General features: G+C 37.9%; 3 protein-coding genes and 1 long non-coding RNA gene across 12 annotated transcripts; 2 read left to right on the top strand and 2 right to left on the bottom strand.

Annotated features, from left to right (window-relative positions):
- Window positions 1-1,955: 1,955 nt before the first annotated feature.
- On the bottom strand, window positions 1,956-30,964 carry DARS2 (aspartyl-tRNA synthetase 2, mitochondrial). 7 transcript variants are annotated; one of them, XM_077901724.1, is made up of 18 exons: window positions 30,838-30,964; window positions 30,056-30,249; window positions 29,106-29,205; window positions 26,663-26,729; window positions 24,860-24,961; window positions 24,374-24,469; window positions 23,024-23,147; window positions 22,254-22,300; window positions 20,998-21,104; window positions 19,795-19,864; window positions 18,090-18,269; window positions 16,919-17,026; window positions 14,466-14,528; window positions 8,995-9,147; window positions 6,413-6,631; window positions 6,086-6,196; window positions 4,467-4,542; window positions 1,956-3,479 (listed from the first exon to the last, which is right to left on the bottom strand). In XM_077901724.1, the coding sequence occupies exons 2-18, from the start codon at window positions 30,174-30,176 to the stop codon at window positions 3,265-3,267; spliced, it is 1,959 nt and encodes a 652-aa protein (XP_077757850.1). In that variant the 5' UTR covers window positions 30,177-30,249; window positions 30,838-30,964; the 3' UTR covers window positions 1,956-3,264. The 7 variants fall into 7 exon arrangements, with proteins under 7 accessions (XP_077757850.1, XP_077757849.1, XP_077757848.1 ...); XM_077901723.1 differs by lacking the exon at window positions 30,838-30,964 and adding an exon at window positions 30,653-30,806; XM_077901722.1 differs by lacking the exon at window positions 30,838-30,964 and adding an exon at window positions 30,427-30,792 and having other exon boundaries at window positions 30,056-30,338.
- Window positions 30,537-53,735, top strand: CENPL (centromere protein L). Of its 3 annotated transcripts, XM_077901729.1 has the most exons (6): window positions 30,537-31,481; window positions 34,169-34,337; window positions 35,230-35,397; window positions 39,921-40,172; window positions 43,323-43,865; window positions 46,881-51,651. In XM_077901729.1, the coding sequence occupies exons 3-6, from the start codon at window positions 35,233-35,235 to the stop codon at window positions 46,950-46,952; spliced, it is 1,032 nt and encodes a 343-aa protein (XP_077757855.1). In that variant the 5' UTR covers window positions 30,537-31,481; window positions 34,169-34,337; window positions 35,230-35,232; the 3' UTR covers window positions 46,953-51,651. The 3 variants fall into 3 exon arrangements, with proteins under 3 accessions (XP_077757855.1, XP_077757856.1, XP_077757854.1); XM_077901730.1 differs by lacking the exons at window positions 34,169-34,337; window positions 46,881-51,651 and adding an exon at window positions 53,654-53,735; XM_077901728.1 differs by lacking the exon at window positions 34,169-34,337 and having other exon boundaries at window positions 30,539-31,481.
- Window positions 53,206-108,155, bottom strand: KLHL20 (kelch like family member 20). The gene is made up of 12 exons (XM_077901727.1): window positions 108,064-108,155; window positions 107,064-107,127; window positions 90,061-90,634; window positions 82,190-82,348; window positions 81,366-81,460; window positions 78,727-78,842; window positions 72,891-73,074; window positions 70,840-70,983; window positions 60,193-60,326; window positions 59,059-59,267; window positions 57,244-57,350; window positions 53,206-54,763 (listed from the first exon to the last, which is right to left on the bottom strand). Exons 2-12 carry the CDS (start codon window positions 107,084-107,086, stop codon window positions 54,679-54,681), a joined length of 1,830 nt encoding a protein of 609 aa, XP_077757853.1. The 5' UTR covers window positions 107,087-107,127; window positions 108,064-108,155; the 3' UTR covers window positions 53,206-54,678.
- LOC144316164 (uncharacterized) lies at window positions 53,794-57,455 on the top strand. The gene is made up of 2 exons (XR_013381997.1): window positions 53,794-55,315; window positions 56,624-57,455. It is a non-coding gene; the product is annotated as an uncharacterized LOC144316164 (long non-coding RNA).
- Window positions 108,156-119,417: the final 11,262 nt, after the last annotated feature.

The following is a 119,417-nucleotide window of genomic DNA, read 5'->3' as shown; positions in this document are numbered from 1 at the left end:
GGTCTTTAGAAAAGTTTATCAATAGGATTTCAGATTCCACATTGCCACTAACCTTTAAGGAACCTGTCAAGCTTTTGTATAGTATCAAAGAAGAATACCCGTAATCATCAGGAAGGCTATTGAAATACTTCTCCCTTTTCCAACTTCACACTTATGTGAGGCCAGGTTTTCTTCATATATTTCAATGAAAACAACAACTCAGGTTTGTCCAACTCACACAAGCTCTTTCTACCAAGTACATTGTCTTAAATAGAGAAGACTGACTCAAATGTGCACTATTGCAGGACTTACATGTGTAACTCTTTACACAGCTGTCTCCTCTGATATTCTTACAATGTACTTGGTTATTTCTCATGTTACAAAGTAACTCACCTTCCTCAAAATAAGGGAAAAAAAAGTATCCTTAAGGCAGTATTTTTAGGATGGGTTATGCTTAAAAAACCAGTAGCAAGGAATGTGATCAGTGCTACAGAGTTCTGGTTCTTTGGAGAAGGGAATACTGGAGTAGTTGGATAGATGCATCATTTTATGCAGGGAAAGCCCAAGAGCATAAAGTGATCCCATCGTACTCATCATCTGACAATCTGTTCCCAAAAAGGAAATATTGTTCATAAGACAAAGCTCTCTTGAAGCTAATAAAAATAACTATTGACGTTGTAGCTGGCACTGGCTTACCATGTTTTTGAAACCTGAAACACAGGATAAATCTAAGTTTCTTAGGAACTTTCTTAGGAAAGTGGGGAAATAGGATTTGAAATAAACTCAGCGTCTGGTGTATGATCACACTGTGCCTTTCAAAGTCTTGGCTGTTTTATTTTCAACTTAAGTAGTTCCTTAATTTTTGAGAAAAGACAATTTAAAATTTCACCCCCACTCATAAAGATTAAAATAGTGACTTTTCCTTGGATTTCAGAATAAGCATTTTGTTTTTTTTCCCCAGAGAGGCAAGACTGGTGAAAAGCCAAGTGATGCCCAAAATGACCAGGTCTTTGAAACATAGGACTGTTTGACTTCTGAGGACTGGTAGCCTTTGGTATTTATAGCCTAGAATATATTCTCTGGATTTTAAGTGTCTTCTGGAACTCTCATTTCCAGGATAGAAAGACAACATTTTAGTCAGAATCAGGCTTCCCACAATCAACAGTGAATTACACTTATCCCACAGGGGATATATGGAAGTAAACTCCACTTCCCCAACTGTTAAATGGTATCTCTACAAATTCTCTCCACCGAGAAAGGGTAGACAGACTTGGATACCCTTTCTCACCAGGAAGGCCCTGCCAGCAAGAATTTTCTCGCTCCAGAGTATACTCACAGATGGGAAGATTAGGTTCAAGGACTTACTTTTTATGATTGTCCTTCTCCGGTTGACTTACTTCACTCAGCATAATACCATGGCTTCACTTGCACAGGGGAATATAAAAATTAGTGAAAGGGATTATAGGGGAAAGGAGAAAAAATGAGTGGGAAAAATTAGAGAGGGTGACAAAACATGAGAGACTCCTAATTCTGGGAAACAAGGGGTAGTAGAAGGGGAGGCAGGCGGGGGGATGGGGTGACTGGGTGACGGGCACTGAGGAAGGCACCTGACGTGATGACGCACTGGGTGATATACTGTATGTTGGGAAATCGAGCTTCAATAAAAACAAATTAAAAAAAAAAAAGGACTTAGAAAATATCTCCACCTAACGGTGAACCACTTTTCTGCAGCAGTGAGAAACATTCACACTCTTCTTGGTCTACTGAGCAAGAGATTAAAACCGGATTAAAACCGGAAGGAAAGCTGATTTTATTTTCAAATAGAAACAACTAAAGGATTGTTTTGCTTAGAACACTAAGAAAACTAGGCAAGGATATAGACTGATACTTGGTACTTAGAAATTATACTTCAAAAGAATGTCAAGGCAAAAGTGAAGATAAAGGAGAAAAGAACACTTTCATTAATTAAGGCCTAGTTCTCATTTCATAATGATTAAGTATAAATTTTATTTATGTCATAGAATGTGTAAGAAAATTACAATAGTCGGTGTTCACTTTTCTATATATTTGAGGTTGGCCCAAGATCAGTATTTTCAATTACTTATGATTGAGGAGAAATGCTATTTAGGGATTATTATTGTTTTATTATTTTTTAAAGACTTTATTTTTAAGTAATCTTCACATACAATGTGGGGCTGGAACTTACACCCCTAAGATCAAGAGCTGCATGTTCTATCCACTGACCCAACCAGGCACCCCAATAATTATTTTTAAAGATAGAGGGCAGCCCCAATGGCCCAGTGGTTTGGCGCCGCCTTCAGCCCGGGGTATGATCCTGGAGACCCGGGATCGAGTCCCACATCGGGCTCCCTGCATGGAGCCTGCTTCTCCCTCTGCCTGTGTCTCTGCCTCTCTCTCTCTCTCTCTCTCTGTGTCTGTCATGAATAAATAAATAAAATATTAAAAAAAAAGAAACATAAATAGAAAGCTAATTAATAAAATTACTGTTTTTCCTATACTATTAGATATCAGTTTTATTTAATCTTAGGCTATAAGATACATAGATATACTTGTATCTGTTTACAGATAAATGATACCATTATCTTACATTTGTACAATGCTTTATAGTTTTTCAAAGCTTTTTCACTTACATTTCCTTTCATATACATCATTTTCTCTAGCTCTGGCAAGGAGAGCCCCGTGAGGTAGCCAGAGCAAGTAGTGTTTCCGTTTCATATAAGCAGGAAAGGAGGCTTATGTAACTTCCTCAAGGTGAAACGCTAAGATTCTGTGACTTCATTTCAGTAATTTTTTTTTTGCATTATATCATGATGTTTCTTACTATATTATGCTAATAGTTGAAAGGTCACTATCTAGCTTAATTTGTAGACTCTCTTGATGAGGGTGGTTGAATTGACCCCTCCAACAACTGACTAGTCTAAAGGGCAAGCATTTCCCCACATTTCACATGGTCTGATTACTTCTGTCTTAAGTGAACAATCTACTATCCAAGCACGAAAAACATGATGAGAAAACACTAAGCTAGTATATTATTCAGACAAAGGATCATTTTCACACCTCTCCAAATAACAGAAACTGAAAAAAAAGTCCCCAAAAATCCTAATAATGCATGTTATCAAGTCAAAATCGGATACCTTCTGTTTCTTAATTGTGGTGAGAACATGGTCTGGATTCCTCCCACCTAATGACCTGCTTATCAGACCCCTGGCAGAAGTCCGCGTCTGTTTTTAGCCTCAGGAAGCAATGCAGACGAAACCCAAAAGCTCAACTTTCTGGACAGTATGGCTGATTCAATGAGCTCTTTTTTGCTTCTGAGTCTGCTGGCCAGGAGACTTGGATATGATAGGGCTTTAGTTCCTCAGGAGGGAGAGAATCTGGGGCATTGCTCATGAGGTCATGCCCCCTGAAGGACTTAGGGAAGGCTATGACATCTCTGATGCTTGGTGCTCCAGTGACAAGGCAGATCAGTCTGTCTAACCCTGGAAGTAAAATACAAAGGTAACAGATGAGAATGTAATCTAAGGCTGGTGTGAGAACTTTTCCACAAAGGTTGTAAAGAACTTTTAAATAGAAGTCTTTAACAAGCTGTAGCAAAGCAGGGTTTCCTGCCTTTTCAAGGGAACTTCTGTCTGTCTGAAAGGTTCTTTTCTATCTTATTCTAGAAAAATGCTCAGGATATTTATAGGCTCAAATTAAGTCACAGCAATTAATAAGTCCTTAGCAAGGGTTTTCTAAAGGTTGACAAAAATCAAGTGCTGTGCAGGGTACTCCAAGAACACAGATGGAAGCCCAGGCTGGTGGGGCACCTAGGTGGCTCAGTGGCTGAGCGTCTGCCTTTGGTGGTTCAGGTTGTGATCCTGGGGTCCTGGGATCAAGTCCTGCATCAGGCTCCCAGGAGGGAGCCTGCTTCTCCTTATGTCTCTGCCTCCCTGTCTCTCATGAATAAATAAGTAAAATTGTTTAAAAAAAAAAAAAGCCCTTGCTAGTGAGGACCTACAATCTAGGTGAGCTTCTGAAAATTTCTCACACTCTTCCATGTTTGATTAAAAAAAAAAAAAAAAAGCAAGGTGAGCAACCACAGCAGAAGGGCACTGGCATATTCCTACTTTCACACAAGCTGAATACTTGGGAGCTGTGCTTTCCAGACTCCTATGAATGCATCTATGAGCCCCCAGGGATCTGAGCAATACTGACTTAAGACTGAAGTTTTATTCTATTAAGAAATCTTTCAAACGCAAATTATCAGTCAAGTTTTACCTTTAACCAGTAAAATGCATTTTAAACCTGTATCAACGAAATAACAAAATGAAAATATAAACTTAAATTCTTCTAGAATTCTTGGGTTCCTTGAACCCTATCCTTTTTACCCTCTCCTCTCCTTCTCTGCCCTTGCTTGTAAACTGAGCCCAAATTGGAGACACAGGACTATGGAATGAAATTTAGCTTGGAAAAGGAGAGTTGTTTACCTAAGGCAATTCCTCCGTGAGGGGGTGCCCCAAATTCTAAAGCCTGGAGCAGATGGGAAAGCAATTTCACATCTTCCTGAAATTCAAAACATAATTCAATTTGAATATACACTGAGGGTCCTTGGTAAGCTTCGGTGCTAAAGGGAAAAAAAACAGATGAATTAAAAATATCTTAGGAGGTTTATAGTTTAGCAAGAGAATAGGGCAAGTCCCAGATATTAAAACATGCAGAGAAATGCCTGGCACTCAGTAAATGTAGCCAGGATTATACTGATAATGCCAACAGAGTAACACCAATCAAGGACATGGAGATGTGGGCTCAGAGAGGTAGGAAACTGTCCTATCACTATCTCTTCCCTGTCAAGGGAAGAGAACATTATTAAGCAGGGAAGAGGAAGGTAGGACATCTTGGGAGCCAAGAACAGTCTTGTTCTTTGGTGGCTGTGCAAGTTAACTTATGTGGGGCAATATGTGTGGATATGCTGAAAATGTACCTGACAATGGTTCTCTCACCAGGCTACAGATCTGAAACAAGTGGGGAGCTTTTAAGGAACAAATGCTAAGGCCTCACACTTAGAGCCTTTTATTTAATTGATCTGGAGTAGTGGGGTGGTTTTTTGTTTTTAACACTTTCCACTTGATTCTGTTCTAATGTGCAGCAGGGCGGAGAACCACCAGTGGTAGGGAAGAAGCAGAAGCAATGAATTTTCACTGACTCTTAAATGAGCTTAACAATTAAAGGAAGGAAGAAAATCGGCTGGAAACTGAAGACTGGATGCCTCAAGTTGGGAGGAGAGAAGTTAAGGGAGGTCGCAATGTCCTTAAAGCTGACAGGGAGTTTGGGGTTTGATTTTTCCAATCCTGTTCTCAAATAAAGTTCTTTCACCCTACCTCCCACCTGTTAGTTAATATGGCAAAATGATCTCTCAGGATCAGATTTTCTTGGATGTTTTCTTTCCTGAAATCTATCCTGACCTTCTTTGGAATCATCAAGAAACTGCAGATTCTTAAAGCATGTATCTGTAGAGACTCTTCTTTTTAAAATTCCAATTATCCCACTATCATTAAAATACCTCCCTGCCCCTATTAAATGATACAAAATTCTTTTAAATCTGGCCCTTTCTCTAGCATCATCATTTCCATGCATTTCTGACTGCATCATTTTTGTGCAGGGTGGTGGTTAAGAAGTTAGAAGCTCGGGCTGGAGAGCCACTGACCTGGATTCAAATAGTGGCTCAGTTTACTTCTGTGCTGTGTGACTCTGGGCAAATTAATTAATCTGCCTCGGTCACTCATCTTTGAAATGGGCAGAATAAGGGTATTTATCTCAAAAAGTAATTGTGAGGATTAAATGTGTCAGTGCGTATAAAGAACTTAGTGCCTGGCACAAATAGCACTAATAAACGGCTATTACGGTCATTTACTTTTCAGTCTTACACTAAAGGTAGAGAGACAAGCCAACACTACTCTGTATCTAGTCAATCCTTCATTCATAACAAACTGAAAAAAACCCCACAAACATTCTGGAAGGCAGCTATGCTCATTATTATACCACCAATGCCAGCTAAAACAACAGATACTTTGGTTAAAAAACCAAACAGGTTAGAAGATGATGTTACCTTTAGTAACTCTGCCAGAATGTAACGCTGGAGCTCCGCATCATGAATTCGGATAGAACCACCTCCTATCTCATTGCCATTTAAAACCAAGTCATAGTGTTGGCTACGGACCTAGAAGATTCACAGAGCCTTTACATTAGAGAAAATTTCTAAGTTTCTGTTCTACAGGTTGAAGTCACTGCAGCTACTCAGAGACTATGTATTAACTATGGGCTCAAAGCTGACCATCTCTTCTGAGGCTTCCAGAACTGGGTCAGACTGTGAAATCTGAATGCCTCTGGCTTTGTTGCCACATTTCCTTTTTATTTGGAAGTACAGACATGGTACCTTCTCAGGTTCGGAGTATAGGAGCTGGACATCACTGGGGTGAGGAGCAGTAAATGGGTGGTGGGCTGACTCCAGCTTTTCAGGATTTTCCTCCTTGGGAAGGAAGAGTGGGAAATCCACAACCCAAAGGAAAGAGAAGAGAGCTGGGTCACGAAGCACCAATCCTCTTGCTTCTAGAAGGTCAGCACATTCCAGTCTTAATTTTCCCAGCACAGAGCACTGCCAACAGAAGATGCAAACATTGATTTAACCGTTATGACACAAGCTGGACTCTCCAGCTGGGCTGTCCTCTGAGAAGGGATTAGACAATTAATAGATGAGATACTCTGGGCCTCTTGGGGGACAAAGATCGGAGGATGATGGGATTGAAACATGGTTGACAATGACCATCACACTGGGTAGACCAGGTGACGATTTGGTAACAGTGACTGGGCAGAGGTACCTGAGCTTGCCTGACCTGGCTGTATCTCCAGTTTGGCTACTGACTTGCTTCTCTGCACCCTTTTCCATAGGATAGTTTAGATAAGCAGATCTACTCCAAAAGGCTGTTGTGAAGATCTAGTGAGATAGGACATGTGCGGTGCCATTACGGCAGCTCTGATGGGATTGTTTTCCTGACTTCTTCTGTGGGGTATTTTGAGGCTCTAATGAGTGCCTGGCACATAGCTGATATCCAATAAATGTTGGCTATTATTAGAGGGACAGTACAGATGAGAGGTTTGTTTAAGAGTGACTTTTTTTTAAAGACTTTATTTATTCGTGAGATACACAGAGAGAGACACAGGCAGAGGGAGAAGCAGGCTCCCTGTAGGGAGCCCGATGTGGGACTCAATCCCAGAACCCTGAGATTACAACCTGAGCCAAAGGCAAATGCTCAACTACTGTGCCACCCAGGTGACTTCTGAAGCCAGACTTCATAGGTTAGAAACGTGGTTCCGCCACTGCCTCACTGTTGTGTGAGCAAATTCTAATCTTAGTGCTTCAGTTTTATCTTAGAATAGTAACTGTATCAGTCCTTCTCTCAATACCACTGGCATGAGTATTAAATGAATTAATCTACACAAAATACTCAGAACCATGCTGAGCAAACAATTAGCTTACTAAGTGCTAAGTACTACAATATGCAGATCTTCCATGAGAAGGGGCTGTCAGAATGGAAACCAGGCCTGGAGACATGTACTGAATATCATTTGATGGCTTCCTCTAGCTTACATAAAATATCCACACAGGATACTTGAACTGTGACATATTCAGAATGCTAATGCTATTCGTTGTAAGTCTGGTTTCCAGTTCTTTCAAGGAATCCTAGTAGGAATTTGAACGGTATCTTCCTCAGAGAACACCACCAGCAGTTTCAACCTCATACTAGGGGAAAGTGGAATGACCAAATGAGTTTGCAGCAGGATATTCATATAATACAAAATCCCAAGCTCTTTTATAAGTAATGAACTGGTGCATTCCGCAGCAAGTTTATCAGCACTGTTCATGTGGTATTAGAAACTAATGTTGATAAATGAGTTCATTAAAAACATGACTATGGTATCAAAATAAATTTGTAATTAAATAGCTTTCTTTATTTCAGTATTGCAGGGGAAAGACAGGGAATTACATTTACTTAATTTACTTATTTAAAAGATATCTTTAAAAATTTTATTTATTTAATGTAATCTCTATACCCAATATGGGGCTTGAGCTCATGACCCTGAAATCAAGATTGCATGCTCTTCCAACTAAGCCAGCCGGCCAGCTCTGACAGTAGGTTACATTTAGCACTGAAACGGAACTCTGAAACTTTTCCTTTGGAAGAAACAATGAAACAATAGCACATTATTAGAAGAATGGACTTGATAAAGCACTAATTAGACACCATAGCTATAAAGAAATCATGTTGTACTTCAGTGCAACAATGAATTTATATTGCACTTGACCTTCCTATATTTTCAATATTCACGTTTGACTTATATTCCATACTTCTATGTATTTTACAATGATCTCTATGGCTAAGTTCAGTCTTCCATACATCTGCAGAGTGGTGATTTAGCCAGGGTATGGTGGTATTCATCACTTGACAGCTGCTGTTCCAGAGAAAGAAGGGTCCTGCCTTGACCAAGTAGGGCCAGAGATGTCTGTCAGTCCAGTAGACTTCTGATCTATCCCTCCACATTTTTAGGAATGCATTATCTACAAAAGTTTGGGATTACCAAATTTTCCTAATCTGCAAAACCTTGACAATGAAAATATTTTTTCACAGTCCTACAAGGAATACCAATAAATAGCCTTTTACCTAAGTAGCTTTCCTAATCAGAGCCAGATCTAATCTGTGTGAACAATGCCAATTATCACAATTACCACTGTGTGAGCAATGCCAATAGAGGCCAGTAGCTGATGAAAAAAAAAAAAAACTCTAGTTTTGATACAATGCATTATTTAGTGCTCAAAAGTATTTATTAACACAAAACTCATGTAGAACAGCTTCATTTTATGAAATTAAAAGTCAATTTTAAGTATGTACTATGTACACAGGAGAAGAGAGGCATCATTCAGCATCAACAGCACAAATGTTTAAAGGTAGTTTTTCTTACTGCTTTCTTGTGCTCTCCAGCAGTTAGCAGGACCACATCATCCTCTTGGATTTCCATTAGTCTCGTTAGTCCTGATCTTTGCTCCTCCATTATGGACTTAGCAACTGGAGAATTCCAGTTTCTATTGGCTTTCAGGAATATAGGTAAGACTTCCTGTGATAAAGAAAAAGACTTATTCACATTCTTTTTTTTTAAAGTGGGGTTGATTTATTCTTCTTGCTGTACAAATGATTTCTTGTTCCCAATAGAACATGAGATGATCTTCATTCCCTCCCTCAACCCTTTCAAAATGATATTAAAGGAATTACAAAATTAATCTCACCATAATCAAAAACAGAAGGGAATAAAAATAAAAGGTGGGGGGGGGGCCCACTGGCAAAGAGATTTCTGCAAATTTGTGGTAGGCTGCAAATGAATGGAATAGGAACAATTAAAGCAGCAAGAAGCTCTGGCCTGGAGAAATATGGAGTGGTCTCAGCACAGAAGGAACTGATTCTACCCTGCAGAAGGCTAGAGGGCAGGCTCAGGACTCTTATGGAGCTTTGGTTTCTCAGGGAATGGTCAATGGCTCTGCTGTTCCCCCCCTACACTAAACCTACCCTTTTTTTTTTTTAATACAGATTTTATTTATTTATTCATGAGAAGCACAGAGACAGAGGCAGAGACACAAGCAGAGGGAGAAGCAGGCTCCTCACAGGGAGCCCAATGTGGGACTTGATCCCAGGACCTGGCACCATGCCTTGAGCAGAAGGCAGATGCTCAATGGCTGAGCCACCCAGGCGTCCTCCGCAATCATCTTTTAAATGCCTCATTCTGGGATGTGAGTGGAGAATGGGTGAAATAAGTGATGGGGATTAAGAAGTGTACTTGTAAGGAGCACTGGTATTATAAGGAAGTACTGGCTCACCAAATTGTTTTTTTTTTTTTTTTTTTTCTGGCTCACTAAATTGTAAACCTGAAAGTAATACTACACTATATGTTAACTAACTGGAATTTAAATACAAACTTAAGGGCAGCCCAGGTGGCGCAGAGGTTTAGCACCGCCTGCAGCCCAGGGCGTGATCCTGGAGACCCTGGATTGAGTCCCATGTTGGGCTCTCTGCATGGAGCCTGCTTCTCCCTCTGCCTGTGTCTCTGCCTCTCTCTCTCTCTCTCTGTCTCTATGAATAAATAAATAAAATCTTTTAAAAAATAAAAATAAAAAAAATAAAAGCTTAAATGCCTCATTCCAAATATATGCAATCAATAATTATCATATATCAAAGAAGTTCTGCAGTATTTAAAAAAAAAAAAAAAAAAAAAAAAGGAATAAAAGGACCTGAGAAGAAAGAGGTAATTTAGGGACCAAAGGAGGACTGAATCCTCAAAACTATATTTTGTCAAAACAAAAACAAACTATATTTTGTCAATAAAACCAGAATAAAATATGATGGGAAAAAGCCAAGAAACAGCTACGGGGCCATAAAAATAATTGTTAAAAAAGAATTCAACAGAAGAGCTGAAGAAATCTCTCAGAAAGAATAAAAAGGACAAAAGAAATGGTTGGAAAGGACACATGGGGAAAAAAAAAAACATACAAGTTACCAAAGAGGTCCAAATACAACTAAAAGAAATTCCAAAAAAAGAGAATAGAGAGAATGATGAAGTCAAAACAATTAGTAATAGAACAGTTTTCCACAAGTGAAAGACAGGTGCCATCATATTGAAAGGGCCCTTGTAGTGTACAACGCATCAACACAAAATGACGCAAAGGTACACAAATTGAAATTCTGGAACATCAAGAATCAGGAGGCTGAATGCTTCCAAAGGAAAATAATCAGGTTTGCTGTAAAGGAATAAATTCATTTCAGCATCAGGCTTTCATCAGTAACAGCAGGTACAAGAGAAAAAAAAGCAGTGCCTTCAACAAGCTAAGGCTGTGTTGTCTAATGCAGCAGCTACCACTCGCATGTACCTATTTAAATTAATTGAAATGAAATAAAATTTTAAAAATTCAGCTCAGGTACACTAGCCACATTTCAAGCATTTGAGAGCTATGCCGGCTAGTGGCTACCATATTGGATGATGCAGATGTAAAACATCTCCACCATCATAGAAAGTTCTGTTGGACAGTATGGTTCTTTTTTTTTTTTTTTTTTTTAAAGATTTATTTATTTTAGGGGATCCCTGGGTGGCTCAGTGGTTTAGCGTCTGCCTTCGGCCCAGGGCGTGATCCTGGAGTCCCGAGATCGAGTCCCACATCTGGCTGCCTGCATGGAGACTGCTTCTCCCTCTTTATTTATTTATTTATTCATTCATGAGATACACACAGAGAGAGAGGCAGAGACACTGGCAGAGGGAGAAGCAGGCTCCATGCAGAGAGCCCGATGCGGGACTCGATCCTGGGACTCCAGGATCACGCCCTGGGCTGAAGGCAGGCGCTAAACCACTGAGCCACCCAGGGATCCCCCTCTGCTTCTCCCTCTGCCTGTATCTCTCTGTGTGTCTTTCATGAATTAAAAAAAAAAAAAAAAAAAAGGTTTATTTATTTTAGAAACAGTGAGAGCAAGTGGGGGGAGGGGCAGAGGGAGAGAATCTTCCAGTTGATGACTCCCCACTCAGCGGGGAGTCCAATGTGAGACTAGATCCTAAGACCCCAAGATCAGGACCTGAGCCAAGATCAAGAGTTGGGAGGCTTAACCAACTGAGCCACCCAGGTGCCCTGGACAGCACTGTTCTAAAAGGATATGACTGCCAATTATGAATTTTATACTAAGTCAAATTAGTAATCAGGTGTGAGTTTTTTTTTTTTTTTTTTTTTTTTTTTTTTTTTAATTTTATTTATGATAGTCACAGAGAGAGAGAGAGAGAGAGAGAGAGAGAGAGGCAGAGACACAGGCAGAGGGAGAAGCAGGCTCCATGCACCGGGAGCCCGACATGGGATTCGATCCCAGGTCTCCAGGATTGCGCCCTGGGCCAAAGGCAGGCGCTAAACCGCTGCACCACCCAGGGATCCCTAGGTGTGAGGTTTTGAACACAAAGACATTATTTTTGTTTTTGTGTTTTTTAGAGATTTTATTTATTTGAGAGAGGCAGAGAGAAAGCACAAGTGGATGGGGCGGGAGCAGAGGGAGAGGTAGACTCTCCACTAAATAGCGAGCCCAGTACAGGACCCTATCCAAGGACCCTAGGATCATGACCTGAGCCGAAGGCAGACACTTAAACAACTGAGCCAACCAAGTGGCCCTATTTATTTTATTTATTTATTTTTAAGATTTTATTTATTTATTTGAGAGAGAGAGCATGTGCAGGGGGAGGAGCAGAGGGAGGAGAAGCAGCAGACTTACTGCTGAGCAGGGAGCCTGATCTGGTGCTTGATCCCAGAACCCCAGGATCATGACCTGAGCTGAAGGTAGATGCTTAACCGACTGAGCCACTCAGGTATCCCCATAAAGACATTTTTGTACTAAGCAAGTGTATCTCTTGCATGCTTTCCTAGGAAGTTACTTGAGGATATAATACAGTAAAATAAGAGGAAGATCTGGATCCAGGAAGAGTGGCTTCAACTCAGAAGAGAAATGAAGAAAAGGTCCAGAAAGAGAGCTGTGCAGAAGGTATAGAATAGGTAAAGTCTGTGTGTGGGAGCTTTATCTCTCATGCAGGAAGTTAGCAGAGTTTAAAATGGATAAGTTAAAAAAACACACAAAAATACCAGTATGTAGATAGATTTCTAAAAACAGAGACATTCTGGATGGTGCGGGACTAGAATGGTGTGAGCTTACAGCAGACACTTGTTGCATCTCATTATTAATCCTTCTTAACTATTTGCGTTTTTTTTTTTTTCTATTTGCGTTTTTAACCATGTGCATGTAGCATATTGCTAAAAATTCATACACGTATTAAAAAAAGCCAAGTTAAAATATATTAATAAATTGAAAAAACAGAAGAAGTGCCCATTTCTTCTATAAAAGTCCAGTTAAGGGGCGCCTGGGTGGCTCAGTTGGTTAAGCATCTGCCTTCAGCTCAGGTCATGATCCCAGAGTCCTGGGATCAAGCCCCACATAGGGCTCTCTGCTCAGCAGGGAGCCTGCTTCTCCCTTTCCCTCTGCCTCTGCCTGCCACTCTCCCAGCTTGTCAAATAAATAAAATTAAAAAAAAAATCCAGGGATCCCTGGGTGGCACAGCGGTTTAGCGCCTGCCTTTGGCCCAGGGCGCGATCCTGGAGACCCGGGATCGAATCCCATGTCAGGCTCCCGGTGCATGGGGCCTGCTTCTCCCTCTGCCTGTCTCTGCCTCTCTCTCTCTCTCTGTGTGACTATCATAAATAAATAAATAAAAATTAAAAGAAAAAAAAAATCCAGTTAATGACAAAGGTAAAAGAAAAAAGTGAAGAGGAAAAGAAGAACATGTAAAGAATTCCATCAACTAAAGACTATTGAAGTTAACCTTCAGGCTTATTTCCTGGTCCTGTTGTTCCTAGATGCAAACTTCAAACACTAGGAAGATAAAAGTAAAGAAATATAATTGGGAGATCTAGAGAGGCCAATTTTGAATTTTATCAAAGGCATAAAACAAACCTAAAACATTATCTGCTATTACTATCATTACATGAACATGTCCCCCATACTACAAACTCTTTAAAAAGGAAATTTGGTATTAATTCTTCTGATGATACATTAATTTAATTATTCCCATAGAATTTCATCTTATTTCTGTTGTAAAGGTGCTGTAATGAGCATACTTTCCTCATATTTAGATGTTTTTTTACAAAGTATGGCGCAGAAAATTAATGACTCAAAGAGCATGATTATTTTTAAAGTTACTGATTCTGAGAAGGCTGAGACAATTTACAAGTCCCGTGACGAGGTAAGAAGGCCCATTCCTCACTCCTGCTCCTCTGGATTTCAGCTCCTCCATTCACCAAGCCAACACCACAAAATGTGTCTGGCAATGGTGTATTCAGAATTTTAAAAGGGTATGGGAACAACAATGAATACAGTTGTTTTTTTTTTTTTTTTTCCAAACCTTGGGCACATGGGGCTCTAATCTAATCCTGACTGGATTAAAATTCCATATTTATTTTAAAAACTATGGTTGAACTTTAACATTCTAATTAATGGTGAACTCAACTGTCTACGTCGAAGTCTTTAGAGTTATACCTTTGGATTAGATTAACTTTAAAAAGAAGAAAAGTAGAAGAATGGTCTAAAATAACAAAACCTTGGGCAGCCCGGGTGGCTCAGCGGTTTAGCGCCGCCTTCAGCCCAGGGCATGATCCTGGAGACCCAGGATCGAATCCCATGTCAGGCTCCCTGCATGGAGCCTGCTTCTCCCTCTGCCTTTGTCTGTGCCTCTCTCTCTCTGTGTCTCTCATGAATAAATAAAAATCTTTAAAAACAAAAACAAAACCTCAAAACTAATGATTGTATAAAGAGTTCTAACACTTATGGATCCCTAAAAAGGGAAATAAATAGTTGTAATCAACTCCTTACCTGATTAAAATGGTCAGCTGCAAATTTTCTAATGGATTCAATGTCCTTCCTTTTCAAGTATTTCTGATGAAAGAAAATCAAAGTGAACTCACCAATATGACAAGTTCATAAACATGTCTATGATATCAAATGGGATATAAATACATTTTGTGTCCTTCCATCACAATAGTAGGATTCAATATAAAATTTAATTTCTGCTACCAAATGACAAAATTTTAAAGCTTATTACAGGGCTTATTATCCTTCATCCCCACCCCTTCCATTATGCAGGCCTCACTGGAAACAACTATGAATGTATTCCACAGAAGAGCCTGCATATGTAATATATAGGGTAAAAATGTTCAAATCTTTACAATTGAATTGTCTAAGAAAAAATAACTTTGTCAGGTCAGAAAGGAACTCAGAATATGCTTATCTCTTAAAACTCTTTATTTTTTAAAAGATTTCAACCACTGAGCCACCCAATTGCCCCTCTTAAAATTCTTTATATCTTACTTTTTCTAAATTATTTCAATGCCTTTGACTATCATTGTAATTAATATTCTTGGGGTACTAGACTAGGTATGGGAGGTACAAAAAAATGGAGACATGGCTCATAATCTTGCACTTCTTATAAATTGCTTGGGGAAGACTGGACATACTCAAGTTGGTGCAAACAATAATACCCAGCAGTGTATGTGTTACACTGAGCTTACTTGAACGCATTCATTATAGTATGGGCTCAAATTACTTTCCACTAAACATATGATGTGAATAAAAAGTAATGAGATTGAATTCTTATTCCCATTTTGAATACACTAATATGTTCAAGTCTACAAATGAGCTGTCTTTCAAAATAATAATTTCAAAGGGCTTCTGGAATTCCTCTTACCAAATTCTGTTCAAAGCAGATGTGCTAACTACAGAAAACAGATGCATCTCATCACTTCAGAGTCAGGGTTGCCTAGCCCCACCATTCTTTTTTTTTTTTTTTAAAGCCCAGCCATTCTTTCTCCTATCCTCACTTACCCTCCCCTTTTGGCTCTTCACAGCTCCATTCCTTCCCCTCCTCCTGTTATTAATGCAATTGAATGCAGTTGAGACCAGAGCCCTTGGAAGACCCAAAACCAACATGCAAGGGAGATGCTGGAGCTGATACAGGCTGAGAGCCTCTGGATAAACTGAGGCTGGCAGACAGGGTATGAACACTATTTCATGCTCATGACTGGTGGGAATGATCCCAAATGAAGTATGGGAGTACTTTACAGCATTTTTAAAAAAGATTGATTGATTGATTGATTGATTGATTGATTGATTTATGAGAGAGAGGGAGGGGCAGAGACACAGGAGGAGGGAGAAGCAGGCTCCATGCTGGGAGCCTGACGTGGGACTCGATCCCGGGACTCCAGGATCACGCCCTGGGCCAAAGGCAGGCGTCAAACCACTGAGCCACCCAGGGATCCCCTATAGCATTTTTAAAAGGAAGATAAAAACTCTAGATCTTGGGATCCCTGGGTGGTGCAGCGGTTTGGCGCCTGCCTTTGGCCCAGGGCGCGGTCCTGGAGACCCGGGATCGAATCCCACGTCGGGCTCCCGGTGCATGGAGCCTGCTTCTCCCTCTGCTTGTGTCTCTGCCTCTCTCTCTCTCACTATGTGCCTATCATAAATAAATAAAAGTTTATAAAAAAAGTTAAAAAAAAAAAACTCTAGATCTTGAATATAAACTCACACAAGATTTTATTCTCTACTTATATTTTCAGGGACACTGTTAGGCTTTATATACAAATATATATTCTTTTTCCTTTCTTAGAGAGGGAGAGAGTGTGGGGAGGGGCATAGGGAGAGAGAGAATCTCAAGCGGACTCCATGTCCAGTGCAGAGCCCAACTGGGGGCTCAATTTCAGGACCCAGAGATCATGACCTGAGCTGAAACCAAGTGTTGGACACTTAACTGACTGAGCCACCCAGGCACTCTTAAAAATACATACTCTTACAAAAAGAATTGCTGGGGACCCTGGTTAGTTCAGTCGGTTAAGCAGCTGCTTTTGGCTCAGGTCATGATCCTCGGGTCCTGGGACTGAGCCCCACATTGGGCTCCCAGCTCAGCAGGGAGTTTGCTTGTCCCTCTCCCTCATTTGTTCTCTCTCTCTCAAATAAATAAATAAAATCTTGGAAAAAGGGTAGCCTGGGTGGCTCAGCGGTTTAGCGCCGCCTTCAGCCCAGGGTCTGATCCTGGAGACCCGGGATGAAGTCCCATGTCGGGCTCCTTGCGTGGAGCCTGCTTCTCCCTCTGCCTGTGTCTCTGCCTCTCTCTCTCTCTCTCTCTCTCTCTCTCTCGGTATCTCTCATTAATAAATAAAAAAATCCTTAAAAAAAAAATCTTGGGGAAAAAAAATTGTTTTTTAAATGTGCCAGTGTTGAACATATTTACTTCCCACATACACTCTAGAGGAATAGAACTGCGCATCACTTACTGCTCCTTCAGAGATACACATGGCTTTGACAGTTCCTTGGGGTTTACTAAGTGCATCTTGAAGAAATCCAACCTCTGTGTTTCTGAACACATTACTAATATCTACAATCTGTAAAATGGGTAACAAAAAAAGGTAATAACTAAAAGTGAAGTAAATTTTATCTCAAAGCATTTTACAAATAAGATTCTAAAGAAGCGAGTAGATTTCATTAAGTTCATGTTTACAAAGTGCAGTCACAGTGTTTACCATGGGCTGGGCACATGTGACAGGAATTAATGTACTAATGGACTATTCATCATTATTAATTCATTTAATCAGTACCACAGGAGTATGAAATAGGGGCTCTCATTATCCCCATGGAATACAGTAAGAAACCAAGGCATAGAGAAGAAAATAACTTGGCCAAGACAACACAGAGCAAGAATCTAACTTGAGAAGTCTGATTTAAGCACCGCTCTTCCATATTACAAAAGAGGAAATAAGGAGTGGTTAAGCTGCAGCTGTAAGTAGGCAGTTAGGGCATTTTATATATTTTTTCCTCATCTTAAGAATTGAGCACTATCTCTTTATAGATGAAGTGGGACTTCAATTTCTACAGAATTTGCACTGAGAACTCTGATACAGAAATGCCATCAGCCTTACAGACACGAAGAGCCACTGTTCTCTAAGAGCAAATACTGAGAGGCTTGCTAATGGAAACTACTTGATATAAATTCTACTCCTACCCTTGGTTAAAATATGTAGAGATCTTAATAATTTCAATAAACATTTCCATATGTTTGAGCTCTTTGTAGACTAGGAACAAAGAATAACTCTTAATCATTTGCCTTCAAGTGCCATTTTAGCTTAGGAAAAATTGAACAGGAAAGAAATAGGGTTTTTTTTTCTTTCAAGTGACTATTCATGTCCATATAATTAATAAATAAGTTGTCAGTAATAAAAACTTTATGCAAGAATGTTAGTCTTGGAAATGGTCTTGGAACATAGTAGATAGAAAAAAAAAAAGTACTGTAGTGCTGACATGCTATTATTCTCTCTTGCTATATAGCTTGGTAACAAGCTAAGGCAACAACAAAAAATATAACTATGTGTAACTGGTTGTAAATTTCAAAGTGGTTTAAAAGACTGGAGGACTATGGTGGCACAGTCCTGAAAAAGGGAAGAGAAATACCTTCATCCCAAAGCGAGTGTCAGGTTTATCAGTTCCATAGCTGGCCAATGCCTCAGCAAAAGTCATAGAAGGAAAAGGAACTACCACAGGATCTTTGTCACTTGGCCAGGAATACTGGAGCAAGCCCTCAATTAGACTCTGGATGCCGGTCTGGTCTACAAAAGACATCTCTATGTCAATCTGCAACCAAAATAACATATGGAAAGTAACTTGAAGAGCCACAATATTAATATGTACATATTTATATATTACTCTGGTTTCAACATATTTCTAGGATTCTGCAAATAAATACTTAATACATGGGTGGGGGTTGGGAGGATAAATATTATTGTACATCTGTTTTATGTCAGGCACTGTGCTAATGCTTCACATGTACCAACTTGTTTGGTTCCCATCACTATCCTCATGGCTTAAGGCTCAGAGAGGCCAAGTAACTTGCCTGTGTACATGCGGTTAGTAAGTAATGAAGCTACATTTGACCCCAGGTCCGCCCAACTCCAAAGCTTATGATTTTGTTTCACCACACTGATTAACATGCAATCGTACAAAAACAGCTTTGATGAGTCTAACGATTAGACATATTAGGGGTGCATGGGTGGCTCAGTCAGTTAAATGTCTGCCTTCAGCTCAGGTTATGATCCCAGGGTCCTGAGACTGAGCCCTCTGTCCAGGCTCCCTTTTCCCCCTGTTTATGCACTCTCTCTAATAAATAAATTTTTTAAAGGAGATTAGACAGATTAAATACCAATTATAGAATTCTTGGTTCTTAATGTGTAAGAGATTTAAGAACTTTATCCTAGCAACAACCACTAAAATACTGCAGGAATCTCTGGCATTTCTTAGCTGATAACCATACTCATTATAAAAAGGACACATGAAATGGATGAAAAAGTAAATAGTATATCAACTGCAGATTACTTTAATTAAATATCTGATGGATAAAACGTAATGAGAAGTAAAGCACTGGCCTACTATTGTGGGTTCGGTTCCAGACTGCCACAATAAAGCATATACCATAATAAAGAAAGTCAAAGTAATTTTCTGAAAAAGAATTAATTTTCTGGTTTCCCACTGCATATAAAAGTTATGTTTAGGGATCCCTGGGTGGCACAGCGGTTTGGCGCCTGCCTTTGGCCCAGGGCGTGATCCTGGAGACCTGGGTTCGAATCTCACGTCGGGCTCCCGGTGCATGGAGCCTGCTTCTCCCTCTGCCTGTGTCTCTGCCTCTCTCTCTCTCTCTCTGTGACTATCATAAATAAATAAATTTTAAAAAAATTTAAAAATATTAAAAAAACAAGTTATGTTTATACTATGCTATAGTCTATGACACGTGCAATTAACATTATGTCTAAAACAAAATGTACCTAAATACTTTATTGATAAAAATGTTAAACATTATCTAAGCTTTCAGTGAGTCATAATCACTGATCACAGATCACCAAAACAAATAATGAAAAAGTTTGAAATATTGTGAGATTTACCAAAACGTGACACAAAAATATAAAGTGAGCAAATGCTGTTGGAAAAACAGTGCTGACAGGATTGCCACAAACCTTCAATCTGTGAACTATGCAATGTCTGAGAAGCACAATAAAGCAAAGTGCAATTGGACAAGGCCTGCCTATATATAAATTTACTGCCCAGTCTTGAAATATTTGGCTGGAGCAAGGCTGACTAAGAGAGAAAAGTGAGTATCACTTAGTACCTGAGTAAACTCGGGCTGTCGGTCTGGTCTTGAACCTTCATCTCGGTAACACCGGGCAACCTGAAAATACCTACAATTGGAAAAGTAGCATGAATTGAGTCATGTTTCTAGGAAGATACACATACTTTTCCACAAAAGTTCATGGCAGTGCAGTCTATGAAATAAATTAATAATGGTACCTAAAGGACATAAGAAATTTAAAAATTCTTTATAATGCTCTAATCTAAGTAGATACACAGTAGACCTATAAAAACTATTCTTTTTTTTTTTTATAAAAACTATTCTATATGCTGTTTTAAACATATACAATGGCACCTTTCAATATTCATATATTAGACTGGCATGCAATGCAGTTTATGCTTATATATATATACATATATATACACACATACATACATACACACTCTTTTGCTTTGGCCAAATTGAAATACTTACTGCTCCATGAATACACTTGAGCTTTCCTGTGCTATGCCATTCCCATTCTCATCTTCATCTGCTGAGATGCAACACTGTCCCAGAAGGCCTTGCTCACAAAGTTTTTTTAAAATAGTATTTCCCCAAACAAAACCTAGTTTGCAGCCCTCAACAAATCGATCTTTAGGTTCTATTCCAGTTGGTTTATTTATTACCATATTCCACCTTACTATATTAACTCCTGGAGAGCAAATCCTTTTCTTTCTTTCTTTTTTAACTCAGGGCTTGAACTCATGACCAAGACCTGAGCTGAGATCAATAGTTGGATACTTAACCAACTAAGCCACCCAGGGCCCTAAAATCTTTTTTTTTTTTTTAAAGATTTTATTTATTTATTCATGAGAGACACAAAAAGAGAGAGAGGCAGAGACACAGATAGAGCGAGAAGCAGGCTCCATGCAGGGAGCCTGACATGGGACTCAATCTCAGGTCTCCAGGATCATACCCTGGGCTGAAGGCAGCGCTAAACCACTGAGCCACCCAGGCTGCCCTCTTTTGTGTTTTTAATTCCCTGCACATCTATACTGGCATAGGGCTTTGCACATGGTGGTCACCCAATACATCTTTACTAAATAATGACCACAAATGTTTAGGGTACTTTACAAGTATTTTCCAAATGCTCATCATACACTTTTAAGAGATCAGATAATTTTGTGTTTTCTTTTTTTCTCCCCACCACCCTCCCCTTTCTTTTTCTGACAACTTACTACCAGCATAAAGAAGGCTCACCTGTCTAAACCACCAACCATTAGAAGTTGTTTGAACTGTTGAGGACTCTGAGGGAGACAATAAAACTTCCCAGGTTCCCTAGATGGTATTACAAACTCTTTTGCACCCTTTTAATGAGAGAAGAAGAGTAGAAATATTGTTAAAAAAAATTGAACCTAAGACCTGGTAGAAGTTGACACTTCAGTTCATCAATGAAATTAACTAAAGAGAAAACGACAGAGATCATTTCTTGCTCATCTTCTACTCCTCCAAAAGGCTTGCACCTAGTAGGCTTTTAACAATGTTTGCATGTGGTAGGTAATAAATGTATACTTGTTGAAATGAATTCCCAATTCTGCTACTATCTAAAAGAATTTTGTGCAATCCAATAATTGCTAACTGCTTTTTTAAACTATAGTTTTGTAAGTCCATGGACTGTGTAGATTAAATAACAATGTTTAGAAATGTCAATTCTTAATGAACAAGGAGTTTATTTTAGGATTTTTTATTTATTTAAGTAATCTTTATACCCATGTGCGACTTGAACTCACGACTTGAGATTAAGAGTCATGTGTTGGGGCACCTGGGTGGCTCAGTTGGTTAAGTCTCTGCCTTCGGCTCAGGTCATGATCCCGGGGTCATGAGATAGAGTACCCCCATCGAACCCCACATTGCGCTCCCTCCTCAGCGGGGAGTCTGCTTCTCTCTCTCCCTCTGCCACCCCCCCCCACTTGTGTGCTCTTGCATGCGCTCTCTTAAATAAATAAAAAATCTTAAAAAAAAAAAAAAAATCACATGCTCTCCTGACTGAGCTAGCCAGTCGCCCCACAAGGAGTTTATTTTTAAGGAACTAATTCATTACTGATTTGCATTTATAAGCCTCAAGGGGAAAACTCATGTAGAATAAAAGTGTTCTGTCTCAAAATACCCATAAAAATTTCTCGACTTTTTTTTTTTTTTTAAGATTTTACTTATTTATTCATGAGAGAGAAAGGCAGAGACATAGGCAGAGGGAGAAGCAAGCTCCTTGCCAGGAGCCCGATGCAGAACTCAATCCCAGGACCCTGGGATCAGGCCCTGAGTCAAAAGCAGACGCTCAACCACTGAGCCACCAGGTGTCCTAGGTTCTTGACTCTTAACCAAACCTAGTTAATATGACCACTGTGAAGCAGTAAAATATATGAAAAAAATAGAACTATGTGAATATAAAAACAAAGTGGTTCAGTTTCCTATCTAAAAGGACATTATTAGTGGGCTGACTTAAGGAATATACATACCCCGGGAGTCCTCTTAAACAATGTTGGTGTTTCTACATCCACAAATCCTAAAAAAGAGGGAAGTGGCAGAATAACAGGAATTTGTCAAATATGTTGTCTATGGTACAGTTCAACAAATCTGAGGCTACATTTTAATTAGGAATTTTGACTGAATTTATCAAGCCTACTGAATACTGATTTCTACCCAAGAAAGAAGCTGAAGATTTTCATAAAATCCTATTTGGTCATAAGGTGATACTTCTGTCACAAAATAATTCTATTTGATGGATTCTTGTTTGCTGAACTGTTTTGGTTTTCCAAATGCTCTGCTTGTATAGCAAAAAAACTTTGCAAATATACTAGAAAAACTCCCAGGACTGACTAAAGAGTCTAGTTTAATTCAAAGGACATTTCTGAGCTCCCAACAAATTGGTATAAGCATGATAAAGAATCAAGAAAACTTATAGGTAACAACCAAAGGGCTGTTAACCCTTCAACACGGCATCTTTAAAAGACTGTATCTGTGACCCAGCAGGGAACTAAATTATGCTCTATGTTACCTAATTGTGCTCTAGGACAAAACATCTGGAAATTAACCTTTCTTCACTGCTTTACACATTATGTGAATTCCAGACCTCTGGCAACTTTTGACCCAATGATGCTAAAGAGAGGATACAATAAAACACTGAATAAAACAGAACAGATGCTAAAAAGCTCTAGAACAATCGCTTCTTGGCCTTTTGGCTAAGATCAAGTGAAAAAGCTCTAGAACATTCAGGCATGTCCCTTACCATGTAGATTACAGAGATATTCCCGCATTTTCATGACCATCTGGGACCTCAGTCGCAGGTTATATTGCATTTGGAAACTACGTAAGTCTAAGTAGCGATACTGCAAACGAAGAGCCTCTGTTTTCTAAACAAATTTAAAGATTTTCATGTTTAAATTTTTAATATTAAAAAGAAATTAATTTTAATACAGAGTTTGGATTTTCAAAAACTTCAGTTCTATCTCTAGTTTTCACCATTTGTGAGTACACTACCATCCTTAATTCCTACAACTTCTAAGTTTGTTACTAATATAGATTTTATGTTTGTTTTTTTTTTTACTATTATTACCACCACCCTTCGCTGATTGGAATTTGCCTACCCTCACTAAACAATTATCCATTCCTTTAAGCCCATAGTTGAGTCTGAAAAAAATATTTAAAGACTTCAAAGATCTTTTAAAAATACAGACAAAAAAGTTATGACATCATCACCTGAGCAGGACTACAAATGTAAGAAATGCAAGGGGACAGCATAGGGAATCTCCATGGTTGTACTAGTAGGAAGCAGTGAGAAGGTTTGCTTATTTTCAAAGCGGTAAATCTCTGCATCTCTCTCTGTGCTGACTTTTTAAAAAAGTCCTTTTTCCTGGATTAGCTTACCTCTTTGACACCAGAAAAGGAAGAACTGTCATTTCTTTCTGAAGGGTTAGCTACAGGAAAACTATATTCCCTCTCCCCCTCAAGGCCAATCCTGTAATTATGTTGCTTTTTCTCATTAAAAGATTAAGTATTAAGAATTTAAATGTAACGCTAAGTGGCCAGTTATTTTAAAAACTTTTTTTTTTACAGATTAGTTTACAAACTAGATGTATATACATCTACGACTGCAGATAACTACGTCAAAGCTGCAGGTTATCCATGTATAATCACCCAGAGCTATTTGGCTTCAACAGCCCTTCAAACTTTGGCGAAGTACACCCTAACTTATAGGAATCAGATGTATATGCTTCGGAAATCAAGCATTTTATTACTGTTAGAGGCTTAAAGTTAACAGATGTAGGATCTCCTATGCCATTTGACCATTTCCATGCTAGGCACAATTTCCTTTCAAAATGGAAAACAACAGCAACAAAAACCTTGAAAACAACACCTCAGGTCTTAAAGGTAGAACCATGTTTCAACCTGTCTGATAAAGCAGCCTAAGTATTTAGGAACTGCAATAGCTTAATTCAGAACACCATAGAACACTTCATGATAAGTCTATAATAAAATGCTTAATTTCATAGAACTTAAAGTTTTTCTTTAAAAAACTGAAAACACTTTACTGGTTATCAACATTTTCTAGATACTCTATTAATAATGAGGATGGTACCTTCACAAAGTCCTTAATTTCAAAGGGCAGCTTCTTGCAGGAATTCAGAAGTTCAGCTGTTTTAACTTTGATTTCAATCTCACCTGTTGGCATTTTCTTAGAGAGAGAGAGAGAAGACCTATTAAAAAAAAATCACTCATCAGGACATGTACACAGTGGCCATTTGTGAAACACATGCATTTATTTATACACGTAAAATGTATGAGTGCTTTTGGCATATAGTCTAAAGCATAAATGTCTGTGCATGATTTTGATATTCTTACGTGAATCTGTGGCTGATGAGCTCATTAACAGATGTCCTAACATGCCTACTCACATTGGTGTGTGTTTGTAGTGAAGATTTTGGACTCTGTAGGTTCATTCGTAGAACCCAGAGAGCTTTCAGAGCCTGATGTCTAACAGGTACTCAATCTCTGTTGCCTGAATGTGTAGACAGAGCAAAGGTATACAAATAAAATTTACATAGACCATTTATAAACTACTAACTGGATTCTCTTGTCCTGGAGGTCGGGAAATTACTGTCCCAGACACTCGTACCACCGATTCCACAGGAGCTTCACATAAAATCTTCTTCACAGAAGCAGCTGACTACAGAATGAGAGAAAAACAGTTCCAACAAACAAAATGAATTTAATGAATGACTGCAGTAATTGCAGTCTGTGGCTTAGAAAAATATTAATACTCATAGCTTACCTGCCATAAATACTGAGGTTGCCCTTAATGAAAAAGAATTTGGTAAACTGCATCCCCATTTTGACTCCACATGAAACAGCAAGTTAAACTATTAAGAGTTTTAAATTTTTTTCCTTAAAGGAAAATAAGGAGAACAATGATTGATAGAAACAATTCCTATACGCTTTTAAGGTAACTATTTCCAGAGTTAGTCTTAGGGGCAGTTACATGCAATAGCAATAATGGAGTCCAAATGAAAGGAATTCTCCTGGGTTAGCTATGCTCATCTCTGGATCCTGATCCCTGGAAGATAATTCATTGCTCTTTACTTCAAAGACTAAGAGCTGAGTAAATGAGATGTTTCATAGGTATACAAGCATTTATAAACACTACCATAAGAAAAACCAATATTGCCCAACAAGCATGATGAGAGCTATTTGTCTAACTTTAATGCTTATTTTTTTTTTTTTTTTGAGCAGGTGGTACCCTTCACATGGCTCAAAATTCAAAGGGTACAAATAGATATACAGTAAAAAGTCCTTCTTCCCAGAGGTAACCAATGTCACCAGATATGTATGTATTATTCCAGGAGTATTTCATATCACGCACGCACACACACACACACACACACACACCCTCTATTTATATAGATAACAGCACTCTGCATGCTCTTCTGTATCCTGTTTTTTTCATCTAACAATATGTTTTGGATATTCTTCCATATCAGCACATAAAGAGTTTCTTTAATCTTTTTTTAGGGTGTAGGGATGTATATTACTTCTTATACGAGTCTCTTATTGGGGGACATCTGGGTTTTCCAATTCTTTCTACTGAAAATGATCCTATAAGGAAGAACCTTGTATTTTGCTTTGTAAGTCTAGCTGTAAGATAACTGACTAGAAATGAATATTTAAAAAGACATATGTACTTACTATTTTGATATTGCCAAACTGCCCACGGTAGACCTAGTGCCAGTTTGTATTCCCTCCAAGAATGTAAGAGCACTTGTTTTCCCAAACGCGGTGCACTGTCAGTCCAGAATGCCAAAAATGATAATTCCGTGTAGTTTTACTTTAGATTTCTCTACCTATGAGTGAGGTTGGGCATATTTTCATGTCTATAAGCCATTTACATTTCTTCTGTACATTTTATTGCCATATCCTGGGTTCATACTTTTACTGGTTCCCTGGTCTTTTTTTTTCCTTAAAGATTTTATTTATTTATTCATGAGAGACACACAGAGAGAGGCAGAGACTTAGAGGGAGAAGCAGGCTCCCTGTAGGGAGCCCAATGTGGGACTCGATCCCGGGTCTCCAGGATCACGCCCTAAGCCGAAGGCAGGTGCTCAACCGTTGAGCCACACAGGTGTCCCAGTTCCCTGGCTTTTTTTGTTTATTTTGATTTGTAGTAGCCATTAGTCCTTTGTCTGTGATATGAGTTGCACATATTTTTTTTCCCCAGTTTGTCATATGTCTTAATATTGTTTATTGGTAGTTTTTGGTTTTCATTAACGAGAAACTTCTGAATTTAAGACCTCAAACATGCTTATCCAACATACTTCGCTTACTCTACTACAGCATCAAACAGGCTTTCAGAAAACAGCAGCAAATCTATTACCTCATCCTGGGGGATGACAACTTGAATAAGCCCATGGGAATCCCTTAGGACCAGGAAGACGTTTTGCCTGATCAATGAAGCAAATGAACATGTTAGGATAAAAACTCTGAGCCCAAAACCTAAACGGGCAAAACAAATTAACAACAAAAATCCATGCCATTTCCCATGTTCTTTTTATAATAATCATGTGTCTTCACTATGTACTACATTTATGTAATTATCTATGTAGCTTGTTAACAAAAAGACTTTGCATTTACTTTTTCTTAATCATTTGATTTTTTCTTCTTTTTTTTTTTTAAAGATTTTACTTATTTATTCATGAGAGACAGAAAGAGAGAAAGAGAGAGAGAGAGAGAGAGAGAGGCAGAGACAAAGGCAGAGGGAGAAGCGGGCTCCATGCAGGGAGCCCGACGCGGGAATTGATCCCAGGTCTCCAGGATCACGCCCTGGGCTGAAGGCGGCACTAAACTGCTGAGCCACCCAGGGATCCCGTTTTTCATTTTTAAGGTTTTATCTATTTATTTGAGAGAGAGAGAGAGAGAGAGAGAGAGAGAGAGAGCGCGCACACGCACAAGCAGGGGAAGCAGCAGAGGGAGAAGCAGGCTCCCCAGTGAGCAGGGAACCCAATCCCAGGACCCTGGGATCACCATCCGAGCTGAGGGCAGACACTCAACAGACTGAACCACCTTGGCGCCCTTGTTTTTAAAAAGTTTTATTTTAAGTAAACTACCTGCCATAAGCAGGGCTCAGACTCTCAACCTTGAGATCAAGAGTTGCATACTCCACCCACTGAGCCAACCAGGTACCTCAATGCTTTTCATTTTCAATTTCAATTTTTACTGGTTATATATGTGGTTTACTAATGTTATACAGATGGCTAGTTAATGAAAGGCAAATTTTTAATTTTTATTGGCTTAAATCTTTATAAGAAAATTTTATAAAACTTGGAAACTTTCCACATATTAAAACCCAAGATTATATCTTTAGATATCAGAAATATCTAATTTGTCATTTTTGAAATATAGCAATATAAACTCTTTTCTTAAAAGACACAGTCTACACTTTTCTAGAGGAGGTGAAACTACTAATTTAATACTTTTTTGTTTTAAAGATTTTATTTTTTTATTTCATGAGAGACACAGAGAGAGACAGAGATATAGGCAGAGGGAGAAGCGAAGCAGGCTCCTCACTGGGAGCCCAATGTGGGACTTGATCCAGGGACTCCGGGATCACGCCCTGAGCCAAAGACAGCCACTCAGGCATCCCTAATTAAATACTTCTATAAGTCATCAAAAGGTCCCCCAAATTCCAACACTTTAGTGTTCAACCTACATTTCTCAAACTGTCCTAGTACTAGGAAGAGGTAGAGTAAAACTCAGATTTTGAGTTCAGAAGATAAAGTCACCAAATTTATGGGTCCTATAACCACCCACTCAGAACATATGCTTTAGGAAGGCTACACAGTCTACGGGTTTTGGAACTCCTCATTGTTAATTAATGTACTATTTGGGTACATGCTGGAATACAGAGACAACAAAATGGGCTTTAATTTTAAGGAACACTGTTCACGTTTTAGGCTTTTTTTCTACCTCAATTTAGAATAAAATAAGCTTTTTCATGCTATTGAAGCTTACCAGCTGGCCAACTCCCAATCACTGGTCCTAGGAACTCTTTGACTTTAGTAAGCTAAGGGACGTTTCAGTCCATTGGTGGAACACACTTTATTATTACACCCTTAAACAGAGGCCACTCCAAATCTGAAACTCAGTGAATTCTGAGAATCCTGCAGGAGTTGCAAAGCTTTTGTTGTTCTGACTGACTGAAAATTAATAAAAGTTTGGAATTGACTGGGGGAAAACCACCAGGCATTCTTTTTTTGGGGGGAGGGGGGCGGTGGGAGGTGCAGAGAGCTTTTTTTTTTTTTAAGATAGTCACACACAGAGAGAGAGAGAGAGAGAGAGAGAGAGAGGCAGAGACACAGGCAGAGGGAGAAGCAGGCTCCATGCACCCGGAGCCCGACGTGGGATTCGATCCCGGGTCTCCAGGATCGCGCCCTAGGCCAAAGGCAGGCGCTAAATCGCTGCGCCACTCAGGGATGCCAGGTGCAGAAAGTCTTAAGCAGGTGGATCAATCTCAGGACCTGTAGAGCATGACCTGAGGCTGAAATCAAGAGTTCAAAGCTTAACGCACTGAGCTACCTGGGCACCCCTAATTCTCAAGTATTCTTTTTTTTTTTTTTTTTAAGATTTCATTTATTTATTCATGAGAGACACAGAGAGAGAGAGGCAGAGACACAGGTGGAGGGAGAGCAGGCTCCATGTGGGAAGCCTGTCATGGGACTCGATCTGGGACTCCAGGATCACGCCCTGGGCCGAAGGTAGGCGCTAAACCGCTGAGCCACCCAGGGATCCCCAAATTCTCAAGTATTCTTAAGCCAATTTACCTTCGGTACTGAATCCATCCACACAAAGTGACTTCTTGGCCTAAGTGAGAAGAGCGCAACTCTCCACACGTGTTGGTCCGAGCAACAAAGCTACTGAATTCTTTAAGGAAAAACAAGATTAAAAACATAACATTTGCAAACTGCTTGAAAATAAAGATTCTCAGGTTATATCATCTTAAGTATTTCATGTCAATGAATGAAATTTATGGAGTAAGTTTAAATATGATTTGCTTCAATCACTATTAAATTTACCTGCAAATGTGTCAAAAACCAAGTGAATTAACAGTCTTACTGTAAAATTCTGCTGTTAGGAAATCTAAATTCTGATCATGTATCATTTGCACTGAGACCTAAAACTGCCCTATTCTTTTTTTTTTATCTTTTTTTATTTATTTATGATAGTCACAGAGAGAGAGAGAGAGAGAGAGAGAGATTGAGAGAGGCGCAGAGACATAGGCAGAGGGAGAAGCAGGCTCCAGGCACCGGGAGCCCGATGTGGGATTTGATCCCAGGTCTCCAGGATCGCGCTCTGGGCCAAAGGCAGGCGCTAAACCGCTGCGCCACCCAGGGATCCTCCCTGCCCTATTCTTAATAGTGCACATTAAGAATTTTCCAAATGATACCAGATCTCGGAATTACAGAAATATGATGGTATGAATCCCGAGTGAAACCGGTCACTTGCATGCTGGAAAACACTTCAAAATATCCTCAAACGTGAAATAATTTTTGAGGCTAATTAGCAGCATCAGCTAAAGGCAGAATTCATGTGGTTACTTTTTTAAACTCCAGAGAAAAAAACCTGTATTAGGAGAAATAAAGAGAGAGAACACGAAGTGGCTCTACACAGAAAGCTGCCCAGTGCAGACCACAGGAAAATGGAGTAAGGGCGCTCCGATGTAGAGACCAAGAGGAAACACCGTTTGGAGGACAGAACTCTTCACGGCTTTCACCTGGAATTCTCCTCTGTGAACTGAGCGCCAGCCTCCGGCGGAGAGAACTCGGCCTCAGGTGGGCGATCCTTCCGGTGGGTGCGGATAATGCCCCGTGCAGCCGATTTAACCAACAGAGCATGGTGGAGCCGCAGGATGGCGAGAGCAGCTCACGAATCCCAAGGTACCGGCGTCGGATGGCGGCCAAAAGTCAGCTTCGGAAATAGACACAAATCCCTTAAAATGCTAGGAGTTCTTTTCCAATATTTAAGCCCTTCTCCGCTGAACATTCAAGTACACGTGCCTAAGGACGAGATAAATCTACAAGTAATCTGGGGCCTTTGGCGAGCGGGGGGTGGGCGGGGGTGGGGGCGGAAGATCCTTTTTTCCACCTTCAGTGCATCAGTTTCCACTTCTAACCAACCGGACTGCGGCCGGAAGAGCCGCGAGCACCGCTGAGGCAGCAGGGCAGGGTGGGGCGCAGCGGCCACGCCCAGGCGGAAGGCGCCGCTCACCGAGCGCGCACCCCTCCCTCCCTTCCGCGCTTCCCCGAAAGCTCCCGCCGGCCGAACTGGCGAAACAGGAAGGAACTCTGTCTCAGGCCTCAAGCTTCCCTACCCCTGGCAGCCGGCCTCCGGTCTTCAGAAGGAGGAAGGCCAGTAAACCCCAAACCTTCTCCGGTCCAGGACCCACACCCAGATCGTCGCTAAGAACCAAGCGCTTCTCAGGCGGCCCCGGCGAGCGCCCAATTTAGGGTAAAGGCATCCAGCCAATCAGAGCAGGGCTGCCGCCACCATGCTTACTATGGGCGGAAATAGGAAGGACCGCTTCGCGCTGGTAGAAAAACCGCAGAAGACGGACACCGTGCGATTAGCCACGTTGACGATAACGGTTAGGTCGCTTGACCTCAATTAAAATGGCGACCGTAGTCGCTTCACTAACGCGTGAACGGTACCTGGGAGGCTTCCGGCGTCGGGCCGCAGAGCAAGACGGGAAACGATTTTAAACTGAGGCGGCGGCTGAGGAGGCTCGGTGGCCGTTCTCAAAGGCGGGGTGTCAGAGCTGGCCTTCCGAAGGGCTCCGGTGGAGAGGGGCGAGTTGTGACCCCCTGCCCCTTGCTCCTCCCCTCCTCAGGCAGAAGCCGACTCCGCAGGAGCGAGGGTCGCAGAGCGGGCGGTTGGTCGCGGAAAGGCCCCTCCCCGGGTGAAGTTGCGGGACGTCCGAAGACGCCGAGGTCTCCTTCCTGCGCGGTTTGTGTTCCTGGTGAACCCACTTCTTGTGGAGCGAGAGGGAATTTGGGAGAGCCAGCGGTTCCTCCGTTTTGGCGGCTTTTTTTTTTTTTTTTTAAACTTAAGGGGATTTTAGTATCAACCTCAAATTTAGGAACCAGATGAAGAATGATTCGTGAAGCCGGCATGGGCGACAGCGTCATCACGGCATTTTATTGGTAAGACGCTTTGTATTTGTCCAGGACTGGCGGTAAAGTTTATGTTGTGCTCTGTTGTGTGCTCGTCATCTTCGCAGCACTTGGGTGTTTAGGTGGCTGCACACTGCGTGCTTGGCACTGGGCCAACCATTGGCGGTGGGATGACACCATTATCGGTGACAATGTAGAAAAGTGAGTTAGGTCAGGGTCCCTTCCTTCATGGATTCACCACAAGAAAAACAACTAACTTGTAACTATGTGGTATGAACTACAAGTGCGAGAGGAGCCGGTGGTGCTCCCTGGATACCGGCCAGCCTCTGAGGACGTGAAGCCCGCGGGATGAATTGTTTTAGTTCAGGGAGGAGAGCATTCTTGGTTGGCTGTAGGCTGAATTAAAAAGTCAGGGCACAGAAGCCAACCTGATAGGCACGAAGGGCAGTAGTAGGGTGATGACCAGTCCAGGGTAGGGAGCATCTATTTGGGTGTAGGGCAGTGGTTCTTAACCTTTTCAGAAATTCAGAAATACTGGGCCTTGCTTCATACCCCTCCACCACCAAATACACATGCATATGACATTTTGGATACAGCCTTAGAGGGTTGTTGGATTTTGGAAAGGTCATATGTGTATAGATCTTGGGCTAAGAACTCTTGAAGTAGAAAATGAACCTGGATAATCTCAAATAATGAGATCAGATAATGTAGCGCTATGAAACTAAGAGCAGTTCTGACTTCATCTAAAAGATGTATGGGAATTTTTTTTTTTTAAGATTTTATTTATTTATTCATGAATACATAGAGAGGAAAGAGACACGGGCAGCGGGGAAGCAGGCTCCATGCAGGGAGCCCGATGCGGGACTGGATCCCGGGACACCAGGATCACGCCATGGGCCAAGGGCAGGCACCAAACTGCTGAGCCACTTAGGGATCCCCAGATGTGTGGGAATTGTTAAGGGATCTCCAGCAAAGTAATGACAGGATAGAAGTGGCGTCTATGGACCACTAGTTATGGACTGAGAAAGGGGGTTAAGACTGGGACATTAAAATAATGAGTCAAGACATATTTTTAACCTCATAATTATTGGGTAGGACAAAATCGCACATTTTTGAGTGCGGAGTAAGAGAGTAAAATAGATGTAAGTCACTTTCTAATCTTTCATGCATGGATTGGGATATTTCACATTACCATAATTGAATACTTAGGGGAAAGATTTTCCCAAAACCAACGGTCTCAGTGCTAATAGCCTTTTTCTCACCTAGATAGATTTTTAAATCTTTTTTGGAATTTGTAGCATTTCTCTTTTAAGGAGTCAAATTCAGCAGGGCATATTTTTGCCTTGAAATTGATCCCTATTGAAAGGCAATGTGAAAAAAGGAGTTAAGAGCACCTACTCTGGCATTATCTTGTCTGGGTTCAGTAAATGTATGACTTTGGCAAATTACTTCTTTTTCTTTTTGTCTAACTGGGAATATAACAAACGACCTCATGGGGTTTGAGTATTAAAGGAGACAATATTTGTAGGGGCTTGGATAAGAATCTGGCACCTGGTGAATACTTAATAAATGTCAGCAATTAATCCAAATTAAAATTTGAAAGAAACATTCTGTGTAGATGGGACTCATTAAAATTCTCCCCTCTCTTTGTTTTTTTAAGACCGAGCGCCAGTGAAGGGGTGGGTGTAGGGGAAAGAGAGAGAATCTCAAGCAGGCTCCATGCCCAGCCCATGGAGCCCCAACCTAGGGCTCGATTTTATGACCCTGAGATCATGACCTGAGCTGAAATCAAGAGTCAGACTCTGACTGAGCTACCCAGGGGCCATAAAACGTCCTTTTAAAGAGGTAATTCAGTATGCATTTAAAGGTAAAATGCTTTAAAGTAGCTGCTGCTTAAGTTGGTGGTGTATGATCTTGCTTGGGCATTATGTGAGCATTGCGATACATATTTATAAAGTTTTGTGCAAGATACAGGTGGTGTCCTACTTCGACATAATGAAATTTAAATACTCTATTAAATACAAGGTTTCGTTTTTTTTAAGGATTATATTTATTTCTTGGAGAGAGAGAGAGTGTGCAAACACAAGTAGGGTAGGGGAGAAGCATAGGAAGAGGGAGAAGCAGACTCTGCTGAGCAGGAGAGTCCATGCAGGGCAATCTTGGACTCTAGTATCATGACCTGAATGGAAGACAGATGCTTTTTTTTTTTATTTGTTTTTATTGAAGTTCGATTTGCCAACATATATATAGTGTAACACCCAGTGCTCATCCCATCAAGTGCCCTCCTCAGTGCCTGTCGTCACCCAGTTACCCCAACCCCCAGGCCACCTCCCCGTCTGCAACTCTTTGTTAATTTCCCAGAGTTAGGAGGGAAGACAGATGCTTTGCCTTTTTTTTTTTTTTTTTTTTTTTTAAAGATTTCATTTATTTATTCGAGAGAGAGAAAGAGAGAGAGGCAGAGGGAGAAACAGGGAGAAACATGCAGGGAGCCTGACATGGGACTCAGTGCCGGGTCTCCAGGATCAGGCCCTGGGCCCAAGGTGGTGCTAAACCGCTGAGCCACCCGGGCTGCCCGGAAGACAGATGCTCAACCCCGACTGAGCCACCCAGGCACCCCTGCAAGTTTCATTTGAAAAACTTTTTTCAAAGGGTAATTGTGCCAGTACTTGGGAGTAATTATTGTAACTTTTCTTTTTTTTTTTTTTTTTTTTTTTAAGGTTTTATTTATTTATTCAGGAGAGACACAGAGGGGCAGAGACACAGGCAGAGGGAGAAGCAGGCTCCATGCAGGGAGCCCGACGCGGGACTTGATCCTGGGTCTCCAGGATCACACCCTGGGCCGAAGGCGGCACTAAACCGCTGAGCCACCCGGGCTGCCCAATTATTGTAACTTTTAAATTGTAATTCCTTTCAATGAAAGTTATAATTTCAGAGTTCTATGAAATTTTTCTGTTCAATTAAACTGATACTTGTTAGGGGAAGTAGGCAGAGGGAGGATGGATTAAATGCGTGATGGGAGGGCACTTGTGATGAGCACTGAGTGTTATATGTAAGTAATGAACCACCGAATTCTACTCATGAAACTAATATTACACTGTATGTTAACTAACTGGAATTTAAAGAACTTAAAACTACCAAAAAACCCCAAAAAACAAACCCCAAACCCACCCCAATACTTGCTAACAAAGAACACTCAGCATTATATTAGGGTAATTATACAAGAGATATATAAAGCATGGTTTCAGTCAAAGTTTTTTAGTCTGGGGAAGAGATCTCATTCTATACACATACAGCCATGCCCCGATACACATTGCTTCTAGGAATGAGCTACTGATCCAGACAGAAGTGTATAAAATAGGTATTCTGGGGAAAAAAGATTAACAAAACCCTACTACTTGAAAAGAGATCAGATTCAAGCATGGTCCTAAAGGAGGTGGGATGGGAAAAGGATACTTCAGATAAGGAACATGATTGATAGGCAAAAACACGAAGACGAGAATATGGGCCAAAAAGAGTGATACTGACTAGATGATCAAGGAGAGCTACTTATCTAGGACAAGTAGGGTAAGGGCAAGCTGAATTATGAAAGATCTTAAATAACAGAAAAGTAGAATTTTTCTCATCACTGTAAAGTTTTTTGCCCAGGGTGACTAGTAATAAAGTGTCATTGCTGAAGAATGGATTACCAAATTCCTTTATAGTAAGGACAAGAACCAGTGAAACTGTGAGCATGAATTAACTTTTTAGTTAACTTTTAGTTTTATTTCTTTTTATGTAGACCATGGATTCTTATGAGTCAACTCATCAGCACATTGCATCCTCAAGGCTTAAAGATTACTTTATAGGTGCCACCCCTTTGCAGAAACGATTAGAATCAGTCAGGAAGCAGACTTCATTTGTCCCAACTCCACCTCGAAGGAAAATTCCTCAGTGTTCACAATTACAGGTATGCCTTTTATGTTCGTTCATGTTACTCAATAATTGAGAATATCTGTGAGCAAAACATTTTGATTTTTGTTACTTTTTAATAGTATTTTTAGTATCTTCTTAATCTCTCAGGTAATTAAATAAATGAGAAATAGCAAAAACAAGCAATTATTCACACTATCAATACCGCCCCTCTTATGTCCTTTAACTTCCATTAATCTGGAGCATTTCCACGGTATTTCTTTGTCTTTTATGACATTGATGTTTTGAAGAATGTAGTTTCCTCCCTTTTCCTTTTTATTTTTTATTTTTATTTTTTTAAAGATTTTATTTATTCATGAGAGACACACAGAGAGAGGCAGAGACACAGGCAGAGGGAGAAGCAGGCTCCATGCAGGGAGCCTGATGTGGGACTTGATCCTGGGTCTCCAGGATCACGCCCTGGGCTGAAGGCGGTGCTAAACCGCTGAGCCACCAGGGCTGCCCCCTTTTCCTTTTTAAATAGAATATTTTTAATTTTGTGTTTGATATTTCCTCATGGTTAGATTGATGTTATGTATTGGATGGAATATAGCATAGAGGCTATTGTGTTGTTCTTGGGGAATAACATCTGGTAGTACATAGGTGGTATCAATTTTGATTATCCTGTCAAGATGTTGCCCAGAGATTACTGTTTTATTCATCTCTGCATCTGATAAGCAGTCTGGGATACACTTTAGGATAATGTAAATATTCTGTTCCTCATCAGAATTTCCCCTAATACTTACTATCCATGGATAATTTTTGCCTGATTCTATCTTTATCATGATATTCACAGTATAATGATTTTCGAACTCCATTTGTTTCATATTTACTAGCCAGCCTTTGGGATTCTATTGTAAACCCTTCTTATTTCTCCACCATTTATCTATCTATCTATCTATCTATCTATCTATCTATCTATCTATCTATCCATCTATCAGATTTAATTTTTTTTTGTTTTTCAAATTTTTCTGAATCATTACTAAATTATTTTGGTGTTTATATTGTCTCAGATTTGTCTGCTGGCAATAGTCTCTGTTTCGATTATTCATAAACAACTCTGAAAGTTTATCAAATTAGTTATTTGTGATTTTACCAGAACTTGAAATAAAACCCTAGTCATGCAGGTTTGACGTATGGTTTTATTTTTTAAATATTTATTTATTTATTTATTTATTTATTTATTTATTTATTTATTTATTTTTTTAAACCTTTGTTTTTTTTTTTTAATTTTTTATTTATTTATGATAGTCACACACACAGAGAGAGAGAGAGAGAGAGAGAGAGAGAGAAGCAGAGACATAGGCAGAGGGAGAAGCAGGCTCCATGCACTGGGAGCCTGATGTGGGATTCGATCCCAGGTCTCCAGGATCGTGCCCTGGGCCAGAGGCAGGCGCCAAACCGCTGCGCCACCCAGGGATCCCTAAATATTTATTTATTTATTTTAAAATTTTATTTATTCACGAGAGAGAGAAAGAGAGGCAGAGACACAGGCAGAGAGAGAAGGCTCCCTGCAGGAAGTCTGATGCGGAACTCAATCCCCGGACCTGGGATCATGCTCTGATTCCAAAGATGCTCAACCGTTAAGCCACCCAGGCATCCTTGATGTGTGGTTTTAGAAACATAGCAAGGAGACTGGCTGATCAGTCACCCATACTTCCCGGTCATCTTGTTTTCTTGTCAATATTTTGTGCCTTGTATCTTTTGAGATATGGAAAAATTTTTGTTTCTTTCTGAAAAGTTTCTTAGATTACTAGTGCTGGTAATGAAAGTGATAGTTCCTAACTATAAAACAGAACTTATATATAAATTAAAGAATAGAATGTCTATTTCCTTATCTTTATGATACAATTTTCCTGTATCCTTTGATCATAACTTTTTATACCAGTTTTGTAAAAGTTGCCATGAACACTCTAGTCAGAACAAATATTTATCAAATAGACAACTGTAATGAAAGTTCCAAAAGATAGTTGGAGCTGTAAGACTATGTCGTAAAGTATGGATTTTATAGAAAAATTCAATTCAGGATAAAAGTAGGAACCTGCACAGGGGTGTATGTGAAGCTCCTCAATAATGCCATGGGGCCAATATAGAGGAAGTGGCTTTTTTTTTTTTTTTTTTTTTTGGATGGTGCTTGTGGTTCTAATAGGGCATGGGAAGAAAGATCCCAAGTATCTTTTTTTTAAATTTTTTTATTTTTTAAGATTTAATTTATTCATGACAGTCACAAGGAGAGAGAGGAAGAGACAAGCAGAGGGAAAAGCAGGGTCCTTGCAGGGAGCCTGATGCTGGACTTGATCCCCAGACCCCGGAATCACGCCCTGAGCCAAAGGCAGACACTCAACCACTGAGCCACCCAGGCATCCTCCAAGTATCTTTTTATTTAATCTGTCGATACTGACATTGTATCATAGAGTGTATTTACTGCCAAACATTTAAGAAAATTATCTAATTAAATCTAATCAAATTAGATGCTCCAGGAATAGTTACTATTTTCAAAATCTATAATTTTTAATTTCTAAAAGTAAAATATAAATGTTCATCCAATAAGTTTATTGAACAGCTGTTCTAGATGGCAATGTTCTAGATGTTAGAGATATAGTACTTAATAAAATAGACAAAATCCCTGTTCTCATCATACTCCTACTCTAGCAAGGAAGACAGACAGTAAAAAATCAGAAATATGTCATATAGTAAATGCTGTGAGGGAAAAAAAGCATGTTAAGGAAATATAAAGTGACAAAATTGGAGTGAGACAAAATTAGATAGGGTGGCTTGCTTGAGTGACATTTGGACAGATGTGAATGAAGGAAAGGAACATTCCATGTTCTTCATGTGGGAAGAGTATTCTGAGGTGAAGGTACTGCAAATGAAAAGGCTTGTTCAGGGATCTTCAGGGTCCTACAGGCTACTTTGGCTGCAGTGTAAAGATCAGGTATCTACTAGTAGATTTGTTTTTTGTTTGTTTTTTGTATATTTTTTTATTGGAGTTCAATTTGCCAACATATAGTATATCACCCAGTGCTCATCCCGTCAAATGCCCCCGTCAGTGCCCGTCACCCAGTCATCCCAACCCCCTGCCCACCTTCCCTTCCACTACCCCTTGTTCATTTCCCAGAGTTAGGAGTCTCTCATGTTCTGTCACCCTCTCTGATTTTTCCCACTCGTTTTCTCTCCTTTCCCCTATAATCCCTTTCACTATTTTTTATATTCTCCGTATGAGTGAAACCATATAATACTTGTCCTTCTCTGATTGAGTTACTTCACACTTCACTCAGCATAATACCCTCTAGTTCCATCCATGTTGAAGCAAATGATGGGTATTCGTTGTTTCTAATGGCTGAGTAATATTCCATTGTATATATAGACCACATCTTCTTTTTTTTTTTTTTTTTATAGATTTTATTTATTTATTCATGACAGACAGAGAGAGAGAGAGAGAGGCAGAGACACAGGCAGAGGGAGAAGCAGGCTCCTTGCAGGGATCCCGATGTGGGACTCGATCCCGGGTCTCCAGGATCACACCCCATGCTGAAGGCGGCACCAAACCGCTGAGCCACCAGGGCTGCCCCCACATCTTTTTTATCCATTCATCTTTTGATGGACACTGAGGCTCCTTCCACAGTTTCGCTATTGTGGACATTGCTGCTATAAACATTGGGGTGCAGGTTTCTCGGCTTTTCACTGCATCTGTATCTTTGAGGTAAATCCCCAGTAGTGCAATTGCTGGGTCGTAGGATAAGAGGGTTCCCCTTTCTCCACATCCTCTCCAACATTTGTTGTTTTCCGTCTTGTTAATTTTCACCATTCTCACTGGTGTGAGGTGGTATCTCATTGTGGTTTTGATTTGTATTTCTGTGATGGCAAGTGATGCAGAGCATTTTCTCATGTGCTTGTTGCCCATGTCTATGTCTTCTTTGGTGAAATTTCTGTTCGTGTCTTTTGCCCATTTCATGATTGGATTGTTTCTTTGCTGTTGAGTTTAATAAGTTCTTTATAGATCTTGGATACTAGCCCTTTATCTGATATGCCATTTGCAAATATCTTCTCCCATTCTGTAGGTTATCTTTTAGTTTTATTGACTGTTTCTTTTGCTGTGCAGAAGCTTTTTATCTTGATGAAGTCCCAGTAGTTCATTTTTGCTTTTGTTTCCCTTGCCTTCATAGATGTATCTTGCAAGAAATTGCCGTGGCCAAGTTCAAAAAGGGTGTTGCCTGTGTTCTCCTCTAGGATTTTGATGGATTCTTGTCTCACATTTAGATCTTTCATCCATTTCGAGTTTATCTTTGTGTATGGTATAAGAGAATGGTGTAGTTTTATTCTTCTGCATGTGGATGTCCAATTTTCCCAGCACCATTTATTGAAGAGACTGTCCTTTTTCCAGTGGATAGTCTTTCCTGCTTTGTCGAATATTGGTTGACCTAGTAGTAAATTTGTATTAAATATTTAAAATACCGTGATTAAGAATTAGGAAATATTAGTAAGTGAGAATTTAAACTTTTTTTTGTCTTTTTTCTGTAGGAAGATAATGATCCTCAAAAAGTTGCATTCCTTCTGCATAAACAATGGACTTTATATAGTTTAACTCCCCTATATAAATTCTCCTATACTAATCTCAAGGAGTATGCTAGTCTTCTGAGTGCATTTATTGCTGCTGAAAAGCAAAAAGGGCTTGCTGTGGAAGTGGGAGAAGACTTCAACATCAAAGTGACTTTCTCCACTCTCCTAGGAATGAAAGGAACACAAAGAGACCCTGAAGCATTTCTTGTCCAGGTATGTTACAGGGGAAAAGAATCTGCACTGGCTTGATTTAGAGATTGTGGTATTTAAATGGTATTTTCTTACCATTTAAAAAAATTTTTGTGCTTGTGATTTAGAATCTATTATATGTCTTGTTTGACCAAATTATAGTAATTAGATATGGCCAACTTAAAAAGCTTTTTTCCAATTACATTATAGTCATGTTTATTTTAGAAAACTTTGGAAATACATAAAAATACAAAGAAAATTGAATACAAAGGAAACAGTTTAACATTTTGGTATATATATGTTTGGCAATAGACAACCTGAGGAAGCTTCAATTTATTAAAGAAATTGAGTCAATACTTTCCAAAATAGAAAGCACCAGGCCCAGAGAGGTTCACTGGTGAATTCTGCCAAACATTTAAGGAAGAAATTGTTTCAATTCTCACCAGTCTTTTCAGAGTCTGGGGCCAGAGGGAACACTTCCTAACTTAATTCTGTGAGGCCAGCATTACCCAATACCAAAACTAGACCAAAAGGGGATCCCTGGGTGGCTCATTGGTTTGGTGCCTGCCTTCAGCCCAGGGCGTGATCCTGATGTCCCGAGATGGAGTCCCACATCAGGCTCCCTGCATGGAGCCTGCTTCTCCCTCTGCCTGTGTCTCTGCCTCTCTGTCTCTCATGAATAAATAAATAAGATCTTTAAAAAAACAAACTAAAAAAAACAAAAAAACAAAACTAGACAAAGATTATTAAATCTACAGATCAATATCTCTCATGAACATAGATATATCTGTCTGGCTATCTGGATCTACTAAAACTGGGATTGTATTGTGCATAGTTTTGCATATGGCCTTTTTAAAAAATAATAATGTTGTAGATAACTCCTCATGTCATTAAGAATGCTACATTTTTGTAAGTATATCTGTATAATTCTATGGACTAAATTTAAATTCTTAGAGGTGGATTTTAGCAAAAAAAAGATATATATGTATATATATTTATATGTATAACCTATTGTCATATAATGTAATATATCATGCCAAGTTACTCTTAGAATTGTAACATTCCTTTCTATGTGTAATATTTAAAAGTAATATGGACTATCTTTGGATTTATTAAGAAACTGGATTTATGCCTGGTACTTCTGTTTCTTCTGAGTGAACTTGTCTTAGTCATAAATTAAATCTGAAACAGTCAAAAAGGCCTAATTTTGTTTATTTGTATACATCAGGGGTCAGCAAACTGGCCTGTAGGCCAAATCTGTTTTTGTTTTTGTTGCTGTTTTTCTAAAGAAGATTTTATTGAAACAGTACTGCTTTCATTTGTTTACATATTGTCTATGGCTGCTTTTGTGTTACAACAGGAAATTTGCTACAGAGATCATAGGGCTTGCAAAGCCTAAAATATTTACTATCTGACTTTCACAGAAAAAATTTGCTATCCCCCGGTATAGATCATGGTATTGACAAGGATCTTCAAGATTCGTAGGATTAGGTTTAGCTGCATAAAACAGAAAGCCTAAATAACTGTGAATTAAATGTCTATCTTCAGGTTTAATAGATAGAAGCTTTTTTTTTTTTCTTTTTCAGTGGGTACTATGCCACCTCATTAAAAGGACAGTTTTATTGTGGAAGGAAAAACAGGTACTGGATAGACAATTAGCAGTCTTTGTCAAATGAAGGAGTTGATGCCCAGAGAAGTAATGTGATTTGCATGTCGACAGGCAGATATTCTTTTGAGGAATAAAAGTGACTACTTGAATTCTTAGTAGAGTGTCCTAATAGTTTCCAAATTAAATCTCATTTCTTCACAGAATTACAGGACCTTTAGGTTGTTAAAGTGTGATGGCTTTAAGGCTTTTGTGTCTCTTAAAAAATCTCTTGAACAAGAAGGAGAAATATGCTAAAACTAACAATTTAAATAATTATCTCTAAAGGGGTACGATAATGGGATGTGAACTTCACTGGTGAAACTTTAAAACTTCTGTGAATATCTGGGAGGTGTGTTTGTCATATGGTTTATAGATTTGAAGTTTAAGAGAGTAGTCAATCTGCTGGAGGACATAATCAAGATTTAAAAAAATCTGAATGGATTGGCGCAATGGGTCAAATTGAAAGAGATTAAAATAGGAATAAACCTACCATTTCTGTATATTAGGGGGAGATTTACCTTTTTTTCAAGATTTATTTATTTTAAAGAGCATACAAGCAAGGGGAGGGACAGAGGGAGGAGAGAATATCAAGCCGACTGCCCACTGAGCACAGAGCCTGATGTGGGGCTCATTCTCTGGACCCTGAGATCACGACCTGAGGCAAAATTAAGAGTTGGCTGCTTAATTGACTGAGCCACCCAGGTGCCCCAAGATTTACCTATTAACAGCAAAGATGAATAGGGATAATTTATGTAAAGCTGTCAACTAAAAATTAGAAAACTACTGCAATCTAAGATTTTATTAAGAGTAGTATAATCTAGGTTAAAGATGGTCATAGTCCTTTAATCAGATCTTTTTGAAGTAATTATATTCACTTATGAATGACTCCCGGGCAGAAGACTTTCAGAGTGATATATTGTATATGTCATAAGAGGAATGTTTGAAGAAACCGGAGATTTTGAACCTGAAGCATTACATATGATAGGGATAATCAAATATTTGAAGGGTTTTTCCTGTAGAAGAGAAATTAGATTTGATTTGTTTTACATGCACATAAGGAAAAAAACAGGACCTACAGGTGGAAACTGTGGACCTAACATATTAAAGAACATTTTTAAGTTGATAGAGCTGCTTTAGGAAATCCTGAATTCTTCCTTCATGGAAGGATTCAAGCACATTGAATTTGGTGACTTTTTACAGTACCTCCTCAAGTTGAGATTTTGAGATTCTTTTTTTCAGGATAGTATACTTGGTTATACCATATTGGCATTCCTTATTGCATTTTGGCTGCACCAAGATCTTGCCATATACCATGTCCTAATAAGACTATAAGGAGAAAGGTCAGTTAACTTGATAAACCCTAAAAATGATTAGGGAGATTATTCTTTTTTTCTTTTTTCTTTTTTCTTTTTTTGGCAAGTAGCACAACATACGTTTCTATTTTTCAATGTACTAATTTTGAGAAGATGTAATTTAGGAGTAAATGTACTTTTGAACTTAATGAACCTTTTTTTTTTCCTTTGTAGATTCTGTCAAAATCTCAATTGCCGTCTGAGAACAGAGAACATAAAGTGTTGTGGACTGGTTGGTTCTGCTGTATATTTGGAGACAGTCTTCTGGAGACTGTTTCAGAAGATTTTACCTGTGTCCCCTTATTCCTTGCAAATGGAGCAGAGACGAATACAGCCATAGTAGGAACCTGGTTTCAGAAAACTTTTGATTGTTACTTCAGTCCCTTAGCAATCAATGCATTTAATCTTTCCTGGATGGCTGCTATGTGGACTGCATGCAAAATGGACCAGTATATGGCAGCTACTGAATTTCTTTGGTCTGTACCCTGTAGCCCTCAAAGTCTGGACATTTCTTATGCCATACATCCAGAGGATGCAAAAGCTTTGTGGGACAGTGTCCACAAAACACCTGGGGAAGTTACTCAGGAAGAAGTTGACCTATTCATGGACTGCCTATACTCACATTTCCATAGGCATTTCAAAATTCATTTATCAGCCACAAGGTTGGTCCGTGTTTCCACATCTGTAGCTTCAGCACATACTGATGGAAAAATAAAGGTTAGTTTGAACAAATCTAGTTATGTAATTTTTCCTTATTGTTACGTAGTTTTCAAAATGTATGGCATTTGTATTTTCCACATTGAGGAAGCACAATGGAATGCTAATTTGAGACAGTAGAGATATTTTATTATATACTTTATAAATGATTTACTAGAAAGTCTTCAGTCTCTACATACAGCTTTATAATACTATATGCTGTGTGCTAGAGACTTTGGTAATAATAGGAATTATTTTGTAGTAACTTTGAAACTAAAAATTGTTTTGTTAAACTTTGAAATAATTACTGGAGCAACAGAGGATTTTGTGTGTTAGAAAATTATAGCCAGAAGTATATATGTTAGGCTTTTTTCTGGCTCCTGGGAAAGAAAGAATTAACATTTTTTACTCATTATCAAGTACTTGCTAGAGGAAGTATCAAATAAACTGAGAGTAGGCACCTAAATATAATAAAATATATTAATATATTTAAAATGTATTAAAGTATAGCCACAATAAACATGCAGTGAATATTGGTCTTTATCACTGTGCTAGGAGTTTAATTCACCTTAATTTTAATCTTTAGAGCAACGCTGTGGGTAGGTGTTTTTATTCACATTTTTATTTTTAAAGTTTATTTTTATTTTATTTTTAAAAATCATTAAAAGATTTCATTTATTTATTCATGAGAGGCACAGAGAGACAGAGGCAGGGACATAGGCAGAGGGAGAGGCAGGCTCCCCTCAGGGAGCCCGATGCGGGACTCGATCCATGAACAACAGGATCAGGCCCTGACCTGAGCTGAAAGCAGAGCTTAACCGCTGAGCCATCCAGGGGTCCCTATCCACATTATTTTTATTATTTTTTATTTTATTTTATTTCTTTTTCCACATTATTTTTAAACAAGGATACAGACCAAGATAGGTGAACCTTAATTAAGACCCCTTAATTGAGAAGGAGTCAATATTTGGACGCTTATCTCTTAGGTTCCAAAAATCTCATACTCTATAAGCGCTATATTAGTGTTTTCAAACTGAAAGTCATAATGCAATAGTAAGTTGGAAAATAATTTTGAGGGACACTGGGTGGCTCAGTGGTTGAGCATCTGCCTTCGGTTGAGGGAGTAATCCCAGGATCCAGGATCAAGTCCCACATCGGACTTCCTGTGAGGAGCCTGCTTCTCCCTCTGCTTGTGTCTCTGCCTCTCTGTCTGTCTCTCATGAATAAATAAATCTTTTAAAAAAAATAATTTTTATGGGAAGAGACCAGCTTTTAAAAAATGAAAGAAATATAATAGAAAATATAAAAATGAGTGTATACATGTGCTTGTACTGGGTCATGATATTAAACTTATTTCTTTGGTTTGTAGTAAAACATTTGAAAGATTATACTATACTTTGTTTCTTTGATATTATAAAGGAAAAAAATTCCATTTTAGCACTTTAGAATTCAGTGTTTATGAAGTCCTTATATATTTTATTTTATTTTTATTTTTTATTTTTAAAGATTTTTATTTATTCATGAGACACACACACACACACACACACACACACACACACACACACACACAGGTAGCGGGAGAAGCAGGCTCCATGCAAGCAGCCTGATGTGGGACTTGATCCTGGATCCAGGGATCATGCCCTGAGCCCAAGGCAGACGCTCAACTGCTGAGCCACCCAGGTGTCCCAGTCCTTGTATATTTTAAAATTTTGTTTTCATATGCTCTATTAGTAAGCTACATTTAAAAACTGCTATATATGTGTCTTAGGAATATGAAAGTGGTTCTTAAACACATTCATTTTATCTCATTCTACATCTAAGAGCCTCTTTTTTTTTTAAATTTTATTTATTTTAGAGGTAGAGTGAGCGAAGGGGAGGTGGGGGGAAGAGCAAAGGGAGAGGGACAAGCAGACTCCCTGCTGAGTGTGGAGCCTGATGTGGGGCTTGGTTTGGGGGGTTGATCCCATGACCCTGAGATCATGACCTGAGCCAAAATCAAGTCAGTTGCTTAACCGACTGAATCACCCAGGCGCCCCACTAAGAACCTCTCTTAATGATGTGAGATGGTAACTGACTCTTAGCTTCACACAATGCTATGATGAGAGCTAACATTTTAAAATTTATTTTTATTTTTTATTATTTTTTAAAAGTATCTTTTTTTTTTTTTTAAAGATTTTATTCATTTATTTAACAGAGAGAACAAGAGAGCACAAGCAGGGGGAGCGGCAGAGGAAGAGGGAGAAGCAGGCTACCAGATATGGGGCTTGATCCTAGGACTCTGGATCATGACCTGAGCCAAAGGCAGATATTTAACCAACTGAGGCACCCAGATATTCAAACATTTAAACTTTTTTTTTTGATAGCTAACATTCATTAAGCACTAATCGTGCAAGGCATTATTAAGCTTTTTGTATATACCGTCTCATTTAGTTTTTCACAACAATCTATTTATATAGGTTGTAAAGAGGAAACTAGCACAGGGGATAAGTAGGTTCCCCGAGATCACATAGCTACTAAGTGGAGTTTGAATTTGAAACCAGTCATTTGACTCAAAAGCTTATGCTTTTAACTGCAACAGTGTACTGCCTCTCTAAAGTTTGGAATTAGTGTATTAACCAGATTTCTGCCATCTGCTTAGTTTCTATAAGATACTTTTGGAATCATAAGTTCCTTTGAGAAGAAGGAAGCTCTGGAACCTCTTTCTAGATAACGTACATACTCAAATTGTATATAAATCCAAGGGATTCAGGGATTCCCTTTCTCCCCTTACTCCTTATGCAGATAGTCCATCCACAAAGTCAGGATAAATAAGAACTTTAATTATTTCTAAGTACTATTGACTAACAGTTGTATATTTATTAAAGTTAGTAGTCTTCATTAAATAAAATCTATTTGAGAGCATCAGTGGTTTGGGTTCATCTTAGCTTGCAGATAGGGAATTTAAAATAAGCCCAGAGTTTATCAAATATCACACTGCTTTGTTATAATTCTAATTTTAAGTGTTTATTTTTTTTGTGTGTGTGTGTTTTTTTTCAGATTCTGTGTCATAAATACCTTATTGGAGTCTTGGCATACTTGACAGAACTGGCAATTTTTCAAATTGATTAAAGTCTTGTGGGTACTATAAATGATGGATTATATACTTTTTTCTCACTGATTATTTGCCTAATTGCTATACGGAGGGGGCCTGCAGGAGAAATATGCATCTGTGTCTGCATCTGTTTTCCTCTCGGTGCCTTTGGGATTGCCCAGATTGAATTCAGGAAGGATCTAGAAGAACAAAGAAGGTGGTAGCGAATGAATCACAGCCAAGTGCTTGATAATAGTCATGCTGATCTGGGATGCCAGTCTCTAGAAAATGCTGAGTTATTTTCTTGACCATGTTTCTAAAAAAATATGTAATGTTTTTTATATCAAAATTTTAGGATTCAAATAAGTAATCTCTAATATTGAGTATTTCTGATTTGGGTCTTTAAAACCTTCAGTTCCTTTTAAGCATTTGAGAGTTGGATCCTGAGAGAATTTCTGTCTTCTAAAGACATTTTCCTAGATTTCACTGTAGAGAGTTGGCAATCAAAATCTTCTCCAGAGGAAACTAGAGATTAATATACACTTCTTAAAGCCACTGATATGCTTCTGTTTTTAATACTTTTCAATTATTGTTGCAATGTTGAATTAAATATTCACTTTTAAAATGAAGCAGTGTGTTTATCAGTGTCATGGTGACAGATCTTTAAATGTCTCAGGAATAATAAATTGTAGGCTTTGTCTCTAGCACAAATGTTACAAGCCAACAATTACTTGGAATCCTACAAATAGTGGAGTTGAAAGGCACCTGTGAGCCTTTTTTGAGGGCAGAAATTATCTTTTACTTTCATATCCCTGATTTTGCTTTAACACAGTGCTTGGTAAATAACTTCAGATTAAGTGAATGCATTTTAACCAACTCTTCCATTTTATAGATGCAAACTATGAGATTGAGCAATTTAGGAGACTTGCCCAAGATGTTATATCTAAATTTCTTCTTTTAATTTATTGAGAATAGGGAGATTTTGTTTTACTTTAGAAACGATGTTTTTAAAAACCTGTCCAAAAGGAAATAACTTTCATAGACTTTCATTCTAAAAAAAAGTTTTTCTTGTTTTTTTAAAGATTTTATTTATTTATTCATGAGAGACACAGAGAGGAAGAGACATAGGCAGAGGGAGAAGCAAGCTTCCTGTGGGGAGCCTGATGTGGGACTCGGTCTCAGACCCTGGGATCATGACCTGAACCAAAGGCAGACGCTCAACCATTGAGCCACCCAGGCATCCCAGTAGACTGTCATTCTAAAAGTTTAACTTCTGGAATGGGGTATTATTTTACATATACCACGAATAGCAGAGAGAGTGGAAAAAGCAAGGGCTTTGGAGTCACACAGTCATTCATTTAACTGATATTAAGCTCTTACAGTGTATTTAGAATTGTATTGAGTAACAGGGACATCTATGATGAAGACAAAGATCCTTATGTGGAATTATATTCTAGTGGAGGGAGGCAATAAAGAAAATAAGGCAGTACATTATGGAAAGGGGTGACTTTATACAGTATCAAAGAAGGTCTCTCAGAGGAAGTGACATTTGAGCTGAGTCCTGAATGATGATAGCTATATGAAGATGCATGGAAGGGTATGGTAGGCAGGTGAAATGATAAGATCACAGGCCTTGACATCGGTAAGAACTTGGCTTATTTGAGGAATAAAGGAAGTCTGTGTGGCTGGAGCATAGTGAGTAAGGGTGGAGTAGTATTAGATGAAATTGAAGAGATTATGTAGCAGAGACTTACTCCATTGGTTATGTCTCCCAGTTTTTGACTGGGCATGTGGCTGTCCAGAATAAAGACCTTTACGGGCCTTTCTCAGAGCTAGGTATAGTCCTATGACTAAGTTCTGACCCATGGCCTCTGAATGGAAGGGTCATGTAGAGCTTCCAGGAATCTTCCTTAAAAAGTAGGCATGTACCCTTTGCCTTTTTCTTACTCTTCTTCCATCTTTTCTGCTTGAAACACATGTAATGACTAGCCATTCTTTTTGGTCATGGGGATGCAGGTCAGGTCATAGGGGTGGTAGAGCATGGTCTGGAAGGAGTTTGTGCCTTGAGTATTTCTTGAAGCTGAACCTCATTGCCACCCTTGGGTGGTCTTCCTCTAGACTTATGTATCAAAGAAGTAACCTTTCTTTTTTTTTTTTTTTTTTTTTTTTTGAGAGGGAGGCATATAGGGGCAGAGAGAGAGAATCTTAAGCAGACTGCACCTCCAGCATGGAGCCTGACATGGGTTTGCTCTCACAACCCTGAGATCATGACCTGAGCTGAAATCAAGGATTAGTGCTTAACTGACTAAGCCACCCAGGTGTCCCAGAGAAGTACTTTTTCATTTTGTGTAAGCTATTGTTATTTTGTTATTAGTCAAACCTAATCCTGATAGAAGGAGGCAGGATCTACATCATCTAAGTTTTTGTCAATGCTGTAAAAAGACTGAATTTTATTCTAAATGGAGTGGGAAGCCATTGAAGTTTTAAGCAGGAGAGTAATACTACCTAATCTGTATTTCTTAAGATATAAGGGAGAATGAGTTATAGGTGGACAAGAGTGAAAGGGAAACAGTTAAAAGATTGTTAGAAATGGTACAACCTCTCTGGAGAAATTAGCAATATCTAGCAAAATTATGTAGGATTTACCCTTTGACCAGCAATCCCACTTCTAGCATTCTATTTCCAAAACTCACCAGCAAAGTAGAAATGAAGTTGTATAAGGCTATCTATTGCAATAGTATTTGTAGTAGCAAGACAAAAAAATCGAAATGCCTATCAAAGGGGGATTGCTTGAATAAATGATGGTGTTTGCTGTACAGTGAATTACCTGTATGTAACTATAAAAAGGTTTGAGAAAGATGTCTAATACTGCCATGAAGTGATCTTGATCTCTAAGATACGTTGTTGAGAGAGCAACATGTGGACAGTGTATCTATAGTGTGCTATCTTTTATGGAAGGAATGGGTGAAATATGAGCATGTGTATTTCTTTATGCTTCCAAAAAAACAATGGGAGGATAAGCCAAAAACTAATAAAAGTGGTTACTAATTTGGGGGAAGAAAGGAACTGGGTACAGGGGACAGGAATGAAAGTTAATACTTATGTCCCTGTTTACAGTTTGTTATGTAAGCGTTTTATATAATTACAAAACAAAATTGGATCAAAAAGAAAAAGCAATCCTTCAAAATTGAAAACATAAAACTGTAAGTTCATATGATAATCACTCAAGGGATTATTTTTAGTATCTTTAAATCCTAGTATTTTGACTGTACATTCAGCTTTATCTTAGGAAAAGAAGAGTGGCAAAGGAATGTACGTTGTATTTACATTGTTATTGGTATTCCTTGTTATTGGTATTATTGTTTTACCATCGTTTGTAATAAGATAAAGCTTAAAACAATGTTATGAATCAAGAGTTGGAGCATAAGAGAAAAGCTACACAATTATAAAGCTAAGTAGACACTAGGTGCTGTATGTTGGCAAATTGAATTTAAATTTAAAAATGTAAAAAAGTAAAAATAAAATAACGCTAAGTAGAAACAATGTAATGTTAAATTTGAATTGGACGGATCCCTGGGTGGTGCAGCGGTTGGCGCCTGCCTTTGGCCCAGGGCGTGATCCTGGAGACCCGGGATCGAATCCCACGTCGGGCTCCCTGCATGGAGCCTGCTTCTCCCTCTGCCTGTGTCTCTGCCTCTCTGTCTCTCTCTGTGTGACTATCATGAATAAATAAATAAAATCTTTAAAAAAAAAATTTGAATTGGAAATAGAGTGAACTGATTTATTTTCAAAATGTAAAAGTTTTTAATTTTGATGGAAGTCCAGTTTATCAATTATTTTCTTTTATTTCTTATGCCTTTGATATTATGTCTAAGAAATCATTGCTTAATCTGAGGTCCCAAAGAGTTAATACTCTTATGTTTTTCTAAGGATCTTATAATTTTAGTTTTAAATCTAGGTCTGTAATCCATTTTGAGTTTTTTATATATGGGATGAGGTAAGCATCCAAATCCATCTTTTTGGATATGGATATTCATTTATTCTAGTACCATTTATTGAAAAGACCGTTTTCCCCTGTCACCTTTCTTAAAAATCAGTTGGCAGTAGATGTTTATTTTTGGACTCTTAATTCTGTTTCATTGATGTCAGTTCCTATGCCAATACCACACTGTCTTGATTACTGTAGCTTTGTGGTGCATTTTGAAATTGGGGAGTGTGAGTCTTCTAGCCTTTCCTTTTTTTTCCAAGATTGTTTTGGTTATTATGGGTCTTTTACATTTTTAAATAATTTTATTTCAAAATTTCCTTCAACAGTGTTTTATAGTTTTCAGCATACAAATATTGCACTTTTTGGGTTAAATTTATTCCTAAGTATTTATTTCATGGTATTGAGGATGGAAAGAAGTTTTTTCAAAATAAGTGAAAGTTACTTTATTTTGGATAGGTAAGTAGCCAGGGAATTTCAGAGTAGAGTTACATGACCATCCATCCTAGATAGAGACAGTAAAATTTTACGTTTTCTGTTTTTGAAGATACACCTTTCAAAAATATGCTTGCACTTTTATACTTTTGGAATTGCTTTCTTAATTTCATTTTTGGATTGTTTGTTGTGAGTATATATTGCTCTTATATCGTGTGATCTTGGCAAACTTGTTTATCCTAGTAGTTTTTTCAGTGAATTCCTTAGGATTTTCTGAAAAGACTCATTATCGTTTGTGAATAAAGAGTTTTACTTAATTTCAGTCTGGATGCCTTTTATTTCTTTTTCCTGCCAAATTGCCTTGGCTAGAATCTCTACCATAGTGACAGTGAGAATGTAGTTTTATATTGTTCCTGATCTTAGTGGGAAAGCATATTTCACTCTTAAATATGATGTTAGCTGTAGGTTTTTTCATATATGCCCTTGGTCAGGTTAAAGCAATTCTCAATTTGTTGGTAGTTTTTATTCACGGATATTGGATATTATCAAATTATTTTCCTGCACCTATTCATGATTTTTTACTTAAAACTACACATTTCAGGGATGGTTGGGTGTCTCAGTGGTTGAGCAACTGCCTTTGGCTCAGGGCATCATCCCCGGGTCCTGGGATCAAGTGCCACATCAGGCTGCCTGCGGGGAGTCTGCCTATGTCTCTGCCCCTCTCTGTTTCTCATGAATAAATAAAATCTTAAAAAAAAAAAAAAACCCACCACAAAACTACATATTTTACTCCGTTTTGGTTCCTCATATGAGGAACTTAGAAGTAGCCACTGTGTCCTAATGAGTAAAAAGTTGAAGAGATTGAAAAAATCAACAAATCTTGGATCCATAAAGGGAGGACACAGGGTAAACTGTTCTCCAGGTTAGAGAATAGCACAGAGAACAGTGAATAAGTTTGAATCAGGGGATGTGGATTTGAGGTTCAGTTCCTACCATGTCCTTTTAACTTTCTAAGCTTCAGTTGTTTATAAAATGAAGAGGACTGCCAACTCAACCCAACTCTGAGCTCACTTCCTAGTTGTAGAAATCACTATGCAAATGATATTTTTACAGCAATGACATTTACATAATATGTACATTTTACCCAATAATACAACTTGACCACTTCAGTGGAAGAACAAAGTATAAGCCCTTAGGCTCCAATGAACTCTTTGGCCAGTATTATAGTTCCTGGGTCTCTGCTCTTGAATGACTGCCATATGAATTGCTACTATTGGGAAGTTTAATACTTACTGGAAGTCTAATCTCTAGAACTTTGTTCCTGTTCTCATTCCTTTCCTTTTCTTAAAAATATACGCAATAATAAAATCTTGGGAAGTGAATTTTGTCTTAAAGACTGACTTAATGATGCAGTACTATAAGGATCTCATAAAGTGTTTATACTTTTTTTAATGTTACATACCAGATTTACTTAGAGTCTGTTAGTATATTTAATCCCAGGCCATGTTTTAAGTGGAGGTGAAGTTGCAGTGTGGCACAGAAAGAGAAATGGAGTGGGATTTCGGGGAACTGATTTTTAATGTTGGTCCTATCATTGACTGTATTTACTCTTACCAAGGACATCCTTGGTTTTCAGTCTTAGAGAAATAGATGGGTTTGGATCAGATGAGTATTAAGAGTCCTTCTAGCTCAAAATTGTTATGATTCTAAGTGCTACACCAGAAAATAAGTTTAGAGGTTAGGAAATATAATACTATTGTATAAAATATATAATAAAAGTTCATAATTCTAGCTGGCAATCCTTTATTCCTTCATGTTGAAAGTACTTACAATGTTAAACTAAATAGCAAAGACACAAACACTAAAAAACATTAACCAAAGTTTTTTTTTTATGGTAAATACTACCTTTATTTAAAAAAGTTATACATGCTAGAAAAAAGCATAAATGATACATGTAAACAACTGTTTACCAAATACTTATTTTTTTCCTTGTAAAGGTGCAAATGATCTTTAAATGTAAACACAAAAGTTGCCAAACATTTTTGTAGTAAGGGGGAGGGAAGAGAAAGTTATTCCTTTTGGTTGTGGTTAAAGTCTTATTCAAAGATTTTCCAGCAAAATACATTGAAAATTGGTCTATGAACACAATGACAAAACTGACCACTGAGGTTTGTATCATTTTCTCCTTAAAAATTTTAACTTTTCACCAGAAAGTGCAATTTGAGAGTAACAGTGGCTTTATAGAGTGAGGATAATGATATGTTTGTATAAAAGAACCAAGATTTTACTAATAAAATGCCTCAATTTTACACTCGTTAGCGTGTACTATTACATGAACTGCAGAATTCATTCTCTTGGAGGCTGTGATTACAGGTAAGCCTCAGCTTCAGCAGGCCTGAGCAAGTGTAAATTGCATAACAGTATTCACTGGGCGGGGGGGGGGGGGGGGGGCGGGGGGAGAAGGCATTTCTCCCTGCTGGTCCTTAGTAGCAATAAGGAAACAAAAAGGTAAGTTGTTTGAGTCGATATTTTTGAACAAAAACTTTTGCAGAGTAGCACATGATTCTATTGGAGGATTCTCAAGACAGCATAGAAGAATGGTATACTGTTTTTATAGAGGCACTGAGCAGAGCTCTAGAGCTAGCAGAAATTCTATGAAAATACTATGAAAAAAGACTTTATAGTGGAAAACAAGTTCATATGGAAGGAAACAAGATGCAAACTTGCACTGATGAAAACGTTAGTGTCTGAGTCCTGGTTTTATCTAACATTCCTTTTGAATTGTACTATTTAAAATGAGTGTTTCCTTTTTTTTGTTTGTTTTTTAGATTTTCAAGTCTTCTGGTGCTTAGTGCAAGCATGATGGCTAAATAATACATTTTACATACCCTATCTTTGTCACTGATAGTTCTTGTAAGTAGTGGAGTCATGTGGATGGAGTGCTTAGAAATAACAATTAGATCATGTATAGCCCTTCTCCCTTTATTAGTATTTTCAAACTTAACATCTTAAAAATAAACTTTCTGCTTGGATTTTTTATCTTTTTTTTCTTTTCCTTTTTTAGTGGGAAGAAGGCTAAATCCAAAGCAAAACAAAATGACAAAAAAAACAACAAAAAACCCATGATAAATTAAAACCAAAAATAAATATTCTGCATGGAATTGAAAACTTTTGTGCAAAGGTGGCATCTTGCAGCTGAAGTACTTTCATTGTATTTGTATTTCCATATGTTGAGGCACCGGCAAAGAATAATTTGTTCTAATGTTTTCTTGAGCTATACAAAGCTCCAAAGTCAAAGCTCTCCAGAACACAGTGGAGCATGTACATGACTGTCTTCTAGGTGATCACCATATATGGGATTCACAATGTGTCATTTTAATAACTCCTACACCACCCCCGAGGCGACGGTAATTCATCCCACCATATAACCTGCAAAGAAAGAAACAAAATCAGATTCCAAAGCGCAAAAAGCACTGTTTCTTCTATAACTTAGATGTTAATTAAGCACGTGTTTCCTATCATAATATTTTTAGCTTCATACATCTCTTCCAAAGATTAGGACCTGGAATTGAGCACTGGCAAGTAGCAGAATTATTTCACACATTGGCTGAAAAGGTCTCATTTATAGGTTACTGTTTTAAGAATAAGAGAGTGTCATTCCCACATTTTGCATCACAACTTTATAACTTCACACCTAAATTGACTTCTAACAATTACACAGAACCATATATTCTACATTTTTGTGTCTAGTTTTGACCACGGCTATCTTATTTTCCTACTCACATTTCCCTCTGCCTAAATATCGATAATTTATTTTTATCCTTTTGCCTTATATGTATTCTCACAAACCTCCTCCTTTATGGAACAAACCTGGATATGAGTAAGTAAACTCAGCATCTAGTTTGTGACCTGTGAACAAGATCATCTTCAAAGCTAAAGATTCCCATGGAAAAGAATATTAGATCCTCTGTCAGCTGTAAGGTAAAACTGGCTTTAAGTTTGGGATATATAACTATAACAATTTAGATAGTAATCTCTTAACAGATGATCCTTGAGAATTTCATAAATATTACTCGGTCACATATTACTAATTCTACTTAGTGACAGTTACTGAGAAATAGGTCCTTATGTAGGATCGTAGTGATTAAGTAGCAGAAGTAAATCTGGCAATCTTCCCAAATTCCCATTAAACATCGAAAGCTGAATATGCAAGAAAATATGCCACAAGTGGGAGGCTCCTTTTCAGGAAAACTTCCCATTGTCTCTCCCTTACCTCTATTAGGTTTTGCTAAAATGTGACCTTGACAGTTAGGCCTTCCTAGGTCACATTTTAAAAGGAAGCTCCTCCCTGGACATCCTCACACCTCTCTGCTCTTTACCACAGTACTTCTATCCCTGACGTGGTACTGTTAGTCTCCTTCCTAGAATGTCCGATCAAGGAGGGCAGGGGATTTAGTTTTTGTTCACTGTGGTATCTCTGATGTCTAGAACACTTAGTAAATCTTTACTTAGTGAACAAGGTTGTGAAAATGTAATCTAGTAGAAGCCAAAAGTGTCCAATGTCTGACTTCTAGTCTGACTTTAGTATTGTGACTTGGTAGTCATACAGAGCCATGAGCCAAAGGCAGAATCCAAAGAACACCATTTAAACATCTGTAAAAGTGTGGCTTTCCCAGACATGAAGACTGTATTTTTTTTAAAGATTGTATTATTAGAGAGAGAGAGAGAGAGAGAGCATGAGCCAGGGAAGGGGGGTGGTAAAGAGGGGAGAGACTCCCCACCAAGTGTGGAGCCTGACATGGAGGCTTAATCCCAGGACCCCAAGATCATGACCTGGGCCAGCCAGCCAGGTCAGGTGCCTCCACTTATTTATTTTTAGAGATTTCTTTATTTGATATATATATATATATAAACAGCATGAGCATGGAGAGGGAGTACTGGGGGAGGGAAAAGCAGACTCCCCACTGAGCAGGGAGCCCAAGGCATAGCTCGATCCCAGGACCCTGAGATCATGACCTGAGCAAAGGCAGATGCTTGACTGACAGAGCCATCCAGGTGCCTCAGTTTTTGAATACTTAAATGCATGAGTAACATGATTTATGTGAATTTATAAGAACCACTTAAGCACTTAGGAAAGATTTGTTAAGATTGTTAAGACAAGAATTTAAAAGCAAAGTAAAATTAAACCTATAAATATAGTTTAACATAGTTAAGCCTCTTAAATGAGAGGTAGATTTCTTCCTAGAAGTGACTGTTAAAATTTAGTAGACTTTTTTTCTCTTTCTTTAGGTAGGCTCCCTGCCCAGCATGGAGCCCAATGAGGAGCTTGAACTCACAACCCTGAGATCAAGACCTGAGCTGAGACCAAGCAAGAATAGGATGCTTAACCAACTTGGACTTTAAAAGAGAAAATAATATATTTAAATACATTTTAAAAACTCAAGGAAAACAATGATTTTAAAATGAAATAAACTATTATTAAAAAAAAAAGTATCTACAATTTTTTTTCCTGTGCATAAAGCTGCCACTAAGAACATCATAAATTGTGACAGATTAGAAGCAAGAAATCTAAGTTCTAATTCTATGACTAACTTGCTTCATTTTATTTCTCAGTGCCTTACTTTCCTCAGCTGAACATGATGAGGCTAGAAAGGAAATTATTTTTTTCTGCTTGCCATCTCTATTATAAAACTGAACAGTTACCAAAGAGAAGATGTAAAATGTCAGCCACTTTAGAGCAAAGAATTCAAAATAAGCCATCAAATATGGGTAACTTGGAGCTCTCTTACGAGTATTGCAAAAGCACTTCTCAATGTATGACCATCCCAATTTTTAAGGTCATGGGCTACCTTATTCCCATGATTTTCAAGTCAGCAGTGAGGTGATCTGCAATGTAGCTTAAAGGTTACCTCCATGTATTGGCGTCAGGATCAAAAACTTCAATGGTCTTCAAGTACGTTGTGCCATCAAAGCCTCCTACAGCCATGAGCTGTCCGTTCACTACTGCAAGGCCAACCTACAGGACCAAAACACAGTGGCCACTGAAGAAGCCAGAGGATCACTGGGAAAATTTTAACTAGTTTCTAGATAAATCTTTTTAATAAAAGATAATTCTTTATGACTTTACATTCTGGCTTACTTGAACACAGGGGAAAAAAAGTAATGACAAAAATCTATTATATGTGGGAACAATAAAATTATATATTCAATCAGAATATTTATAAAGTTCAAAACATAAATTTCTAAATTTTTGGAAAAGCATCACTGGGAGCCAACAAGAACTTCCAAACTGCTCTCACTTCTTTTGGTATTTGCTTATTCTAACCCACTATCTAAAACTGCCACTAAAATTCTGTTTAAAATACAAACCTAACCATGCTGTCACTTCCCTCTAAAAAATTGCTAAGCCTCCCTACCACCTATGGGTAAGTTTAAAGTCCTTTCTAGGTCATTCAGGCCCTCCACAAATCCATCCTAGGCCATGTTTTAGCCTCACCTCCTTATGTACCCTATGCTGCAAGAATACAGATTTAACTGCTCTTCCCAGAAAATACCATGTTTTTCTGATATTGGAATAATACCATATTAGGATTATACTAGTAATACCTCCATACTTTTGCACATGTTGGTCCCTGGTTTTCTTTCCCTCTTCTAGAAAATCTTAGTTTTCTTTCACGGCCTAGCTTACATCTGACTTTTTCTGGTAAGTTTCTTCACTGCCCCCAAATACATTAAGCATATCCTCCCATGTTCTCTTACAATGCACATGCAACCGTTTCTTTTTTGTTTTTATCATTTTCTGTAAACATTTCCATTTCCTACACTAACTTGGGAGCTCCTTGTGGAGTTGTACTCACTTTTGCTTTCCAAGCACACAGTAAGAACTTCATAAATATTTGCCAAATAATACGAATGTAGCAGTGAAAACAACAGGAATGTGACCTAGAAGCTGTTCATCACCAGTAATAGCAAACCATAGATATGGGAATGTTTTGACTTGCTGATGCCTATCAGTGATATTCTCTGATTTGTGCACACCAAAATTGATTCCTTTTTATCCTCAGATAATGGAGTCTTTTAGCTACTGCTGCATTCTCCCACCTGTTGTTCTACATCAATGGATTCCTGACACAATCAGTGGTTTATGGGTTACATTTCACTACAAACCAAATGTCCTAGGATGGATGAATGCTATACTCCACCCTAGAAGTCTCTTGTGGTCACAAGTCATCCACGGTCTAGAACATGACATAGGTCAGCCTGGCCAGGTCTAAACTACAGATGGGACAGACCCATACCAGTTTGTGAAGACTGGTGGTGGGGCCAGATGTGTTTCTGCCTAAACATCTGTATTGGTGTGCCAACTACTTAGAATATTACCTAGGAACATTAGTTCAGAACATTTAGCTCTAATTGAGAGGGATGAATATGGGTGAAGTTAGATAAGGTAGTGGAAAGATAATGTTTTTCAGGGAAACAATCAATGAAAGATAAATCACAAAAAATAATTCTATTATTAAAGATATGATTGAATAGAAGGTATTTAAGTACTTGAGATAACAGCAATTATAAGAAATTAATTTTTTCCAGTACAAAAGTAGCTAGGGGTTGTTTTGCCTAAACAGTGCATCTCCTTACTGTACCAGTATTTTAAGATCAGAGCTCTCCTGCATAGCCCTCTCTTGTTGTTCTTTTCCCAAAGTTTTCAGTAGCTGGGCACTTACTCCACTACGGCGGGATGTCATAGCCACCACGGGAGACCACTGGTTAGTTCTGGGGTTGTATCTCTCAGCGCTGCTCAGCTCTGTAGTATCATCTCTACCTCCTACGGCATAGATCATGTCCTGATACACTGCACAGCCTAGATGTTTCCTCCGGGTCCCCATAGGAGCTATGGTGTGCCATCTGTTTTCCTGAGGATTGTAGCGCTCCACTGCAGGGGGAAAAAAAACCAGTAAGTGACCATTCAGCCATTTCTTCTAACTAGTTTTCCTAATAGCCATTAAAACTTTGTGATAATACATATTTTCAATACACAATCTGATTTTTGCTTATGAGGACTTGTGTACCTTTGGATAATACCACTATAATCTTATTGGGGCTAATGGTTTCATCTGGGTACAGTATGGTGGAAAGGGCATGTGTTGGAGTCAAGGTACCTTAGTATAGTTCTGACTGTATGACTTGAGGCCTCATCTTATCTTTAAATGAGGGGATTAGACCATAGGATCTGTAGGCACCATTCTATACTAGTAATTAATTTTCATAATCAGATAACTTCTGTACTCTTGTATTCCCTTTGCCTGTTAATTCCTACTGCATTCTAAGCAGAAGACAAGATATGTGACAATGAATCTGATCCAAGTGTCACACGACAATATCCTTAGGCAAAAATACCATTATCTCTCAACAGAAAGGACCGACACATAAACCAGCTTATAACTATAGCTTTTTATTTATTCTTAAGTTATAATATAGGTTTTGTTTTGTCTTTTTTTTTTTTTTGGCTTTAGTTTTTTAAGGAGAGATGGTTGGGGGTGGGGCAAATAATCATATTAGGAAAATAGTTCTTTCATTCATTATAAATTCCTAGAAGCTTATAAAGAGGAGGGAGAAAAATATTTTGGGAATACGCTAGGAGAATATGGCTGCAGAAGGATCTGAGGAAGAGCTAGGAGTTGTATTCTAAGGGGAAAATAAATTTCAAATATTTAAATTATTATAAGTAATTATACTATTTACATAAATATATAAATTGTCTAAATTTTATAATTTAAAATTATAGGATAACCTGGAGTTTTAAAATTTTCTGTAGGGGGAATCTCCTGAGGAATGTGCTGATCTTGGAAAAGACTAACCTGTGTTTAGTGGAGATGTCCCATCAGAGCCACCTACAGCATATAAGAACCCTCCTAACACAGCCACAGCCACGCCTAGTCTTCTTGTGCTCATAGAAGCCACTCGGGTCCATTTGTTTTCCTTTGGATCATACCTGCAGTGAGGGAGAAAACAAAGACTGCATGCCTGTTTTTATGAAGTGAGGCCTTTCTCAGAAGGTGTGAAATCACGCTAAAGATATGCTGGATACATACACTTACTATGGTCAAAAGCACAGTGAGAATCTAACATATTTTACTTAGTAGGAAAAAAAGTCTTAGAATTTGTGCCCATGTCAGTCATTAAGCTACTTTCTATAGTCTGCCTTGTGATGCTGGGGCTAGAACTCTGAAAACATTTTCCCTTTGCCAAGCTGGCTCTCTATTAGATTCTGCCAAGAGGAAGGATTAGTTGCTGGAATCTAGGGGGAGGAAAATGGACAGACTCCTTTCTGTGTACTTGCCAATCCTGTTAGTGTTGTCTCAGCAATGAGCTCTTCCCTCTGACTAAACCAGTTAATTTTAGTTTCTAGCCTTTTTCTGGCACTTCCAAAACGAGTGTGCCTGTTCAAAGTCTCTGCTGTGGCTCTGTGGGGCACCTCCTCTGAGTCCCTGAGGTAAGAGTACCAGTGTTCCAATTATCCACAGCTCTATAAATCACTTCAAAATTCAATGATTAAAATAATTTTATTAACTCTCCTGGTTCCATGGTCAGGGATTTGGGAAGGGCCTCACATGAAGTTCTAGCTCAGGTGTCTCATGTGGTTGCTATCAAATTGTGGCTGGGGCTGGAGGAGCAGGGTGCTAAAGCAGCAGGGGGTTGGCTGGGTTTCAGAGTCTCTCTATTTGGCTAGTTGGGGCTTCCTCTCAGCATGACAACCTCAGTTCAAGGCTTCAAAGGTACCCCCCGAACATCCAACTAAAAGATATACCTTTTATGACCGAGCCTCAAAAGTCACATCCATAGTGCCATTTTGGCTGTTCTTATAAGGCAGGCCCAGAATCAAGGGCAGAAAATGTAAATTCCACTGTTCAATAAGAAGAATGTCAAAGGCAAATGATACAGAGCATGTGACATGACAGGTACTGTAATCATCTTTGGAAAATATAATCTTCCAAAATCAGCCAGGAAGAGAATCCTTCATGGATGTGTGTCACAGCTATTCAGGGCACCCACTCCTCAGGTGCTGATGGTTCTAGCGCTGTGGGATCTCTCCTCTGGCTTCTAGGCTCCCATAGCTCTAATCTCTCTCTTTTGTGTTCCCAAATCTGGGTTCCTACAGTTACTTCAGTGTCCTCTTTTTTTTTTTTTCAGCCCTTCAATATCTGCTAACCAATTTTTGAATATTAAATTCTCTCTACCAAAATAACTGGTATGGCTTCTGTTTTCTTTACTGGGTCCTGACTGATAAATGACTAGGTTCAGAAAATCACTTGGAATAGTGCTGGCATTTTATTGCATGGATGGGAAATTCTGCTAGTTTATTAAGTACCATTAGCAAATTCTATCATTATTGCAGAAAATATAAAATAAACAAAACTAAAAATAGACCTTGCTCTTAAGAAGCAGGTGAGGGAGACGGAGCATGTTCCTAAGGAAAAACCTCCAAACAGATTCTGAGAATGTCATAACAAATACAGATGAAAGCAGCAGAAACATAAATACTGGAGAATGGAGCCTTGGAGAAAGGTTATGTTAGTGATGGTTTCTTGAAGTTCATGTACTTTGAGATTTTATTTATTCATGAGAGACACAGAGATAAAGAGGCAGAGACGTAGGCAGAGAGAGAAGCAGGCTTCATGCAGGGAGCCTGATGGAACACTTGATCCCAGGACTTCAGGATCACACCCTGGGCCGAAGGCAGGTGCTCAACTGCTGAGCCACCCAGGCAACCCATGTACTTTGGACAAAGTTTATCTTTAATGCCTTTTGGAAAATTCTTAGCCAAAAATTCTATCTGCAAATACTGCTTTTGCTCTTATCTAGCTCTCCTTTCCTTTTGGGACTCCAATTACATGTATGTTAGACTGTTTGTGTCAATGAGTTCTTAATTTTAGATATTATCAGTTGTAGAACGCACATCTTGGTTTTAGACTTCAATTATATATTAAAATTCTCCAACCTTTTATCCATTTTTAATCTTTTCTCTATTTTAATATATATATTTTATTTTAATATATTCATTATACTTATTTTAAAGTTTTTTTCTGTTTAAATGGATTATTTTTTTACTGACTGATAAATTACGAGTGTTCAGATAAATAAAGATTTATTTATTTGAGAAAGAGTGTGCATAAGTGGGGAAGGGCAGAGGAAAAGGGAAAATGGGAGAATCTCAAGACTACTCCCCTCTGAGCATGGAACCCTAAGCAGGGCTTGATCTCACTACCCTGAGATCATGACTTGGGCTGAAGCCAAGAGTCCAACATTTTATTGACTGCACCACCCAGCCACGCCTCTAAATGTGGATCATTTATAAGTCTGCTTCTATTGTCTATTTTTTCTCTCAGCTACTGGCCATATTTTTTCAGATGTTTCACAATTTTTTATAGTGTGCTGGACATTTTATAAAGAAATGGAATCCTAGAAATTGAGGTTGATATTATCCCCTTATTCCAGCACTGCCGCTACTACACCTATCCCTCCCAGTTACCAGCCGGGATTCGCTCTTTCCTGTATTAGGCAGGGAGGGTGAAATACTAATCACCTCAGTCCAATCAGAAATTCAGCTTTCATTAGACTCAGTCCACTCAGTTTTCAAATGTCTCAAGGATGAGATCCATCCTGTATTTGTTGCAGGCCCCTCCACACAGCAGGACACTATCTTCTAAGCACTGTCAAGTTGTAGGAGATTTCACTCACCTTAGTTCCCTAGTCCCCGGAGCTACCCCAGCACTTAGCAAACACCTCATGGAGAAAAAACAGCAGTATGTTTGGAATTGTTCTAGATTCCAATCTGTTACGCCAACCTGCATGACTGTTAATAGTTCTACTGATTTACCTCTCCTACAAGAGAATGCCTTCGCCTAAGACAAGTCCAATATTCAACACTTCCGATCTGGCAAATGTCCCTAGGGAAGAAAACAGCTGATGATCTCAGCTCACATAAATGAGCTTTTTCTTCAATGGGATTTTCGTTCATCTAGTCCTTGTTACTTCCACATTTCTATTTTTTTTTCCACATTTCTATTTTTTTTAAAGTTTATTAGAGAGAGAGAGAAAGGCACAGAGGGAGAAGCAGGCTCCATGCAGGGAGCCCGATGCAGGACTCGACCCCGGGTCTCCAGGATCATGCCCCAAGCGGAAGGCGGCACCAAACCGCTAAGCCACCGGGACTGCCCACATCTCTGATGTTTTAAAAAATATTTTTGGGGACACCTGGGTGGCTCAGCGGTTGAACATCTGCTTTCGGCTCAGGGCGTGATCCCAGAGTCCTAGGATCAAGTCCCACACTGGGCTCTTTGCGTGGAGTCTGCTTATCCCTCTGCCTGTGTGTGTGCATCTCTCTCTTTCTCATGAATAAATAAGTAAAATCTTAAAAAAAATTTGTACTCAATTAAAAAATAAATAAAAATAAAAAATATTTTTGTACTCTCATTTTTTTCCTAGTTGGTGCAGTGGGAGTGATGGCTGTCACTACTCACTGAATTCTACTTGGAAGCAGAAGTTTGCATAATTTTTAAACTATAAAATAAAACATTGATTCAGAAAGCCACACAAAACAAATGCATTGTTTAATGAGTCATTATAAGGAAAGCCCATCACCTAGGCTAAGAAAAATAACTTTGCCTGCCACAATGAAAGCCCTCCCATGTGTCCCTTTCCAAGCTCAATGTCTTCTTCCCCACAAGATTACCATTATCCTGATTTTTACAGTAATCACCTCCTCCTTTATAATTTTTTCTTTTTTAAGATTTCATTTATTTATTAATTCATGAGAGACACAGAGAAAGAGAGGCAGAGACATAGGCAGAGGGAGAGGCAGGCTCTTCACAAGGAGCCTGATGTGGGACCCAATCCTGAGATTGGGATCATGCCCTGAGCCAAAGGCAGATGATCAACCACTGAGCCACCTAGGCATCTGTCTTTTTTTTTTTTTAATTATTTTATTTATTTATTCATGAGAGACATAGAGACATAGGCAGAGGAAGAAAAGACTCCACGCAGGGAGCCTGATGTGGGACTCGATTCAGAGACTCCAGGATCACGCCCTGGGCCAAAGGCAGGTGCTAAACTGCTGAGCCACCCAGGGATCCCTCTTCATCATTTTTTCTACCCACGTGTGCATCCCAGACACTTGTTCATTATAAATTTTTCAAGTCTCTTTTATCTACAGGTTTTCCTCCATTTCCCCTTTTTCTTTGTACCCCTAAAATTCATCTCTTAGAATCTGGGGCATTTGACCTGCAATTCCCCCACAACATGGATTTGATTGACTAGACACTCACAGTCCAACACACTGGTCTATTCTCTGTATGTTCCACAAACTGGCAGCTGGATCCAGAAGTTTGATCAGACCACATTTGGTCCCTTTGGCAAAACTACAGAAGGTGTGTGTTAGCAGCTGCTAACTGCTCATTTATTTACTGAGTGTTGCAAAATGGTTATATTCAATCATTTATTTTCTTTTATTGGGAGATTTTTATAAAGAAACAATCCTCAGGGGCCCTGGGTTGCTCTGTTGGTTGAGCGGCTGGCTCTTGATTTTGGCTCAGGTCATGATCTCAGGGTCCTGGGTTTGAGCCCTACATTGGGCTCTGTGCTTGGTGGAGTTTGATTTAGGATTCTCTCTCTTCCTCTGCTCCCTTCCCCCCACGCTAATAAATAAATCTTAAAAAAAAAGAAACAATTATTTTATTGACTATTTTGTACCCAATTCATATGTGATACAGTTCATACAAGAAAGTTGGGTATATGTGTGCTTCTTTCACTTTAAATACTAGTATTCAAGATGATTCATTCTCTGTGATCTTCTAAAGGCAACTAAGTAGTTTTTTTGTTTGTTTGTTTTTTGTTTTAGGGTCAATAGGAACTCACAGATTTAAATATATTTATTGGATTTTAATCAATCACAATTATTATTTCTTTTAAAGTTAAAATTGTCCCATCTTTGGTCAACTGGGAACATCTTCAAGTTTTTCCTTGAGTTTTTTTGACATCTCCTAGTCTTTGACAGGTTGCTTGCCATCCGGTATGACAAGCTAGCCCAGGCTTATCTGTATATTTCCTGTCCTAAATCTGGAAAAAGACATTTCTCCAAGAAGCCCTAGTTTCTTTTTGGGAAATAGAACTTCAAGATACAATTTAGGAATGGAGCTGTTCACTGCCACTATTTGGTCATTATTTCCAGGCCTCTTCAGTTGACAGAACTAGAGTATAATTTTTTTAATGAGGAACTTAATTCAAATTGAAAATCAGGACTATAAGTTCTTTTACTTAACTTCTTCTATTTTACATTCATATTCTTCCATGTCAAGAACCCTAATTTTCAAGAACACAGGAGAGGACAGAATTGGAATAACCCATACCCATCTCCTTTATTCCACATTATACATAGCAGTCTTAGATTAGCAATACTATCACTTTGATATCCCTGAGGACAATTAAAATTCTTTTTTGCATATCTCTTCCCATTCTCCTCCCACTTTTGAAAATGTTTGTACCACAGCTGCACTGAATGAGCATATAGCCAGTGCATGCTACTCTCTCTTTTAACCCTTATCTACTCAGAGTTCTCTGATTGACTATGTTTCACACTCACTCTCCATCAATGTCTCTGGGGTAATTTTGTCTGAAGCTTATTCTGTAGTAAATTACTCAGTAAGGACTCATGGGAACAATGTTGCCTGATTTCTTACATATTAACTATTTGTGCCCTTGATACCTCAGAGTCAGTTTCTCTAGATATAAAATCCTTATCTTTTCTTTTTTTAAAGGTTTTATTCATTTATTTATAAGAAACACACACACACAGAGAAAGAGAGAGAGAGACACACACACACACACACACAGAGAGAGGCAGAGACAAAGGCAGAGGGAGAAGCAGACTCCTCGCAGGGAGCCCAATGTGGGACTCAATCCCGGGCCTCCAGGATCATGCCCTGGGTGGAAGGCGGCACTAAACCGCTGAGCCACCCAGGCTGCCCTATTTTATATTTTCTTTGGATATCTTAAATGTTATTCCATTTTCTTATAGTATAAAATCTTGCTTTCAAAAAAGTATGGGGATCCCTGGGTGGCGCAGCGGTTTGGCGCCTGCCTTTGGCCCGGGGCGCGATCCTGGAGACCCGGGATCGAATCCCACGTCGGGCTCCCGGTGCCTGGAGCCTGCTTCTCCCTCTGCCTGTGTCTCTGCCTCTCTCTGTGTGTGACTGTCATAAATAAATAAAAATTAAAAAAAAAAAAGTACGATGATAATCTAAATTCCTTTCCCGTATAAATAACATGTATTTTTTTGTTGATTGACTAAAGAATTTGTTTCCTTTTTCTTCAAGGTCCAGTAATTTTTTTTAAAGATTTTTAAAAATTTATTTATTCATGAGAGACACAGAGAGAGAGAGAGAGGCGGGGACACAGGCAGAGGAAGAAGCAGGCTCCAGGCAGGGAGCCCGAGGTGGGACCCGATCCCGGGACCCCAGGATCACACCCTGGGCTGAAGGTGGCGCTAAACCACTGAGCCACCTGGGCTACCCCAAGGTCCAGTAATTTTATTAGAATATAACCTGGTGCTAATTGTTCTGGGTCAGTATTCAGAGAATATAGTGTATTCTTTCAAAAAACAATTTGTTTTTTTATTAGAACAGGAAAATAATTTTGAATTATAGTTCTTAGCACTTGTTCCTTTGCTCCATTCTTTTGCTTTGGTTTTTTCCTTGTGGACTCCTATTATCTGTATATTGGATTTTTTACTTATCTTCAATATTTGTTGTTATCTCATATCCTTTTTTTTCTCTCATATCCTTTTTATTTCTTTTTTTATTTTTTTGACTTTAAAACATTTCTTCTGGGATCCCTGGGTGGCGCAGCGGTTTGGCGCCTGCCTTTGGCCCAGGGCGCGATCCTGGAGACCCGGGATCGAATCCCACGTCGGGCTCCCGGTGCATGGAGCCTGCTTCTCCCTCTGCCTGTGTCTCTGCCTCATTCTCTCTCTCTCTCTCTGTGACTATCACAAATAAATAAAAATTAAAAAAAAATATTAAAAAAATAAATAAAACATTTCTTCTTTCACTTTCTATTTGTCTTCTGGCATTATCTGTCTTATTGTTCTAGTTTTATGTTCATTCTGAAGTGATTTTTCCTTTTATTTCCAATATTTTTCTGAGGTTTTGTCATTTTATATCTGGGTTTTTCAAATTCAGATGTATGTAGTGTTTTCATACCTTGCATCATTTTCCTAACGTGAAATAGTTGATTATAGTTTTGTTCTGTTCCACGGGTATGTCTTTCTGCTGTGCTTTTATTGTCTATAGAGATGTTATTGTGCTGCTTATTCTCTCTTCATCTATTAACTCTGTATTGGATCTAACCTCAAAACGTTGCTATTTGTTGTTCATTTTTTACATGAAATGAGCTTTCCTCAGGAGTGGTTCATGGTTATTTTTCTAACTTCACGGAACTCTTTCTAGTTTTTTCATATAGTGTTAAAGAAGTATAGTGGTTTGCCTCTTGAGATTTTTTTTTTTTTTTTTTTTTTTTTTTTTTTTTTTTTTAAAGATTTTATTTATTTATGCATGATAGTCACAGAGAGAGAGAGAGAGAGAGGCAGAGACACAGGCAGAGGGAGAAGCAGGCTCCATGCACCGGGAGCCTGACGTGGGATTCGATCCCGGGTCTCCAGGATAGCGCCCTGGGCCAAAGGCAGGCGCCAAACCGCTGCGCCACCCAGGGATCCCTGCCTCTTGAGATTTATTGGCTTTATTCACTGGTCCTCCTTTTTATCTTGGCCTTCCCTTCTTGTATGTTAATCTTGTCCTGCTCAGTTTTGATCCTGCATCCAGAAATGTGGGCCCTGTTCTGGAAGGTCATCCTGCTGGTCAGTTCTGAGGGTTCCTAGCAACTAGATAGCTCTAGCCTAGCTGGTTCTCAACTATAGTGGCTTTGCAACACTCCTCTCACCTACCTTGAGATATGTGGCAATGTCTAGAGACTTCTGGTGTCACAACCAGGTGTGTGCTACTGGAAACTAAGGAGTAGAGGCCAAGGATGCTGTTAAATATCTGACAATGCACAGGACAGCCCCCCACAACAAAGAATTATCTGGCCTAAAATGGCAATAGTGCTGACGTTGAGTAACCCTCTTCTAAGTCCTTCAGATCTTATTACAGGTCTCTTGCACTTACTCTATATTGGGATTGAGCAAAACTCCTTAGTTCCAGTTGTTGGTCATAAATTTTCACCTTCACTCTTTCTAGTAAATATATACTGTCTATTTTGGAGTTCTTCTGTTCTTAGATCTGTCAAACTTTCAAGTGCTTCTCTGTATTTTCTCCTGCATAGACAGTAATATCATACAGGTCTTGTGGCTTTTGGTACTTTGTCTTTGCCCATTGATGTTTTGGTGTTTATGGGAATACCTCTTCCCTAGTTATATTTTAAATTGTCTATAGGGATTTTTATTTTATTTTTTTTCCAACCTACATATCTTTCCATAGGGGTTTTTTAAAGTTGTGGTAAGATGTACCACCAACTGACATTAAATTTTTCACTGTAACCATTTTTAAGTGTACAGTTCAGTAGTGTTAGGTACATTCATACTGTCATCCAAACAAGCTCCATAACTCATCCACAGCTTTTTAGCTTTGCTGTTTATTGTTTTTTTTTTATAAAGATTTTATTTATTCATGAGAGACAGAGGCAGAGACATAGGCAGAGGGAGAGGCAGGCTCTCTGCAGGGAGCCTGATCTGGGAGTTGATCCCTGGATCCTCGGATCACGACCTGAACCAAAGGTAGACGTTCAACCTCTGAGCCACCCAGGTGCCCCTACTGCTCTGTTTTTATGTGGGAATTTAGAGAGATTAAAGAATTGTGCTGTTTTTGCTATCTTCCCAGAAGCCTCTTGCATAGAATTTTCAAAGTGGGGAATTAAATTTCTTAATAGAAAAATAAAAAGGAAGATTTCAAGAGTTACCTACAACTTTATCTCTATTTAAGACAGTTAACCTCTTCAACTTAAACATGGTAACCCAACTAGTAAATGCTATTTGAAAAATTCCAGAGACATGAAGCATTTGTTTTTAAGAAGTGGGGATGAAATACAGTACATTTTTGCTAGTAATCGTTAACCCATGGGACTCCAAAATCTAATCTCTAGGACAGAATGACAAAAAACTGATGGAGCAAGAAATTAAGAATAGAATCTATTTCACTAGTTAACTGATATGTAAAAGCATAAATTAAACTTCATAGCCAACCCAGAGTTCCCTAAGTACACTTCAAGAATGAGAATCCATATACAAAATACTTTGGGGGTCTTTATAAGATATGCTAGACTATAATTATGCTATCTTTATAAGATATGCTAGATTATTACTTGAATCATTTTTTTTTTTTTGAGGAAGTCTGGGCATCCATATATTAAGTACACTCCATGCATTGGGGAAAAAATTAGAACATATTTCAGCAGTGGTATGCTTGATATCATATACAGAATATAATTTATTTTATTTTATTTTTTAAGATTTTATTTATTTATTCATGAGAGAGAGAGAGAGAGAGAGAGAGAGGCAGAGACACAGGCAGAGGGAGAAGCAAGCTCCATACAGGGAGCCTGATGTGGGACTCGATCCTGGGTCTCCAGGTTCAGACCCTGGGCTGAAGGCGGTGCTAAACCGCTGAGCCACCAGGGCTGCCCCAGAATATAATTTAGAATATGATTCCAACTCTTCAATGTGAGGCTCTGTCAGTATAAAAAATAGTTTGAAAAATCAGGTTATCTTTCATTGTCCTAGACCCTTAAGATCAACTGAAAACTTTTCCCCTAAAGCCCATGGGATATCCACCGAACAGTGGATACCTTGGTGTCCTAAATGGTTCCTTTAAAGAACCCTTTATATTCCTTCATTCATTTTATTAGTTTCAGAGGTAAAGTTTAGTGATTCATCAGTTGGATGTAACACCTAGTGCTCATTACATCATATACCCTCCTTAATGCCCATTACCCAGTCCCCATCCCTCTACCTACCTCCCCTCCAGCAACCCAGTTTGTTTCCTATAGTTAAGAGTCTCTTGTAGTTTGTCTACCTCTTTGGTTACATTGTTTTATTTTCCTCTTCCTTCCTCTATGATCCTGTTTTGTTTCTTAAGTTCCACATGTGAATGAAATCAAATGATAATTGTCTTTCTGTGATTAACTTATTTCCTTTAGCATAATACCCTCTAGTTCCATCAATGTCATTACAAATGGTAAGATTTCTTCTTCTTTTTTTTTTTTTTTGTCGTTGAGTAATATTCTATTGTGTATACATACCACATCTTCTTTATCCATTCATCTATCATTGGACATCTGAGCTCTTTCCATATTTTGGCTATTGTGGACATTGCTGCTATAAACATTGGGGTATAGGTACTCCTTTGGGTAAATATCCTTTATATTCTTTTAAAAATTGAAAATGACTTGAAAAAAATCACCTTTCAACAATGTTGAGGCAGGACACACCATCCTGACCACCCACAGCATAGAGAAAACCTCCGAGTACTGCCACACCAACACTTGTCCTGCAGGTGCTTGTAGGAGCCACATCACTGCTCCATTGGTTTGTTTTGGGGTCATACCTACAGAAAACACATTAAGAGCAGAGTTTGTATTGCACAAAGAAAGTTTGGCTCTGTTTACATATTCTATATTCTTTCCTCTAAATATGGGCTGATTAACAACTAAAGGATATGAAAAGCTAATTTAGGTTTTATTTTTTTAAACAATTTTTACTTATATAAGTTACATATGGATATATTTTCTTTAAAATTTTTTTTTCAGAATGTTATAGATAAAGCTAAATTTCCTCTTTGAGTTCCACCCATTTCTGGTCTCTTCCTATTTTGGACTTGGTGTATGCCTTTTAAGACTTTTCACTAAAATACTTACTTACTCACTTATTTATTTATTCATGAGAAACCCAGAGAGGCAGAGACATAGGCAGAGGAAGAAACAGGCTCCCTGTGGGGAGCCTGATGCGGCACTCATGCCTGAAACCCAGGATCATGACCTGAGATGAAGGCAGACACCCAACCACTGAGACACCCAAGCGTCCCAAGACTTTTCAGTAAAATACTTGTAAATAGGTATATTTATATGCAAGCATGTTTTCTTTACATAAATAATACCAGATAGTAGGCATTGCTTTTTCACTCAACATACTTCTGAGATCCATCCACACTTACAGATAACGCTCTAGATTTTTCCAGCATTTCATTATTGTGTGTGCCATTACATATCCCTATTGATGTATCCTGACATTGTGTCTGACATTTTGCTATTATAAACAGTGATTACCTTTGTATATTTCTCCTTGTTCAAATAGATAATGAGAAGCAGAATCAAGGGACAGAGAATAGAGTCATTTTCAATTTAAAAATAAAAAAACTATCAAACTGCTCTTTTTGTAATTCTATCAGTTTTATTTGCTTTCAATTTCATTAGCTTTTTCCTTTTTTTCTACTTAATTGCTTTCTATTTTATTGGGTTTTGTTGCTCTTTTTATAACTTCATGATTTAAAAGCATGATTTATTTTCTCATCTGTCTTATTTTCAAATGAATGCATACTAAATTATAATGCACTATAAATTTTCCCTTGGATACTACCTTAGTATCCACACATTTTGATATACTTGGGCTTCCCTGTTATAAAGCTGTAAATATTTAATCATTTCCATTCTTATTTCTTTTTCTCAATTTATTTTAATCATTTTTATGTTTTTAATTTTTTTTAAGTAGGCTCTAATGCCCAATGTGGGGTTTTAAGTTACAAATCTGACATCAAGAGTTGCATGCTCTACCAACTGAGCCACCTGGGCATCTCTAGCTCAATTTATTTTTAAGTGGGGGTTTTTTTTTCTTTGACTTCTATGGAGTGGATCCCCCTGTTTTATTTTTCAGCTATATAATCTATACCTCTAGATCTCTCCATGCTGCAGGATGTCATAGATATGTTTAGGAAATACCAAGAATCACTGTAAATCAACACAGTTGAATGAAAAAGGATATATGAAAGCAAGAAACTACAAGTTATTAAAAATCAATTATTGTAGGATTCCAGTGTGCCAGGCACTATGATAGATGTGGGAAAAGACATTTTAACAATGATAGCCAATCAGATGTTCAAAATACTTATAAAAAGGCAGAGGAATGAGTAACTAATTGTATAGTGTCAGAAGGCTTTATATAAGAAGTAACATTTGAGTCTTGAGATATTCCAGGGAAGAAATAACAGCATGCATATGGGTAGACAAAGAGGAATAACTACAGGCAATTTGGTGGGTCTGGAGTAGCATTAGGCAACAGTGGTGTGGCTGGAGGAGACTGCAAAAATAGGTGGAGGTTACATTATGAAGGACTTGCATGTCATGTTAAGTGGTCAAGGCTGCCAACTAGTGCCACAGATGCAACACTAAAGCAGCAAATCACATTTGTTTCTTAGTTAACATCTCAAATGGAAAAAAATTTCAAATTGACCTTACTTACCTTTCAACACTATTGAGGTAAGAGGATCCATCATGGCCTCCTACTGCATATAGCAGGTCATCAAGAACACTGACCCCAACTCCACATCGCCTTTTGCTCATTGAAGCTACCATTCGCCATTCATTGGTCTGTGGATCATATCGTTCAACACTAGAAATGGCATCTCCACTGCACCAGCCACCAACTGGGGAAGTAATAGAACTGATCAGGAGAATACTGTTCTAAAGCATAAAATGTATCATTCACAGCAAAATTTTATTTTATTTATTTATTTATTTATTTTTTTCACAGCAAAATTTTAAATTGTGACCTAATGCTTGGACTTACCAAATATCTCTAGAAGTAGGTCAAAATATAAGTTACAACATTTACTTATTCCACTGGGGTTGCTATAATCTTTAATTTTCTAAATAAGTTAGTATTAGGTCCACTTTACAGAGGAGGAAGGACACCAATTTAAATCAGACTGAAAAGTAATGTGGCATTTAATGGATAGAACACTGAATTTAGTTAGAAAACTGGGGTTTGACTGTTACATCTACTAAGCGATGTGATCTTGGGAATATCTTTTAAAATACCTTATTTATAAAATAAGGAATAAAAATTTAAAAGAAAAATAATACATGCATGAAATTTTCTAAAGAATACTACATAAATATAATTTGTTATTGAAAGCTGAAAGAATTAAAACCCGACAAAAAATAAGTGTTGAGGGATCCCTGGGTGGCTCAGTGGTTTAGCACTGCCTTCGGCCCAGGGCGTGATCCTGGAGTGCCGGATCAAGTCCCACATTGAGCTTCTTGCATGGAGCCTCCTTCTCCCTCTGCCTGTGTCTCTGCCTCTCTCTCTTTCTGTGTCTCTCATGAATAAATAATAAAATATTTTAAAAAATAACAGGTATTGCTGAGGATGTGGAGAAAACAGAATCCTCATACACTGTGGGTGGAAATGCAAACTGGTGAAGCCACTCTGGAAAACACTATAGAGGTTCCTCAAAAAATTAAAAAAATAGAACTACCATACAATCTAGTAATCCCACTTCTGGACATTTATCCAAAGAAAATGAAAACACCTCAAAGAGATCTATGAACCCCTATGTTCAATGTGACATTATTTATAAGAGCCAAATTATAAAAGCAACCCAAGTGTCTACTGATAAATGAATGGATATGAATATTACTCAGCAATAAAAAAAAAGGAAATCTTGCCATTTGTGACAACACAATTGGATCTAGAGGGATCCAACTAGATGAAATAAGTCATTCAAAGAAAGACAAATAGCATACAATTTCACACATGTGCAATCTAAAAAACAAAACAGAAACAAACTCATAGATATAGGAAATAAATTGTTGATTACCAAAGCAGGGAAAGAAATCAAAGACAGATTTGGTCAAAAAATATTACCTTAAAGAGGCAACTTTTAGAAAGTATCTGGAATAAGGATTACTGAACTGTGAAAACTTAAAAAACCTTAAACAAAACCAAAACAGAAATACAAAATGGTAAGTATCAGGAGCCTAATGGAAAACAAAAGATACCAAGAAAAGTAAAACACTCCTGGGAAAAAATTACTAAGATTATAGATTTGATCTTAGGTTTCCAGGGTTTATTTCAACAGAGTGATGAAGTAAGGAAGGCTCAATTTCCCAAAGTTAAGTGAGAATTGGTAATTTGGCATTCCAAAGATAATGAAAACAATAAAAAACCAAAGGAAACTGAGGATTAAGGTTTACTGAAGTAGAGACAGAGAGGTCAAGATCTAAAATGTCAATGAACAGTATCACTCAAGAATGATATTCAGATCTGCAAAACATAAAAAGACAGAAAAAGCAGGGAAAACTAATACCAGTTGTAAAGGAAAAGATCCAATGGCTTTTCTCCACAAATGAAAACGAAAAGCTTCACAGTGTAAAAATAATGGCAGATAATTTAACTTTTTTTCTTTATATTTTTGTTAATAAAAATTTCTTATTTATTTGAGAGAGAGAGCGAGTGAGTGTACACACACGCTGGGCAGAGGGAAGGGAGGAGAGAGAATCCCATCAGGCTCTGACCCTAGCATGAAGCCCCATGGTAGGCTCAATCTTATGATCATAATATCATGACCTGAGCCAAAATCAAGAGTCAGGCGCCCAACTAAGTGAACCACCCAGGCCCTGCTGTAAATAAAAATTTCTATACTGCATATATATAATCAGAAAAAAAAGGTGTTATTTATTTATTTTAAAAGATTTATCCATTTGAGAGAGACAGAGAGAGTGCACTAGCAGCGGAAGGGGCAAAGGGAGAGGGACAAGCAGACTGCCTGCCAACTGAGGACTTGATGGTGGGGCCCAATCCCAGAACCCCGAGATCCTGACCTAAACTGAAGTCTGACACTTAGCCAACTAAACCACCCAGGTCACTCAAAGGTGTTATTTAAAAACAGGCTATTCTTCATATGCAAAGTGACATTAATGATCCATTATTGCTACTGGCAAGTGCTTTCCAATTTTCTTTTTCCATCAATCATGGTGGGTTGATGCTCATTTCTCACTAGTATTACTCAGGATCAACAGAAAGTAATTAATTTTATTGAGTGCCTATTCTGATAAGATTGCTAAACAATCTGGAAACCACAAAGAAAAATTAGAAATAGTCCTTGCCTTTAAGTACTTAACAATATTGCCAAGGAATCAGAGACTTGATCAGCAATATGAAATTATGTGATCATTAGCAGGAATTTGAAATCATAAAATTGATCCAATTTAGCTGACTTCTAAAGAAGGCAAAGTATGGTTTTATTACTACGATGAATTTTTTTTAAGATTTTATTTTTATGTAATCTCTACACTCAACATGGGGCTTAAATCTACAATCCTAAGACCAAGAGTCATCAGCCAGGTGCCTCAAAACGTGTTCTTTTTTCTCTATATCCAACCTGGGGCTTGGACTCATGACCCTGAGATCAAGAGTTACATGCTTTACTGACTGAGTCAGCTAGGTACTCAATATCATGATTTAATTAAAGAGGCAAATGAAATTTTCATGAAGATTGTTATATACTGGAAATATGCCCCCCTGGCAATTTATAATCAGGTCACATTGGAAAAATATGGTAGAAACCAGCAGGCTAAGGATGGCAGTTGTTGCATAACTCATGTGAGGTTAAGTTTAAATTTATATATAAGGGAGCTGTATTAATGTCTCTCAGCATTCCCAAAGATATGCCTGCCCAATTCCACTGGATTGGTATCCCCATTGAGTCTGGAGAAGACCCTGAACACAAAGTATACTTCCATATACCTTTTTGGCTTAGTCTCTAGCTTTTGATCATAGGGGGGTTGTTTCTGTTTCATTTTTCTGAGTTACTGTTTCCTTCTCCTCTTAATATAGTTCTTAAGCATCACCAGAATGTTCTGAAGATGATGAAACAGTACTATACTGTCATCCCTACTCCAGGCACTAAAACTAACAGTCAGCCAAATAAAACAGTTAATAGATCTTCCTAATAATGGACATAATTCCACAAAGATGACCAAACTATTACAATTCTTAAAACCAACACAACATCATGAAGCCATAGGTACCAAATAATTAGATCTTGCAGTGTTCTAATTTTAAAAACAGACAATTGACTTGCAAAATTGAAAAGAGAGGGGGTGCCTGACTGGCTCAGTCGGGTAGAGCATGTAACTTTTGATTGCAGGGTTCTGAGTTTAAGCCCTATGCTGGGTGTGAGGCCTACTTAAAATATTTTTTTAAATAAAATAAAATATCAAAATTTGGAAAGAGAAACTCTAAGACTAGTATGTGGGGGCAAGAATGCAGATTTAAGTGTGAGCATACAAAAGTGTTGGTGTAAACCACATAAACAGGTGACTATGTACCTGTGCATGAATACATAGGAATGAAAGTCATAGGAATAAGAATGGTAATACATATGCTAAATCTATTAATAACAATAGAGACATCTGGACACTGGGAGTATGGGAGAAATCCGTGCCTAGTAAATTAATAATTAAGTTTGAAATTTAAAACAAGAATGAAGAAATTCCTTCAAAAGAGAAGAAAAAAGCCTCATGAGGATTGGAGAGAAAAAACTTGGCATCGATTTTCTTCTTAAAGAAATACTACTACTCTCTCTCTCAAATAAATAAATCTTTAAAAAAGTGGGGGCACCTAGGTGGCTCAGTTAGTTAGGTATCCAACTTGTGATTTCAGTTGAAGTCATGATCTCATGAGTCACGGGATCAAACCCCATGTCAGGCTCCAGACTCAGCAGAGAGTCTGCTTGGGATTCTCTTTCTCCCTCTCCCTCTGCTCCTCCCCCTGCTCTTGTGCACTCTTTCTCTCTCTCTCTCCCTCTCTCTCTCTCAATACATCCTTAAAAAAAAAAATGCTACAGTCCTCTACATGAAGAAATTTAGATGAAAAAATTTAAAAAGTGAGAATTCAAAACAAATCATCAAACTTTTCTTTTTTTAAAAAAAGATTATTTACTTATTTTAGAGAGAAAGAGTGAGAGAACAGGGGTGGGGAGCTGAGGGACAGGAAAAGAGAGAATCTCAAGCCAACTCTGTGCTCAGTGCATGCCTAACACAGAGCTCAAGACCCTGAGATTTATGACCTAAGATGAAACCAAGAGTCAGATGCTCAACCCACTGAGTCACCAAGGAACCTCTTCTTCTAAAAATATAGGGGAAAATATATTTCTACATGCCAAGAGAAAGTTACATTGGAAAGAAAAAGATAGGCAGTGGTTAGGCTGACAGAAAAGGATACTATGCCCCAGAGATTGCACGAAATTGTCCGATAAAAAGGAATAAAACACTTTACGTATTAAAATGGAACGAAAAAAATCCAAACATGCCTACATCTAAGAAGCCATAGAATTTGTAAAGTCGGGAACTTAAATACAAATACTATATAATAAGTCCTGGTTAGCTCCATGCATCAGAATTAGAAGAAAAACTCAAAGAACTTGCTACAGATTGAATGTTTGTATGCTCCACTAAAATCTATAAGTTGAAATCTAGTTCCCAATGTGATGGTATTGGGAGGTGGGGCCTTGTGAGGTACTTAGGTCATGAGGGCAGAGCTTTCATGAAGGAGACCTCAGAAAGTTCCCCTGCCTCTACCACTGTGTAAAGACACAGCAATAAAATAAGGTGGCAAGCCTCTTTGCAGAAGCAGGTGGGCTCTCACCAAAAAGAATCTGCTGGTGACTCGATCTTGGACTTCCCAGCTTCCAGAACTCTGAGATATAAATTTATGTTGTTCATAACTACTCAGTCTGGTTTTCTGTTAAAGTAGCCCAAATGGACTAAGACAGAACTAGTAAGAAGTAGTTTGACTAAACAGTGAGAAAGTTGTTCAGATGAGCAAGGGAGCTGAATTTACATGGATGGAAAGGAAACATCTGAGGCTGAAAGTTCTCAGAGATTTAGGGGCAGAGAGTGGGAGCAAAATGATAGAGCAGATTGTCTTGAGCTCAATCTAGCTGAGCAGAGCTAGGAAAACATGTAACTGTTTAATGTAAGATAATGTTTTTTGACAGTTCTAGGTCAATTATGCGGTGCCTTGCACACTGGTATATAAATTAATGTGCATGACTCATTTTAGCAAAACATCCACTGCATGACATTTTTAGCCTTATATAAAAATAGAGCACTCTCAGAGAATACCAGTGCTGGGTCATGAGTTAAGAGTCAAGCTAAAAGGTAACTTATGTGTTTCTTATGATGATGGCTATCATAGTTGTCCAAAGCACAACTCAAATGATAATATAACACGTGATAATATAACACGTGGGAAAATATTCAATTTAGTCACAGTATATTCAGACTCAAACCTGCAAAGAGTACTTCTCCACATCGGATAGGTTTCCGTGGTCTTGTCCTTGGTCCCTGCATTAGTGGTCGTTCTTGAGGCAATAGGAGATAGTTTTTAGCTTCATCTACCAAGTCTCTGTGGAGAAAACCTTGTCTTTATTCCAAATGTCTAAATAACATTGTTAGTCAAATCCCAATATGGTTTAGGAATATGTAAGTTGGCAAAGGGGAGCAAGCATAAATCAAAACAAATCATGAATGCCAGCTAATATTAAAAAGTCACAAACATGAGAGAACTGATGCCAGTCACATTACAAGTTGTAAATTGATTGGTATTTCCACCAAGACTTGCTATCTTAGTGTAAAATTTAGCCTAAAACTCAATAGGCTCGGGGCCAACAGTAATGTATGGGAAAAGTAAAACTTATAACTCAATTACCAATCTCCATAGTTATTGCTTTCTAATGAATTTTACTAGATTCTGCAGGATACTAGCAAAGCAGCACATCAGCCCTGGCCCTAGATATTTGTTAGGTGAGTTAAACATTAAAACTAGGTCAAAAATTGGACTGCTAAAAAGAAACACTGTACTTTCATTTGATATTAATTATCTGGTACTGTATGAAATGGTTTACTCACAAGTCTACTGAGGATGAACAATTTTTTTTTCTATTATAAGGTACTTTCTTTTTTTTTAATAATAAATTTATTTTTTATTGGTGTTCAATTTGCCAACATACAGAATAACACCCAGTGCTCATCCCGTCAAGTGCCCCCCTCAGTGCCCGCCACCCAGTCACCCCCACCCCCCGCCCTTCTCCCCTTCCGCCACCCCTAGTTCATTTCCCAGAGTTAGGTACTTTCTGAGAAGATCCTAGTAATTATACTTATTGAATACAATATCCTAACACAAAATATTTATGTGTGTACTCCTCTTACTTGAGTCCTCTGAGTGATTCAGTGCCTGATCAGTGCAAATTCAATCTCAAATTCTTTCTCAATTTTGAAAGTATTTCCTAAAATATATTTTCATTTCTCTAAATTTTTATGTTATAAAGAGTAATTTATTCCTGCACGACCTAGTCCCAAGCATGATCCAATAATGCACTTCCAATATATGGCTTTGATAAGACTCCTTCTGAGTTTATTTAACCTAAAATAACCCAGAAAAACCAATAATCTTCTCCCCATAATCCCAAGCTAATGACCAAGAGCTTTTTCGAGCTTTTTCAGCATTAAAAACAAAGACTGTGATCTCCTAATGGCCAGTTTTAATTAAGTGCTCAGGGGTTCCTAGAAAGAGTACTATAGTATAGTATAGCATAGTATAGTGAATATTTAGCAAGCCAAACCAAAATTAATAGTAACAACAAGAACACTTACAGTTCTGTGTCAGTTCCTGTTTTGAGGGTTTAATATGTATTAACTTGCCAATTACCCTATGGAATAAGTACTATTATTATCCCTACTTTACAGATGAAGAAACTAGAGTAGAAAGAGGTTAAAGTAACTTGCCTAAGGTCCCATAGCTAGTAAATGGTGAGGTGAGGATATCAGGAAGGGGCTTCTTTTAAAAGTGACTTTAGAAGTACTTTTACTTTGTGTATTAGAAAGAGTACAATCTGATTTATGTTTTATGAGGGAAGGACACCTTTGCCTGTTTCTTCAGCTTTCAGAATTCATAATTCATATGGTTTTCTTTCTGCTATTGTAATGTTTGAGGGAATTAATGTCATTTGTTTGTTTTTTTAAGTTTAAAAGACAAATATCTAAAACCACCTCTGACATCTCTTGTTAAAAGGACAGGCTTCAGATTATAGAAGAAATGCAAATGAATCTACATGTTCTACCTCTGTTCTAGGGATTTGTAATACTAGAACAAGTTTCTTTAGTCACTAAGGGAGACCCAAAGGTCAGTGTAGCTTAAGGAGTTCTGAGTACTGACTTGCTCTTTCATTTTTATATACAGAACATGCTGGGGGTAAAAATGGTTAAAAATACCATATGGCTTGATTTGAATCTAAATCTTAAAATCTATCAAACTGGGAAAAGTAATTTATTAAACTGTGCCTATATTATAGAGATAGTCCAATAAAATAGGTGTTTTCTTTGTATTATAAAAGCATTTAGAATTTCTTTTCTATCAAAAAACATTATGAAACTACTCCATCAAGCTCTAGTGGAAATCTTTCCACAGATGCTTGAGGAGTAATCCTTTGACTCTGTCTACATCCTCAAAAAGTAAGGCTGGTCCTATTCCTTAGGCAGGCATTGTGATGGAATGAAAAAGTGCTCCTGACACTTGTTGACAGAGTCAACAGCATTAACTATCTCAAGAAAAACAGATATTAGCAGAGAACTGCCTCTTCAAATTCAAACTTGCATTAAAATCTTAGAAATCTACCTCTTTATTGTCACTTCTACACCAATTAGCACCACACATAAAAACTAACAGAATGGAATACTGGAAGTTCAGTCATCTCTTCTTCCATCTCCTCCTCTTGACCCTAACCCAGAAGAAAAAACCTGTTAAATATTGTCCTGGTGTCAGCACTAGAAATACAAATATTTAGGAAGCAATATGACTAAGGAAATTAGGAGAAAAAGGAGAAAACAGGAATGCTAGTTGTTCATTTTTCCTACCTAGGGCCATTCATACCTGCATTCTTCATCACTTTTGATGAGGGGATCAGAGCCTACGGTGCCCACCAGGAACTTGGGACTAAGCAAAGGCAGACGAACATGCTGCAGTACCTAAGAGGTAATAAATACCATTAAAGGCACAAGCTTCCACTTGCAAGATATTTGAGAGAATACATAACCCCTGCTCCCATACTGTGGTTTCCAATTGCTTTGGGATCTAACTGAATTAATTTGATTTAATTAATAAATAATAAAGAGGGAGGGACAGCATAAATACTAAACCTAAATTGACTCTACAATTCAGTAATCAGAACAATCAGAAAATTGAAAGCACACTAATATCACTTTAGAATGCTTTCAGTAATATAAGCTCCTCTATAATTAGTTTATATGACTGGACTGTAATAATCTGAAGAATATCCTATTAAATTGCTAAAGACTACAGTCATAATAACAAGAACACTAACATTTCATTTAGTGATCACTTATGGCCCGTATCATCCCTGTACTCCTCAAAATGAGATGGGATTTCCAAGCCACATTGGGAAGGAAACTAAGATAATGGCTTTGTTTTCTTTTGTTCATTTAGTATTTGGGTTCTGACTTGTGCTATAACCCTAACTTAGGGTTGATGCAAAATAGAGTAAACCAAGGAGCAAAAATTCATAAACACTTACAATGCTTCTAAACACTATCTCCTTGATTCCTGGGAGACAGATGGTCTCTCTTACAGTCTAATATAAGGGGCAGTGACAACTGTTTCTTTTTTGCAAGTCAAATATATACTATTTCATCCAGTACAAAAGAAGACAGTTACTTGGAGAAACAGTCCCATCATACCTGGGGTAACTGAGGACGTCTTTCTTGAATACTGTATTTGACCCAGGCCATCACTGCATTGAACACCTGTTCTTCACTGCGAACGTTTAGCTCATCACTAGATATTATATCAATGAGCTGATTGGCTGGAAGCAACATGAACTCTTCACTTTCCATTACCTGTTCAAAGTTAGGTTAAGAATAAAGAAAAAAAACTCTGTGATCTGTGATCACATTTAATGTACTGTTTCAATACTGTTCTTTCAGGGTTATGTGGCAAAACTCTATTCCATAATGGAGCTGAAGCTAAAAATAGTCTAGAATTGGGGACACCTGAGTGGTTTAGTGGTTGAGCCTCTGCCTTTGGCTCAGGGCGTGATCCCGGGATCCAGGATTGAGTCATAAATTTTTATTTATTTTTAAGATTTTTAAAAAAGATTTTATTTATTCATGACACACACACACACAGATAGAGAGAGAGAGAGAGAGAGAGAGAGAGAGAGGGGCAGAGACATAGGCAGAGGGAGAAGCAGGTTCCATGCAGGAAGCCCAATGTGAGACTCGATCCCGGGACTCCAGGATCATGCCCTGGGCTGAAGGCAGACGCTTAACTGCTGAGCCACCCAGGCATCCTCTATTTTTAAGATTTTAATTAATTTATTTGGTAGAGAGAGCGAGAGTACAAGCAGGGAGAATAGCTAAGGGAGAGGGAGAAGCAGGGTCTCTGTGGAGTAGGGAGCCCAATGCGAGCTCAATCCCAGGACCCCTGGGATCATGACCTGAGCTGACTGAGCGACCCAGGCACCCCAAATCTCTAGTTTTAAAGAGTAGATTTTGATATTTGAAAATAGTGGGATAAAATTAAATGTCAAATCTGTTTTTAAAAAGTGTATGAAGAAGTTAGATTATTTTAAATGAGAAATTAAGTATAACTATAAAATATAACTCTATTATCTTTAGTGGGGTATAAACACCTTTTAGTCATGGTGTATTCCGCTTTTTAATTGTAATCAACTTACTAATACTTTATTGGCATTTTTCTCATCTAAATTAATGAGAGAGATCTATCTGTAGTTTTCTTTTACTATCTGTGGTTTTGATATCAGGGCGATTTTGTCTTTATTTGCCAACCTCCTTTTCTTTAAATTAAAAAAAAATTTTTTTTTAAAGACTATTTATCTCAGAGACAGAATGAACAAGGGGAGGGGCAGAGGCAGAAGCAGATTTTATTATCCAGGGAAATACATACTAACAAAACTGATCCTAGTAGAAAAGGGAAATTTCATAGAATAGAGAAAATTAAACTATTTCACAAAAAAGTACCAAGCCTAGATAGTTTCACAGAAAAATTCTACCTAATTTTCAGAAAGGATATAATCCCAATGTTATATATATTGCTTCAAAGCATAGAATATGCAGGAAAACTTTGAACTCATGTTCATGAAGTATATATATTTAACCTGATAAAGACAGCACAAGAAAATGAAAAGACTAGCATCACTTAACAATATCAATATAAAAAGACTATATAAGGGGCACCTGGGTTTGCTCAGTGGTTGAGCATGTGCCTTTGGCTCAGGTCATGATCCTGGGGTCCTGGGATTGAGTCTCACATCGGGCTCCCCTCAGGGAGCCTGCTTCTCCCTCTGCCTGTGTCTCTGCCTCGCTCTGTGTCTCTCATGAATAAATAAATAAATCTTAAAGAAAGGACTACATAAAATATTAGTGAATAGATTCCAACATCACATTAACAGTACACCATGACCAAAATGTGTACCTAAAATACAAAGATGCTTTAATTTTAGGACCTCACTTATGTAATTCATAATAATGGGTTTAAGGAGAAAATTCATATGATTACCTCCATAAGTACTGATAAAACCCTTGACTAAATCCAATACCATTCCTAATGAAAAGCATTTAAGAAAACAGGAATTGGTGGACATGATAAAATATTCACACATCAATCCTAAAAACAGTATATTAGTTAATGGGTAAACACCAAAGTCATTCCAAGTAATTCCAGAAACAAAGCAAGTATGTCCAATATTTCCATTACTATTTAACATTTTACTAGAAGTATTAACCCAAGCAACTAAAGGGGAAAAAACAACCAGAGGCATCAACAACTGGAGGAGGATAAATAAAATGATTAATATGCAGATAACATGACAGGATATTCAGAAAACTATAAAGAATCAATGGCAAAAAATAACCCAAAGAATAAAAAATTTAGTGAGATAGGTTTCATACACACTAATGGCAATTGGTTTAAAGCTGTAATGAAGGGGGAAAAACTACTTACAACAGCAACAAAAAAAATACACTTAGTAACTTGAGAAGAAATGTATAAAACTTAAATGAAGAAAACTATAAAACATTCCTAAGAGATAAAATATAAAACTGAAGAAACGAAAGACATCTCTCATTTCTTAATAGAACTCAACATCATAAAGTGTTTTCTTTTTTAAGATTTTATTTATTTATTTAAGAGAGAGACAGAGAGAGAGACAGAGACAGAGATGATAGTGAGAGAGAGCACAAGGAGGAAGGAGAGGGAGAAGCTCCCTGCTATGCAGGGAGCCGGATGTGGGGCTGGATCCCTGGACCCCAGAATGATGACCTGAGCCAAAGGCAGTCAGTCACTCAACCGAGCCACCCAGGTGCCCCACGATTGCTCTTCTACACTTATAAATTGATATGATCTCAATAAATACACCAAGGTTTTTTCTTAGAGCTAGATAAGTTGCTACTAAGTTTACCTGGAAAAAATAAACATACAATGAAGTTAGGAAAACATGAAAAACAGTTATATGGGAGGGGTATTAATGACCCTACTCTATATTAAAATATACTACAAAGCCTCAATAACTAAAACATTGTAGAAAACATTGTGGTAGTGCTGTATGGCCTACACTAGAAGATCTAGAACCCATCCCATACAGAAATACAGTATATAATAAAGATGTTATCTCAAATCATTAGGGCAAAAAGAGACTTTTAAATAAGTGGTACTGGGACTAGATAGATATTTACCAAAAAGATAATAGTAAGTATCTGATACCCTACACAAGATAAATTCAGAGAGACCATATACACACTAGAAAATAACATGGTTGAATTCCATTGTAACCTGAGGAAACGGGAAGCCTTCAAACTCTGACTCAAAACCCAGATGCAATAAAGTAAAAGATTTAAACATTTGACAATATTAAAAAAAAAAAAAAACAACTTTTGCATGACCAAAAATACCATAAGCAGAGTTGAAAGGCAAATGCAAACTGGGACAGAGTTTGTCACGTAGCACAGACAGAAAGTTATCACTGTTAACACAGAACTTTAAAACACTGAAGAGAAAAAAGATTAATAAAATCGAATAGAAAAGTGGGCAAAAGATAATCACAAACAATACTAAAAATTATTTTAAAAGGCCTCCTAAACATATGGAAGATATTCAATTTTACTTATGTTAAGATAAATGCAAATTAAAACCACACTGAGATTCCATTTCTCATCTATTAGACTGGCAAAAATTCAAAAGGTTGACAATATATTCTGTTAGTGAGGTCATGAGGAAATAGTCACCCTCAAATATTATGGTCAGAATGGTTCCATCCCCATAGAAGGAAATTTGGTGATATTTAACAAAATTACATACAGTTAACCATTGGCCCTGCAGTCCCATTTCTAGGAATTTATCCTGAAGATAAACCTCTAACGACACTGAAATATTCAAACACAAGACTATTCATTGCAGCATTATTTGTAATGGCAAAACACTGAACACTAAATGCTCAAACATAGGAAACTAATTGAACGAACTGTGGTAGTACACACAAGGGGAAAAATGCAGCTGTGAAGACAGAACAAGATCTCTATGAACTGATATGGAATGAATTCTGGAATAAATTAAGTAGAAGGCAAAGTGCAAGAGAACAGAATGCTACCTTTTGTGTAGGACAGAAATGGAAATTTAAAAACCATACATATATCTGCTTAATTTTGTGAAAGTAAGCACAGGAAGGATAAACCAGACTATTAAAGCACCAAAATAATAAGTGGTAACAAAAGATTATAATCTATCAACTAGAATAAAAGTCTAGGAGTCCATAATGCTCATTAATCATTCAGAACAAGGCAAATTCTTCCTGATAGCAGAACATTGATAGAAAAGTGGGGAATTTTTTTTCAATCCTCATTTTACAACTATCATAGTAATAACTCATTTGGGCAGAAATAATCAATGGATGTGAAAGTGAATAAAAGCTTTATAAGGAATAGGATATTTACATGGATTCAAAGCATCTCTGTAAAAGTTCTAATTACAAAAGGAAAAATAATAACTTAATAGGAAACTTTAGGGACTCCACTTAACCAAGTGATCAAAGTTAACATAATCAGTAATGGGACAAATCGATAACATGTACTTCTATCATGCACTGAGAAACATGAAATATCACTTACGTAGTACTTCTGCCAAGATGTATAACTTGAATCTACTCATCAGGAAACATCAGACAAGTGGCCTATGCTCTTAAAGGTGGAGGGAACTACTCCTGATTATCCAGAATTCAAAAAAACATGACAATTAAATGCAGTATAATCATCTGCTCTGGAAGCTGGACTGGAAAACAATTGTTATAAAGAACAATACTGGGACAGTTGGTGAAACTGGAATGGGGACTATGGATTAAATAATGTTTTTATCAATGTTAAATTTCCTGAATTTGATAAGAAGTGTTGTAAGAGAAATTTGTAAAAAACTCATAAATAAAGGTTCTTGGCCTTAGGAAATATATGCTGAAGTGTTCAAGTTCATATAGGAATATGATGTATACAATATGTTCTCAAATTGTTCAGAGAAAAATATTTGATTTAACAAGGAGAGAATGGTAAAGCAAATGTGGCAAAATGTTAACAACTGGTAATCTGGGTAAGGGATATATGAATTTCTTGTAAATTTGAATTTTTTTCAAATAAAGTTAAAATGTTGTTTTTCCAACCTGATAGGTTAACAATGGTATCTTGTTCTGATGTATGTTTCTTTAATTATGTGTAAGGGTTGCTAAGCTTTCATGTTTATTTACATTTGAATATCTTTTTACACATATTCATGCCCTTTTACCTAATTTTCTACTGTGTTTTTCATGTTTTTTTCTCACTGAATTTGTATGAGTTTTATAGGAATTATTTTTCTTTTCTGTTCAGTATGCTCCATGTAGGAGTTTGGCATGGATTTTTATATTTAGTTTATGGTGCTATTGCTGTTGTTGTTGACTCGATCCCAGGTCTCCAGGATCATACCCTGGGCTAAAGGCAGCGCTAAACTGCTGAGCCATCCGGGTTGCCCTGTTTTTAATATTTTTTATGGCCAATTGCCCTAATATTAATTTTTGGAAACTTACTGGCTATGCTAGAATATATGCACACAGACACATAATTTCCTCATTAAAAAAAAAAATAAAATCCTTTCTGTTGCATTTCAGTATCTCACACTCCCAGTTTTCCTCTTCTCTCCTCTAGTTATTCCGTTTCCTCTGCCGTTGCTCTTTCACTAACCATCCTTCAATGTTGGAAGAATTTTAAGGCTCTTCTCTTCTTTCTCCTCTCTCGGTGATCTCATTGGCATTGATTTTTTACTTTGTTCGTGTTGCTTTTTTTGTTACAAAAGTTTTAAATTTTTATGTCAAATTAACCAATCTTTTACGGTTTCTGGATTAAAAAGGCCTTGAAAGGATTAAGCCATCATAGTTTCATTACTATGATCTAATTACTATTTTGATGACTCCTACATTTTAGTCTCAGGCTAACCTCTAAAATAACAGACTCTTTAACTGTGGCCTGGCTCAATATCTCTATTTAGACATCTTATAGGTGTCTTGAATATATCTAAAAGGAAACCCATGGGCAGGCTGCGCGTGGCTCAGCGGTTTAGTCCTGCCTTCAGCCCAGGTTGTGATCCCAGAGACCCGGGATCAAGTCCCACGTCGGGCTCCCTGCATGGAGTGTGCTTCTTCCTCTGCCTATGTCTCTGCCTCTCTCTCTCCGTGTCTCTCATAAATAAATAAATGAATAAATAAATAAATAAATAAACAAACCTAAAAAAAATAAAAAAATAAAAGGAAACCCATGATCTTATCTCCTCAAACTGCTCCTTTCTCCAGTACATTTGTAGTACAAATTCCCAGAAACTGGACTGCTGAGTCAAAGAATGTGGACAAATTGTGCAATTTTGATATATACTGCCAAATTTCCTTTCAATGAGATTGCATTGATTTATATTCATACTAGCAATGTAGCTCCATTACCTTGTCTCTATGGCCTTGTCAACAGGGTGAGGAATCAAATTTCTAGATATTTGTAATCTAATAGATTATAATTTTGTAATCTGAGAAATGAAGAATAGAACTTTGATACAGTTTTGTGTTACAGTTATTATGAACAATTAATTTGCTGCAGATTTCATATGCTTAAAGGCAATGTGAATTTTTTTACTGTCCATTTTAGGTTACATCATTGGTCTACGTTATTGACCAATAAGATCTCTTGCTGTATTAAAGAGATTATTGACTGTAACAGTTGCAAATATTTTGCCCCACTTTGTCTTTTTAAAAAAATATTTTACTTTTAAGTAATCTGTATATCTAACATGGAGCTTCAACTCACAACCCTGAGATCAAGAGCTGCATGCTCTATTAACTGAGGCAGCCAGGTACCACCCACCTCCTCAATGTCTTTGTCTTGTTATTGTTAGTTTTATCATGCAAAATTTTCTTATTTTTAGGTAGTCAAATCTATCAATATTTTCTTCTATGACTTCTGTGTTAGTCAATTAGAAAGGCCTTTCTCAATTCGAGATTAAAAAGGAATTGCTACATGTTATCATCTGATATTTTCATGGTGTCATCCTCCCTTTTGCTCTCTGCGTTTCTATTTATTTATTTGGTTATTTATTTATTTGATAGAGAAAAAAAGAGAATGTGTGTGTGTGTACACATACAAGGGGGAGTGGTAGGCAGAAGCAGACTCCCCACTGAGCAGGGAGTCCATGCAGGGCCAGGGCTCGATCCCAGGACCCTGGGATTATGACCTGAGCTGAAGATAGAAACTTAACTGACTGAGACACCGAGGTGCCCCACACTGGGTTTCTCAATCTAGTTATGCTTTTTTCATGTCTCAGAATTTTGCAGGAGCTGTTTCAAAACCAAAGTTAAATCTCTCTGTAATATGTTAAATCATCCAGGCTTTTTTGTAGCACCTATTAACTGTAATTAATTATTTGTGTAATTATGCACTCAATGGATATCCTCCTTGCTAGATTAAAACCTCTATAAGAACACACACCCTAGGCTTCTTGCTCACTACTATAGGTAGCCTTTTTCCCAAGCACAGTGGCTGAAACATAGTGGCTTTATACATATTTATTAAATAAATGAAAAATAACAAATTTAATGAAAAATTCTTTTCATATACATCTAATTTTATTTTTTTTGATGGTTAGTTCTCCAAGTAACTGATGACTTACTATTTATTCTGCTGAGCAATCTATATAATCAGGAAAGTAATGTTTCATGCAAATGACTTTTACCAGGTATCCTATCAGACACAGATCTCCTAATAAATTAATAAACTGTATTCTGACTTCTAAACTAGTTTATTAATATGGCTAAGGAGAATCAAATCCCTAAACCTTAACTTCTGTTAACAGAACATAAAATTGGTCTCTAAAATACAAACCAGCTAGAATTCATTATAATTTATTTCTTTGGTATTATTATGAATTAGAATCAGCAGTAAATACCCAAACAGGTACATGTTAGCAGAACGTGAACTCATATTACTCTCCTGACCAATACAGTATGACCACATTCAAACTACTAAGTACAACTCACCTCTTGAAAGTTATGTTGAGTGAACTTGTCTGCTATCCTGAGCAACTCACGACATGAATGTGTGTCAGCAAAAGCCCGAATGCCCAGGCAATTAGAAGGATCTAATTGTCTCTTTAAGAATTCACAGCAGGCTTCCTGTATTTCTGCCAGCTGAAGGAGGCAAGCAGCTGGCAGAAGGGTCTGAACATTGCCCTCTTCCACAGTTATCTGGGAGGTATATGCAAAGTCAATCAGTAGTTCCATAGCCCTCTCATCTATGTCTCGGATCACTACTTCTGTCTGACGGCTCTCCGCCAATTCTCCTGTAAACATAGCTCGGAAGTAGGGACTACAGGCTGACAAAATGACTCGATGGGCATATATCTTCTTAGCGCCCACAACTAGCACCACATCGCATAGCTCCCGGTGCTTTCTCAGAAGGTTAATCACTTCCAAGGTTTGTCGAGGGTGCTTGTCTGAGATATAGGGCATGCGGGCAGGTTGGGGAACCCCTTCTGGCAGTTTATTGGGGTCTCCAAGGGTGCAGCGGCTTGTTACATCCATTCCAGTCTCTCCTGGTCGAATGTTGGTACACCTACAGGAATGGGGGAAGGAAGGAAGAAGAGATGATGGCAATATTATTAGAAACTCACTCTTGCCATAAAGTGTTCATCAGTAAAGAGACAGGGAAACCTGTGGGTAATCAAGGGAGAATTAAGATCCCTAAGAGCATCCGTTCTAAGAATGCTAGGACTCATAAACTTCCTTAAAGTCTTCTGAAGAACAAACATTATTAATTCCAAATCAGAGCACTTTGACTATGTACTCCTATACAATAAAGGATAATTCTTTTTTCATCTCAAAAGCACTCAGATTAGACTATCTTGGGCTACATCTTTTACAACTACCTGCAATACATTAATAAAAATTTATGAAAAAAACTTTTTAAAAATTTATTTACTCTTGAGAGACAGAGAAAGAGAGAGAGAGAGAGAGAGAGAGAAAGAGAGAGGCAGAGACACACAGGCATTGGGAGAAGCAGGCTTCATGCAGGGAGTCTGACGTGGGACTCGATCCCGGATCTCCAGGATCAACACCATGGACTGAAGGTGGCACTAAACCGCTGAGCCACCCGGGCTGCCCCTACGAAAAACACTTATAAATGATTCTTTTTCTGCACAAAACAGACCTGTGGACTTTAATTACTTAATCTGGTTTAGCCAAAATATTGTTACGTTATTTTTATAAGACACAGAAATGTTTATTTCTCATTATCATGGATAATATTCTCTCAGGTTCACCACAAAAGCTATAAAATATAGCTCATGCTGCATGAAAAGATCAGAAAAATGAGGCCAGGGACCCCCAAATTAACTTTATATGTATTACTACATTTACTTATTCTAAAATACATAGTTTTCACAGTTTATACAGGCTATCACAGTGGTTCTAAGTAAAAAACAAACTAAACTTAAAAAAAAAAAATCACAAGCATGTTGCTGGGATGCTATAGATAATTGCTGATGGCCAGACATAATTCAGGACATTCTCTGGTCTGTGAAAGAGAGGAAAGCTTAGAATTGAACTTTGTGATATTGAAGAAAACTTAGGTATCAATTTATATGGGTAAATACATGCCAGACTGTCAGCTAATAAAAGCTTTACATATCTTTAATGTAATGTTTACACTTCTAAAAAGTTATTAAGTGAGCCATTTGTCTTATAAGCAAGGAAGTATAGTAAATAACTGTAATCACATTAGTTTGTTTGTAAAAAGGCAAAGAATCAAACCAAATATTTTAGAAGCCATTCCCAGGGAGAAATGAGTTAAAGTTCTCTTCTCTGCATAAGTTTTAGTCCAACCAAAGATGTCTCAAAATATTTTACCATACCTTAAATTAAGATTTTTTTTATTCCCCCCTTCCAAGTCTAACAGCTGACCCTTGGGAACTATGGCTACTCTGTCACTAGCGAGCATAAAGTTTCAAAGTATACTGTGGAACAGATAGACCTGGGTTGAAATGCTAGTACTCACGATTACTGGGCAAGTTACTTAACCTTTCTAATTCTGTTTATTTGGCTTTAAAATGGGTAAGTATCTATTCCCTATAGCAAAGATGAAAGGAGATAATGTATAAAAATGCTTCTAGCTCAAGACTTAGTACATGTTAACAATTTTAAATTTTAGCTGCTCTAGTAATAGAACTATCTACCTTCCTTTCAGAGAAGGTGGTTATGCTTAACTATATTAGAAATTAAATCTGAGGGCAGCCTGGATGGCTCAGCGGTTTAGCGCCTGCCTTCAGCCCAGGGCATGATCCCGGAGACCTGGGATTGAGTCCCATGTTGGGTTCCCTGCATGGAGCCTGCTTCTCCCTCTGCCTGTGTCTCTGCCTCTCTGTGTCTCTCATGAATAAATAAAGTCTTCTAAAAAAAAAAAAAAAAAGAAATCAAATCTGAGTTGATATGCTTCAATTAATATTTAAATAAATTCTGAATAACAATAATCTGAAGGGTCTGGATTGAAGTTTATCTTAGAAATCTTTTCTTCACAGTTTATGAACATTAAAGTGGTAAAGAAAATAGCAGGTGAAATATTTTTTTACTTAGTAGGACTCTTAAGAACCTCTGGACAAAGATTTTGTTAGACTACTTTGGGACTAGAGACATTAAATCTGACAATAAGCCTCATTCGTTTAAAAGTACTACATATGTTAGGGTGTGTGGGTGGCTCAGTCAGTTAGGCTTCCGACTCTTGATTTCAGGGTTGTAAGATCATAGCATTGCATTGGACTGTGTGCTGGCATGGAACCTGCTTAAAATTCTCTCTCCCCCACTCCCTCTCTCTCTCCTCCTAATAAAAGTACTACACACGTCCAATTATTCCTACCAAATCAGTCAGAATCAATGAAGGTTTACACTATGATTACAAAAGAAATGTATGGGTCCATAAATAGAAATTCCTCACTTTACAAATAAATAATTTTCTAAAGGTTTAATTTTATGTTGACTGTTTGGAGGTTTGTATTTTTCTACAGTAAGAGTACTATAAATGAGGGCTAGGTTTAGTTGTAAAATCAATTGTGTCACAAGCAGCACTAAAACAATGAAACAGAAGAAAAGAAAAAAATATTGGTATGCATTCCCTTTAGTTAAATATGTTTTAACTCTGTGTTGCATAAACATATAAATTTATATACATTTGTATAATTGGGTCCCTCTGTAGGCTGTATGTTATATCAAATAAGTTTAAAAGCTACTGACACAGAGTTCTGACCTGAGTTTTGAAGTCCTAAGACACAAGAGCCAACAGGAACAAGAAGAAGAAAAAGAACATCTGTCCTTTGGGATTTATTTAGAATTTGCTGTTGTTGTTTTTGGTGGCTTTTGGGTGGGGTGATGACTGGAGCTCAGGAAGCTACTCTTACACAAAGACTCTGGAAGTCTGTAAATTGGGCATTTTAAATATATTTAATGATGTGTTACCCTAACTATGTTAAAGGACACACTCTTGAGAGACTGTAATAATTATTTTCCTTTGAAAAGGGATCTGAAAAAAAGGGGGGATGGCAGCTCTGTAAATTTCTCAAATTTGATACATACCACATCATAGGATCAGGGTATATATGTGTTGTTAGTAAATTTTACATGTTAATGTTCTCCAGATGTCTTTAAATGTGAAAACCACCCTTCCTTCCTTGGTATAATCTGTCACCTAGATTCAAGAATGGAGAGAGATTTGAAATAGGATGGATCATCAGATCATTTAGCATAATACTTTTCAGATGAAGAAACTGATTTGGTAAGGTGACTTGCTCAAAATCATGAAGCTTTCCTTTTAGTAGCAGAGGAGGTCTCCCTGACACTTTTAGATAAACCACAACTATCTCTTGGGGCACTGTAAATATTCAGTAACTGTGACTGATGTGAATGCTGGGTTGGGGAAAGAAGAGAGTTTTAGAATTATTTAACAATTCAAAATAAGATTTTCAGTTTTTTTCCTTATGGATATCCAAATTTCTGTACAATTCTTTTTTACAAGCCCAGGAAGTTGCAATAAATGCAGATTATTTTGGTCCAGTCATCATAAAGAACTTCATCAGTTAACTATCAGAAGAGTCAAATAACTTGGTAAGATGCCTACAAAATGAATGTCAAGCTTGAAAATAGCATAACAAAATTGAACCTAAGTCTTTTCCAGCTAGAAAATACTCAGATGGTCTAAGAAATTTTCAGAATTATCTTTAAACATTTCTAATAAAATACAGTCAAGGGTTTATTACCTTTTAAAAAGTTATTCCAGATAATATATAAGAGAAGCAAGTGTATACCTTATGTTCATATTTCACAGGTAGAAATTCAGGTGTTTACTAGGTAAATACCACAAATTTAAATTGACAAATAACTGTAATGAAGATATTTGCATTTTCATAAACATCAGGCTCTATCTACTGACATGCAGAGAAAAGAGAATCTATGCCCAAGATGGTAATTATTCTTTTTAACAAATATTTACTAATTGCATATAATTTACAAAATATTTAGTTTGAACTGAGAAAAATTCAAAGGAATATAAAAAGTCGATCAGGAAACCTAACTGTCTAGAAGGAGAGATATATGAATAACCAGAGAGAGAGGGGAGCCAGGGTACAAATTGTGGTCAGAAAGGCAAAAATCAATAAGGTATTTGTTGATCCTGGAACGATCCTACATCTAATTAGCATTCTATACTCACTAAGCAGTCATCTGATGAATAATTCTTCCAAAGATATCACATTATTTAAAAGGAGGGTGTAGGTGGCTCCCACATTCTGATCACTGGGTTTTAGGTTAGCCTCATGTGAGTCTCACAGACTTAATCATCTATGACTATATTGAGATAGTCTAAATATCTGGCCTGCAAAGGACAGTATCGGTTTACTACCCATAATGCTATAGCACCAAGAACTACAGTATAATAAAACACCTGTGTTGAAAGAGCCCCTTGAGAAGGAAAGAGGAACAGAAAAGGACGTTTTGGGGGAAAATAAACTACATTTACATTACAAAGGCACAACCTGAAAACGAAGAACACAGCTGTTCCTTTCTCCAACAGCAACCTGTTTTTCCCAAGTACTTATAAATGCTTCTTGACCTTAGCCCACAGGTGATTCTGTATTCTAGAATAAAAAGATGTTCATAATTCCTGACATCTAGTAGAAACAGCACTGTTTATGCTTGACAATTTATAGACTGAAAAAAAGTGAGTGGTTAAAGAATAATTTTACCACCTACATAAACAATCAAGGAAACTTTTAATCACACTGTTTAAAGATACCTTGTACGTAGTAGATGCTGAAAAAAATAAATCACATGGTTAACAGCAGTATAATCAAGCTTCTTTAAAAAAAAGAACCACCATTAAAAACAAGATAAATTCAAAAATTCCTATTTTAATATTTACATTGAATGTTGAAATGAAGACATTTTTGTTGTAACCATTATTATGTACATAAACATAGTACTGTTGAACTCAGATATAAACAATTTTTATTGTGCCTATGTACAATATGTAAGCTCATTTCTACATATCCATCTTTTCATTAAAAGTATTCCACAGCAAAAAAAAAAAAAGTGCTGTTACTACCATATTAGCATAGATCCTGATTTTTAATAATGGCTAATTTCTCTAAACTCTTATCAATGGTCTAGTTTGCAATCTTGCAAAAAATCTTAAATGTGGTCATTTGGAGAATTCCTGAATTCTCAGAATTCCATCCTCTCAGCTCTCTATACACATTCTTAGGGGAACTCATCTAATCTCATGGTTCCAATCACCCTATGTGAGTGGCTAAAAGATCCTTATCTCCTGCTTGGATAAGTTCTTCTGAATTTGAATCAATATGAATGTTTCTTATCACACAAACTAAATATCTCAGTGACATATCTTTTTTTTTTTTTAGCTTTTATTTATTCATTCATGAGAGACACAATTTTGCCAATTTATATTCTCTTCTCTAAACAACCTGAGTGATCCTGCAGAAAAGTCAGATTGTGGGGGACCTGGGTGGCTCTGTTAGTTAAGCATCAAACTCTTGGTTTCGCTCAGGTCATGATCTTAGGGTCATGGGACCTGGCCCTGCACTGGGCTCCATGCTCAGTGCCCAGTCAGCTTGAGATTCTTCTCCCCTTCCTATCCCTCCTCTCTACTCTTCCCCTCTTCTGGTGTGTGCGCCGTCTCTCACAAATAAATACATCTTTTTTAAAAAGCCAGATTATACTACTCCTCTGGTCAAAATGCTTTCAACATTCATAGTAAAAAACAAAGCATGTAAGGCTTACCAACATCTACAGGACTCTTCCCCTTGCTAACGCTCTGAATTTATCTCCTACTGCTTTCCTCTTGCCCATTATTCTCTGGACACACAGACTTTGTTGCTATTTTCTGGGATATGCCAGACTTCTCAGAGCCTTATTCCTTCCTCCTGAAGGGTTCTTCCCCCAAATATTCATGGAGCTCATGCATTCATTTCTTTCAGATCTCTGCTCAAATGTCAACTTATCAGACCACTGTAAGGGCTAAGGGCAGGCCACCTTAAGATGGGCCACTTTGGCATGAATATTATTTTGAGTTAAAAGCAATCCAAACCCAGTAGACTCAGAAAAAGCTCTTTATATCCCCCTCAACTGCCTGCTTTATCAGAAGAGAGCTATTAACAGAGATTTCTCTTTACCTAAGAAACTTATCTACAAATTAGGGTACCCTTGTCTTCCAAACATCTTTCCCTTCTGCTAACGGTCTTTCTCCCCCTTGTACCCTCAGACCCTACCCCTCTCCTTAGCTCATATAAGTATCACGTTGTCTGACTATCTTTGGAATTTCCATGTGTGTGTGTATCCTTACAGCAGGCTATTAAATTTTACTTCCTCCTGTTAATCTGCCTCATGGTTAATTTGATTCTAAGTCCAGCTAGAAGCATCTTGAAGGGCAGAGGAAATCCTTCCTCCCCAACACAATGTTATATGAAATAGCATCTCTTAATTCCTACCACTCTATACCCTTTATTTTTCTTCATAAATATATTACCTACTGATATATTAGCTTTCTCCCCCAACTAGAATATAAGACCCATGAGAATAAGCCCCCCCCCCTTTTTCTTTGCTCACTGCTATACCCCAATACCTGGATTTAGTGTTAAGTGGTCGTTAAATGAATTCAGCTTTTCTACCTGCCAAAATAAACTATACCATCTGAAGTCTTATTGAATTCTCTTGAAACCAGTTTTGTAACCAGGCAGACTTATAGCTAGGTTCAAATCTTACTTCTATCATTTATAATCTTGGGCAAATTACTTAACTTCTCTCATCCTCAATTCCACTATTTGTAATGTAGGGATAATCACATAAACCTTACAAGGACAGTTTTGGAATCTGTCTGAATGTAGGTCCTCTGACTTCAAAGTCAGTGCTTTATTATCCCAAACAGTCTTGGGCAACTGGATTGAGTATTTGAAATAGAAATGACTCTGGCAATCTGATTTATGTGGTTGTTATTCTTAGATGGAAGGAAAAAAAGTAAGCATACTGCCACATGGCTGGACCATATTGCCTTTTTAGGAGAATGAGAAGAAATGAAAACAAGGATTACTGGTAGGCTGAGACTTTAAGGAGTAACTAATTTTAAATGTCCTGAGAAGTAATATATAATTCTATTTTTTAAGATTTTATTTATTTATTCATGAGATATACAGAGAAAGAGGCAGAGACACAGGCAGAGGGAGAAGCAGGCTCCCTACAGGGAGCCCAATGTGGGACTCAATCCCAGGAGCCCGGGATCACGTCCTGAGTCAAAGGCAGACACTCAACCGCTGAACCACTCAGGTGTCCCCAATTCTAGCAATTTAATTCTAGAAGCCATATTTAATTCTATACATTAAGTTATTTCTCCTATGTTCTGCTATTGTTTGTAAATGTGTACTTTTAAAAATCTAAGTGCACAGCCTCCATTATTCTCATTACATCCACAGCATTCTAATGGCAGAGAAGTAGGGGGTTTTTACATTTTTCTGGGCACCTTCAGAAAGGAAGTTATAATAAGGGTCCTAGAAATAGACTGTGTTCACACCTTGTCACATCTATATTCACAACTTCTTTGTTTGGAGTCTGATGAAATAAATACTCTAAAGATTGGGAGGGGGGGTTGGATGGTAAATTGAGGTGTGAATTGGTCCCCAGGACAGAGCCCTAGGAAAGGTTTTAATTAAATCTTGAGGCAGCAAGCTTTATGATCCAAGTAAAAATTCATCTGGAAAAACTAGAAGATCTCAAATTATTTGCTTTTACAAATTATGGCTTTCTATCTCAATACTGAACTAACGACATCACAAATACAAAAAGAAACTGAAGCCAAATAACATTTTTATAACCTTAATTTGCAAGATTAATCTACATGTATTTTAAGGTTGAAGGAGGCAAGTAAAAGGATTACTCTGAACTCTATCTACAGTTAACAAACTAGGGAGACCAAATAGAGCTTTTGCCCTCTCCTACAAAATGACTCTGTCAATTCTTGGAAAGAATCAGTCTTTCTAAAGTGAAATGGTATAAGATCTGCTCATAATAAATTTAGCATAATAAATTTAGCAAATAAATTTTTTATTCTTTTAGCACTGATGAAAAGCATAACTTCAAGATAAATTCTAATATAATATTTTACCATCAACTCTTTCAAACTTTAACAGAACCTTGATTTTGTTCTTCTACCAGCCATGTGCTTCAAGAAAGATGACCATGCCCCCCAGTTTTTAAGGATGAATCCTGAATTGTCTCAAATCAACTAACTGATGGTATGTTCTTACCTAAACTGGTCATCAAAATACAGGAACAGACTTATATTCCATGATTTAGGGAGTTTCTTCTGTAGGGCATTAACAAAGAAAAACACAGCATTCTACAAGATGGTAGTGGGATGGAAGGTCCATTTGGGGTTAGGATAAAGCTGATATTCCAAAAGCTACATTGGAGAGACAGACAGAACTTGGGTCCAAGATGCTATTATCAAGCCACTGTATCAACCAGCCTTGGAGCTGACCTCTACCTCTGGCCTTCCTGTTATATAAATAAAAAGTTTTCAGGTTGATTAAATCAGTTTGAGTCAGGACTTTCAGTCCAAAACACTCTTGATACTAAAAACATGGTAGTTAAAATGAGAGATAGGAAAATCAGCGAATATTCTAAATTTACTAACCACCTTGAATACAGAAATTTACCCTTGCTTTGAACAGTCAAATACTCTTCTATCTAAAAGGTCTTCTTCCATTATTATCAGATTTTCTAAACATAGTATTGATAGATTTAAAATTATGGCTTGAATTTGTGGCCTTTCTTTCAAAAGAAGTGAAAATGTGAGAAGAAGATACATTTCCTATTAGGCTGTTATATTAACTTTCCAATATTGTGTTTCTCTGACACCAGATGTACAGGGGTGTTTGATAAAAATGCAGGCTCTTGAGGTACTAGAGAATCAGAATCTCTGGTGGCATGCCTCTAGAATCTGCATTTAACAAGCAGGTAATTTTAACACACATTAAAGTCTGACTAATAATTGGCTAATAAAATTTTAGTAATAAAATAAAATCTCTTTTTCAGTGGAAATCAGTTTTTACAAAAGAATATATTGACCTACGTTGAAGGGAAATAACAGAGTGGAGAAAGCAATAATTTAAAATGCAGCTATAAAGGAAACAAGAAAAAGTAAAAGCATTATTGTCAAAAACATAAAATCAAATAAAATAAGAAAGATTCTTATTTTTACCAAAATGTCAATTAATCCAAAAAACCCTGTAAGGCAGGCATCAGATATTATGGAATCCATTTAAGAAACTATAATTACTATATTTGAATCGCTACATATGGTGAGAAGAAAAAAATTGCTATCAATTATTGTTCTTTTACATTCTGGGGAAAAGAACAACATTTATTTCAGAGACAGATGGTGCTTTGAGAAAACAAGGATTTAGACCTTTTAATTATAAAAGGCAAGTTGAGGGATCCCTGGAATGATAAAGACCATCATAAGGGTTTTGCCTACCAGTTTCGGTTTGTTTCATTTTGAGATCGAAATTGAATTTGAGTAGCATAAAAATCATTTTGAGTATCAAAAAAAGAGTACAAGGAGAATTGTACTTTTAGTTCACCACAGTCCCTATCATTCTTTGTCTTATGTGAAGCTGTGCCCCCACGTTTATATGAACTACCTAAAGATAGAAGATTTTTTTTTTTAACCTCTGTAGAGACATCAGGATTCTGACAAAGAGACTAAACTGCTCAGTATAATAAAGTAACAGTAGTTTAGAAGTAAGAAAGAGAATTACAACAGAAGAGAAAGGAAAGGGGGACTGATAAAAATGGTGGCAGTTTGTGATCTAAGGAGAGACAGCCAGTAAGTAAATGATGAGTGGCCAAAAAACTTCATTATCCCTAAACTTTCAGTAAAAAGCTGAGGTATTCAATGGCAGTGGTCAGTGAAGGTAAAGAGACAGTGGGAATGGAGTATTTCTAGAATAAAGCTTGCCTGTGAAAAGAAGAGACACACAGTACTATGTCAGTTTAAAGTTAAGGAAGACTGGAAAGTGATATACACTGATATGAAGAACAAGAAGGAGGAAGAAATTTAAAAATATAAAAGAGAGAGAATAAATGATGGAATAAGATCCTTGAAGAGTGGGAGTGTATGGAACCAAAATACAGAGGAATGACTCTTAGACAAAAGGTAAAAGGGCTTACATAAGAGATCAGAGGAAGGGAGAGGTGGGGAAGATAAGGTGGAAACAGATACATTTATTCTGTGGTAAGGAGGTATCAGAAGCTCGGAAAAGTTCATACCCGATGGCCCCTATTTTTTCTGTTAAGTTGCTGCCAGTGAGAATAGTGACAGGATCATTAGAGAATGGGTGAAGATGTGACACAGCTGCTGTGGAGAATGAGTAAGCATTACCTAGAGACGTACAGAATTACTGCAGGGGAACAATGTCCACTCAAATAATATTACAGACCTGATTAGAGTAGCACAAATATCCCATGGCTGGTTTCATCCAGCAGTAATCAACAGTCTGAATCAAGGAATATAAATGCTTGCACTAATCAAGAGCTGGGAAATGCCACAGACAACCTCAAGAGCTGTGATGGCTAGAAAATGGTTGAAGTGGTTGCAGAAGTGAATTATGCAAAAACAGAAGGGGCAAAGGTATGTTGATTATGACTACATCAAAGAACTGATGGAATGGGCACTCCAGAGGTTATGATCAGGAAAAAAGTTATGAGGACTTATGATTTCAGAAAGAGTTGTTCTCAGTAAGAGTAAGAATGAACTGCTGAAGTAAATAAAGGTCAAAGTCACAAGTATTTAGGTAGTTGAGGAAATGTATGCTAGGTAAGGGAATGAGTAATTTCCATGAATATCGATATCTCTTAAAATAATAGTAAGAATAACCAAATCATGTACAGGTAGGAAGCATAAACCAAAGAACAAATCAGATATCTTAAATATACTTCATGTTTACCAAAGGAATGGTACAAATTCTGGTACCTCCCTAAGTAAATAACATTCCTACCTACCCAAAATGTGTAAGTCACCTTCAAATTTCAGGGCTATCAGGTCACACATTCCTCAGACCTTCTATTCCAAAAGTAGTATTATTAACTGAGGAAAGAGCCATCCTCTGTAAGTAGCTAACATAATTTGAAATCCAACACAGTAAAAAGTTTAAAAAACATAGTCTCTGCTTCTAAAGCACTCATAATCAAGTTTTATCTTCTAGTCCAAAGACTTGCAGAATCTTTTCTTAGCCTGGAATTTTGCTCCCTACCTAAATGAACATCTCTCCTTTTATACTTCAAAAGTTTTGTTTTAATTTGGAAATTAATAGCATTCTCTTAAAAAAAAAGATTCAGCTGAACTGACCATCATTTAAAGTCCTAAACACTTGAATAAGAGAGCAAGCTACAGTTATGAGTATATGAATCCTTAAAACAGAAGTACCATCCCAAAGTGCCAACTCTGTTTACTAGAAGGGCACCACTAGCACTACATTGCATACCTGATTCCATACCAGAAATCCAGGCTGCTAACCCCTTAATATGAAAATAGGTCATAAATGCTTTAGCCCCATAAAATATCTCATCACTGCTTATTGCATAAAATGACTGCCAGTATTGGATGCCTTGGTCCAGCAATCAAGGCAAGATGAAGATGGAAGAGCATGCAAGCAAGCTAGTCTCCCTTTACGTCAGGAAAGCAAAAGCCTTCCTAGGATACCTCTTAGCAGCTTCTGGTGACATTTTATTGGCAGCATTGTGTTATACAGCATCCCAAAATGCAAAGAAGATGAAGATACCAAGCATAGTATTTCATTTTCTTGTTTCTATGTAATAAAGAAAGGAAGAAGAGGTGTTCAGCAAGCCAACCTCAAGTGCATACCACACCAAAGAAGAGTCAATCAAGCAGGTGTATCTTATGCTACTATTTTTAAACATACATTTTAGATTGACTAAATAGGAAATTCTAAAGATAGGAGATCTGAATGGGATTTTTAAAAAGATTTTATTTATTTATTCATGAGAGACAGAAAGAGACAGAGACAGAGACATAGGCGGAGGGAGAAGTAGGCTCCCTACAAGGAGCCTGATGCAGGACTCGATCCTGGATCCTGGGATCATGCATGCCCTAAGCCAGAGGCAGATGCTCAACCGCTGAGCCACTCAGGCATTCCTGAATGGGATTTTTTTTTTTTTTTTTTTTTTTTTTTTTGTCATTTGAGGTTGAACTCAAGGAGAAGCTCATCTGATCTTCACCATGAGTGAAAATTATCAATAAAAAAATCAAGATACAATGAAATAAAACAAAACCCAAACAACGTTAAGCTTCTTATGTATTTTAGAATCTTTACTGGCTTTTTTTCTTAGGCCTCACCTTAAATACCACTGGCACTCCTTGAAGTTCTGTCCTTGGCATTCTCCTTTTCTGCTCTACTCTCATTCATGCCTACAACTTCAAGAATCTTCTGTGTACTGGTAACACAAATTTTTTTCTTTTTTTTAAATCTCTAGTCCAAACTCCTCTCTTCTGCCCCAAACCCATATTCCATATTCCAATTACATGCTGGCTATCTCTATTTGGCTCTTTCCTAGACAATAATCTTAAAGTGTATAAAAGAGAAATTATTGTTGGCTTACTGAAACCTGTTTGTTCCTCTTCCTATATATTTTTTTTTATCTCAACAGGGCAGCACCTGGTTTCCCAAGCTGAAATCTCTCTCTCTTTTTTTAAAGATTTATTTGAGAGAGGGAGAGAGAGAGAAGAGCAGAGGGGAGGGGCAGAGGAAGAAGGAGAAGCAGACTCCCCACTTAGCAGGGAGCCTGAGGCGGGACTCCATCCCAGGATTCTGAGATCATGACCTGAGCTGAAGGTAGATGCCTAACTGAGTACCCAGGTGCCCCCTAAGCTGAAATCTTTAGAGTCATTTATAGCATTATCTTTCCCTTACTTATTCACCAAATCCTTCTGATGTTACTATTAAACTCCATTCCATCCTCTTCTCTCAATCCCCACTACCATAGATCTACTTCCAGTCCTTGTCAGGTTTTATCTAAACTACTTTCGGGATCCCTGGGTGGCGCAGCGGTTTGGCGCCTGCCTTTGGCCCAGGGTGCGATCCTGGAAACCCGGCCCGGGATCGAATCCCACGTTGGGCTCCCGGTGCATGGAGCCTGCTTCTCCCCCTGCCTATGTCTCTGCCTCTCTCTCTCTCTCTCTGTGTGACTATCATAAATAAATAAATAAATAATAAATAAATAAATAAATAAATAAACAAACTACTTTCAATAGCTTTCTTTGCCATCATTTCTTCCCTCTTTCTAGTCCATGCCCTATCTTTCCAAATATCAGCACCAAGAACAAATCTGATCTATATAATAATGTATACGGACTCTTAAATACCTACAGGATAAAGCCAAACCATTTCCCATGTTTGCAGCCTAATTTTCTATAATTTTTTGTTGCCACTTTTTTTGCTCCCACATACTTTACACTCCATATATACTTACCACTCCATTCATATCATATACTTGTAGGTATTCATGTCTTTGGGGGTTAAGGGTGGGGCGCATAGCTGTTCCTTTTGTTTATCGTGTCTTTAATTAACTTCCTTCTTTAAATTACTATCTTTTAAAGTACATTCTTTAAAGCAAATCCTTATCCTTTCTAGAAGATCCAGCTCAAATATCGCCATCTTTGTGAAGCTCTCATCTCTACAGAGCAGACGCTCCCTTCTCTATTTTGTATCTCTATTAAAATTCTATTCATGTTGTATTATGGTGTCTATTTACATGTCTTTCCATCCCTTCATCTGTATGTATGCAGCATACAGGCATTTAACAAGTACTACATAGATGTTTGATGAGTGAATAAACTAATTTCTAATATAATCCGGCTCAGTTTCCTGTTTATATATTTAAGGAAAGAGGAAATAATTACATTCCAAAACGTTTTAGTATCTCTAAATGAAATAAATGGTTAAAAATAGTATCTTGGGAAATAGGCACATTTTTGGTGAGACTACATATTGGTATAATCTCTAAGGAAGGAAATTTGTCACTATCTACCAAAATTTAAAAACACACATACTCTTTGGGCAGTTCTACATCTAATAATTTATTCTATACATACACATTTGGCCAAAAACCACTGACAAGGATAGTCACTGCAGAACTGATTTTAACAACAAAATAACTTAAATTGTCTCTAAAAAGGACTGGTTAACTATGGCACCTACAGACAATGAAATGGTATATAACTATTAAAAAGAATATTGTGGGCATATATGTATTTGTTACAATCTATAAAATAATGTGGGAAGTGAAAAAATAAAGAATGTGCATGATATGCTGACATTGTTTTCAAAAAAGGAGAGATATTTTATATAAATTGCATATGCATCATAATGTCTATGAAAATGAGTAAAAGACTGTTTATAGTGGTAGCCCATAAAGAAGAGAAATGGGAGCTGGAGTTGGCATTGGGAGCCCAATTTTCACTGAATATTTTACTGTATCTTTTACATTTTTCACTGAATATCTCACTGTATCTTTTAAGTTTTGTATCTGTACATATTATGATTAGTTAAATGAATACAATGAATTTTTACTAATGAGATGTCAACCAATTTCACAAAACTTTATAATTATTAGAATACTTTTAACCCTAGTTTTCAAACTTTCTGTGGTTCATATTTTTTTGGCATGGGGGAACACAGGGGAGAAGACTGCATATACTGTGTAGTCATACTATTCAGTAATCATTAGGTGCCAGGGCTACAAACATATAGAAGACATGAGACTCAAAGAGCTCACATCCTAGTAGGGAGAATGAACATGTATTCAAAAAATCTTAATATAAAGTTATTTCTCATTCAAAGCTTCTGCATTAGCAGCTAAATGTAAAACCAACATTACTTCACAGAGATTGCCTCTGTGGCTGGAACAGCAGAAATGACGGCCCAACAAGGAAACGTGACTTAATGTAAGCAAAGGTAAAATTAAATCAGAGAGCAATGGGTAGGCTGGGCTCTGGCCAAGTGATGCTGATGAAGAAAGAGCTGTAGTTTAACAGTTAATGTCACCAGAATTTTCCAACTTGATTTTGAATAACTGGGAGTATTACATAATAAAACAAGAAAAAAAAAAGAATAGGTATGAATGATTAAGCGAATATTTTATACAGAAATTATTGATAAACCAAAAACATTCCCATGCTGTGCCTTCCGTTTTTAAAAAATAATAGGCTCTTATTTTAGCAATTATATAAGATATGACATTTATGGCAGCTGAGGAAGAGAAGCAATTAGTGGTTTTTGCAACCATGATAAAGGATGAAGTGGTAAAACATTTAATATATGTGTTGTTCATTTCTTCATGTACTTTGCAGCCAAATATTATTTCTACATGGAGTTAGATACAAATAAGATAATGACATTTGTTACATGCATCACATCTTTTCATCTGGAGATCTCAGAGCATTTGCAAGTATTCATTAGTTCCCAATATCCTGATCAGATACATTAGAAAAATAAATTGGGGCACAGAGTAGGCTAATAGCAATCAAAAAATCAGTAACAGGTTTGGAAAAAAGATAGATATTCCAATTCTTGCTCCTGGTTCTAAGTCATAAGTCATACACCCATCATGAAATGTTTCTTCTCTTAAAAGGGTTTGCCAGAACTGTTTCTCTTTGATATTAAATAACAAATGATTACATACAGTTCAATATATGTAAAATGAGTTTAAAGAACAAAGAAATAGAATTAGGCTGATTTTGATAAGGACTCTAGATCTATGTTAGAAACGATTAAGGAAAAAAAGGTAGGTACTAAATTCTAAAACTGGGAGGGTTTATGCTTGTCTATATTTTTCTTACATTCTGTTCTATTTTTCTACGGGCTAAGTTACTACGTCCAATACCTTTTTTAGTCCTTCAATAATCTTTCCTGCAATGCAGTTATTTTACAACACAGAACAAATGTATTATTGATCATCAATCAAATAACCAAAACCACAATTAGATATATAGTACAGTGTGTTATAAATAATTATTCTTCTTCTATGGCAACTGAACCTTTTACATTCTTTATGGAATCAAAGACTAATGAACCCATATAGAATCAAAGACTAATGAACCCATATAGTATCATACATGTTATACTTAATGATTATTTATCACAATCTACCATGCAAAAAGGAAAGTTTAAACGTTCATAACTACATAAAATTCAGAACGCCCTTTAGAAATTTAGTACTATATTAGACCCTTATTTTAAAAAAGGACTAATTCCTGATAATAATTTTGATTTCCTTTAGAATGAGAATCATAGCTCCAAACTGAATTTGGTGAACTTTGAAACCCTTTAAAAAAAAAAATTAAATGAAGTCCTGAATTATTTACGTGCTGAATTTCAATCAGTGAAACCGAAGGTTTTCCTCCTAAAACCTACCTGCGCATTGGCTTTCCTTCCATGCACCATGAAAAGTACCCTTCACCACACTCTAAAGCCGAACCTAAGACAACAGAAAAGCAGTCACTTAATCAAAAAAAAAAAAAAAAAAGAATCCGATCTTTGCAGTAACAATCTCTACACAATCATCTGGTTCAGTGGTAAAGAATCTTAAATTATATTGTACCACAGGCTTTTGCCCATAGCATGACCTTTATGTAGTGTCTTGACGACGACGACCCCTCCTCTGGATACAGAAAGCGCTTACACGAGAAGGTGAGGGAAGGCGCGCTACACGGTCCCGGTGGCCAGATTCGTCTCGCCGCTCTCCGAGAAGTGCTTCAGGACATTGAACTCTGACCTCGTCGTCCCGTGTAACTACACAACATTCACCAGATGCCCACACGAGCACCGACACGATGGCTCGGAGGCGGGACACGCTGGTTTAACAACCGATCTGAAGCTTTAACTCGTCCCGAAGTGACAGGAGCAGGGGGCGGCATTTGCCTTTAAAAACAACTCCGCTTCCGACTGCCGGGCAGCACCAACCCCACAGAGCCGCCCCGGGTCCAGGCTAACCCTCTCCTTACAAGCCCTCCCCTCAGCGCCCAGTACAATGTCCACCACCTACTTGGCAAGATTTCGCTAGGTCCCCGGGGTGAAACGGGACGCACGGTGCGTGTCCATTTCCGTCCCCCCGAATGCCAGCCCTCTGGTCCGGGAGGCTGTGCGGGGTGCGAAGCCCAGCGCCCCCACCCCGCCCCCCGCGCCCCGCGCCCCGCGCCCCGGGGTAGGGCCGCCTGTCAGCAGCTCCGCGCCGTCTAGCGCCCCGCGAGGCCCAGCCCCAGCGCCCCAAGAGCCCCTTCTCCGCACCGACTGACAGGCGGCCGACGAAGCACGGCCCCTTACCCCACCTGGCAGCTCAGCAACTTAGGACAAGCTTTGCAAAGCCAGCCCGGGGCGCTGTCCACTGTCCCCTGCTCTAAGGCGGCTAACTTACCGGCTCTGTCACTTTCTTCTCTGCCGCCGCCCCCTCAGCCTCCTCCACCCGCCGCCCCCTCGCTGCCTGCTCCGCCGCCGCTAGCGCCAGCAGGATGCGGATCCTCGAGCTATTTCCTCCCCACCCCTCTCTTCACTTCAGCAGCGGAAGTAGTCCTGTTCCTAAATCATTCCCTCTGAAACCCACGTAGCCTGCCGAAAGGTTCCGGGGCGGCTCAGGAAGTAGCCGCGCCCTTGGCTGGGGATTCGGATAACCTCCAAGGCTGCCTTAACTTCGCGTCCAGTTCTTCGTAACCCGAGGGTGATCACTGTGCAAGTTCTCAGCTGATCTGGCCGTGTTTGAATACTGAAGCCTCCTCCTCTCTTCTTTGTTTTCCATTGTTTTCCCCAGCAGAAGGCAACAGAAAAACGAGTGCAGTCACCAAAAGCTAGGATATATTTGTGGCTGGTGGGTCTCCCATTGCACAATACGGGCACAATTGTGGATTGCATGCCTGGTGCATGCGTAGGCAGTGTCGACCCTAGGAAGCCCCTACTACGTGCAAGCTGCTGAGGATACACAGCCAAATCAGAAATAGAGCTGACCTTCCAGATTTCCCACGGTTTAGCTTTCAAGATACCAGGGCTTTATCCACTTTACCAAAGACAAACAGATTAACTGGAGAAAAATAAAAAGTGTTTTGTCCAAATGCTTTATCCAAACATTTAAACACTTCTTCTGTGAACATGTTAGTATTAAGGGGAAAAATTCCTTTTCAATCTGCCCTTTGCCTAATTTTACCAGAGCACACAAATAAACCAGTGATAGGGTAAAGGATACAAGATCAATAGTATCAGTGAAAGACGGTTGCTGGTTTCCTAATAACTTCTAGGCTTAAGTATGAGTTTAATCAGGTTTTCTTTAGATATTCTTCACATGGGATTGACATGTTTGTCCAGTTGTTTCTGAAAAGGAAAGAATACCCTTTTTAATTAGGTTGTTGTGGGAAATGTATGTATGGCCTTTAGATCCAGACACTCATAGTTTCAAATCCTGGTCCTGTGGCTGACTGGCTTTATGATCTTGGCTAAATTCTTAATCTCTTAAGCATTAGTTTTCTTTGTGTGAAAGAATAATAATACCTTTTTTATGAGGTTGTTGGAGAAGTAAATGATAATGAGGATCATGTTGTATGTCTGGCATTTAGTAGGCACTCAACAAATGTCAGTTTTGTTTCTTCTTCCTATGCTACTTACTTAAATGGGCTTATTTATTAAATGAGCCCCTATTTCATGCCAAATACTACTCTAGGCTTTGGAAATACAGTCATGAAAGAGATAGACAACATCCTAAAGCTCTAGTGATCATTTACATGTTGTGGTGGTTGACTTTCTAACATCCTTTCCATTAAGACTACTTGTTCTAAACCATCTCCATGCACGTGATCCAACACTGACTAATGAAAAGTCAGAGAAAATCTAATGAGGACTGTGGAAAAAGACTTCTTACCAATTTTATTTTTATTTTTTATTGGAGTTCAATTTGCCAACATATAGCATAACACCCAGTGCTCATCCTGCCATGTGCCCCCCTCAGTGCCCATCACCCATTTTAGAAGAGATATAGGAAGAGATAGCATCTTTTCTCTCTGGCCATTGTTGTGTCGCCTGGAACCAATGCAAGCATTTTGCAACCATGAGCAAAGCCAGAGGAGAATGAAGTTAGGCAATAAAGATGGTAGAACATAGAGACTGAAAGAATTTAGGTCCTTGAATGTTATTTTTTAAAAAGGATTTATTTATTTTAGAGAGAGAGAGCAGGGGAGGGACAGAGCATGAGGAAGAGAGAGAATCTCAAGCAGACTCCCCACTGAGTGCAGAGCCTGATGTGGGGCTCTATTGCATGACCCTGAAGTTATGAGCTGGGTCGAAATCAGGAGTTGGATACTTAACCAACTGAGCCGCCCAGGCACTGCTTGAATGTCATTTTTAAACTACTCATCCTCCCTTGCCCAGAGACTTCCCTATTGTTGGACATCTAGTCATGTGAGATAACAAATTTCATATTTTAAAGTGAGTTCTAGCTGTTACCTAGAGCTGGAAGCATATTAGCCCATGTAAGAGGATATAGACAATACATAAGTAAATAAGCAAAATAATTTCAGTCAGTATTAGATGCTATTTAGGAAGAAGATAAACAGGGTGATATTATGGAGAGCAAATTAGTTGGAGAAAGGAGAGGTCAGTTTATTTTTAATTTTTATTAAAATTTTTTATGTCAGTATAGTTGACATAAATGTTACATTAGTTTCAGGTATACAACATAGTAATTCAATATCTCTATACATTATACTATGCTCACCACATGTGTAGCTACTATTTGTCCTTTTACATCGCTATTACAAAATCATTGGCTACATTCCCTATGTTGTACCTTTTATTCCTATGAATTATTCATTTCATAACTGTTGCCCATATTTCCCACTTCCCCTCCATCCATTTTGCCCATTGCCCCATCCTCCCTACCTTTGAAACCATCAGTTTATTTTCTGTATTTATAGGTCTGATTCTGTTTATTGTTTGTTTATTGATTTGGGTTTTTAATATTCTACATACAAGTGAAATATATGGTATTTGTCTTTCTCAGTCTGACTTATTTCACTTATCATAATATCCTTGAGGTCCATCCATGGGGAGAGGCTACTTTCAATAGCATGATCAGGGAAATGCTCTCTAGAGAGGCGGTTTGAAGTCAGAAGGGTAAGACAGAACCAATCCAGGTAGAAGGCAGGGAGAAGAGTGTTTCAGGTAGAATGAATAGCAAGGGGAAGGGCCTGAGGCACTAGTAAATTTTTCTTGTTCAAGGAACACAAAAAAGGTCAGTGTGGCTAGAAATGGTATGAGAGATGAAATAAGAGAAGTAGATAGGAGTTAAGATCACATATTGTCTTGTAGGATAGTATAAGAAATTAAAATTTCATTTTAAATTTTATGGGAAGGTTCTATATAAATGGAGATATTTCAGCTCAGCTTAGTTTCGACAGGTGATCTCAAATTCAAAACCTTTGAAAATTAGAAAAAAGGAGAAATGTGGATGTTTCCCATAAAGTATATGAGACAACTGCATGTGGGAAAGAACACAGATCAATATTTTCAGAAATATTCTTGCTATAGTTGATGGGAAATGAGGGCTGATTTTATTTTATTAAATTAAGGACTTTAATAAAGACATTTTTCCTTGGTAGAATTCAGTTGTACAATTAAATAATGGTTATCATCCAACAATAGCTGTCTTCCATATCTAATTATTAGGCCCAGAGTGTTTGAATGATTTATGAAGGGAATAAATGGAGGCACCAAGATGCCCTCAGTTCTTACTTTCTCATCTGGGAATTTACAGTAGTCTTCAGGTGCAAGGGAATGAGAAAAAAATGAAATAAAACAAACAAACAAAAACAGAAAGGGTGAATTTTGAGATGGGGATAGGAAATCCTAGGGATTTTTAAGAGGTCAGGATGGGTGTGTGGTTTTAGGTAAATTTATTTAAATCCATGATTTAACATCCATTAACTTGGATAGCCCGATATGGGACTCGATCCCAGACCCTGGGATTATGCCCTGAGCCAAAGGCAGACATTCAACCTCCACCCAGGCATCCCAGGTTTAGTGACATGGTCTAATCTTAAAAATACCAGGAGAGAGATAGTATCCCAATTCTACAGATGAATATATTGAGGCACATAAGTGTTAAATTACTGGCTTAAGATTCTGCAGCTAGTTAGCCTTAAACCAGTATGTGTTGAAGTCTGAATTTAAAACAAAATCAATCTAATGCCATTCTCCTTCATCTTAAAATTTTAAAAATATAGTGCTATGAATTATAGGAAAACCTTCTGCAAAGCAAGGGAAATCATCACCAAAATGAAAAGGCAGCCTACTGAACGGTATAAATTATTTGTAACACATATATTTAATAAAGGGTTAATGTATGAAAGTTCTTATAAAGAATTCATACAGCTCAATAGCAAAACAAAACAAAAACAAAATAACTAATGAAAAAATGGTCAGATCTCAACAGACATTTTTCCAAAGAAGACATAAGGATGGCCAAAAGGTAAGTGAAAAGATTTTCAACATCCACTAATCATCAGGAAAATACAAATCAAAACCACAATGAGATATCCTCCCACCCGTTGGAATGGCTATTAGCAAAAAGACAAGAAATGACAAGTGTGATAAGGATTTGGAGAAGAGAAAACCCTTGTTCATTGCTGGTGGGAGTGTAAATTGGTGCAGCCATTATGGAAAACCATATGGAGGTAACTCAAAAAATTAAAAAGGGGCTACCATATGATCCAGCAATTTCACTTTTGGGCACTTATCTAAAGTAAACAAAAACACTAACTTGAAAGGATATATGCACTCCCATGTTCATTGCAACATTATTCACAATAGCTAAGATATGGAAACAACCTAAGTGTTCATTGATGGATGAATAAAGAAAATATAGTACATCGCTATGAATTATTCATTTAATAACTGTTGAAATCAAGGTCAAGTCTTGCCCTAGTTCAAGAAGAAAGTTAATGATGCTGTGTTTTTTCTTGTCTTGAATAATGAATGTTGTAATACATATAAATACTTAGGAGATCCCTGGAACATCATAGAGGCTCAATAAATGCAATTACCTGGATTTTTAAATGAGAAACTCAATGGAAAGCTCAGTGAATCAGGTTACAATAATTGAGATATAAAAATGTGTATTAAAAAAGAAAGATGGAGTAACAGGGACCAAATTCCCCTTCCCACTAAGAACAACCAAAAGCTAGACAAAATATATGAAATAAACAGTTTTCAGACAGGACAGAATAGTAAACCCTGAGAGAGTTGGCACAATCGAGGGGAATCCTACTATTGCCCCAGCTTATTGCTTGGAGATTGTGCCACAGGGGGATCCCAGGGTGGCTCAGCAGTTTAATGCCGCCTTCAGCCGAGGGCATGATCCTGGAGACCCAGGATCGAGTCCCACATCGGGCTCCCTGCATGGAGCCTACTTCTCCCTCTGCCTGTGTCTCTGCTTCTCTCTCTCTGTGTATCTCTCATGAATAAATAAATAAAATCTTAAAAAAAAAAAGATTCTGCCACAGAGCAGGGAAGGAGAACCCAGCTGAAAATTTCCTTTAATTGATGAGATAAAGTCAGGAGTCTGGGCAAAACTAGGCCGAGTTTGCAGCTAGAGTTAGTTTTCAGCTAGAGTTTGCAGCTCAGAGTACCAAAAAGGAAAGAGCAACAGTAAGAGTTCCAGACAGCTTCAGAGGATTCCTCTTGAATCTTCTCCTAGTTGTACTGAGATATAACTGACATATAACGTTGTGTAAATTTAAGGCTGTACCCTCTTGAGTCCTAATCTGAGTGCTGCTCAGCATATGCATGTGATGAACGTACATAAGGCTAAGGAAAATACTACCTGAAAAGATTAGAAAAAACAGTCTGTGGAGTGTATGTAGGTTAGGATTATTCTCACAAAGTGGAGTGAAAAATTTGCATAATTCACAAGCCATTGGGTAAAATATTTAGAAGACTGTGGTGTCAGTAGTTGGACAAATCTAGCCTTAGATTAAAAGCTGCTCTGATACTCTGTAACAAGACTTAAGAACAAGCCTTCAAAGGATCAAATTGTTTCCAAGTAATTTAACTGCGTTCCAGAACAGAGTTTAGGAATATTTATAGAAATAAAAAGAGGGGATCCCTGGGTGGCTCAGTGGTTTGGCGCCTGCCTTTGGCCCAGGGCATGATCCTGGGGTCCCGGGATCGAGTCCCACGTCAGGCTCCTGGCATGGAGCCTGCTTCTCCCTCTGCCTGTATCCCTGCCTCTCTCTCTCTCTCTCTATGTCTATGTCTATCATGAATAAATAAATAAAATCTAAAAAAAAAAATCCTGGTTTTAAAAAAAAGAAATAAAAAGAAAGCTATACAATACTGAACAAGTAAAAGTCACAATATTTAGTATCCAATTAAAAAATACATAGAATTAAAAAAAATAAAAAATACATAGAATTCAAAGAAGCAGGAAAATATGGCTCATAATGAGGAGAAAAGTTAATCAATGGAAACATACAGAAATGGCAGAGGTGAAAACCTTAGGAGACAGGGATATTAAAAGTTACTAAAACTATATTCCATATGTTCAAAGAGGTAGAGGAAAGGTTGAATATTTTAAGGAGAGCCACAGAGTATATGAAGAAAGACTCAAAATTCTAGAGGTGAAAACAAAAATGTATGAGATGAGTCACTGGATGAGACTAAAACTAAATAAGATATTACAGGAACAAAGATTAGTGAACCTGAAGATACAGCAATAGAAACTATCCAAAATGAAACACAGAGAGAGACTAAAGAAAAATGAACAAAACATAATGAGTTGTAGAACAACTTAAAATCACCTAATATATTTGTAATTGAAGTTCCTGTAAAAGAGGCAGGGATGGGATAGCATAAAATATGTATGAAGAGATATTGATTGAGAAGTTTCAAAATTTGATGAAAACTGTCACTACACCGATGTAGGAAGCTCAATAATCTCTGAGTACAAGATATGTGAAGAAAACAATACCAATGCATATCTTAATCAAATTGCTTAAAATAAAGAGGAAATCTTAAAATTAGAACAAAAAAGAGACACATTATATTCAAAGGAACAAAAATAAGAATCACAACAGATTCTTTTTCATAGAAACAATGTAAGCCAGAAGACTGACACATCTTTATTTTTTTTACATCTTTAAAGTATTAAAGAAAAAAAGCAATCAACTTAAAATTTTATACCTAGCAAAAACATATTTCAAAAACCAAAGACAAAATATTTTTCTGAGACATACAAAACCTGAAGGAATTAATCACTAATAGATTTATGCTACAAGAAATGTTAAAGGAAACCTATATACAGAAAGAAAATGATGGGATGTTGATTAAGTGTTCAACTCTTGATTTTGACTCAGGTCATATTCTCAGGGTTGTGAGATTGAGCCCACATCAGGCTCTGTGCTGGGTGTGGAGCCTGCTTCTCTCCTTCTCCCTCTATCCCTCCCACTACCGCCTCCCTCTCTAAAAAAATGAGAAAAACCAAAAAAAGAAAGGAAGGAAGAATGGAAGGAAGGAAGGAAGGAAGGAAGGAAGGAAGGAAGGAAGGGAATGAGACGCTATGGAAATCTGGATCTATATAAAGGAACAAAAACTACCAGGAATACTAAAAATGTGAATAAATATAAAATAATATTTTCTCATATTTAGTCTCTTTTGAGATTAATGACTGTTTAAAGCAAAAATGATAACAATGTTTGCTTGAATATATAATACATACATAAGTGAAATGAATGAAAAAAAAATAACATAAAGGCCAAGACAGGGAAAATGGAAGTATACTGTTGTAAGTTTCTTTTTCTTTTAAAGATTTATTTTATATATTTTAGATTTATTTTATTTATTTATTTTTAAAAATTATTTTATTTGTTTGAGAGAAAGGCAGAGGGATAGGTAAAGAGAGAATCTCAAGCAGATTCCCCACTGAGTGCAGAGTCAATGTGAGGTTTGATTTCAAGATCCTGAGATCATGACCTGAGTTGAAACTGAGAGCTGGATGCTTAACTGACTGAGCCTCCTAGGTAGGTGCCCCATAAGTTTCTTTCTTTCTTTCTTTCTTTCTTTCTTTCTTTCTTTCTTTCTTTCTTTCTTTCTTTCTTTCTTTCTTCCTTCGTTTCTTCCTTTCTTCTTTGTTTCTTTCTTTCTTTTAACGTATTTTTTAAATTTTTATTTATTTATGTCACACAGAGAGAGAGAGAGAGAGAGAGGCAGAGACATAGGCAGAGGGAGAAGCAGGCTCCATGCACTGGGAGCCCAACGTGGGATTCGATCCCAGGTCTCCAGGATTGCGCCCTGGGCCAAAGGCAGGCACTAAACCACTGCGCCACCCAGGGATCCCTCTTTCTTTCTTTCTTTCTTTCTTTCTTTCTTTCTTTCTTTCTTTCTTTCTTTCTTTCTTTCTCTTTCTTTCTTTCTTTCTTTCTTTCTTTTTCCTTCCTTCCTTCCTTCCTTCCTTCCTTCCTTCCTTCCTTCCTTCCTGCCTGCCTTTTCAAGGAGATAGAAGTTTATTGAATACACTGCAATGGAGCAGTGGGCATGAGAGCAAAGGAGAGACTGTCATGAGGCAGTGGAGGCAGGTAATAGCTAAGGGGGGTTGAGGAGGTATGGGAATGTGTGGGATTTTCATTTTTTGGTACTTGTTCCTGGTTGTAAGTAGCCCATTAGTCATTTAGGCCTTAGGATATTTTGAGGTGGGTCACCTAATGAGCCTGTTTGCATTCAGCCCAGTGGTCACTGTGGGCACTTTAACCTTACTTGGGTTTCCATTGCTCAAGCCTCTTTTCTAAAAACAGCCTCTACATTCCCCCATGACAGATGGATAATGACAAATCTTTAGCATTTGGGCAGAGGTCTCATCTTCAGCAGTTGCTTCATGCTGGACAGTGGTGGGGGTGAGGAGGGGCTGGCCCTACATAAACTTGTCAGTCCATCAGGGGTTCTATGCAGTTGAAGATCAGAGCATGGTATTATATTAATGTTCTGATAATAGATGATTTTTTAAAGATTTATTTATTAATTCATGAGACACACACACACAGAGAGAGAGAGAGAGAGAGGCAGAGACACAGGCAGAGGGAGAAGCAGGCTTCCCACAGGGAGCCCGATGCAGGGGACTCAGTCCTGGATCCTGTGAGCTGAAGGCAGATGCTCAACCACTGAGCAACCCAGGCATTCCTGATAATAGATTATTTGAGTGGAATTCTTGGGGGCCAGGTCCATAGGATTTAGGGGAAGGGGTCATCCAATGGTATGGATTAGAATCCTTGTTGAACCAACCTTCATACATGGAATTGTTGGATTCACTCAGATGTGGAGGAATGTATTTTTGCCTGGATCCATGGGAACAAAGGAAACAAAAGAAGTGAAGTGGCTGAGAGCCAGCCAGCATCAGGAAAGGGTCCCATCTGAGTATGTCACATGTGTGTGACATACTTGCCCTGGAAAAGCTTCTGCTGCCCATTGTGCCCCAAGTTTGGAGTGGAGACCTCAGAAGGACAAAGTGGGAGAGGAGAGGTAAAAGGTTCTTGCCCCTCATAGGCATGGGCAGTCCAATCTGTTCACCCTCAGACCTTTAGATCACACCAGGAAGCCACCCTGGCCAGAGATCTTTGGTTGTCTGAGGACTTCTAGAGTTAGACCATGGAAGGCCCAAAAAAGAGAAAGGAAAGGGAAGGAAGGATTCTTTCAAAGGGCAAGAGGGGAGATCTCTTCCTTTCAGGCAGGGACAGTCTGTGTGGTTCCTCCTGAGGCTTCAGATCCTCACCCAGGAGTAAACTTGACTGGAGGTTGTCAGTTCCCCAAGGAGTACTAGAGTGGGTCTACAGAGGGAAAGTCCGGAGAAATTCCTGGAGAATCTGGGGAAAGTCTTGAGCTGGCAGAGGTTACCATAAGATCCACCAAATGTGGGGCATTGGCAATGGAAGAATTCACCCAAGGGAGAACAAAGGAGATAGAAGTTTATTGAATATACTGCAAGGGAGCAGCAGGCAGGACATAGGAGAGACTGTCTGCTTATACGGTTCTTATATATACATGAGAGGGTTTTAATTTTATTTTACAGTGGACTCTAGTAATTAAAGATGTATGCTATAGACTCTAAAGTGACCACAAAAGACTGCAACAAGATAAAAAGGTATAACTATTAAGCCATAAAAGGAGATTTAGTGAAATCATATATTAAATATATCTAAAAGAAGGTAAAAACAAAGAGGAAAAAAGAGAATGAAGAATGAATGGGACAATTATAAAACAAAGAGCAAGCTGGTAGATTAAAAACTCTACCATATCATAATCACAGTAAATATAAATAGACTAAATACTCCAATTAAAAGGTAGAGATGATAAGATTGGATTTAAAAAAAAAGTAAGAATCAACTGTATCTTGCCTATAAGGAATTCACTTTAAATATAAAAATGTATAGAGAATATTATAATAAACATACTATACCCACCATTTAGTTTAAGAAACAAAAAGTCATAAATACAAAGTAGATATCATTCCAAAATTATTGCTTTACCATTCCTATGCATTTCTTTGTGTTTATTTTGACTGCGTATACATATGCAGTGTGTGTGCATATGGTTTTAAACTTTATATAAATGATATCAAACTGAATGCATTCTGCAACTTGCTTTTATCACTCAACTTTGTTAGTTAAGATTTATCCTTGTTAATCAGTGAAGGTGATTCAAAACTGTGATTCAAAAACTGTGATCTTCGACCAGCAGCATCAGCATTACTTGGGAAATGCAAATTCTTGAGCCCTACCATTGACCTCCTGAATCAGAAACTTTGGAGGTGAGTCTTGGTACTTTGTCTTAACAAGTCCTCTGGATGATTGTAATGAATGTTAAAGCTTGAGATCCAGCACTCTATTTTTTTCACTGCTATATAGGATTTCATTGTGTGAATATACTACAGATTTTAAAGAATCTATTGTCCTGCAGGTAGATATTTTGAGTATTTCCAGTTTTGCCTATTACAATGCTACAATGTAAATTCTTGCATATGCTCTGTGGTGTACATTTGTAAGAGTTTCTCTAGGGTGGGAAGTATATGAATAAAATTGCTGGGTTGCATGCTATGCATATCTTCAACTTTACTAGCACTAGCCAAATTGCTCTCTAAAGTGGTGTTCTGTTTTACAGGAACAACTACTACTATTACCGCTGCTAGTACTAGCAAATACTCATGAAACATGAACCACATGCCAGACATTGTCCTGCTTTTCTCTCTCTCTCTCTCTCTCTCTCTCTCTCTCTCTTTTTTTAGATTTTATTTATTTATTCAAGAAACAGAGAGAGAGGCAGAGACACAGGCAGAGGGAGAAGCAGGCAGAGGGAGAAGCAGGCTCCATGCAGGAAGCCTGATGCGGACCCGATCCCAGGTCTCTAGGATCACGCCCTGGGCCGAAGGTGGCACCAAACCACTAAGCCCCCCCGGGCTGCCCTGTTCTGCTTTTCTTAACTCATTAGTTGTCACACTAGTCCTCTTGAATTAGGAGCTATTATATTATTATCATCATCTCAATTTTACAAATGGCACCAAGATGTTAACAAGCTTGCTCAAAGTCAGATTAAGCCAAAGAGGCAGGGGATCCCTGGGTGGTGCAGCGGTTTAGCGCCTGCCTTTGGCCCAGGGCGCGATCCTGGAGACCCGGGATTGAATCCCACGTTGGGCTCCCGGTGCATGGAGCCTGCTTCTCCCTCTGCCTATGTCTCTGCCTCTCTCTCTCT

The sequence above is a fragment of the Canis aureus genome, chromosome 6 (assembly GCF_053574225.1).
Source record: "Canis aureus isolate CA01 chromosome 6, VMU_Caureus_v.1.0, whole genome shotgun sequence".
In the NCBI taxonomy this organism is placed as follows: domain Eukaryota; kingdom Metazoa; phylum Chordata; class Mammalia; order Carnivora; family Canidae; genus Canis; species Canis aureus.
The sequence above is the reverse complement of the archived record's forward strand: the minus strand, read 5'-3'. Positions and strand labels throughout refer to the sequence as shown.

Excerpts from the sequence above, each read along its gene's own strand:
- KLHL20 (XM_077901727.1), bottom strand. The coding sequence starts at position 107,086 with ATGGAAGGAAAGCCAATGCGCAG. Across the intron at positions 81,461-82,189 it reads GACGTCCTCAGTTACCCCAG|GTACTGCAGCATGTTCGTCT; the intron begins GTATGATGGGAC and ends ATTACCTCTTAG. Across the intron at positions 78,843-81,365 it reads AAAAGTGATGAAGAATGCAG|AGACTTGGTAGATGAAGCTA; the intron begins GTATGAATGGCC and ends TTTTCTCCACAG.
- DARS2 (XM_077901724.1), bottom strand. The coding sequence starts at position 30,176 with ATGCTCTGTTGGTTAAATCGGCTGCACGGGGCATTATCCGCACCCACC. Across the intron at positions 29,206-30,055 it reads TTCACAGAGGAGAATTCCAG|AATTCAGTAGCTTTGTTGCT; the intron begins GTGAAAGCCGTG and ends TTTTCCTTAAAG. Across the intron at positions 22,301-23,023 it reads ATATCTCTGTAATCTACATG|GATTTGTGGATGTAGAAACA; the intron begins GTAAGGGACATG and ends CCTCTTTTTTAG.
- CENPL (XM_077901729.1), top strand. The coding sequence starts at position 35,233 with ATGGATTCTTATGAGTCAACTCATCAGCACATTGCATCCTCAAGGCTT. Across the intron at positions 35,398-39,920 it reads CTCAGTGTTCACAATTACAG|GAAGATAATGATCCTCAAAA; the intron begins GTATGCCTTTTA and ends TTTTTTCTGTAG. Across the intron at positions 43,866-46,880 it reads ATACTGATGGAAAAATAAAG|ATTCTGTGTCATAAATACCT; the intron begins GTTAGTTTGAAC and ends GTTTTTTTTCAG.